The sequence below is a fragment of the Zootoca vivipara genome, chromosome 14 (assembly GCF_963506605.1).
Source record: "Zootoca vivipara chromosome 14, rZooViv1.1, whole genome shotgun sequence".
NCBI lineage: Eukaryota > Metazoa > Chordata > Lepidosauria > Squamata > Lacertidae > Zootoca > Zootoca vivipara.
The window spans coordinates 6,456,215-6,567,712 of NC_083289.1; the positions used below are offsets into that span (position 1 = coordinate 6,456,215).

General features: G+C 47.8%; 1 protein-coding gene across 1 annotated transcript; it reads left to right on the forward strand.

Moving 5' to 3' along the window:
- Positions 1-426: 426 nt before the first annotated feature.
- On the forward strand, positions 427-74,095 carry ALDH1A2 (aldehyde dehydrogenase 1 family member A2). Its single transcript, XM_035131796.2, has 13 exons — positions 427-917; positions 28,569-28,673; positions 29,913-30,053; positions 33,710-33,839; positions 44,463-44,524; positions 47,930-48,058; positions 48,292-48,405; positions 64,420-64,522; positions 66,968-67,152; positions 67,757-67,921; positions 68,332-68,489; positions 68,610-68,684; positions 69,971-74,095. Exons 1-13 carry the CDS (start codon positions 801-803, stop codon positions 70,041-70,043), a joined length of 1,557 nt encoding a protein of 518 aa, XP_034987687.2. The 5' UTR covers positions 427-800; the 3' UTR covers positions 70,044-74,095.
- Positions 74,096-111,498: the final 37,403 nt, after the last annotated feature.

The following is a 111,498-nucleotide window of genomic DNA, read 5'->3' on the forward strand; positions in this document are numbered from 1 at the left end:
CCTCGCCCTGTGCCAGGGTTTTGCATAGCTCCAACCTGGGCTGAGGCTCTGTGCCTGCGCCCCCAAGAGAGAGAGGGGCGGAGCGCGTTTCTGGGTCTGACATGTTTATGGCTCCTTTTCCTCCCTCCCTTGGCAGCGAGTTTCTAATTAGATTCCCAAATTCCTTCTGGGCTGCTCGAGGAGTGAGTCCCCTTCTTCCCTCCTGGAGCCTCTGCCCAGAAAGCCCCCTCGTCGGATTTCCGCTGGGCTGCATCTAAGACCAAGGTGCTAATTCCTCTTTAATTATCCCAGGGAAACCCTCCGTAATTGCTTCTCTTCCCCCCGCCCCGCCAGCCTCGCCTTAGTTGGACCCTCTTCTCCCGCCTCTGCTTATCAGCAAAAGGGGGAAGAAGGATTCAGGCAAAGAGAGTTATCAGTTCCTGCTGGTGCCCAGTTGATGGGATGAAGCTCAAGGGGGGAGAGGGTGGCTGGACTTGACGGCCAGCCAAGGAGGACCTGTTGCCTCTCCTCGACGCCTCTGCGGGGCTTGGGGTGGAGAGGCTCTGGATGCTCCCATCCTCCTTGGAGGTCGTCCTGCCTCCTTGGCCCTGCCCTCCCGTCCAATAAGGAGAGGTTGCCTTGACACCTGCTTATATACCGAAGACGGCAGCAGCCTCCAAATCTCCAGCACTGGGTTGGGGGAAGAGGGGAGAAAATACACACATAAACACACACACACCCCTCTCTCCATACCTATTTCAAGCCACAGACTTAGGGAGACAGTCGCCCCGTCGGGCAAGGAGGAGAAGGCTCCCGAGACGATGACCTCCAGCAAAATTGAGATGCCAGGTGGGCTGAAGGCGGACCCGGCGGCTCTGATGGCTTCTCTGCATTTGCTCCCGTCTCCCACCCTCAACCTGGAGATCAAGTACACCAAGGTAAGTCACCTGTCTGCTCTTTCCTGCCGGAAGAGCACGGGCTTCTCTTTTTCTGAGCTGACACAAACCCGTCTCACTCGGACCTCTCTTCAAAAAACACACAAACACAAAAGCCAGAAAGAGGTGCGTTTTCAGGTGCTGGATGCCAGTAGATGCGTGGCTATATGTGAAAAGTCCATAGGATAAGAAACAATATCTTGCCCTTTCCAGTTTGCCTGGCATCATTTTAACTCTTTGGATCAGTTTTTCTTTCTTTCTGGGAAAGGGGTTTCCCCTCACAGACTTGAGCTCCTGAGGATTGTTGGAGGGGGCGATTGTACAAATCTTGTTACTGTATCTTGTTTTAGCCTATTGAAGGATGATGAGAATCAGGTTCTGTTTTGCTGTTCTAAAAACTGGTGTCTTTCGCTCCTGGGACTCTTCCTTAACAATTCCTGCCGCAGATGTCATCATGCCAAGTTGTTGTAACTTTGGATGGAGGGAATCGTTTGCTGATTTCCTTCCTAGACAAATAACGATCTCGAATACAGGCAACTTGGCAAAAAAAATTATTTGCTTATCCACATCACCAAGTGCCCAGGGTTGATGGCTTCTTCTGCGGGCTAAGGTGTGCAGAGCTTTTCTATATTTACAGTTGATACAAATCAGCAAGGTTTTTTTAGCGTATGTGTATTCAGAAGACAGTTACAGTATTCCAAAACGCAATTTCGACAAGAAGTGTGATGTCTTTGGTCCGTCTTCTGGTTGTGAATGCCTGTTTATATTATTAAGCACACTGGACACGATCCCGTGGGATGCAAGACCTCTTGCACAAGCCCCACTGAGGTTACAGGGCAATTGCGCGATAGCGCGCAACTCAGCGAGCAGTCAGAGCAGGAGAATCTGCGCATGGATCAGGTCCCAAGCGCGGACATTCTTCATCCTTTGAAAGGGACATTAGACACTCCAGGCTTGTAAAAAGGCGGCACTTCTATTTAAAGCCAATATAGACCTGAAGGTCAAGCAATGCCAATTAACAAGAAACCTCATTGATGCAAACATACATGATGAATGTTTGTTAAAGATTCATTCTGTTCCCAGAATGTTTAATCACGAATGTGTTCTATTCCCAAATTTCATCACGAATTTGCTGCTGCTCCCTGTTTTCTCTTAAATCCAGAATACAATAGCCACATAAGGACTTGCTGATTATTCAAATAAATCACCTACAGTATTTTCAAATTAAAATAAAAAATAAAATAAATGTGAGTCTCAAATTCCTTGTGCCGGTTCACTTACCTGGCACTTAACTGCTCTTAACAATGTAAGGATTATTTATCTATAGTGCTAGGATTACTGGGGGTGCGATCCAGTCAAATTAAGCACTTTCAAGCCTCATTGATTTCAGTGGGAGATAATGAAGCCCGTTGCTGACTCTTCCCGTTGAAATCAAAGGAATGTGCTTAGCTGGTTCGTAATCACAATACTCGTGGTTTTATGCGCAGAGACACACTTCCTAGTACGGGGTAAGCCCCATTGAGCTCAATGGAACTTATTTCTGAGTAAAAAAAGACTGTATGAATTGTGCTGTAACAATTTATAGCTAAGCTTCTTTACATTCATTGTGATGGCTCAGCATCTTGCTTAGTTCTCTCCAGCTGAAATCAGTGAGATCTAATAGCGCTTAACTTGGGCTAGATCCTACCACAGTATTGATATTATTTAGAAAAAGAGAAAGAAAAGTGATCTAGCTGAAATATGGATATGTAGAAATATGGGGGGGGGATCTGTCTCACGGCCGCTTGTTTCAGTAGCATACAATTTTTGGGCCACACCGTCGCCTTGGTGAGAAGATATGCACCGAACGCGGGAGGGACCAGAGCAGACTCTTGAGGACCAGAAACTTGCGCCTCAAGTAGAAGCGAGGTCGACGACGGGCTGGGATTAAAGAGTCACAAGGATGGGACAGAAAGCTCCCCCGCACGTCCCAAAATTAATGTTGATCTGAAATATTGAGTGGCTGTGGCACTCGTAAAAATACTTTACCTGCGTGGAACTGTGTTACTCTGCAAAACTCCATGCAAAATGATGGTGTAGATCAGTAGTAAGCCCTTGTCGTTTTTTATCCCATATTTCTATAAAAATTACAGTGCATCGATAAATGGAAATAAAAGGTTGCCCTTGTGAGAGAAAATATGGTGTGTGTGTATGTGTGAGAGAGAGCGGGGTGGGGGGATCTTAGTTTCGTACACCCGTCTCTGTTTTTCTCGCTCAGTTTTTCTCCGGTCTCTCTCCCCCACTGCCGCCCTCTCTCTCGGCAGGCCAGGCAAGTGATTTATTGCTAATTGAAGCCTTTAATTGGGTGTCGTGGCTCTGGCCAGACTTTTATCCAGGATCCACTTTCCCACTTATTGCAAAGAAAAACAAGGAGATAGAAAATGACGGCCCTGCGCTGGATTCTCTCAGCCGGTGGGGTCACTTTTATGTCTCTCTCAAGTGACAACTCCTGTAAACAAAAGGGAACAAATCGCCTCCAGAAGGGGAAGGGGAGCGGGGGGGGGGGGAGAGAATCACTTGTAACCTCGAGCATCTCAAAAGTTATAGCAGCACCCATTCTCTCTGGCTGCTCCGCCTCCCTTTTCTTCTGGGCTGTTCCTTGAGCGCCCAGCGGGATTTCCTTCTCTTGCCTGGAATTCGGGGCAACCCGTTCCAGCTTGTGGATGCTGCGCGGCTCTTGCAATCCTGAGTCTCGGTAGAAAGACCGCCGCAGTTGTGTCTGTGACTTGCATGATGCAGAGCCGGTACGAGGGGGGGACACTTTAGGCGTGAAATTTCGAGCCTCGTTTAGGAGTTGCGGAGATCTGTCCCCCTGGGGCCCACAATCCACCGGGAAGTTCACCCTGGAAATGAGTGAGAGTTGCGCAAGAGTGGTGCTGTGCTCCCGCGCACCTCTGTCATTTCATTGGGGCTTGCCCGGGAGAAAAAGGTTGGCAGAAAGCATTCTGGGTTCATTAGTGGGAGGTGGGCTGGTTGTTTGTTTGTTTTGCACTTGGGGCACCCAGATGCATTATAGACTGACCCCATCACTGAAAGGGGCGATGTTGCTCAACGGAAGCCCTTAAACACATTAAACTATTGCAAGCATGCTCAGGTGAGAGCGGAGTGCAGGAGCATGCTTGCAATAGAGCATGATGTGTCCTCTACCAGAGACACTACTCCTCCCAGAGTAGTAAGACTTCTACACCCTACCAGACATAAGACTTCTTTAAAAACAGAGCCTGATTGGAATCAGAAAATAAGAGTTGAAGGCTAGAATCAGATGGTGGCTGAGTGTATAATTTGAGGAAGCTCTTGACTTCTGAGGGTGACGGGCAAAGAAGAAATTCCAGTCAGGTGGGGACTGGCGGCCAGGGACAGACTAAAATTGGTAGGGCTGTACCCCACTAGCTGTGCTGGACCAGCCTCCACTGGGAACAGAGCTCCTCAGTGTTTCTCAAATTTGGGTGTCGAGCTGTACCTGGACTACAACTTCCATCATCCCAAGCTAGCAGGGACAGTGGTAAGGGATGATGGGAGTTGTAGTCCAACAACAGCTGTCAATGGCCCTCCAGATGTTGCAATAATAATAATAATAATAATAATAATAATAATAATAATAATAATAATAGTTACAGGTAGGTAGCCATGTTGGTCTGAGTCGAAGCAAAATAAAAAAATTCCTTCAGTAGCACCTTAAAGACCAATAATAATAATAATAATAATAATAATAATAATAAATAATATATTATTTATACCCCGCCCATCTGGCTGGGTTTCCCCAGCCACTCCGGGCGGCTTCCAACAGAAATATTAGAATACACTAATTTCTTAAAGATTAAAAGCTTCCCTAAACAGGGCTGCCTTTAGATGCCCTCTAAAAGTCTGGTAGTTATTTTTCTTTTTGACATCTGGTGGTAGGGTGTTCCACAGGGCGGGTGCCACTACCGAGAAGGCCCTCTGCCTGGTTCCCTGTAACTTGGCTTCTCGCAGCGAGGGAACCTCCAGAAGGCCCTCGGCACTGGACCTCAATGTCCGGGCAGAGTGATGGAGGTGGAGATGCTCCTTCAGGTATACTGGACCGAGGCCGTTTAGGGCTTTAAAGGTCAGCACCAACACTTTGAATTGTGCTCGGAAACGTACTGGGAGCCAATGCAGGTCTTTCAAGACCGGTGTTATATGGTCTCGGCGGCTGCTCCCAGTCACCAGTCTAGCTGCCGCATTCTGGATTAATTGTAGTTTCCGGGTCACCTTCAAAGGTAGCCCCACATAGAGCGCATTGCAGTAGTCCAAGTGAGAGATAACTAGAGCATGCACCACCGTGGCGAGACAGTCCGTGGGCAGGTAGGGTCTCAGCCTGCGTACCAGATGGAGCTTTTGCGTACCAGATGGAGCTTTACCAGCGGCTGGACTACAGTCCCATCACCATCCCTGGTCATTGACCTGGCTTATGGGAGTTGGGGTCCAGTCACATCTGGAGGGCCACAGGTTCTCCATCTGTGCAGCAGCCACCTGTACTAGCATCCTTTGCTGCTTCTTGTGGCAGCAAGTTTCATGTGCTAATTCTGCATTGTGTGTGATGAAGAGACACTCCTTCTTTCATCTGTTAAAAATACAGGGAAGCCTGGTGCATCTGGCCATCAGAGGAGACGCACGTATTTGCCTCCAGATGCTCAGGAACTGAACGTGGAGGCAGCTTGGCTTTCTGCGTTTCCTTGTAACATCCGAAGCCACCCTGCGGAGTCTGAGATGGGGTGCGGGGTGTAGGGAAAGGTTCAGGAAATATTTTGCTAGATCTACAAGCTGTTTACATTGCTGAGAGGTCTGCATTAAATAAATCCAGCATGTTAAATTGTGCAGTGAAAGACAGCAATATTCACTGAGTGACTCATAAATCTTTCAAACATCAGGAGGTGGACCAGTTTGTTGGGAGAATTGTTGGCTGATGCTGGAGGCTCGGAAGCACCAGGGATGTATTGCAAAGGCTGCTTGCTTGTGTATCACAGCTGCACATTCTTCCTCTTGCGTGTAGCCTGAACCGTTATCCTTTAGGGGAAATACCATAATGAAAAATGAAATTTACCTGGACAAGGGCAGTTTAACAGAAGCTCAATCCAAGTAATGCAGAGATGTTGACAGTGAGCGGTTTGATTGCCTACTCCAGAGGAGCTTGTATGCATCACTCTATTCCATGGGTCGGCAAACTAAGGACCGTGGGCCGGATCAGGCCCAATTGCCTTCTGGATCCGGCCTGCGGGTAGTCCGGGAATTGCTGTGTAGATCACCAGTGCACACGTTCTTTCCCTCTCCCTCCCTCTCCCTTACACAGCAACACTGGTGGCACCACCTCCCTCCCTCCTCCTGGCTTCTCCCTGCCAAGGGCGTACCCACCATGCGGCAAGTTAGGGCAGCTGCCCTACTCTAGAAGCAGGGCTGGCGGGCAGAGGCGGAGCACAGCCCGGCAGAGCGCGAGTTCGCCATTCCCGCCGCACCGCGCCGCACCCTCCCTCCAGCTCCCCGGCGCGCCCTCAGGCAAGGCCAAGCGCGGCGGGGAACCTTTGTGGCCCCTCCCCTTCCGTGCCTTGGCCCCTCCCCTTGCCCCCCCCAGTTTTGATCCTGGGTACGCCCATGCTCCCTGCCCTGCCTAGAGGAGGAAGGGGGCTGAGTTTTGTGGGTGCCAGCAGCAGCAGCAGCAGCAACAACAACAATAGCAGCAGCGCTCAAGTGGCCGCCATTTTAAGCAGCCCCTCTCTGGAGCCCTTTCGTGCGCTGCTCATCGTCTCGCCACCACCGCCAGCCCCTGCCACCTGCAAGCAGGGGCTTGTGGTGCTCTTGCATCATTCCCTCCCCCAATATAGTCTGGTCCCACACAAAGTCTGAGGGACAGTGGACCAGCCCCCTGCTGAAAAAGTTTGCTGATCCCTGCTCTATTCCTTAAGGGACAGCTAAGGGGTGTTGGGGGAATCCTCTTGGATTCCCCAGTGTTAGCTGGGGGAGAGGCAACTCTGCACCACATTGTGCTCCTTGTCAATGTTCTTACTTGCTTCACCCGGGGGCTTGTAACTGGACACATTTGCTCAGAAGCAAATCCCAAGGATCTTGCTTCCATGTAGGTGTGCTTAAGGTTAGGATACTAGGATGTGTGTGTGTGCTCATATTCAAAGAAATAAGGAAGAATGAGTTACTTCCAAGTAATGCCTTGAAGCTTATGATACCAGCAGAAGGTGTAGGATCACAGGAACCAACTCCTAGGGGTCAAGGACCTCAGACCCACCCATAAAATATTTGAGGGCGCTGCTCTTCAAATGGTGTGTGTGCGCTGTGCCTTGTGATCAATTATGTGGGGCTGGGCTTACCTCCCCCCCCCATATTTTATTCAAGTTGGCACCCCTGCATAAGGTTGTGGGGAATTGGGGGAATTGGGGATGCACCATCCAGTGATCTTCTGCGCCTCGAGGTCTTTTGCAGTGCTGCTGAAGGGGAACAACTCTGTGATTCCTTGTAGTTGTGCATGAACCAGGAGTTCCAAAGTATTCCTGGAACTGATTTGGGTTCCCCCCCCCCAAGGCTGGCTGGTTCTTCCCTACTGGACTATGAGGAGGAAAGAAGCGTACCTACCTGTCCCAGCAGATTCCCTTTGCTTACTTTGAACTCCACTTTTGAATAGAAGCCAGCCTCATTTTAATCATCCTAAAGAGCATGCTGTCTCTTTAAAAATTGAGACATTCATGGAGGATTAATCTAAGCGGTGACTATCCAGGATTGTTCTGTGCAAGCTCCATATTCAAAGGCAGTCTAACACTGAATATGGGTTTTGGGGAAATGACATTGAGAGAAGTGACTTGTCCTCACATCCTGCTTCTTCTGGGCTTCCTGGAGATACCTGGTTGGCCCCCTGGGGGAAGCAAGGGCCCTGAACTAGATGGACCTTCAGTGACACTCAGCATCAGCCAAGCTCCTCTGATGTTCTTGTGATCCTCCCAAACCATGTAAAATGACAACCATGTGCTTTGGAGGAATTTAGAATTAAAATGAATAGAATTATTTTTATTTTTGCAGGAAACAAATTCTGTTTGACAGAGATTTTGCAGGCCCAGCTTTAGGCAGCCTTTTAGAAGTGGCTTATCTCTCAGGAGACTTAGCACATGTATTCTGAAAAGTGAAATAAAGAACCATCACATTGTCCTGCCGATTGGCTAAGTCCCTGGGATGGAGAGGCAAGACGTGAGAGGTGTGGCGACCGCATCCTTTTTTTGCCTCTGTTTAGAGTTGTGTCCCCCCTGCTTGTTGCGCCTGGTAGAGCTCTGCGATTAAACCCTCAGATAAACAGCTCGGTAGGAAGACAAAGTGGTGTTATGAATGGAAGACAAGGCTGTTGATACACCCGTCGGCCCCTGTGCAGGAAGGGAGATGCACCAGCCACGATCTCTTCCTTTCTGTCTTGCTTCCAGCTGTATAAACTCCATATAAACACTTTGCGGGGAGCTGGCAGGATTGTAAGCACAAACCAGTGGTCAAATGGGCTGGTGTGGTCTGCAGTGTAGGCAGAAAGTCTGAGGGGAGGGGGGAGATGGGAGGGTGGGATGCCCCCTTCTCCCCTCCCCTGCTTTGGAGGAAGATGTCACAGTGTGTGTGCTAAGTTGCAATGTCAAGGTGTTGATGGTTTTGCCCAAGCTCAAGGTACCCCTGAGATGCAATTACTCCTAGGCAGCAATCCTACACTTACCTGGGAGTAAGCCCCATTGAACACAATGGGACTTCCTTCTAAGAAAATGAGGCACGGGACAGTTGTTCAGAAGTGACAGGTCAGCTTTCTCCACTATGGTGTCCCTTCAGATGTTTTGGACCCAGAACTATGTTCTACTTCCTCTGCTGGAGGCTGTAATGAATGTCACTTGCTGGAAACTTCAGGAAGGTTGCGGTGGTGCTCTGATCCTGGTGGCCTTTGTATGGCCATTGACTGGCCGCTGTGAAAACAGGATGCTGGGCTAGATGGGGCACCAACATGACCAGCAAGACAATTCTTACATTAACCCGCGGCTTCTGCCTCTGCTTCTCATAATGAATGGTGAATGCTGGGTTGAGGCACTCCTACCAGAAGACAAAGCCTGGGTGCTCTTAAAGGTGGCTGAGTGAATGAGGGTTGCGCCCCATGGGGGTGGGGGTGATTGAGGCTCACAGAATGAGGAAAGAGTGGGTAGAGACAGATTTTTCTCCCCCACGATTCATAGTCACCCAGTGCCACTGATGGGGGGAATAGATTCATGGAGAAAGAAGTTCTTCACACAAGACAATGGATCATTCATTGATGGAACTCACTGTGAACTTAGGCAAATTCACAGAAGGGGAGAAGGCCATCAGCAGCTGCTTGTCAGGAGATGGCACTATCAGAGGCCACATGCTACAAAATACTGTGTGTGTTACTGGCAGGAGACAGCCATGGAAGGAGAGCTATTTGCCTATATGCCTTGCCTGTGGACTTCGTGGAGGCTTCTTGCTGTCAGGTGCTGGAGTGGATGAACCTTTGATCTGATCCACCATTGGTTCTTCTGATGCTCTTCCAAAAAAAAGTCCATTTATGCCAGGCTGTGCTGATGGGGCCTGATGGGAGTCAGAGCATCCGGCCTGGTTTGTTTTCACAAAGGTTGGCATTTGTTCTGGTTTGTTTGCCAGATGGTTGTACAGTTTTGCATCAAACAGTTGTTATCCCACACACTTTCCAGGGCACTTCCCCATCACTTTCCTTACAGCAAGTAGTCTATGGAGGGTGTGTGGCTGCTGTTTCGGAAGCAGGTCTGTTGTGGCAGAACTCCAAACTCACTCTAGTTGTTGTTGTTGTTGTTTAGTCGTGTCCGACTCTTCGTGACCCCATGGACCATAGCACGCCAGGCACTCCTGTCTTGCACTGCCTCCCGCAGTTTGGTCAAACTCATGTTGGTAGCTTCGAGAACACTGTCCAACCATCTTGTCCTCTGTCGTCCCCTTCTCCTAGTGCCCTCAATCTTTCCCAACATCAGGGGCTTTTCCAAGGATTCTTCTCTTCTCATGAGGTGGCCAAAGTATTGGAGCCTCAGCTTCAGGATCTGTCCTTCCAGTGAGCCACGCTAGTTGTACCACCTGAATTTGCCAGCAGGGGCCCAGAGTCCCATCTCAAAAACCCAGAAATGCCCTTGGTGTGCAAAACTACTGCTGAGGGTGAGTCCTGGTGAGCCACCCCCCCACACAAATGATGCTCTGAGTGATGCCAGAACACTGTAGGGCTGATCTTGACTTTGCAACTGAAAGTCTTTCGCCATTCAAGGTGGTTTTTAAAGTTAGTATGAAGTGTGTTTTACGTTGTTTTTTGTTTTTAAAAGCCCAGCCCTACCCTCTGCCTTGAAGCATCCTTTAAGGCAAGCTGTGTTAGTTCTGGCTCACCACCGCAATCTCTTCCTCTCTTCCTCTTTTTCTCTCTGAGTATCAGCTTTTGTTCAAAGAGCCCATTTGAGATTCTTGCATCTCCCTACATAACCCCACCGTTTCTGTCCTATATTTGGCTTCAGAAATGCCCCCCTGAAAGGGCCCTGGAGGTGGGGAGTAGGGAGAGACGCCTACGTTCCCTCCCGCTTTCCTGCTGATTCTATGGACTCCAATTTCCGAACTCCTTGCAGGGAGTTTCAAATGTACTTCCTTTTTAAATTAAATCCACCCTCTTGCATCGTCGCACGGCACCCCAGGGTGCAGTAAATCAAGCGCATTGTATTCTGCCCGGCCCCGCTGCAAGGAGGCTGACATTCTAACATGTTGGCAGTTAACTTACACACACAAATACACACGCCTGTGATAGCTGCTTGAATCACCAGAATGTTTTGCATCACACAGGATGCCTTTTAATTGCCTTTATTTCCAGCAAATTAACATAGAGCCGGGGGGGGGGGAGAGAGGAAGGCGTGTGGAATTACTACTAAGCTTATTTTTCTCATGAGCAATAAATATCAGGCATGTGCTTACATTTATAGTTTCCTCAGGATATTAATGACTTCCATGCGCCTAGACCTTGCAAGGAATCTCTTCTCCCTTCCTTCCATTTGTATGCAATCATTGGAGGCAGGGCCTCTCCAGGGGTTGTGAGGCCTGGGGGTTGAAAGAGGGTTTCCAGGGCCACCGCCAAGTTCCCTTCCCAGAGGCCCTGATCCCCCAAATCCATCTTCAGCCTTTCCAGGCCTGTACTGCACCTTGAACCCTGTTCCTCACCTGCAGCAACTGGAGAGCTGTGGTTCCTCAGTGTCCCGCCAGCGGTTCTACAGCAGAGGGGACCTTTTTTTGAGGGGAGGCAGCTGCAAGGGTGAGGAAAGCCCCCTCCCCCTGGGAACAAGGGTGGCACCAACTTTTGGGGGGTTTTCAATAGTTTTTATTTATTTATTGCATTTCTATACCTCCCTTCTTCCCAGGATCATAGGCCAGGCCTTTTCCAGGGTAGCATTGTGGGATATTGTTCCTGCTGGTTGGTTTTTTAACTTTGCATTGTTTGTTAAATTCTTTTTTGGTACAATTCCACAATACAGTGGAACCTTGGTTGTTGAACGTAATCCATTCCGGAAGACTGTTTGACTTCCGAAACGTTCAACAACCGAGGCGCAAAGGGATGTCGGCAATTTCAATGATGAAAATTGAGAAATGCACCTCGTAAGCCGTTTGACTTCCGAGGCATGTTCGAAAATGGAAGCATTCACTTCCGGGTTTTTGGCGTCCGGCTTCCGAAACGTTCAGCTTCTGAGATGCTCGAAAACTGACTTTCCACTGTATTTTCAAATGATGGTGCTTTATAGGTTCTTTAATTCTTCACCAGGTAAGGACACAGGAACAAGTTCTTGCTCTCTGCCCACCCCCCTTGCTCTGCTTTGCTTCATCCTTTCTTGGCCTTGGAGGGAACCTGCATATTTTGTCTTGTGGAGCAAAGAGTAGCAGCAGGGGGACAAATATTTTTATTAGGAAAATGAAACAGGAAGAGAAGAAGGGTCAACATACAGAATTTGCTGCTACCACACCAATGCCTTGATCCAATTCTGGGAACGAGTTGTATCTCTGCAGCTGCTACTGACTTTTTTTGTTTCGTTTTTTGGAGCAGGGAGTGGGGAAAATCTTGACTTTAGCAATCTCTTCTCCCATGACCAGTTGTTCCTTGAGATATTCTGTACACCAGCTTTCTCCAAACTGTTGGTGCTCTCCAGATGTTTTAAATAACTGGCTGATGGGAGTCCAAAATCTCTGGAGGGCCCTAGGTTGGAGAAGGCTGCTCTAAATAAAAAAATGCCTTCAGAGGGAGGGGTTCCCTTCCGCAATTACCTGTCCGACTCCCTTGTGGTGGCTTCTCCTCTAAGGTCTCCACATTTCAGATGCCACCAGGGACAGACCTGGAAGCCTAGAGCCATCCAGCAAAGGGTTCAGATTTGACAGCCAGAGGCCTATTTGCTTTGCAGGGAGTTCTTGATGCAGACATTCCTGGTGGAGAGAAATGGCGGAATTCCTCCCCCAACCATTCCTGTCCTCCCTACATAGTTTATTGCCAGGCGTAATGGGATGCCATGGAATTGTCTCCAATCCACTGCATTTCAGGAGATCTCTCTCCCTCTTCCTTTCTATCCCTCTTCCCGCCGCCCCCCCCCTCTGTTTTTTTTCTTGTGTGAAACAATCCAGATCCCTCTTTCCTATGCTTTCAAGCTCCCTTCATTGGTTTGTGGGCACTTGCTCTTATTTCTCTTCTCTTTTCTTTGTAATGAAGGTTGAAATTCTAATCATGGGAGAGGCGATCATACAGGGAACAATTAGGTAAGGAACTGAGAATAAAACAGCATGGCCTCATAATGCCTTATTTAAAAAAGTAAATAAATCTCTGGTGCTGCTGCATTTTGAATAGCGGGCACAGTTTTGGTTGCCCCGTCTGAAGAAAATAATGGAAGAAGAGCCTGCTGGATGAGGCCAGCTGCATGCCTATCCATTCTGGGAAGCCCACAGGCAGGATCTGAGCACAACAGCACTGCCTCCTCCTGTGTTCCAGCAACTGGCATTCAGAAGCATTACTGCCTGTGACCATGGAGGCAGAGCATCGCCATCATGACTAGTAAACATTGATAGCCTTAACAACCACCATGAATGGGTCCGATGTGTTTTTAAAGCCATCCCAGTTGCCGGCCATTACTGTCCCTGTGAAAGCAAGTTCCATAGTTTAACCCTGCAGTAGGTGGAAAGAAGTCCTGTCTTTTAACTGTTCTGAATCTTCTGACATTCAGCTCCATTGAATGTCCCCAAATTCTAGGAGAAACTCATTTCTCTATCCTCTTTCTTCATCCCATGCAGAAGTTTATAAACTTCTATTATGCTGCCTCTTGCTCCTCACCTTTTCTCTAAAGCAACCTTTCTTCATGGGGGGTGGGGTGGGTTGCTCCTTTCCCTCGATCATGTTGGTTGCCCTTTTCTGAAGCTTTTAGCCAGGAAGGCCCTGGCCTGTAGGGGGCATCAAAGAACCAGCTCACAGGCCCCATGCTTTTAAGATGCTGTCCAGAACTTCCTCGCTACCAGAGCTTCCCTATGTCCCCTGCGAGGGCTGAGCCAGTGGCTTGAAAGGAGGTCTTTACAAAGTTAAGGACTGAAACATTAGCAGTAGTGCGTAGGCATTGGGGAAGCATTGCAGTGCAACTAATAAAGCAGGGTAAACCCACCAACTGTGCAGTATTGTTGCGTCAAGAACATGGTGCGGAATGCATGCACTGCAATCAAGCACAAGTCTCGAGGGCCACCTAATCACAGCGCAAGGAGGACCCATTTCAGCCAAGCAGAAGACCTGGGTGTGGATCATGACTGGTGACACATTGTGGTCAAGAGAGCAGACCCCTGCCTGCCCCATTAAGCTCACAACCTAAAATCTGATAATGAAGGGAGGAGGCCGGCGAAAAGGAGGGAGAGGTCTGGTGCAGTACCAATGTGGGGTGCAGCGGGCGGGGGGAGGGGAAGGGTGCTTTTTCAGTGGCCTGATGCACAGAAACTTGTGGCAGTGGCCTGGCTCCACTTCCTGGGCCTTCCAAACCCAAGTGCTGATTTGAAGCCTTTGTGTGGCCTTGTGGTGCCATGTTTCCAAGCTCCCAGTTGGTACCCAAAGAGCACAGCTCAGTTTTTCCAGTTGGGGGGGTCCAGGATGTTTTGAGGAACCCCAGATAATTGCAAGCTCTTGGAGTGGCTGCCTCTTGGAAGGGAGCAAAGGCAAGAGAGAGAGAGAGAGAGAGAGAGAGAGAGAGAGAGAGAGAGAGAGAGAGAGAGAGAGAGAGAGAGGCCAAAGGTTGTTTCGGCCGGTGGCCACCCTGCTAGCCCTGGGGAGGACACTCCTGGTGGCAGAGGCCAGCCATGGCAAGATCCTGGGCCCAGCCTCTTGGACAGGGGTAGGCAGCTGTGGAGGGGAAGCAGTGAGCAAAGGCAGGCGTTTGAGCCCCCTCGGTTCATCCCGCCCCCATCTGGATGTCTGCTGCATTCTTTCTCAGGGCAGGGAAGTGTGAGCATTTCCCCTCTGGCTGGAGCTACAGAGGCCGATATAGCCTGCTACTCTCAGGAAACACAGCAGGGTCCAGGTGCACAGCTTAATTGGAAGCGGGACTTGATCCTCTGGGGCTCAGCTGTTGGACATCTAAAGCAGCAAGGGACAGTGAAGGCACTCTGGGCATGCGTCAAGTGCTTTTGCATCATCTCCAAGGAAAGGCTGCCACATGTTTTAAGAAAGGGCTTTTCAGTTTAGGCAGCATGTCCTGCAAACAAGCTTCAGGAGTGGTGTTTTGGGGTGCCTTTTCCTAGACAACTCTTGAACTCTGATGCAGCTTGATAGGCCAAGCCGTGGAGGACCCATTTCCGAATACAGCTGCTGGCTGTCTCTCCCACTTTGTTCTGGACCAGCCACAGAGACAGGATCAGAGCCAAGTGATTTCAGCCCAGGCTGTGCAGCAGGCAGAAGGGCAACCCTTTCCAGTCCGTTCCTTTGTAGGCAAATGTTTTGGGCTGTGTGTAGTGTATGTGTCCAAGTTTGGCCCACAGGCCTGAGGTTGCCCACTCCTGCTGTAGAGAACACAGAGCTGGATCCATCCCAGTCTAAGCCAGCTTCCTGTGTTCCTACAAAATGAAGCAAAGCATCATCTTCGTGGGGAAGGTGTAGTGGTTCAAAAGGTGCCTCGGTGTCACTTTCCATGTTGGCTTTGGGGTGAATGAAAGGAAGAAACTCTTGCGGTCTGATGTTTGGCCACCTATTAGTCAATAGTTACAGTATGCTTCACCAAAACATTGCCCTATCCCTCCCCAGTGATGGCTGCCAAGTTATGACAGGGCCATGCTGTGAAGCTTCAGTTGCAGATTTGACACTATCAGATGAGGCTCAATAGAGACTGGGAGTGTCTCACTCATCGTTACAGAGAGGAAAGTTTCCTCTTCAAGTGTTTATGTACAACTTGCTTTGCCAATTCATTACCAGTCAAGAGAGACTCGCACCCACTCGGACTGGATTTTCAACCCTTTTGAGTAGATCATGTTTGCATTAACACTTTGCCTAGCTTTAGAACAGCCCCCGCCCCAACTGAAACACTCAAAATGTTGCACCTTACCTTTGTAGGGCGTTTCACACCCCCTGACCATTTTGGTTGCCCCTTTCTGCATCTTTTCCAGCTCTACCTTATCTCACCTCAGGCAGAACCATGATGATGGTGGTGGTGACTCTGCCTTGATTTCAGCCAAGAAAATCAAGAAAGTCACAGAAAATCATATTTTCAGGAATCTGTGGACTGATTATCAGCCCAGCCTTAATTTCATTGGTGGGATTTGAAAATCCTTTCTGTTTCTGTGCATTTGGGTTTTTTAAAATACAGAAATTGCTGGAGAGGGGAATGTTTCCTTACCTTTTAATATTAGGCGCTTGGCTAAGAATTAAACGTATGCTTTTAATTTACACCTTGCTTGAGCACTGTTGTCCCCTTTGAATTTAGTGGCAGATAAAAATTTGTTGTTCACATTGGTCTTTATTTCCCCCCCCCAAAAAAAATCTCACAATAGATTAGAACAGAGATTTCCAACCTTTTTGAGTCCACAGCTCCCTTGACCAACTACATTCTTTCTGCGGCACACACTGTGAGTCTCATAAGTCTCAGTTATGTCACCCTTGCCTGCAGAGCCCGCAGCCCCTCACCCCTTTTCCCTTGTGGAGTGTTCCCTCAGCCTCCTCTCTTCTCCCCTCTAATTGGGAGTCCTCCAGGCAGCAGCTACCGCTCCCCCTGATCTGAGCTCCACCCCCCCCCAAAGAGAGGTGCCTCCTCACACTGCCCCACAGGGGCCTGGGAAGAGGATTCCCCCAACCTTAGTGGCCTGATGGAGACTGGGCAAAGGTGAGGCCAGCACTTTACCTTGGGGTCTCCTAATAATTCCCAGGGCCCTTAACTAACTACAATCCCTGGGGTGCTTAGAGGGAAGCCATGGCTTTTAAAAGTGGCCTGGTGCTGCTTTAAATGCATAGGGCGGATGGGGAGCTGTGCTGCAAAGTTTGTCATGCCTGCGAAAACAGGGGAGGTGCTTGACTTCCCCTTAATGTAGCCATGAAGGGTCAGAAAGGTGCCCTTGGCTTGGCAACCTCCAATTCTTGTATTGTCAAAGGAAGGAATCACAACTGCAATTGCACAGTAGGGGGTGTGGAGGGGATCTGTGTCCAGCAGATCATCACCAGGAAACAACTGCGTAGGACATCAAGGCCCTGCCAGCGAATGGAGCCTAAAGAAAAGGGGGCCAGCAATAGGAATCGCTTCTTTGCACAACCATGAGCTGCCTTACGGAATTCACCGCCACAGGTGCAAGGGAAGATGGCCACTGGCTTAGAAGCATTTAAATAAGGTTTAGAGGCATTCATAAAAGAGGAGAGGTTTTTTCCAAGGGCTGTTAGTCATGACAGCTGACAATGAATGCTCCAGAAGACACCTATCACTTAACGCCAGGTGCTGGGTGCTGTCTTCCTGTCCTGGTGGCGAGTTTCCTGGAGGCATCTGGGTAGCTCTTGGTAGGAAGAAGGGTGCTGTGAACCTTTGGTCTGATCCAGCTGGACTGGGAACAGAATGTTTAAATGTTTCTTTATTGGTTTCATGTAGGAGAAAGGGTCCGAACTCCCTTTTGTTTCTTTGGCAGGCAAGACAGTGGGAAGGGTCTTCCATTTGACTCTGTAAGGTGTGTGTGTGTGTGTGTGTGTGTGTGTGTGTGTGTGTGTGGCTTTTCCAGTTTCTGCTGCCATCACCCAAAGTTTGCTTAATGCCTTTCACCAAAGATGTCATAGGTGGCAAAAGGCAGCGAGTAAATGTTCTTTAATATGATGTAACCTAATCCTGATGGATCCAAAACTGTCCTTTTTCTGAACTCCCTGTTCATGTTCTCCCATTTCACCGAAGTTGTTGAATGCTCGTGCTAAATTATAAGACAAGGTCTACCCACAAATGATCCTCCCGCTCTTTGCTGCTTTGGCCCATCTCTAATTATAGACTGTAATAATAATCACCAACATCCTTCTGAGCAGATGAATTTGTGAACATCAGAAAGATGCTTTTGCCAACCAAAAGAGAGAGAGAGAGAGAGAGAGAGAGTGCTGTGTGCGCATCTTGATGGTGGTAGTGGTGATGGGGGGAGGCTAATTGGAACCACATGTGCAAACTTAACATTAGAAATACTCCATTATAGGCACCACAATCAGTGTTGATATGTATTCTGCTGCTTGCACTGAAATGCCAGAAGTCATTTAGGCTAGCTAATCCTTCCTGAGCTCTTCCCATGGAGTTTTTAAAACTTTGTTTTAGAGCCACCAGACACAAAGAGACATGTCCTGCGCAGACTCTCCGCAGAGCTGGCTTTGAAATGCTCTAACAGGAGAATTGGGGAACATTAAGGAGGCTGGCGGGAGGCTTGCCGGAGTGAACCCTCATCCCAAAGCTGTGTCTCCTGATGGTTCACTTGGGCCTAATCGAACAGCCACTCTTTGCAGGTCACAGGCTCTGCTATTTGTCTCTGACCTAAGAGATCTGGCGTGTTCTTCACATCAAAACCGGGTCTTGCTGAGCTGAGATCAAACAGGCAAAGGTAAAGGATTTGGCCAGTGATTTATCATGCCACGGAGAGCGATCAGGCCAAAAGGGGCCACTGAGGATGAAGCTGACATTCCAGCCGTTTCTCATATGTGCTTAGAAGAGGGACTTCCAAGTTAAACAGAAGGAGGCCCTCCCCCCCCTCTTTTTGCTTCTTCAGGAATAAATATTGAGAGATTGTGTTTAACTACAAATGTCTTCCCAAGGACAGCATTTTCCAAAGCTGATGATTAACAGGAAGGTCTTCACCTAAAAATAACAGAGATACACAATCTCAGTGCTACTGCAAAAGCGGCACATTCTACCAAGTGTAGAGGAGCAGTTCCTGCAGAAAGAGTCAGCACCTACCTTTTATGTTTTATTAAGAAGACAAAAAGACACCATCCTTTCTGAACCAGACCCCAAGCTCTACTGATCTAGTCAAGCATTCTGTTTTAATGGCATTTTATTTGCTTGTTTGTTGGATTTCTTGCCTGCACTGTACTGTGAGGTCTAAGGCAGGTCACAACAATAAAATATACCATTTGTAAAACAAACAAAACAGTGTTATAGTGGATTCTATAATTTAGTTACATATTGTGCAAAGAAGGACTCACTTTTGTTTGTTCTGAATCTGTTGCTGAGGAATGTCACCAAGTGTCCCAGAGTTCCTGTATTATAGAAGAGGGAGAAAGGGTTCTCTCTCCACGCCTCCCATTCATAATTTTATAAATCTCTATCAAGCCTTTCCTTATGTATCATCTTCTCTAAACTAAAAAGCTCTCAATTCTGCCATGTATTGTCAACTTTGGCTTCTGAGATGAGGCACTGAGAGTCGGGGCCTTCTTATGTGTGGCACCTCTCTTGCGGATCTCCCCTGCTCTTGTCCTGCAGAGCTCAAGTGGTAGTGGGGGGAAGAGGAGGAAAGCAGCACCATGGAGAGCTCATAGGGAGCTGCTTGCTCTAAGGAGGGCTGGAAGTGACCTGAGGTCTTTTGAAACTCTCCCTCCTAGGTTCTGCCCCCCCCTTTGGAGAACAAGAGCCTCTGGAAGGGCCAGTCCACTGACGTGGAGAAACCCTCTGTCCTAGTGTAGTCCCTATCCCATTGGACTGGTGAGATAGCATGGGAGGTACCAAAGGCAGGTGCCTGTGAGGGTTCTGGCTCTGGTCCTATAGACCCTGGTGCTGTGGGTTGTGCTTTGGTGGGCTCCTCTTCCAACCTCTGGTCCAGCTGTCCTCTGATCACCAGCATCTTGGAGCCTGCTCTGGTTCCTTAACTTCCAACTTGGTCACTGCAGGACTTCCCTTAGCAGCAGAGCCCACCCTTGGCATGGATTAGGTCCCGAGGTCAAATCCCTAGTATCTCCAAAGGAATTGGCAGCAGGTGGCAGGAAATACCTGTCTGCCCAAGTCCCTGCCAAGCTGCTGTTTCAGACTGAGAATATAATACCGGCCTAGGCGGACCAATGGTCCTGACATGGTAGTTGTTTCCATGAGCAAAAATGTGCAGCTGTGTGCTTGTCTCCTTTGAATGCATCTGCTTTGAATGCAGAAGGTTTCAGGATCCACCTCCATCCTCTAAAACAACAGAGAGAGGGGTTCTTGGAGCTGCTCAGTGAGCTAGTATTGGGCCAGAGAGATCAGGGGTCTCACCTGGGTCAGCGCAGCTAAGTGATGGGGAAGGGGGGGGCGAACGATGACTAGGATACTCAGATTCCTCCTTAGCCATGAGGGTGAGATCTTCACTTCACCTCACACCCCCCCACCTGCCTCACAGGTTTGTTGTGAGGATGAAGAAGGGTAGAATACAAGGTAGCTTCATCTGTCTATGTAGAAGTATCTACACTCCTGTGTGTGTGTGTGTGTGTGTGTGTGTAGGAGGCAGCAGGTACAGAAAACACCCAAAGCTGCCTTTATAGTTGCTCATCCCTATTACCCAGCTGGCCCAGTATTGCAGCTGCTTCCCAGGGTTCTTGACAAAGAGGCTATTCTCATCTCCAACTTCCTGGGAGTTGAACCACAGAACCACAGAACCATGGGGTTGTGAAAGGCCTTGTAAGTCACCTAGTCAAACCCCCTGTCCTCAAGACCTTTCTCTTGATCAGGGGTCAGCAAACTTTTTTAGCAGGGGGCCGGTCAACTGTCCCTCAGACCTTGTGGGGGGCCGGACTATATTTTTGGGGAGGGGGAAATGAACGAATTCCTATGTCCCACAAATAACCCAGAGATGCATTTTAAATAAAAGGACACATTCTACTCATGTAAAAACATGCTTATTCCCAGACCATCCGCGGGCCGGATTTAGAAGGCAATTGGGCCGCATCCGGCCCCCGGGCCTTAGTTTGGGAACCCCTGCTCTTGATGTTTATTCAAGATCTCCCCTCCTGTCTCTTAAGCCCCTTCACTTTAGGCGTGCCCTCTGGGGCCTCCTTTGCACCCTTCTGTGGGACCGACAGCCTTCAGCCCCCCCCCTCAAGTTTCTCTTCTTCTGGCTGACCTGAGACCTTCCATTGTGCCAAATCTGTGCCCTGCCAATAAGCTCTGGGTCTCTATTCCCTGTACCTCATATCTAGAAACCTGCAGGAGCCAGGCACTTTGGGGACAGAGTGTGGGTGTGGGTGGCAGAGACAGATAGGGTCCGGGTGACCGTCTTCCACCTTCGCCAGAATCTGTGATGGCCTCTGCAGAAGGATAAAGTTCCGCTGGTGATGAGTCCCTAAAGCCAAATTCCTTCAAAGTGAAATGTTCATTGGGAAGGATTCTTCAGCCAGCTGCTGGTGGGTAGCTGATCCCAGGAATGCGTCGTCATTCCCTGGCGGGAAGGTTTGGGCTTGTGTCTGATCAGGACAGCCATGTGCTTCAGAGCAAATGAGTCCTGAGAAATCAAGACGCATCATGCACCACACCTTGTGTTGGGGAGGATTTTCCTTTGCCAGGCTCAGCGCTGGAGCTTTTTGAAAAGTTTCCAAACAGAGAGGAAATGAAGGATATGAAATTTCCGGAGGCACAGGTGCCAGGTATCTCCAGTGTTATGAAATGTTTACCAAGGGAAGCGGGGGCTGCTGGATTTTTTGCATGCCTCCAAAATTATCCCCCAAAAAGTGTCATTATGCACTCAGCTCCTGCAGCCACGAGATGGTCGCTTGGGGCCAAACAGCTGAGATTCCTCCCTTAAGCTTCTTTGGCATTCAATGCCTCCCCCCCCCCAAAAAAAACCCCTCTTGGAGGAACGAGCCTCATATGAAAAAGGGATCACTTTGATGGAATTGAAACTATAACCAGCTACTAAATCAAGGCAGCTAGGAAATTCCAATTCATCCAAAAGCATGCTTCTCTCCTATGGGAAGCTGTTATTATGTGGATGTTAAAATCCTCTTCCTGTATGGGGGAGAGGGGAAAAAACATTATGGAATTGCAGAACTACAAGAACATGGTTTATTAAATCCATGGGAAAATGATTCCACCTTGGAGGACCCGAGGGCTCAAGCTTAATTTCTGTCCACTGGCTGAGGTTCTCGCTGGTGCTCCAGGGAGGTCGCCGCAGATGCCTGATGACATCACCACGAATCAATATTGGAGGAGGAATGAAAATTATTCACTCGCACGTCGTTCCAGGACATATTTCGAGAGAGGAAATGAAAGGTTACACTGCATGCCATCCATGTTGATTCGTTGGCCAGTGGCGATTGTGATTTGGTTGCAGAGTTTAAAAGGAGATGGTAGAAAAAAAAGAGACTCGGAAGGAATTTGTATTCAAACCCCCACACCACTTCGGTTCTATACAGAATAGAGCAGGGAAATGTCAAATATGAAACTGGGATGGGTGGGTAGGTTTTATAACAATAATTTCTTAGCTGCAAACAAAAGGAAGTCCAGTGTGGGGTTTATGTTTTCTATCTGAAGTGAATCCCCTGGGCACTGGGGAATTTCTCTTTCCATAAATGTGAATGAACTTCATTTTACTTGTCGCTAAGAAATTTGTTGAGATACATTCATTCTCAGTTTTGTATTCAACACTGACCAGGATGTGTCCACAGGGCTGTTATTCCATTTAGTTTCATAACATGAGGCAAGGGGTGATTTAGGGGTTGTCATGGGTGCCAGGTGGCGCTGTGGGTTAAACCACTGAGCCTAGGGCTTGCTGATCAGAAGGTCAGCAATTCGAATCCCTGTGACGGGGTGAGCTCCCGTTGCTCGGTCCCAGCTCCTGCCAACCTAGCAGTTCGAAAGCACGTCAAAATGCAAGTAGATAAATAGGAACCCCTACAGCGGGAAGGTAAACGGCGTTTCCATGTGCTGCTCTGGTTCGCCAGAAGTGGCTTAGTCATGCTGGCCACATGACCTGGAAGCTATACGCCGGCTCCCTCGGCCTATAATGCGAGATGAGCGCGCAACCCCAGAGTCGGTCACGACTGGACCTAATGGTCAGGGGTCCCTTTACCTTTTTTATGGGTGGCAGAGTATCTTATACTCTGCTTACCTGTCTCCCATTTCCTTATTATTTTGGAACAGTGGAGGCTGGTCGGTTGCTTTAGATCAGGCATCCCCAAACTGCGGCCCTCCAGATATTTTGGCCTACAACTCCCATGATGATCCCTAGCTAACAGGACCAGTGGTCAGGGAAGATGGGAATTGTAGTCCTAAACATCTGGAAGGCCGAAGTTTGGGTATGCCTGCTTTAGATCACCCTGTGGTTTCTCTTTCATAAGGCAGGCTGTTCCAACGACACTCCAAGGTTTGGGCAGGCAGGAAATCTGGAGAGAAGTGGCTGACTCTTCCTCCCAGCAGCAACTGGAGACAGTCTGCTGGCAGTTTCCCAATTCCCAGGCTATGATCCTGAAGGTTGTAGGTGCCTCTGTGACAACCCACTATGTGAGGGGTTATAAATAGTGTTGTTGCCACACAATTTAAAGGCAACACACACACAGAGTCATTTTGGACTCACAGCTGTCCATGGAGGCACAGGTCAATTCTGTGTCCAGGGCAGCTGTTTATCAGCTCCATCTGGTATGCCGGCTGAGTCCCTACCTGCCCGCAGACTGTCTCGCCAGAGTGGTGCATGCTCTAGTTATCTCTCACTTGGACTACTGCAATGCGCTCTACGTGGGGCTACCTTTGAAGGTGACCCGGAAACTACAACTAATCCAGAATGTGGCAGCTAGACTGGTGACTGGGAGTGGCCACCAGGACGATGTAACACTGGTCCTGAAAGACCTGCTTTGGCTCCCAGTATGTTTCCGAGCACAATTCAAAGTGTTGGTGTTGACCTTTAAAGCCCTAAACGTCCTCGGTTCAGTATACCTGAAGGAGAGTCTCCACCCCCATCATTCTGCCCGGACACTGAGGTCCAGCGCCGAGGGTCTTCTGGCGGTTCCCTCGCTACGAGAAGCCAAGTTACAAGGAACCAGGCAGAGGGCCTTCTCGGTAGTGGCACCCACCCTGTGGAATGCCCTCCCACCAGAGGTCAAAGAGAATAACAATTACCAGACCTTTAGAAGGCATCTCAAGGCAGCCCTGTTTAGGGAAACTTTTAATGTTTGATTTCTGTATTTTAATGTTTTGTTGGAAGCCGCCCAGAGTGGCTGGGGGAACCCGGCCAGATGGGCGGGGTATAAATAAATTATTATTATTATTATTATTATTATTAGCCATCAGTGGGGCTTTGCCCCCTTGCAGGGTAGATGGATCTGTGTGATATCCTAGGGTTCTGTGCCTGCTCCTAAGTAGAGGTTGCCTCTGTCAGCCTGAGGCTGTGAGGCCCCTTTTCTTTGGATTTGGGGTGTGAGGAGCCAGCACCATTGACTGAAGGCCTGGCTGATGATGTCCTAGAATTGGCATGGCAGGGGGAAACAAAGACCAGAAGATGGAGTAGGCAGAGCAGAGCTGTGGTCCACAAGTGCACAGGACAGGTTGGAATGAGAGCACCCCTTCTTCCCATGTGCAGTTTGCACATCTGGCAAACCATGCAGGAGGCCTCTGATTCCTTGCAGGAGATTGACAGTCCTTTTGAGGGGAAACTGGACCGGCAGGAGGATAGCATCCTTTACCCACTATGGATATGCACTGACTCGTTTTCTTTCCCCTGCCTGTGACTCCTGGACAAGGGCTTTTGAAGTGCTACTAATCCTGTTGAAAGGAGCCTAGAAAGGGGAGGAGTAGCAAGAAGGCCTCTTTCCTCCAAGCACCTTCTAGAAAAATAGTCTACATTGCCTCAAGGCCTCTTTGCCCTGCAGAGGGAGGGAGGGAGGGAGGGAAGGAAGGAAGGAAGGAAGGAAGGAAGGAAGGAAGGAAGGAAGGAAGGAAGGAAGGAAGGATAGATAGAACGATAAGTTCTTCCCTCTCTGGGCAAAGTGATCCAGAGCACCTACTCCACAGAGGACAAGGTAGGATCCACAAGGAGATCCCTATGGAATTGGATCAAGGGTGGTTTCCTTAGCCCTGCGTCCTGTTTCCAGATGCCGGTAGGAAACCCAGAGGGAGGACATGAGGAAGGCTGCCTTCCAGGGCAAGGGTTCTGGGGGGCACATTTCATGGCTCCAGTCTAAGAACTGGGCCAATCACATGCCTTTTCTAGATATTTATCCCTATATTTTTCTGAAAGCTGAAGTGGCTTACAACATTTCAGCATTTTAATGTCCTAACTATGAAACACCAGTAAAAATAGCATTCACAGGGTGAGGTGGTGGTGGTGGTGGTGGTCTCTCCCACTCCTGCTTCCCTCTCCCAAGAACTGGGTGAGATCCCGGAATCCAGATGCCAGGGGAGAGCAGGGACATAGGGAGTTCAGCTCTGGGCTGCAGTTAGTTTCTGAGCTGTGAGGCGATAGCAGCAAATGTTTATGTGCTTTCCGTGTTACTTGCAAAATATATCAAGTGTTTCTCTCCATCCTACTGCCCCCCCTTCCAATTTGGCTCAGTTCCATGGACCGTGCCCCCATGAGCTAAATTACTTAACTGCTTACAGTGCCACATAGCAAACACATGACACCCCTTTTAGCAAGCCACGGAATGTAACTCTGGGGTTCAAACCAAAACAAATGACCTCAGCAACTCTTGGGAGAGATACACACACACACACACACACACACACACACACACACACACTTAAAGCAGAATTAAGTTGTAAAACCCAATGGCTGATTTATGGCCACAGTCAGCCTTAATTAACATTGATTCCAGGGGAATAGTAAACGTTGAATAGGGTTCACAATTGAAGTTGAACAATGCCCTCTCTGGGTGTTGTTCAATTTGTAGCATGATTTACATGGAGGCGAGCCCTTCCATTCCTGGGGTTATCCCTTTTTCATCTGGTCCTTGGGATGAGTTATATATAGTCCACTGATAGCAACATTTGCTGTCAAATAGTCCCCTTGATTTAAAGTTACCCACTACAATGGTCACTATAAATAAGAAGGAAATAAAAGAGGGAAACGAAAACCCAATTTGAGGCTTTGCAGGGATTCCTTGTTTGGGCAATGTGTCATCGCTTGTCCAGGCCCGTGGCGTTTTTACGAACTGGCCGTAATGAAAGTCAGATCAAATGTACAGGCTCTAAACATTTAATCAACAACCACTGGAACCGGACAAGTTCTTTAAAAGCCCCAGCAAGCTCAAATTTATTGTCTAAGAACCTAGGTCTTGTTGGGGAGGGAAGCCGGCGGAGGAATGGTACTACCTGACACCAAACGCCTAAAACTTTCAAAACGTGAGTTATTTAAACATAAGGTTGTGCTTGTAAAGCCGCCAGCTGCTGGATTTCAAGATTTGAAACCCTTCCAAGAGTTTGGACGAGGTACTTTATATGGGCAGGAGAGTAAATACTCCATTTTTACTGCCAATTTAGAGGCGCTCGGTTTACAGTAATGAGCTTGCCTCGACCGTCCTTTGTTTATAGAAAGTGGAACAGGAAGAAATGAACGTTAACCATTAACAGTAGCAATCCCTCAAGCCTCTCCTTCTCTCTCTGCTCCATGCCAGGCTGACGCCTTGCTCTTATTGGAAGGCTGGCTGAACACCTTGTCAACCGCAACTGGTCATGTAGAGAATAAAACTATTGGAGTGGATGCAAGGGCGCTCAAAAAGTGGCCTTCCAACAGCATTCTCCAAACGCCGTCTGTGGAACTCATGGTCACAGGATGTTGGATTGGCTACTTGCACCAGCATCTTGTCAGGATCAGCCCTTCCATTAGGCATCTTGGCCTTCTTTGCCTCGGGCAGCAAAATCTCTTGGGCAATCTTTACTGAGGTCTGGACAGTGGTGGTGGTGGTGAAGGCTCACATCTCTTCGTTGCTCAGATCTGGAAGGGGTTAACGTAGGGCTGCCATACGTCCATAATTTCCCAGGTACATATGGGATTCGCCCGTTGTGTGTGTCCAGATTTTCACTTGAAATAGGGCAACCCTAGTTAAGGAATATCACCTGACCCACTCTGGCCTATTGGTGAGATTACTTGGGTGGTGTGGTTATTTCATGGCTCCATAGGTCCTTCCCTCGGCCGGAGCTGGCAGCAGGGGGCAGCACAATGGCTGGACATAGAATCATAGAATCATAGAGTTGGAAGAGACCACAAGGGCCATCCAGTCCAACCCCCTGCCAAGCAGGAAACACCATCAAATCATTCCTGACATATGGCTGTCAAGCCTCTGCTTAAAGACCTCCAAAGAAGGAGACTCCACCACACTCCTTGGCAGCAAATTCCACTGTCGAACAGCTCTTACATACCTTGGGGTTAATACTTCTGAGTGCACAATTGCAACTCAAAGCCCTCTCCTAGCACCTGCAATTTATATGGGTTAGGGTTGAGCTAGCAGGTCTTCTTTGTGATGGATCTTGTATACTGTAAAGGACTTTGGGTGCCTGGATTCCTGTGAGGAAGGTATTCTGTTCCCTACTCAAAAGTCGTCAAGGAGTTTTGAGTGGTGGTGGTGGTGGTGTAGCAAATGGAGAAGCAGAGAGGGGAAGCAGAGAGGCTCAATGGACTTAAAGGCAGCTAGAGATGGGTTTTGAGAAGGGGTGCACCAGAAAATGTCCAGATAGATAGATAGATAGATAGATAGATAGATAGATAGATAGATACGGTAGATAGATAGATAGATGTTGTTGTTTAGTCGTTTAGTCGTGTCCGACTCTTCGTGACCCCATGGACCATAGCACGCCAGGCACTCCTGTCTTGCACTGCCTCCCGTAGTTTGGTCAAACTCATGTTCGTAGCTTCGAGAACACTGTCCAACCATCTTGTCCTCTGTCGTCCCCTTCTCCTAGTGCCCTCAATCTTTCCCAACATCAGGGTCTTTTCCAAGGATTCTTCTCTTCTCATGAGGTGGCCAAAGTATTGGAGCCTCAGCTTCACGATCTGTCCTTCCAGGGAGCACTCAGGGCTGATTTCCTTAAGAATTGATAGGTTTGATCTTCTAGCAGTCCATGGGACTCTCAAGAGTCTCCTCCAGCACCATAATTCAAAATAGATAGATAGATAGATAGATAGATAGATAGATAGATAGATAGATAGATGGATAGATGATAGAACGATAGATGTCTTCATGCTTGCAGGGGGGAGGGGAGTATATGCCATTTGGATTTTCTGCCTTTGCACCGAAATATTTTGAGCCAGTCCTGCATCTTGGATCAAGGCTACCGTTAATTCCACACAATGTGTTTTCATCTCAATCAGTGGCTTGTTTCCTTGAAGAAGAGTAAAGTTGGAGATGATTTCACATTATCCGGGTGATTCCCATGACAAAAAGGTTTATGTTTTGAGATGGGGTATTTGGATGGCTGAGCTCTGGGCGGATTTGCCTTCATTCTGGATAGTTGTGCGATTTTAACAATTTGGGGTTTTGCAGTTTCTCTTTGTGCTCCGAGAATCCCAATTTCAATTTCAGGCAATCCACTTAAGGCTTTAAATCCTATCTCTCTTGCAAAAGGACTGTTGATTTGGAGTGACAGATGGATCCAGGCTTTCATGTTAATTTGCAGGAGCTGGTGAGGTGAGCTGGCCAACCTTGCTGCAGCAGATACACACACACACACACACACACACACACACACACACACACACACTTCATTACAAACAAGAGCCGTTGCCCAAAATAAGATGTGCCAAGACACCTTAACACCACAGATGAGGGCAGTACCACCATCTTAGTAGCTGCAAGTTTTGTTTTTGTTTTTTTAAAAAACCTCTGTGGCCTGGAAGCTCATTTCTGAATACCAGACTTTGTACTTGGCCATGGAAAAGAAGCAGGAAAGTAGCTGAGTGCATGTACCTCAGGAGCACCTTGCAGATTGAGTGCCACCACCAAGAATGCCCTACCCTAGAGATCATCCTTAAACATCCTTTGCTAACCTGATGCCCTCTAGACGTTCTGCACTACAACACTGGTCAACCCAAAACTTCCAGAAGGAACCAGCTTAGCACAGGCTGGGGGCAAGGATGTTAGTGAGCCTCCCACACTCTTTGATGAAAGCAAATGAGGAAGCGCATATAGCTTTAAAATAGTTACCTTTGTCTTTGTTTAATTCCATTTTTCTCATTCAGATTTTTATCAACAATGAATGGCAAAACTCCGAGAGTGGGAAAATATTCCCTGTGTCCAACCCTGCAACGGGAGAGCAGATCTGTGAGGTGCAAGAGGCTGAGAAGGTAATGTATCCTCAGAATTTGTATCCTACTCGTTATGACATCTGGCCTGCCCTATTCCTCTGCTTAGGCAGAGAAACAGATTCCTTCTTCTCACCCTCCATGTGACAACAGTTCAGCTGGCAAGTGGGCACTTTGCCCACCCAAGGGCCCTCTCTGCCCAGCTGAGCCCACTGCCAGTCATTGGAGATGGGCAAGGGATTAAGAAGTTTCCTGTGTGATGAAGAAGCGGAAACATTTATCTGGTAACTTCTCAAAGCCCCCCCCCCCCGGCACAATCAGGGTCGCCCTCTCCTGATTACCTGGGAAATGGCAGGTTGTGTGCAAATGGAGAAGGGCTCTTAAAAGGTCGTGACCGACTCTGGGGTTGCGCGCTCATCTCGCGTTATTGGCCGAGGGAGCCGGCGTATAGCTTCCAGGTCATGTGGCCAGCATGACAAAGCCGCTTCTGGCAAACCAGGGCAGCACATGGAAAAGCCGTTTACCTTCCCGCTGTAGCGGTTCCTATTTATTTACTTGCATTTTGACGTGCTTTCGAACTGCTAGGTTGGCAGGAGCTGGGACCAAGCAACGGGAGCTCACCCCGTCACAGGGATTCGAACCGGCGACCTTCTGATCAGGAAGTCCTAGGCTCAGTGGTTTAACCACAGCGCCACCTGGGTCCCTCTTAGGCTACCTCTAAACCTCAGTGCCCCAACCTCTCTGGCCTCTGGAGTGGAACCACAGCCACAGTCCCCTGAGAGGTTCTTCTGTACCTGAGGAAGAGGGCACTCTGAGGCTTGCCCTCGCTGCCCAAAGTCTGCCACAAGAGGCATCCACCTGCCCTCTTCAGCCAGGCAGCCTTGCGGCCCTCCCTGGGCAGCAGCTCAGTTTACCTGCTTCCAGTTCATGGTTGTCTAAGTCAGCCTCATCTTAACCCTGGTCCATTCCAAGTGCTTCAGACTACAGCTCTCTGCTTTAACGCCAGATGATGTCTTCTGTTCATCTGTGCATATTTTAATCCGCTGAAAGCCGCCTTGAGTCTTTTTGAGAGAGAGAAAGTGTGTAAGGAATTTAATAGACTGCAATGAAATGGGTGGGGACAAATCCTAAATCTCTCTCTCGTGTATTTTCCGAAGACACCTATCAGTCAGTCCATCAATCCACTGACATCTTTTCTTCCCAACAAGGATTGTTTCTGGTGCCGTGTTTGTACTTTGTACTCACTAAGGTTCCTCACCCCCACCCCACAACCTTTGACAGCCTGACACAGACAAAGCCGTGAGGGCTGCTCGCCTCGCCTTCTCTCTGGGCTCCGTGTGGAGGAGGCTCGATGCCTCGGAAAGGGGGCGCCTCTTGGACAAGCTGGCTGACCTGGTGGAAAGAGACAGAACTCTACTGGCTGTAAGTTTTGCAATGGGACTTGGTGGCAGTGCGGTGCTGGTTTTCCTGCCCACTGAGGATACTGTTAAAAATGCTTTGGGCATCAGAATATGACAGCAAATAATTTTGGTTGATGTGCTTTTTTAAACTTTCTATTAGGGCTGCCACCCAATTTTTAAAAAGTATGATTTTTGTTGATTTGGTAGTTCAGCCATGGTCAACCATGGTCAATCTCCAGATGTTGCTGGACTCCAACTCCCATCAGCCCCAGCACCATATGGTCAGACTGGCTGAAGCTGATGGGAGTTGGAGTCCAAAATATCTGAAGTTTCAACAACAGCAACAAATTTGTACCCTACCCATCTGTCTGGGTTGCCCCAGCCAGTCTGGGTAGCTTCTGCATATATAAAAACATTGTTGTTTAGTTGTTTAGTTGTGTCTGACTCTTTGTGATGCTGGGAAAGATTGAGGGCACAAGGAGAAGGGGACGACAGAGGACGAGGTGGTTGGACAGTGTTCTCGAAGCTACCAACATGAGTCTGACCAAACTGCGGGAGGCAGTGGAAGACAGGAGTGCCTTCCATGCTATGGTCCATGGGGTCACAAAGAGTCGGACACGACTAAATGACTAAATAAAAACATAGTAAAACCTTAAACCTTAAAAAGCTTCCCTATACAGGGCTGCCTTCCTAATATATATATAATTGCTCATCTCCTTGACATCTGATGGGAGGGCATTCCACAGGGTGGGTGCCACTACCGAGAAGGCCCTCTGGCTTAACTCTTCTCTTCCCAGAAAGCCCTAATGAGAAAGCCCTTGCTCCACATTTGGGCAATTGAGGTCCATGTTTGTTTATGGCAAGGGTCAGTTCTTGAAGCCTCCCATGTCAAAACAGCCCCCATGACACAGCTCCTAGATGGCTTTTGCCACTAGGCAGGAGCCCTGAGAAGAAGTCCTCTCAGCAAAGCACCCCCTTGCTGAATGCAGGCTGCTGAATTCTGCTCCAGGAGAGGCTTCTATACAGTCTCCAAGGGCAGCGCTGCAAAAACAGGTGGGCAAGACCCTCTTGCGACTATATAGCTTCTCCCACTGTAGCTCTTTGTGGAGAAAGTTGTGTCAGAGTCTTGTGCCAGGAGCAACTGAGACGGTGACTGTGTCTGTTTGGGCTGTGGATCCCTCAAACCTTCAGGCGCTGGGGTCCAAACACATTCTCTGCGCATGCAAACCCCTGCTCTCCAACTTCCTTCACTGAGGCTTTTGTGAGAGATGCCTTTGGTGGATTGGGTCTCAGTGGGTTGCTCACAGCCTGAAGGCTGGAGGTTGCCAGTCCCCTGCTAGAATAATAATTTCTGAGCCTGTGCAAAGCAACTATTACCCCCCCCCCCGCTCCTGCAAGCCAAAGAGAGAACGCTGAGCTGCACAGTTCAGGCACAACGCGAAGGAGCACATGTGCTCGGCCCCGACATGGTGGCACTCTTAATGTTATTTTCCACATGTCAAGTGCTTTGAACTAAGCCGGCAAACATCTTAATTCCAGCTTTGTCAACACTTAAATCATCTTACCACCAGTGTATGCTGTAAAATCGCCACGGGGAGAAGAGGAGGGGCCCAGCAAATCAAGTCAGCTCCCTGCCTGTCGCTGGATTTGCAGTTCCCGAGCCAAATTCTTTATTGAGCGGAGCCCACCGCCTACCACGCCATTGACTTCAATTGCAGGATGGGAGGCAGGGGGGAAAATATGGCTATTGCCCTTCCGTATATCAATGGGATTTATGGCTCACATCCATTTGTGTGTTATACCTGCTTTCACGGATGCCTTTCCCCCAGCTTGGAACTATCGTGGGGAGATAATGGTGCCTCTTAAAAGTGATTTAAGCGATCTGGGTGGAAATTTTATGGGGTTCCTTAAGAGGATCTTTAAGGTCTTCTTTTTAAAATGGGAATATCCCCTTAAAGAAGGGCCCGTGGCTTGTTTCGTTGGGGCTCGGCGCCTTCCTAGAGAAGAGCGGGCTTATTTGATGGCAGTAAATTAACGGGCTGTATGCTGTAGATATCGCATCGCTCAGCAGGGGTCTTGGCAGCCACGGCAAGATTGCTTGGAGACTTGTTCCAAGGAACAGTGCAGTGGCGAAGCAAAGCAAGGAACACAGAGGAGTGTGGCTTTTTTTCAGAGCAGGAGTGATGGTATCACCTGCCAAAGTGCCAGGGTAATTGGCGAATTGGCGGACCCTTCCATGCTCTAGTAGATGAATGAGGTGATAAGGAGGCTTTCAAGTTTGTTTGTGACAGATTAGAGGGAAGTCAGAGGATGAAGAAAATAATCAAGCAGAGGCTGGATATATCTTTCTTTTCCTTTAACACGGTTCCCACTTCACACAAGCAGTTTAAATGACACATGTCTTCTCTGCACAGTTTTGCGTTTTTAACTAAAAGCTAAAGTTTGCATTTCATCTGAATATATTTGGTTAAAGCTTGATGTGTTTTCCAAACTGAATCTGTGCATCACTAAGTTGAATGGAGCTTCTCCCAGGAAATGATGTCTGGGAGTCATGCTGATCCTGAAAAGCCAAGCAGGATGCTACTTCCTGCTGCTCTTTGGTGCATGTAAACGAATAGATCAAGGCTGCTGCCTGAGTTTTTGGTCTCTAGTTGGGGGTTATCACGATGTACTCCTTCAAAACTTACTATGATACCACTGTTTCAGAAGGACAAGTTGACCCTTCGGTTTCAATATGTTTCTTATTAGGAGAGGGTTCTGGCAAGCTCTTTCCCAGCTGCTGTCATTAATGTAGCAAAGCCCAAGGCTTTCAGCTTTTAGCTTGCCCCTGTCCATAGGAACTTCAGGTTTATCTGGCTGACCTGAGCCCAGTGGCAAAAGGGAGGCAGACAACTCAAGGGTATTGGGTATTGTCAACTTGAATGGTGGGGAAAGGTGGATCTATGGAGCACACATGGTCTTCTGGGAAGTTTTCCTGTAGCATGCCGCCTGCAGATGAACAGGAGCTATGCAAGAGCATTGCACATCTCCCAATCATGTCAGTGCGACTTGTACAGGAGAACTTCCTCCTAAGAAGCCCTCATTCTGTGCTGTTGGGAACAGGCCTCTTTCTGGGATACGTGCTGTCCTGTGCCCCCAATTATAGAACTGAACTTTGGCAGCTGCCATCCAGCAACGCCCATTTCTTCCAGGCTTCTTTGCTCACTCCAGTTTGATCGCCAGGATCCCCTCCAGTGGCTCAGAAGTTGCTGAAGCAGCAGCTGAGATGCCAGGAGCGATTGGGGAGCGTACCTCTCATATGATGGGCTGTTCACCCACACCCCTAAAAATCTCACCACTCCAGCCCCTTTGATGAGCTTCTGCTGATACAGAGACAGGAGCAGCTGTCCAAAGGGGCCCTGTGACTTCCCTTGGCATATGGACTAGGCACATGAGAAGTACAGTCAGGAATGCACTCTGTGAAAAGACCGATGTTAAAGAGGCAGTCCCTGGTGGATGCCCAGCCAACTTCCTCAGGCCTTTAAGGGTCAAAATCCAGCCCTTTGGCTCACAGGCCAGAGGTGAAAACTCACCAGTTGCAAATTATAATAGCCTTTTTCTACTGCCCTGTCTCTGAATAGGATATGGTTGTGATCACTGGCTCTACATGCCTTTTCTTTTGTCTTCTTTGTCCTCCAGACCATGGAGTCACTGAACAGTGGGAAGCCCTTCCTGCAGGCTTTCTATGTTGACCTTCAGGGCGTCATCAAGACTTTGCGCTATTATGCTGGCTGGGCAGACAAAATCCATGGAGCGACCATTCCTGTGGGTAAGTCAAGTCCTTTGAAGCAACAGCTCCTGCCTACAAGGACAAGTCTCTCCTGGGGTTTTATTTGTGTCACGAGTAGACCGAGAGCATCTCTGTAGCTCGCTCTTAGCCAGGATGGCAGCTATAGAGAGATGTTTCATATTCACAGGCCGCGTGTGTGACATCAGCCACTGAGAGAGGGATGTTGCCGCCTCCCACTCCAGGCTCTCCTCATGGGCCTCCAGGGGGCATCTGGGCTGGTGTGGAAGGAAGCAGGATGCTGGGTGAAATGGACCGTGGACCAGATGTTTGGGGAAAGAGTGTGACTCAGAATGTATTATTTATTTATTGCATTTACATCCCACATTTTCTTCTCTAAGGAGATCAAAGTGGTGTGCACAGTTCTTCCTCTCCTCATTTAATCCCCACAACAACCCTGTAAGGTTGGTCAGGCTGAGATGCAGTGACTGGCCCAAGGTCACCCCCTCCCTTCTTCCAAAGGGAGGGGGTTGAACCCTGCCCTCCCAGTCCAATTCTGACACTTAACCATTCCCAGAGACGTTTTAAGGTAGAGCGACTGGTTCAGCTGCACTGGGTGCTGGCGCTGCAAAGGGCGCTGCAACAATGATGCGCAACAGAGTGCGAGACGCAGGCGGGTGCCAAATTTTAGTGTTGCCCCAGGTGCCACTGCACCACACACTGAAATCTGAAAGCCCAAAGTCCGCCACTGCACCACACACACAGTTGTGGGGGTGCAAGAGCAGAGAAAAGCTGCCGGTCCTGCTTGTGAGAAGGCACCCTGCTTTCCCACCACTTTTCATTCCATGGCCTTTGGCTCCCACACCTCTTTTTAGCAGCTCTGCTCAGCTGCATTGCAGAGGCTTTGCCATTCAGCCAGAGAACCTGAACATCAATGTCCGCTTGCTAGGGAGACTGTGTCCAAAAATGTGCAAAAGAACCCCTGCCACGTGAATGTGGGTCCCTGAATGTCTGGTGCTCTCAGGCCCCTCCATTTTGTTCCAGTGGGGTCAGTAGGGGTGAAAGCAACTGCAAAGGGCACCTTGCTTGCCATCTCTTGGGGAATGCAGATGCCCTGAACCCCCAGTAACAACAGACATCTGAACCAGTCTGTGTTGGGAGCTTTTAAGTGTAGAGTCTCTATGCCCTCCCTTCTTCCATTGCTGGCTCAAGCTTCGCCACAGAGGCTTGGGAACTAGCTTATGCTCCTGCCCTTCCAGCAGGAGAGCATTTGGACTCTATTCCAGAGTTTCTGTGCTATTGACAGAATTTGGCCTCTTCAGCACCCACTGCAGCCGCTTTCCTTCCACGCACTGCACCAGGGCAAGTTTGTTTCATGGCGGTGATTTTTTTTCCGACAAGGAGGGAGGATGACTTTACAGCTCTCTTGGGTTTCTGTTGTCTCACCAAAGGCAGAGATGGCCTTTCCTCCCCTTGGCGGCAGCGCTGAGTAATAGTCTAATATTGCACACAAAGGTGAAGACAACAAAGGCCAGCGTGAAACATGACACAGGGCTTTTCTTCGTTCCTCTAGCAGCTAATTTAGTTGATTTAAAAGGGGCTTGGTGGGTGGGAAAGCTTGTCCTGGGAGGGGGAGAGACTTTAGGAGGCAGACGGCTTAGCCTGGAATAGGAGCACAAAGTCACTGCAGGCAGAGTTAAACCCGGCACCCACCCAGGAGGAACTCTGTGCAGAAGAAGTCAATGTCCAGATGGTTGCACTGGGTGTAATTGGACATCCCCAAACTGACTTTGGTGGCATGTCTTCAGGGGATTATTAACACCCCTCCTTGCATTTGCACAAAGAGCCCATAGCCTTGGAATGCATGAAATAAGAGTAAATTCTCACTGAGCATGTGCAGAGTGTCTGAGTAATTGGGCTTCCAAGTCATCCACTGTGATGGGCCAGCTGGATGCAGAGGAATGGTGGGAGGCACCAGCTGGGGAACCCCCAACGGAAAAAGGCTCAGAGCCCGGGGAGTGGTGGTGGTACGACCATGAGTGGTCAGAGGGAGAAGACCGGGGGGGAGGGAAGTTGTCAGAAGCTGAAGAGGTAACAGGGTTTAGTGAGCAGAGAGAGGCTGTGGCAGAGGGCAGCCCAGAATCAGAGGCAGGAGGCTGGAGAGGAATGGGGCCAAGAGGCAGGCTGTTGAGGAAACCAGGGGGTCTCCCCCTCCTGCTGCAACCAACTCCTCTTTCCCCCTCGTCCCCCAGAACCTGAGAAGGTATGAAGAGGGCAGAGTAAAGACAGGCAAGATGATAAAGCCTCAGCTTGCTTGAGAAGGAACCTGGGGAAGAGGAGATTTACGGTAGAGAGTGGTGGGGAGGCTGAGATCTTCAGTCCTCGCAACTGCCTCATAGGGGCAGGTTCTACCAGGAAGAGTTGCTGTGTTCACTAGGCCTGGCCTCCTGGGCTGTCTTGTTTCTTTGAATAAAGAGTTAAGTTCACAGAAGCCATGTGAGTTATTGCTGACCTGCTCCTGGCACCATCTGCTGTCATCCAAGGGTGTAGCTTCAGCTAGGTTTCAATGAGAGCACAGCTTCTCCCGTTGGGACTCACTGGTCTCCCCAAGGTATTGCCTACCTGACAAATGTATGTGTGCCGTTTTCGGAAGCCCTTCCTGCCACATGGATTGGGGCTCCCCCACTGTGTGTTGTTGGCTGCCTGCTAGCTGGCAGAGGTTGGGAAGCAGGCCACATGATGGCCCTATCTTTGTGACAAGTGACTGTGCAGAGGGATGATGCTCATCCTTTTCCGACACCAACACCAACAGAATCTCCATGCTGGGACAAGGTTCATCTGCTCCATTTCTCTTTCAGTCAGACTGTCTGCTGTTAAAGGTGCAGGAGCAGGACCCATGGAAAAAGGTGGCAACCCTCATTCACTGCTCCCTATCAGCTACGAGGGAGCAATAGGGGGCATTTGTCTAAACAGACAGATCCTGGGATTTACTGCTCCCCAAAAGCTCAGTCACCCAATCTCCATGGGTTGGCTAGTCAGTGGGTTACTTTGCTTGGGGGTCAGAAATTCAGAGAATCATAAAATTGTAGAGTTGGAAGGGACCACGAGGGTCCAATTCCTTACAATGCAGGAATCTTTTGCCTCTCAACCCTGAGATTAAGTGTCTCATGCTTCAACAGAAGCCTTGCAATTTTTGAAAGTGAAATCCTAGACTTGAGAAGAAAGGGGTGTTCTGATCCATGGGACCTTATATTAGGTCTTATTCTCCCATTGTTTGCACATGTCAAGCATTAATGTGTTCTGGAGCTGATACCCTGGCTTGAATGCTTTGCTTCTGGGGGGAGGACAGTGAGAGAGCACATGCTGTATATTCCTGCGTATAAGACTACTTTTTAACCCAGGAAAATCTTCTCAAAAGTCGGGGGTCATCTTATACGCCACGTCATATTTCTTATATGGCGAGTATATCCCGAACTCTATATTTTAACTGGAAAAGTTGGGGGTCGTCTTATACGCCCAGTCGTCTTATACGCCAGAATATACGGTATTTGCTTCCCCCCCCCCCACATCTCCAGATAGGCTGTCAGAAACCTTAGAGAGCTGCTCTGTGAAGAGGGAGCTTGATGAGCCTATGGTCTTCCTCACTAAGAGGTACCTAGCTTTTTGTGCTCTGATGCTGTTCTGCTGAAAGGGGCTTTAAAGGAGTAAGGTGGGCCCGCCCTGCATAGGGACCCTCTGTTGCAATGCTGATCCCTTTCGTTAGGACCATTCTGTGGCTTACTTAGCATCACTGTTAATCCCTCCCGGCTGCAACCATATTTCACAGAGCACATGTGAAAGCCCACTCTAAAAATGCCAAGGAGAATCCAAATGAGAACCACAAATGTTATTGATGCTTTTCTACACCATGTTAAAGTCGGATCATTTTCACTGCTGGGGCTTTCTGAGGTTTATATGGAAACAGTAAAACTTTCAACGTTGCCTGCTCAGTTTCCGAGCACAGGAGGCCCCCAGCTCCGGAAAGATCAATGTTTAGGCAAAGTGGGCCATTTTTGTCAAACTTCGTTATTCTGGTATCACAAACGCTGGTTTTATAGCAGGCGTTGGGCGGGCGGGAAACTTTGGGATGTGACTCTCCACATTCCGACTTTAATCTCCATCCTCTGTGTAAAACATTTGCCAAAAGGAGGGTCTAATAAACAGGTCTGTAAAATTCCGCTGTGATTGCAAATGCTGAATACAGGAAGGTGTTGAAAAAGGGCAAGCTCTTTCAGAGCCCAGTTGCAGTTTGGAGTTTTGGAAGCCTGCGTGCAAAAGAAAACTCTTAGGTGAGGAGGGAAGACCTGGCTGTTTGTGTCTGATCAAATTAATTAGTGCTGCAGGGCAACAAAAGCCACAGGCAAATAGCCCTGCCCAATAGGGACTGATTTTTTGGCTCAGTTGCCAGGGTGCAGCCTAATCGCCTTCTCAATCCGGCCCACGGACGGTCCAGGAATCAGCGTGTTTTTACATGAGTAGAATGTGTCCTTTTATTTAAAATGCATCTCTGGGTTATTTGTGGGGCCTGCCTGGTATTTCTACATGAGTAGAATGTGTGCTTTTATTTAAAATGCATATCTGGGTTATTTGTGGTGCATAGGAATTCATTCGTATTTTTTCCCCAAAATATAGTCCGGCACACCACATGGTCTGAGGGACGGTGGGCCGGCCCACGGCTGAAAAAGTTTGCTGACCTATAATGTCAGGGTGGGGGGTGATAGAAAAACTTGCCATCCCCACTATTAACCAGGCTGCCTAAATGGCAGCAACTGGGATTGTGTTGTGATTAATCTTTTGTTAAAAGCATCATACCATAGGTGGCATCTATCACTGTAACATCACAATACAAAAATGAACATTGTACAGGAGACTTAAAGTGCTATAGCACTAACTCTTTCTGTCATGGGGGTTGGGGGCAAAGCCAGAAAAATGTTCTAGCACTAATCATTTTTAAAAAACTGATGAGATTATAAAATGACACCCACCCAGGGGCAAAACTAGGTTTTATTTCACCCTGGTCAAAGACCCAGTTTGGTATCCCCCCCCCCCCCCGCTATGTGCATTTGCACACAAACACATACAGGCTGGGAGCCTCAATGGCACCCTTCTGGAGTCTTCACCGGGGCAAAAACCCTGGCTAACCCCCCCCCCAATAGGTATGGCACTGCACCCACCACAAGGTTTATAGTGAGTGTGTGCTGCACTACCAACTCCACCCACACCAGCAGCATCGCACCCACTCATGTGGATGGCAAACAGCCATGTGGGCATATAGGGGGGCGGGAAACCCATAATCCTCTCTTGCGTGTGGAGACCCTCTATCCCAGGCCTAGAAATAAATTCAGACATGACTCATATTTTTGGTTTTGGTTTTGGCAGAATTTCGGCCACAACTTTATTGATTACAAATCAAGTGAGTGGTTGCATAGGCTCCGGTTCAACTAGCTACCTAGGGTAGCACTGACTCAGGGCGCACCATGAGTCAGCAGCCAGGTACACACCTGGGACAGGGTTATCCGACTGGCGCGCGCCAGCCGGGCCCTGATTCCCCCACATGTGCCCAGAACACTGGATTAGGCAACCCCGCTTGGGGGAATACCAACCATCGGTCCAATGGATTCCCTTAAGAGGAATAGCTGAACAGGGTGGTAAGGGATCATACCCCCCCCCCATCAGCATGAACCAGAGCCTATCCGCCAACCTTACAAGTTGTGACGAATTGCTAAGTGGCAGGCGAAACCCAAATGGCAACAGCCAATCAGCCAAGTGGGGAAAATTCCTGCTGTGCCCCTGCAACAATGGCAGACGACACACAACGGCATAGCAAGATCAAGCGAAAGCCCTAAACTTAGGGGGCGGTGTGTGTGTGTGTTCCGATGCAATTCAGCTGGAGAAGGAGGATCTCTACAGTGAGTGCAGCACTTAAATACTGGTCCATCTGACTCTTTGATTGGCAAGTCCTCAGCCCAATTGCACCCCATCAGATGGTGTTGTGGCTGCTCCAATTGCCCCGCCCCAACACCTAGACCTGGTCCGCTGGGACCCACCGCAACGCGTGCCCTCTCTTGCAGGGAGGACCTGATTTGCTGGCAGTGTGGAAGGTCAGCTGCAATGTTGATAATACAGTGGAAGAGTCATGATTAACTAATGCTGGGAACCACTCACCTGCAAGCAGCACCCTTGGGTCTCCCTCGGTGTGTCGGGAGATAGGCCTTGGCTCAGTGGCAGCAGAACCGCCATGCTTCATGTGGAAGGCCACAGGTTGGTGACCTCTCAATGTTCTTGGACTCCAACTCCCATCAGCCCTAGACAGCGCTGCCATGCTGCAGGCTGCAGAAGATATGGAGAACATGCCAGGATGGAGAAGGAAGAAGGAGACAGCCATGGGCTAGCCTAAGACCAGACAGGGTCTAATGCAAGTCATTTCATTGGGGATCCCACAACAGAGATGTATTTTTTGAGCTGGATTCAGCCTGTTGTTTTTTAAAGTCACATTTCGAAAGGAGCTCCTGAGATCCCCCGCCCCCATTTTTCAGAATGTTTTCTTTTTCGCACAACTGGCCCTTCTATTGACTTCTTTAAAAATCCAAGTTTCCTTTCTTTTCGGGGTGGGGGGTGGGGTTCAGTTTTCAACATTGCAAAATAAGAAGGTGGCTGGTTGACACATCGACCATCTTTCCTGTTGTCTCAGGAACAGGAAAGGAAGTGAAAATAATCCCCAAATCATTCTTTCTTGTAATTTGGGAGGCCTTTGTGCTGTTCCAGGAAGAGACTTCGCTTGCCCAGTTCCCAGATGAGATTATCTGAGCAGAATAGGTTCTGTGTGCCCACTGCTCAAAACCTGATAATGATGTGTGATCTGAGCAGATGTGTTAGAAGGGATCTCCCTGGTTTCTGCAGAGTTAGGGCTTCCAAGTTGCACAAACGGGGGTTACTGCACACGCCAAAAGCCAGCCCCCCTCTGTCTAGCTAGAATGTTTTCTTTCTGTCTCATCGTCTGTGCCTTTTACTAATTAGCCAATCTTTTCCTCTCTCTCCTTCTCCTCTTTCCTGTCCCTACTGCTTCTTATCGGGCTCCTCCTTGCTCCCACTTCACCGATAACGGGCCTATCTTTATTAGTCTCCTTCCAGGGCCTTGGAAACATCACAAGGAGCAAAAGCAAATCCCCAGCTGGTCAGTCTGGAGCTCTGCGCTGATCTGTCTTTCTCCCACTCACCCCACCCCCCTTTTGTGGAGCAAACGGAACAGGGTGAAGAAATTCAACAAGCTAGAGAAGGGGCTTGTTTCTAATCAAAGTCAAGTTGAAAACTATGTTTAGAAACCAGGATGCTTTCTGGATTCATCCCTTTATCATGACCAGATGTTTGCACAGATGCCTCCCCAAAATGCAACCAGCCCCAGCTGATGTGTCCCTTGCCAGCCTTAGCTGTGGGCTCCTGGTGTGTTGGGCGAGTGATGCATCCAAAGCCTGTGGGGAACTCCAGGAACCCCTAAAACAGAGGTCAGCAAACTTTTTCAGCAGGGGGCCGGTCCACTGTCCTTCAGACCTTGTCGGGGGCCGGACTATATTTTTTGGGGGGGAAATGAATGAATTCCTATGTCCCACAAATAACCCAGAGATGCATTTTAAATAAAAGGACACATTCTACTCATGTAAAAACACCAGGCAGACCCCACAAACAACCCAGAGATGCATTTTAAATAAAAAGGATACATTCTACTCATGTAAAAACATGCTGATTCCCGGACCATCCACGGGCCGGATTTAGAAGGCGATTGGCCCCCAGGCCTTAGTTTGGGGATCCCTGCCCTAAAAGCTGCTGTGTGAGGTACTAGTGTGGAACTACAGGGCAGCAAGGAAAGAAAGAATCGAAGGCTCCTGTGTGCCCAAAGATCGAGCAGGAGGCTGCCCACTATAGCTCTCCGTGAAATTCATTGTTTGCATCTTGCCTTCCCTCCAACTAGTCTTTGTAGTCTTTGCTGGTGGAGGTGATGTTGCATTGGGTCTGATTGGATCACTCATTTTTTCCCAATGGGGACAAGAGACTTGCTCACTGAGAAGGAGGTTGCCTGTTGCATCTCTGTATGTGTCCCTCCCCCCCCCCCCGCTTCTGGTTACAACAGCAGCGGAGCTTCTCCACACCGCCTGTTTGTGTTTGTGGGTGGGTGGGTGCATGCTCATGCCCTTGCTGGGGGTGGGCTGAGGGGCAGAAGACAAATGGAGTCCACTGCGCCTGCCCAGCCCCCTTGGCACTGATCCAGAAGGTCCTTCTGATGGACTTAGCCCTGGTGATCCTAAACCCTGCTGCTCTTTTGGGATTCCCTGGAAAATCCCTGACCCAGTTTTGCTTTTCAGGGAGACTGGAAGGAAGGGGGTTTCTCAAAAGGTTGTTAAGGGTGCATATATATGTATTGTACATTATTGTTTGTCACATTTCAGCACACATACAGGTTAAGAGTAAGGAAGAGGATGCCCGTTGGCTCAAGGACTCAGACCTGCACACCAAATCCCCCCTTTTCGTCCTTGTCTTCATTCAGTCCCTCGAATCTGCCTATCCAGAGTGCAAATGCTGCTGAATCTGGCAGCTATCCTGATATGTGCATGCAGATTCAGTGTGAGATTAAACAGCTTATTAAACTTTCATAAGTTTTATATATTATACGATGAAAGGAAGCTGTTATGCCTAATTTGCTAACACAAAACTGCTTCCGCTGTCAGCTGTTGCAAAGTTAGTGAATCATTTGTGGGCACACAGCCACAAAGAGCTTTCATTTAGCAGTGGGAACTGAGCCCAAACTGGAGCTAAATTCATGCAAGCCCCCCTCCCCGAGTTCTCTGTACATATTGGGGGCCTGGTTGGTGAAGCAGGGGAGATCAATGAGATCAGGAGGACCCACTCACATTATAGTTAGCATTTGCCAAAAATGTAAAGAGGTGGGAGATCCAGTTTTTGATCCACTTGAGCCTGCCTAGTATGTTCCCTTGTAGGAGATAAAGGGAATTAGATAAATTAATGGAAGAGTATAAGGCTACCCATACCGGTAGCTATTAGTCACAAGGGCTACCCGGAACCTCCATATTCAGAGGAAGTCTACCTTTGGCAAGCTATTGCCTTCAAGCCCTGTCTGTGGACTTCCTGGAAGTGTTTGACTAGTCACTGTGGGCAAAAGAAAAATAGATGGATCCTTGGTCTGATCTGGCAGGGCTCTGGCTCTGGGGGTGTACCCCCCCAAAAAAAATCAGTGTAGAGAAGCTGCCAGCTAGACTGGCTGTTGGAGTGCATCTCAATACTGAGATGGGATTGTATCCTGCACTGCACCATAGGGAAGGCTAGCTTAGTGGGTGCAGGGCAGATGTTGTGCCAGCCACAGCTCTGTCTGCCCCTCAGCATCTGCCACCTGAGGCAGCTGTCTCACAGTGTCTAATGGTAGAGCAGTCCACTCACCACTGCTGAAATGCATCACCATGCAGAGGGGAGAGGCAATAGGGACTGTTCTCTGGGGCACTCTATAAGTTCAGATGGGGCAACGAGGAAAGCTTGCAAGATCACCCTGGCATGCATTGCAATCTAACTGGGCACCCTGAGCCTCTTCTGCAACACTTGAACTTGAACACTTGAACTTGGTGGCAGAAAAGGAGGAAATTCTGCAAGCCCAGGTGGAGCAAGTTTGTTTTCTCCTGTTCCAGAGGGTAGGACCTGAACCAATGGATTCAAATTACAAGAAAGGAGGTTCTGACTAAACATTAGGAACACTGCTGCCATCTCCAGGGGGCCCTGGGCACCCACAATTTTTTTTGCTGTGGGTGCCCTGCCTCTGCCCCCACTGCCGCCACATACTGTCCCTGCACTCTGCTGCTCTGCTGCCTTACCTCTGGTGCTCAGGCACCATGGCAGCAACTGGTCCAGGGCCTGCGCTTCTGCTGCAGGGCCTCTGTTGGGGCCTGCTGCTGTGGCCATAGACATGCTTCTGGGGTGCGTCTGCGGTGCAGGCCCCAGCTCAGTTGCCGCTGTGACACTGGATCCTGCACATGTGCTGCGCCTCAAGGTTCATGGCACCCACACTGTGGGGTCAAAGTGGCACCGCTGAAGAAAGAACTTCAACAGTGGGACAGGCTACCTTGGAAGGTGGTGGACTCTCCTTTATTGGAGGTTTCTGAACAGAAGTTGGATGGCCATCTCTCATGGATGCTTTAGCTCAGGCATCCCCAAACTTCGGCCCTCCAGATGTTTTGGACTACAATTCCCATCTTCCCCGACCACTGGTCTTGTTAGCTAGGGATCATGGGAGTTGTAGGCCAGAACATCTGGAGGGCTGCAGTTTGGGGGTGCCTGCTTTAGCTGTAAATCCTGCATTGCAGAGGGTGGACTAATGACCCTTGGATCCCTCTCAAGCCCACAATTCTATGATTTTGTGATCCATTCATTGAGTACACAGCAAATGAATTGGTGCTTCCAAAGTTCCCATGTTGAATGTTCTCCTGTAATGCTTTGGTAGCTTAAAAAAATATATAGTCCCAGCCATCAAATCTGTCTCAACCTCTTCCCCCCATGGGTTTTCTTTTCTTTTTGTGTGGCTTGCCTGGCCCAAGTGCTTTTGAGAGTAACCAGGCTCCTCTCTTTCAGACGGAGATTATTTCACCTTTACAAGACATGAGCCCATCGGTGTGTGCGGACAGATCATCCCTGTGAGTATCTGTGCTCGCACCTCATATTTATTTTCACAGGAATGAGCTCCCTTGAAAAGGCCCATAAGCCCCAGGCTTCAGCAAGGCGTGTTTTTCATTATGGTAGACCGGGCAATGGGGTGAGGAGGGGTTGGCAGGCGGAACTGAGCACACATTGTTGACATATCTTTAACAGCCGCCCCACCAGTGCTTATTTGCACATCCTAATAGAGTTTTAGAGCTGCATTATTAGGGAGGTGAGGCCTCCAGTCACAGAATTCCCAGGACTGGAGAGAGCAAAGCAAAACACGGCATTAGCATCAGGCGGCTGTCAGCCAATTGAGATGTTTGCACAATGGGGAGGAAGTGGAGCCCCCCCTCTTCAATCCAGCAGGATCTTTTTATCTCTCCTGTTCCAAACTGGGATCCAGGGAGGATAATTTTCAGGTTCTTCATCTTTTTCCTTCTTGCCCTAAGCAGGACAGAAAACTCCACAATATGATATACTTCCCCAGAACTGGTCCCTTCCGTTGGGCAAAAGGTGCTATTAAGGAGTTTGCTGAAGAGGAGCGGTCCCTCCCCCCCCCCCCGAGAGGGCCCCTGGTGTCCCCCTTCCAGCAGGAGATGGCTATAACATTATCTCCCCCATCTGGATTAGCCTTTCACTGCTAGAGCTGGCTCAGTCCAGCCGTTTTGCTAGGCAGGGGTAGGGCAAGCTTGTCTTTCCAACCAGACCTTCACCACCTAGTCCAGTGATGGGCAACCTTTTGAGCTTGGTGTGTCAAAATTCACCAAAAAACCGAGGATAACTCGGGTGGTGTGTCACTTTGAGAGAGAAAAACATAATTTCATGATATTTACAGTTTAAATAACAAAATGTATAATTACAATATATTACTGTATTTAATAAACCAAAAACTAATTATTTAACCAAACCAAATCAAAACCCCCTTATTTATCACAAAGTGCCCAGAGTTGTTGAGCTTTTGGGGGGGAGCTGCTGACCAAGGTTTTGGAGGTTTTTGGGGGAGGTGCAAAAGTTGCTTTGCTTTTGGGGGGGGGGGAAGAGAACAGAAATAAATGACTAATAATACCTTCGCTGGAACTAACATGCAGCACTGACATAGTCTGCTAAAGCGCCAAAAAATCCAGCACAGAACGGGTTAAAAAACGAACGCTGTTATACCCAATCATAGTCTGTCAAAGTGCCAGAAAAAAGCAGCACAGAAAGGGTTAAAAAACCAATCTCTGGCTACCAGCAACAACAATAACAAAAAGAATCCGGGTTTTAACAGCGGAGACAAGCTGTAGGAGGATCGGGAGAACAAATGGGGGGGGGACAACAGCAGCGCGAATGGTCCAATGGAGCGTGTGCCAGCAGTGAGGGCTCTGCATGTCACGTCTGACACACGTGTCATAGGTTCGCCATCACTGACCTAGTCCGTCAGATTTGTTGTAGGTCTGGAAGGGCATGTGCAAAGGTGCAAAGGTGCATATGTCCCTGACTAACACAGAGTAGCTTCTGGTGTGTGACAGAAAGAACAGCTTTTCCCCTGGGCAGTTTTGCATCTAATGCTCCTGGTTGATGTGCCTGCTCCTGATGCAGAGACATCTAGCTAGTCTCCCAGGGAAAATTGGATCCAAAGCTTCAGACTCAGAGCAGGAAAAGAGGAAACGTAAAAGCCGCAGACTTCCTTCACATCTATTGCATGGTTGGGGTGGTGGAGAGTGCATAATCCAGTATAGCTGCATGTTGCAGAGGACAATTCTGCTATATCCATCAGCTTCAGGGCCCCACAGAGTTCAAAGGCTTGGCTGGAGAGATTGTGGTACTCAAGCCAAGGTCTGCATCCCTATGCGAAGTCCATCTTGTCCCCCATTAAAGTGGCACAACAGGGTACCAGCTCCCCTTTAGTAACTGCACTTCTTGATTTGGAATGGCTTCTCACTGTTAAAACCAGAGAGTCCCCTGCAGAAGCATTCAAACTGTAACCTGCTGCTACAAAACCCCACAGACTTAATGAGCATTTTAAAACAAACGTTTGCAAGTTGCTCGGAAACTGCCAAGGTCAACCCAGAGTCCTGAAGCCCAGTGCCAGCTCCGATTAAAATCAGCACAGCTAAGCCTTCTAATCTGTGTTTGTACAGGACTGCACAGCAATAGGGGTCCTAGTGACACCCCCTACCAGTGGTGTTTAAATAAGTTTTATCATTCAAATAGTTAGCCAAAATATCCCCAGAAGTAGTTCTGATGAATATCAGAGCCTCATGTATTTTAGTGCCTGTTTGAAAAGAGCAGAAGAACCAACTGATGGAATTTGCTGTCACAAGATGTGATGGTGGACCCCTTGCCACAGAGCCACGAGAAAGAAGTAGATCAGTGGCTGTTGGTCATGAGTGCTAAAGGCAGCGGGGCAGCGGGGGGTTGTTGCCCTCATGCCTTGCATAGTTGGCCACTATTGGAAACACAGTACTAGGCTAGAGGAACGTGGTCTACACCTGCAAAGCCTCACCTAGGAAGTTTGGCTTTGGCTTTTTATTTTTCTGTGTACATTTAATTGTGGGATGTTGCATGTGGAGCACACAATAGTTACAGTAGACATAAAGTATCCAAGGACATCAGTTGGCCAAGCCCAGTTTTAGGGAGATTGCTTTTCATTTTTTAAACAGTGATTATGATGCTGCTGCTTTTGTATTCTGGTCGAACCAGGCTGCAGAAATGGAACGACCGCATGATTACTGTGCTTTATATGAGTACAGTTCACCTACAGAGCACTTATAGTTTTTCTAAGCACAATCTAACAGATGTAATAAGGTAAAGGGACCCTGACCATTAGGTCCAGTCGTGACCGACTCTGGGGCTGCGCGCTCATCTCGCATTATTGGCCGAGGGAGCCGGCGTATAGCTTCCAGGTCATGTGGCCAGCATGACAAAGCCGCTTCTGGAAAACCAGAGCAGCACATGGAAACGCCGTTTACCTTCCCGCTGTAGAGGTTCCTATTTATCTACTTGCACTTGGGCGTGCTTTCGAACTGCTAGGTTGGCAGGAGCTGGGACCAAGCAACGGGAGCTCACCCCGTCACAGGGATTCGAACCGCCGACCTTCTGATCAGCAAGCCCTAGGCTCAGTGGTTTAACCCACAGCGCCACCTTTTGTATAACAGACGTAATACAAAAGGATAAAAGGACTAGGGAGGGAAGAGGAAAGCAAACATTGGAGCAGGTTGATGTTGCTTTAATGTTCTTACTGGGTGATTCTTCACCTTGTTCTTTAAAATGGACTAAATAAGCAAATAATTAAATAAATATATCACTGGTGGATTGATAAGCTAAAACAGCCTTTTGCCCTCCAGAGGACTTGAGCAGCTAGGATTTCTTGGGTCATGTGGCTGCCTTAGTAATAATGGCTGCATTCTTTCCTACAGTGGAATTTCCCCCTGCTGATGTTTGCATGGAAGATTGCACCTGCTCTCTGCTGTGGCAACACCATTGTCATCAAGCCGGCAGAGCAAACGCCGCTGACCGCACTCCACATGGGAGCCCTCATCAAGGAGGTGAGCAGAGCAGTGGGGTCAGAGCCGGGCTTTTTTTCAGCCAGGACTTGCTGGAACTCAGTCCTGGAACTCAGTTTTAAGAGAGCAAGGGAGGTGTTCATGGGGAGTTCTGGCACCTCTTTTTCTAGATAAGTAGCACTGAATCAGAGGATGCATCCAGGGAGCTGCCCAGCTTGACTTGTGTGTGGTCCATTCGCCCCAAACAGCTTGCCCCTCTCCCTTCTCTCTCTCAGGCTGGGTTTCCACCCGGAGTGGTCAATATCGTACCAGGATTTGGACCCACCACTGGCGCAGCGATTGCTTCTCATGTGGGAATTGATAAGATTGCCTTCACTGGATCCACTGAGGTAAGTGGGTGCTCTAGAGCAGGGGTCCTCAAACTTTTTAAACAGGGGGCCAGTTCACTGTCTCTCAGACACTGTTGGGGTCCGGAGTATAGTTTGGAAAAAAAGACAGTACAACCGCCCCTACTCGTGAACAATCTGACTCGCGACTGTGGCAAACCCGGAAGTAAATACCGGGTTTGCCAAGATATGCGCAGAAGCGGCTTCTGCCGACTGCACATGCACAGAAGTGGCTGCCGCCGAATGCACACATGCAGAACGGCGCTTCTCCCAGTGACCCGGATCGACTCACGAACAGACCTCCGGAACAGATTCCGTATGTGAGTAGAGGTTCCACTGTATGAACGAATTCCTATGCACACTGCACATATTTTATTTGTAGTGCACACAAACAAAAAAACAGGAAAATAATAATACAATATTTAAAATGTTAGATTATGGGTTGTAGCCAATGCCAGTTTGCTAGATCACTCAGAGTAGATCTACTGAAAATAATGAATATGAGTCACTTGGATCTATTAATTTCAATGGGTCTACACAGAGTAACACTGAGTTTTGCCCACCTCCCAATTACTTGCAGCACTGTCTGAAATGCCTTATTATTATTATTATTATTATTATTATTATTATTATTATTATTAAATTGGTCATATACCTGTTGAGCTTGTCTCTTGGCCCAGGCTTGGGGAGGGGAAAAGGTGGGGGGCTAAGAGAGGCAGAGAGAAAGAGAGCTTCGCCCACCGTTACGTTGCCCTCCTGTGTTTGCAATGGATCTGTGACCGTCGGGGAGGGAGAGGCAAGCAGGCAGCCACACTAACATATATTAAAAGGAGCGCCTTCAGCTAGCCCTATCTTGCTTCCACCAGCAGCCCAGCGGTTTCGCGCATCTCCCCTCTGAGCCCTCCTCAACTTGCGTGGGTAAGCTTTGGAAAGTTGGGGGTGGGGGTGGGGCCCTTTCAGAATGCCGACGAGCCTTTTGGAATGCCAGGGACGGAATTGTTGCTACTTTTCACCGCGTCCCTTTTTGTGCAGGAAAATGGGGGGGACAGGACATGGTGGGTTCTGCAATTGCTGGGCGGGCTGGGTTCAGGACCCTGGTGGGCTGGATCTGGCCTGCGGACCGTAGTTTGAGGACCCCTGCACTAGAGGGTGTTTGGCTTCACCCCAGGAGGAAGGGTACACCCAACAAGGCATGTTGGTGCCCGCGGTGGAGATTCGCTTGGGCAGAGCATCACCTCCAGGAAGTCCTTGCTTGGGAGAAGTCCTTGCCTGGGAGATGTGCCACAGGCCTGCCCATTCCATTGGGGCTTTGCAAGAGTCCATCAGCCTCTGGAGGTCTGGCACGCTCCACTTTTCCCAAAAGGCCCTGAAGAAGAGTCCTTTGCCCGACAGGGTCTTTACAGAGGTGGAGCTTCTCTTGGTTCACTTATAAATGGGTTGTTGTTGTTGTTGTTGTTGTTGTTTTTAACGGAACTGTTGTTTAGTTTGAAGAGACAGTTAAATGTGGCTGCAGGCCATGAGCAGATTTCAGGTGTTTCCTTTGTTTAGTGTTGCTGTTGTGTTTTGAACTTTAATACATCGGCCACCTCAAAAGAGTGCTCCTTGGAAAGGCAGCATACAAAAGTAAAATGAAAATAAAAAGAATGAAGATAAGCTGAGTTGTGCCCAAGGTGGGGCCCCTTCAACTATAGACCCCACAAAGGCTCCCTGACATGGCTACTACCTGTTGACACCAATATCAGAGCATTCTGGAGAGTCTGCTAAAGACAGAGTCAGGTTCCATTGGCAGATTTTGTAGCTGTATGTGGCCTATATTTCAGTTAAGGAGACTCTCATGCAGGATGCACTCCTGATTGCGGGAAGAAAAATACAGATGGATTTGGTTTCAGAATTGTCTCTTGTAGCCAAAATAAATTTTTAGCGTCGTTCCAGCGGGCTTTCATTTCTAATAGGCGTTTAAACTCAAAATGCTGTGGATTTTGTCCTAACTCAATACCTGCCTTTAAGAGCCTTACTAATAGGAAGTGAAAAGCGTTACAGACATGAAAAAAAGCAATTCTCTAAGAACCTAAAGTGGGAACAGCTGGAACATTTTAATGTAACGCGAGTGTAAACTGTTCCATATTGTTTTTTATTTCCTGTTCTGTGGAATTCTTGTAACAGCAAGTCAATGTAGTAACACTTCCAAACCAGTCTTGTAAGATCAGCTGTTCTGCAGAGCATTGGGCTTCTCAGAACTAATGAAGGCTGCCTGGCTTTGTTAACATAAAGGTGGAAATGGTTTGCTTGTATCTCCTGCTTGTATCTGTTGAATATCCCTTGCACAACCTGAAGACTGGGTTTACTCCTGCTTTCAGAATTTATATGCCACCACCTCCAGGAACTGGGAGCAGTGAGTGACATTTTAGGAAAATTAAAAGAGGTAATAGAAAGGCCCATAAACAAACTTCCTGGTAAGGCCTTCCTCAAACTTCAGAAATCTTTTCTGGCTTGGCTTTTCATCCATGCTGGGGAAGACATCTCAGCCCCCAAAAGGCTGGTGGGGGCAAACAGCACTCTACCACTGAAGACCTTAGTTTGGAACCACAGGGTTTGCAGCTTGGAATACCAATTGCCAGTCACTGGTTCTTTTCATGAATGCACACAGATTTATTTGTTTCCAGTATTTGTGTACCGCTGTTTAACAAGTCCTCAGAGCTGGAGATCAGGGTCACTGAGTGGGGAACAGCAAGCCTGTCATCTTTTGTGACATCTAAACCAGGCATGTCCAGCTCCCAAGAGACTGCAATCTACTCCCACTATTAAAAAAAATGACAGTGGATTGGATTGACCAAAATTGTTGAGCTTTTTTTCGGTGTGTGTGTGTGTGTGTGTGTGTGTGATCCGGATCATGCAAATGACCAGGATCGACCAGGGACGCCCCACAATCGATTGGTAGATCGCAATCGACCTGTTGGACATCCCTGATCTCAGCTGTCTAATATAATTTGTGTGCATCTGTGCAATACCCATTCACATGAACAATACAGAGATCCACTTGCTCTAATGGGATACTTGTAAATATAATTGTTTAAAAAAATATCTACTTTTTTTTTCTTTTAAAACCTCCTAACTGTTTCTCCAAAGAGACTGAACACAGCTAACAATCAGCAATAAAAACAGAGTAACAAAAATGTATGCACTGTTAACTTTTAAAAGATGTAAAAAAAAATACATTAAAATTAATAGGACAAGCAACTAATCCAGCCTCTGACAAATTCAAGCAACACAAAAATAGCAAAAAGTACACAACTAAATACCTTTTTGAAAAGGTAGGTCTTTGCCAACTTCCTGAAACTGTGAAGGAACTTGTTCTGCAAGCTGTTTCATGGGGGAGGTGCCACAACAAGGAAGGCCCCATCCTTAGTGAACACCAGCTTCACCACCTGAGATGGAGGGATTAGGAGCAGGGGCCCATCTGAGTACTGGAGGGAGAAACATACAGAAAAGTGGGGACTTGAGGCCCATGGAAGTCTTTCATCTGTGCAACCGAATTCTATACCTGTTACTCGGAAGACGTTTCTGGTAAACACAGACGAGCTCACTCCCAGACAAGTACCTGTAGGATCTCAGTCTTTGCTGATCAATCACATACATTTAGGGAGAAGAGTTGGCTGCCCTGCTGCTTGTAAAACAGCATGGCCCTTGCCAGCTCACTTTTTTTGGTCACCCTCCAACTCCTGAATAATGACTGTTTGGTGGTGGGGGGAGATGGGGAGATGGACCATATGTAAGATCTTTGTGGAGCCTTTGATGTGCTCTCTCCATCCCAGCACCCCGCCTCTTTTCCCATTCATGGCTCACCTCTCCCAGGTGGGGTTGCAGCGGGGTGACGGTCCCCACCCACCCCCAGCCTGCAGGCAGGCAACTTCTTACATGAACCCGCCCGTCATGGATCGCTTCTCTGCACAATCCCCCATCGCTTGTGTTTCATGCTGCCATGGCTCATTAGGTACAGCTTTGCAAAAATGCCGGGTTTCTGTAAGCGCCGAGGCCCAGGCCCAAGTGCTGCCTTTGGGAGAAAGGAAAGCAAAATGTGTGCTCTGCACTCCATGGTTTTTTTCGCTGGGACTCAGATCAGTCACAGAGCCCTCAGAAGTAGAAGAAACGGGTGTGGAGAAAGAGGGACGTTTTTCTCCTTCTCTCCATAGCGCAAGGACTAAATGGGATCATTCCATGAAGCTGAATGGTGGAAGATTCGGGACAGTCTAAAGGAGGGACTTCTCTGCACATCTCAGAGTTAAATGATGACATTCACTCTTGCAAGGTGTACAATGGCTACCAACTTGGACTTTTTTCTAAAAGGGAAATGGACCAATCCATGGAGCATAACGCTCTCAGTGGCTACTAGCCCAAATGGCTATTATGGTCTGCTGTGACTGTAGAGACTGATGTGGGAGAGACATGTTTTGTTGCAGCTGGGGCAGATGAAGGCGTCCGGTTGTGCTGCTGCAGATGCGCCATGGCATTTTTTCTTTCTGTGCTCCTCCCAGAGGTCATTCCTCCTTTGGTCACTGCTGAGGATACACAAGCAGACTGATTATCTCCAGGTGCTGGGAGGGATTCCCACATGGCACGATCAATGTTGCCAGCATTCATGTCATGTTTGCATACATTTTTGTAAAGCAGAGTTGGCCTGGTGCCTGAAGCCAGCTCCCCACAGAGCACGTCCTTAGAGATCTTTACTGCTTCACTAGCATCTCCAAAAATCTTTTCCCCCTACTTCCAAGCAAACACTTAGCTCTGGGGTGCTATCACGTTGGCCTTGGGAAGTGAACAGGGAGTGGTATTCCTGGGGCTGCTTGAGTGGTTTCATCCCCTGTATGGCTTCATTTGCGTTCCTACATCTCTGCTCCTTGTTAAATGAGCATCCAGTTATCAAGGATGAAGAGAAAGCAGAATATAGGCAATGTAATGTCAGTGAGCTCTCAGGCAACAAACCAAATGGAATCTCAGGTCTCGGAACAACTTTAGAAGTGTCTGGCTGGGGCTCTATGCCAGTCCCAATAGCCAGATGCCTCAAAATCCTCTGGGGGAATATGTGGAGCAGGAGAGTCTTGTACCAGCCTCTCAGCATCACGTTCCTTTTGACTCGGGATCCCTCCTTCCTTCTCTTTGCTCCTTCAGTGTTTGTCCTGTTCCAAGCCTACAGATGGCTGTAGAAACAAATTGGAGACATTAATGGAAGAGGATTGGTCTATCAATAGCTGCGGCTGATGGGAATTGCAGGCCAAACATTTGGCAGCAAAGGCTGCTGTAAGTCATGGTAGCTTAGCAGAACCTCCATGTGCCAAGGCAGTGCTCCTCAGATTATACATGACACCAGGAGCAAAACCAGTGGATGGGCCTCCTTCCCATGCCTTGTTTGTGAGTATACAGTGGGACCTCGGGTTACAAACACTTCAGGTTACAAACGCTCAGGGCCGGCTCTAGGTAGACCCCTGGTGGCGTGGTGCGCCAGGGCGCCGGACAGTAGGCAGGAAACCATGCTGCGCCCTGCAAGGGCGGGGGCGCCGGAGCTATCTCCGCCCCTCAGCACCAGGACGTGCGACCTGCTCGAGGCTGCCCTGCAAATGCTTCAGGTTACAAACTCCGCTAACCCAGAAATAGTACCTCAGGTTAAGAACTTTGCTTCAGGATGAGAACAGAAATTGTGCTCTGGTGGTGCGGCGGCGGCAGGACGCCCCATTAGCTAAAGTGGTGCTTCAGGTTAAGAACAGTTTCAGGTTAAGAACGGACCTCCGGAACGAATTAAGTTCTTAACCAGAGGTACCACTGTATCAGGATTAGACTCTGCTGGATTAGAGACTATCCTTGATCTCCTCCACCAAGGCAATTCTTATGCACTGAAAGGGGCCTGGGGCAAAGCATGAATAACCTGAGACCAGCAGTCAGTCACTGGATTATGTTTAGGAAAGCTCACAAGCCTTGGGTGTGAGGTGGGCTACAGATTTGCTTTGGGCTGCATTCTAGGTAAAATCAGCCATAGTGGTTACTTCTGTTCCAAGTTGTCCACATTTTTGTCTCCATATAGTGTCTCCCAGGCAGAAACTGAAGATAATGAAACATCTGACATTTGTTCCAACACACTGAAGTCTGTATGAATGAGAGGAAAGATGAAGATTTGCTTGATGCAACAAACACACCCAAGCAAACAAGTTAGACCCCCAGTTTAATGAGAGAGGGATTGGAGTGGGGGAGAGGGAGTGCTTTGGGCTCAAAGATCTTTAGGTTGAACAACTTCAGTCAAAAGCCCAAGGAAGCGTCTTGCCTGATTTGCTTGCAACTCGGGTGTTTTCTTTATGCTGTGAGTTTAACAAAGCATGAGCTCATCATTAGTCAACAAGATACCGGGCGAGGCCATCAAAGCAAACTACAGGAGAGTCCAGGATTGAGACATGCCAAGCAAATGTTTGCAGCTAACAGCTGTATTACCACTGATCCTGTCTTACTCAGCAGGTGACCCACCCCCCAAGTGAGATTGATATCCCGCTGCAGGATCCGGACCCTGGGATGAATAACTGGGCTGTTGTGTCAGCTCTCCCTTCTCATCCAAGAGGATTTTGCACTAAGGCCTGCAGGGACGTTCCAGATCAACCCTGCGAGACATTTTGCTCATTTTTACTGAACTTCTTTGGTTTCTCTCAAAAGTTCTCAGAAGAACATTCAGATTCCAAAACTTGTGGCGGGGCAGGGCAAATTGGACTGGTCCTGTTGAAAGCAGAAGTGGCACTGAGCCCACAAATGTTCCCCACCTCTGTTCTGTGCTGAATAAATGCTACATTTCAGATTAAAATGGTCATTGGTATCATTGCTCATAGCCTAGACCAACTTTCCCCCAGGTGCCCTTGGCATGTTGCTGGACTACGACTCCCAGCGGCCCCAGCAGCCAGCATGGCCAATGGTCAGGGGCAATGGGAACTGTGATCCAACAAAATCCAGACAGCACCAAGGCTGGCTACCTCTGCATTAAGAGGAAACAGGCCAAATGGAGCCATAGGCACAGAGTCCACCAGGAATTCTACACAACAAGGTGGCCTGTCCTGTTTCACCACCTGAAGTGAAGTGGGAGGGTACTGCTATGCGCGCGCACTATGCGCCACCTCTCCTTGCCACCCCTTACTGGGATGATGCAGCTTCCAGGTTCTGGCAAGATCTCACCAGAAGCCAGAAGTCACTCCAGTTGCTTCTCTGGTGGCAGCGATGGTGGGGTGCCCACAGAATCCCCTTGGATTCTGCCCTGCTGTACCAGCACCACTGGGATATATGGATGACTTTCTTGGTGAAGGCAGGAGGTGCCATTTGGACTTGTCACTCTGGGCACTGAAATGTTTTGGGTCACCAGCAATGTGGGAAGACGACACACAAATTTTAAATGGAGTGAATGTGACCCAGTCATAAAGCCATGCAAGGTCTTCTTCACACAGGCCTTCTGTGCCATTTGTAAGCCCTGGTAGCTTGGGGGAGTCCTGAAAGCTGATCCCTGAAACAGTGCTGGTTTTAGGGTTGTGCACCTCATTGTAGCTGAGGCTCCAATACTTTGGCCACCTCATGAGAAGAGAAGACTCCCTGGAAAAGACCCCGATGTTGGGAAAGATCAAGGAGAAGGGGACGACAGAGAACGAGATGGCTGGACAGTGTTCTTGAAGCTACAAACATGAGTTTGACCAAACTGCAGGAGGCAGTGGAAGACAGGAGTGCCTGGCGTGCTCTGGTCCATGGGGTCACGAAGAGTCGGACACAACTAAACGACTAAACAACAACAACAACAACCCCACATAGAACACGGAGCCAAGGGAGCACAAAATTGAGAAGATCCATCACTGAGAAGATCCATTTGGGGACACCAAATTTTGGGCTCACTCACAGCGCCATGCTATCAAAGATGACCAACATCTGACTCTGCCCTGAAATGCAACTGTCATATGGACTGAGCTGAGAGGACCTGCCAGACCTGTGCATCTCTGTGTGCTGCTGGGTTGGCTCATCTGGGCCAAGGAGTTTCTTCTGGGGTGTGCCAAGGACTGAGAAGTACAGCTTACTTTTCTCCATGCCAATCTGTAGTCAGGTGGTGTGTTTGTGCAGCAAACAACCCGAGTTCTGCAGAATCGGTGTGTGTGTGTGTGTGTGTGTGTATGCGTGTGTGTGTGTGTGTGTGTGCGTGCTTTGCATGGGGAGTTAGGCTTTGACAGAGGAACCTGAGAATACTCTCATATGTGCAAGATCCTTGTTTGCAGTTTATGTTTGTTTTGATATTTAACCTTCATTTCAGCCACAAAACAACCCCTTAAGCAGCTCCAAAACAGACTACTTAACACACACATACCCCAGAAAGCAAATTAAAATCAAATTATATCCAGTGAAGAGCAGAACATGAATCACAGAGAACAAGTCTGAGCTATTTGACCCTTTCAATGTGTTTTAAATTAACTGGATTATTATTTAGCAATTGAGAAGACAAAAGAAAAAAGCAAGACATTTTTAAAATTTTATTTTTGCATTTTCTATTTTATATATACAAGTGAAATAAAAACATAAACACAAAATCCCCTTTGATTTCCCTCCCCCCCCCAGCCAAAAGAGCAAGACATTTGCCTCTTGTGAGTGACCCAAGCAGAAGTTTTTAAAAAACCACACTTTATAGAGGACAGAAGGTTACCGTATATATCTATATATCTATTTTAAGCAAAATTGGTCCAATATTTTAAGTCTAATTAATGCATTAAGGGGTTAATACTATAGAGTAAGCTGTCCTGCTAGGACCTTACTCACCACCACTTTGAGAGATTTTACAAACTCTAAAATATCCAGTGGCTTCCCTTCTTCTCTTTCCATGGTTCATTTTACATATCATACATCCGTGCATATATTACTATAACCATTCAAATAAATCTCCCACCTTTACATCCATCAAAAATTATTTACTCTGTTGAATTTATCTTAATGCTGTCAGTGTTTTCAGCTGTACAGTTATTTTCCATATATTCAATAAGTGTTTTCCAATCTTCTTTAAATGTACGGTATGTTCTCCTTGCTCTCTTTTTCTATATGTTAAATCTGCAAGTTGTGCTTATGCTTTCAACTTAAGTTGCCAATCCTCTTTAGTTGGGACCTTGCTCATTTTCCATTTTTGGGCTAACAAAACATGGGCCACTGTTGTTGCATATGTAAATAACCTTTGCTGACACCTGGGAATTTCAGTCTGGGTTATCCCCAGCAAAAAGAACTCTGTTTTGGGGCGGCGGCGTAATTTTGAACATTTTTTTCAGTTCATTATAAATCATTGCCCAATACCCTTTTACCTTTTTACATGTCCCAAGCAGAGGTGTTTGAGGTGCAGAGTGTTTGAGGACCAGGACATTCGCAGGGAAACAAAAATGCTTGTTTACAAAGCTATTGTACTACCAACCTTACCGTCTTTCCCCTTTTTTAAGACACCGTCTTATAACTTTTTTTCCTCAAAAAAACACAGGGTGGCTTACTTTCGGTGGGATGTCTTATTTTTTTTATTATCGGTACAGTTTTTACAGCTCAGGGCGCTGGCTCAGGGCGCTGCTCAGTTCTCTTGAGTGCTCGGCGCTGCAGCAGCCACTGGTTCCGGGTGGCGGGGCAGCAGGCATCCTAGGCCGGGCCAGGCAGAGGCCGCTGGCTCAGGCGCTCTGCCTGCCGCTGCAGGGCGCTCCAAGCTCCTTGGCCAGGCCAGGCAAGGAAGAAGCAGTGAGCCCAGCGGTGGCGACAAGCACAGAAGCGGCAGGGCGGCGATGGACGAGAAGGCGGAGCGCGGGGATGCAGCCAGCAAGGCGGGAGCGCGATCAGCTGTTAAGCGGAGCTCTTGGAGCGCTACTTCAGAGCTGATCGCGCTCCTGCAGTGCCAGCTGCATGGAGTGACTCTGTGAGTGGAGGTGCCTGTGGGGGTTGGTTTCCGCGGAGCGGAAGTATGGCTTATTTTGGGGGTATGTCTTATATTTCTCAAATGCTTAAAAACCCTGCCATGGCTTACTTTCTGACTACGTATTAAAAAAGGGGAAACAGGGTACTATATAAATGCCATCTCCAACTCCTCGAAAGATTTCATCAACAGTGTCTCCGAAAAATTTTACACATCACTTGGGAAGACAAGCAAACTAATATCAGTGTACTGGAAGAAGCAAAGATCTCCAGGGTTGAAGCAATGATTCTTCAACATCAACTTCGTTGGACTAGTCATGTTGTGCGGATGCCTGATGATCGTCTTCCAAAGCAACTACTCTATTCCAAACTTAAAAATGGAAAGCGTAATTCTGGTGGTCAACAAAAGAGGTTTAAAGACTGCCTCAAGGCAAATATTTTAAAAATGTAGTATAAACACTAACAACTGGGAAACACTGGCTTGCGAGCGCTCTAGTTGGAGAACAGCCTTTACCAAAGGTGTCATGGGCTTTGAAGAAACTCGATCTCAGGATGCAAGGGAGAAACGTGCTAAGAGGAAGGCATGCTTGGCAAATCCACACCGTGATCAACTCCCACCAGGAAACCAATGTCCCCACTGTGGAAGGACGTGTGGATCCAGAATTGGCCTCTACAGTCACTTACAGACCCATTGTTAAAACCGTGTTTACGGAAGACAATCTTACTAGGCTACGAGTGATCGCCAAAGAAGAAGAAGATCCATATTAACTCTCTTAATTGCAATTGCTTCGATGGGAGATAGCCATAAAGGTGTTTTTCTTTCCAACACATTTTTTATGTTTCTTCCAAACTCTTTACAGCTTCTTCCTAAGAATGTGATTCATAAAACTCTTATATATTTTTGCCTTCCCATGCCAAAGACATGCATGCCAGCCAAATTTTAAATCATGTCCCTATACCTCTCTATATATATTCCTTGCCACCAACAGAGATTACGTTGATGCAGGTTCTTGTGGCTCACAGAGTCCTGGTCCCTCATGGGTTATGCAGAGAATGATCCTCCACTCCAGCCACAGTCTCACAACCTATTCCAAGTGTGGGTTGAGGAGTGGAGGATGCTGGTGCCAACATTCCTGTTGATGAAACGTCTTGGCTCCACTGTCTATGGGGGAGAAACCTTTTCCCTGGCATTCCCTTCCTGGGCTGCACCGGCTGTCTGTGGGGAGCTCATTGGGGGAGCCAAGAGATGGGAAGGAGGAAGTACGTGAGCAGTGCAGAAGACATAAAAGCCAACGCACACCTCCCTTTGCAACCCTTTCCAAATTGAAAACTGGAAAGAACTGCCTTTTCTCTCTGCAAAGCTTCCCTCACCCCTGCCCAGGGTAAAAATACAGAATAATCAAATAATTAGTGAGTAGTCATTCAAGAGAGGAGAGGAGTAGCATTGGAGTTAGAGCACATATTCTTTCCATCCTTTGGCAATAACAATACGAGCCGCTGCTAATGAATATAGAAGGAGTTCTTTTGCCTGTATGGGAATATCTTTTTGAAAGGTGATACTTAGTAGAAAGATCTCTGGTCTTTTTGGGATATTCCTACCTATAATTTTTTGGATCTCATCATGAATTTTATCCCAAAATTTCCTGATATTCTCACAGGTCCACCACATATGAAACAGGTTCCCATCGTTTCCCCCACACCTCCAGCAGACATTTGCGATGTTCTTATACATTTTAGAAAGTCTGGAAGGTGTGAGGTACCACCTGTGGTTCATCTTTAGCATGTTTTCTCTTATATTATAGCTCAAGGTAAATTTCATATTTATTTTCCACAAATTTTCCCACTCCGAGCATGTAATCGGATAACCACAGTCCTGTGCCCATTTGGTCATAGAAGTGGTGACCGTTTCATCCATTACTTCATAATCCAATAACAATTTATACATTTTGGAAATAAGTTTTGTTTTGCCGTTCAACAATTCTTTTTCAAATCTTGACCTCTCCTTTTGGAACCCTACTTGTATTGTTATTGCCAAAGGATGGAAAGAAAAAGAAGCTCCAAGAATTATAGATTGGCAAAATAAACTTCAAGAGTTTGCTGAAATGGCACAGTTAACAAACAGTTTGAGAGGAAAGGTTAAAGAAGAATTTCTTAAAAAATGGGACAGGTACAAGAAATATGTTAGAAAATATACTGAGAACAAAATTTCTATGATAGCGTTTGAGTAAAAAAGGGAAAAAATCTGTTTGGATTTGCAGAAATCAGTTTCCTTAAGAAATAGGAGTGTCAAACGATATGTAAAAACAGAGATAGCATGGATTGAATATACACTCTGCGACAAAAAGAGGAGAGTATGCTGATGGAGATAACAGGAAGTCCAAAGATAAAATTTACTTTCTTTTCTTTTTTTCTTTTTTTTCTCCTTTCCCTTTTTTTCTCTGGGAAAGGAGGATTAGAAATACGATACGAAAAATTGTAACAAACAAACATAAATGTATATGTGTATGTGTATGTATATGTATATGTATATGTATATGTATATGTATACAAGCATGAAGAACAATGTTCAGGTTTGGTGATGGGAAAAAATAAATAAATATCATTCAAAAAAAAAAAGGAGTTAGAGCACATATTCTCCCAGATGAACTGCAACACTCATTAAGCTTATATCTAGAGAGGTTTTGATTTGTGCACTTTACTGAGCTAGCTCTGTTATGTAGCCCCATAATTCAGGTGGCATCAGGTCCCCAGCCTCAATCCACTGTGGCAGCCACTCTGGGGAGCTCCTTCCCTGGGGAAACAAAGTTGCCTCCCTCTTCATCCGATTCCCTTCCCAGCCAGGTGGAAATCTCCCTCTTTGCGAAGGTGTTTGGGGCTTCCTCTTCTTGGCTTTGCAGCATCTCTAGATTGTTCTGCTGCACAGCTGCTCTTGGCTGGCTTTTCATTCATTGAGTTTTTAGCTGTGATCTGAAAATGTGATTGGTTTAGATTTCGCTGCGTGTCACTTTGAGCGTTTCGTGGTTTTGAAAGGCTGGGAAAGAAACCGAGGTATTTTATAAATAAAAATAGAAATAGTTGACAGGATGAGGTTGCAGATCGCAGGGGCAACAGATTGCTGGTTCTTTGATTTATTGCTTGGTGTTTGCCACTGTGTTGATTGTAGGGATGCGTATAGATGTTAGGAGAGGATATATTTATTAGATGTTATCCTTCCTTCCTCACATTTGTGAGTTCAGAGTGCATCCCTTTGCAACTTAAAAGGGAAACTTAGATTTAGTTTTAGCTTTTAGTTTTAATTCAGTATGCTTTAAGGCAGACTGGATTCTCCTTTTCTCTCCCTTAAAACAACAATCACATAAACAGTCTTGTAAAAGGTAAAAAAAAAACATTTGCTCACTCAGAATACTTGTTGAGGAATAACAGATACAGCCGCTTTGTTCAGGCAGGCTTAAAATGGTAATTCAGTTACATAGGCATGCTTAAATTGAGCTTAAAATGGAGCCTGAGCATTGGAGGTCAGACATGGGAGATTGTTCTTCACATTTCTAGCTTGGTGATGAGATAAAGAGTAAAAGTGAAAAGAGGCAAAAGAGCAGAGAGAAAAGATGAATTGCCCAGCCAGGTAAGGAGATTATATATGGCTTCGCCCTACTTCTGGCTGGGCACAGTGGGAGTGTCTCTCACAGAGCTCTTTCTAGAAAACTTACAGGAAAACTCTGTGAGCTTCAACTCCTATCATGTGCCTATCTAGCAAACATGCATTGTTGGTTTGACTGCATTGTTAATATCCCACAATGATTTGGGATATGTTGGCTCCAACCATCAGGATGTCTCAGGCCAAAATCAATTCTGGAGGAAAAGTCTGAAGGTGTATGATTTTCTCTAAAGTGAAGCATCATATGGGTCTTCTTGAAACTCTGCTGGGGTCAACGGGGCTAGAACAGGAGATCTGTTCTGCTTTGCATTTGCTTCATCTTATGCTGTCATTTTACCACATTTCCCATTGTCAAGTGATGATGAGAAAGAAGAAACAACTGTTGGTAAGCATTTCATATCACAGGAGGAGAGAGTGCTGCTGTGCTCAAGTCCTGCTCATGGCCTGACTGTAGGCATCTGGTTGGCCATCGTGAGAACGGGATGCTGGACTAGATTGGCTAATGGCGTGACCCAGCGGGTGCGTCATATGTTCAGCTCTGTTGTCCACTCTTGTTGATTTTGCGCGTGTGCTTTTGGCAAAAATCTGAACATGTTCAAGGGTGTGGACAGCAACAAAGCACTGTTGAGGTCTGTCATCTATCCATGAGCATTGACTTGTAGTGGAATGCCTTTTTTGATATGCTGGCAGATGCCACCTGATCCCTTACAAGAGGCTCATTAATTCTCTGTCATGCTACCACCTGCTTCTGTGTGTGTTGTTAACAATATTATCCTCCATCATAGGTGCTGGCTCCCTGGGGCCTTGAGTACCCAAGCACCCACAAAATTCCCCATGAAGGAGCCGGGCACCCACAAAATTTGGCACCCACAAAATTTGTCACGAAGGCCAAGGCACCCATGGTCGCAGGGGAAGCTGGCACTCTTGACTTCCATTATATGCCCAGCTGAGCCTACAGCCAAGGTTGTTGGGGTTACCTCAGGTTTTTGTATGATTAAGGATGACTGAGTGGACAACAGGCAGATATCGTCAACTCTCCTAGGAAAGGCTCCAGTGCCATGCAGCAGATGTTGCATAGACGCACAGGGCTCTTGCAAGCTCTGCTTGGTTTTGTTGAGGCTTTTTGCTGCCTGCCATTATTGTGTGGCAGCTGGCTGCCATATAAAATGTTTGCCTCGGAGTCACAATGTCTCAGGGCTTATCCACTCTTATCTTTCCCCTGCTTTTTCTAGGCATGGCCCACGCTTAAAAGCTCAATGTCTTTTCTTTTGCTCTGGAGCTTTCCCCATAGAGAACCCTCTGCTGGAAACTCAAATTGACATTTGCTCTGATTGAGCACTAAAGAGCGGGTTTTCATGGGGAAAGCTCCTGGGCAAAACAAAACAAAATGTTCATACTGTACCTGGAGTTTTAAGCAAAGACGTTTGCCTGGAAAGAGTGGGGCAAAAGGTAAGTGTGGATAAGCCCACAATCCTACCTTTGAGTAAAAGTTGGAGACCACTGAGCACTGATTCTGACAGCTTGCAGTATGTCCATCTCCCCGCATGGACTGCACAGTCAAAAGACTAACCAGCTTCTAGACTGTGTGGGCAGGCAGGGAATCTCTGTGAACTTGTATGGAGCAAAGAGACCAGGGTGACTTCAGTCCCTTCTTGGACCCCTTGTCTGCCTCCGCTCTTAACTGCCCATTGCTTCTGGGGATCAAAATCTTTTCTTTCTTACGTCAGCATAATTATGCATCTTCACCTGCATCTCGTGTCAGGGCTGGTTCAGCTGCAGGTCAGCAAAGAGACTCAGAGACTAGCACAGGCATTCCCCAAACTTCGGCCCTCCAGATGTTTTGGCCTACAACTCCCATGATCCCTAGCTAATAGGACCAGTGGTCAGGGATGATGGGAATTGTAGTCCAAAACATCCGGAGGGCCGAAGTTTGGGGGTGCCTGGACTAGCAGTAAAGTTGATTCTTTTTTCAAGGAAACAGAATACAAACAGAAAAACCTAAGGTGAGACTGGCCCCGGTGAAGCAGTAGCCAGCAGTAGCCAGTCTCCTCTCCATCCGGCTGTTTTCCCTACAGTCCACCAAGGAGGTGCCCCTTGAGACCTCTGGGCCCATTGTTGTGCTACCGTACTTGCAAAAGTCTCTGAGACCTTGGAGACAAGAGGGGAGCTGAATACAGTAGGACTGGCAGGCTTCTATGAATCTGTTGTTGTTTCAGCCCCCACCTCCAGCTCTCTGTCCTATCTATGTCTGCAGTGTTTTCAGCCTCTTCTTCCTATCTCTCACTCAAAGCTGTTGCTTGTCCAGTATTCAACCATTTCCCCCCACCTCTCTTCTGTGTCCCACCAGCCTCCCCCTGGCCTGGAGCCCCTGACATTTCACTAGTGCCTGCTGCGCTGAGCCCATCTCTCAAGCCTTTTCTCCTTCATCTTTTCAGGTTGGCAAGCTGATCCAAGAAGCCGCTGGGAGGAGTAACTTAAAAAGGGTGACGCTGGAACTTGGGGGGAAGAGCCCCAATATTATCTTTGCAGATGCCGACTGTAAGTAAGGACGAGGGAGGGTTTTTGTAAGGTTCACATTTTGATGCAAATAATGTAATGTAAATAACTCTCACTTTCTGAAACAGCCTGCAAACCAAAACACTGCTATCCTTCAAAATTAACTCTTCTCTGAGTTTTGTGATGCAGTCCTCCAAATTAAGAGGTACAAAAATGTATATGTCAGGGAAAGTGTATACTACTTTAAAAATACATAATATTAGGGAATCCCCCCCCAAAAGTGTATATATTGTTGTAAAAATTGGGCACCATCCCCACTCTTTGCTGAGTGGTAGTGAGATTCCAGGGGGTTCCAGGAAAATAGAAGACACAACAGAGATTGTCATAGCTTTAAAAAATATGATTTATTCACATATCCACACCTTCAATCTGCATGGAGGGAGTCCAGATCTTGCGGCATGGTCATTTCAAGAGGGGCTTGTCCCCCTCAGCATTGCAGCCCTGGAGCCCAAGGAATCTCTCCTAGCCAGCATGGCCAAGATGGATTTCTGTCTTTGTTCTCCCCTTCTTCTTCCCAGCACACCTTGCTCTAAAGACTATATTTTCCTTTCACCTCAAGCACACACCCCATCACCATGGCAACTTCTGCCTGCCCAGGCCCAAGATGCCTCTTAGATGGGCCATCAACACCTTTTGTCATGTTAAATGCCTCTATCCCAGGTGAGGCCCTGTCTTGCAAAGGAAGCTGCCTCATCCAAGCTGCCCAGTAGGTGTAGTGGTAGGTGAATCATAATTCCTGGCCTTTGGTTTAACATTGAAGTGTGAATGAGGAAGTGTCCTGGTGGGACACAGAAGAGAGGGGGGGGGGAGAATCCTTGGAAAAGACCCTGATGTTGGGAAAGATTGAGGGCACTAGGAGAAGGGGACGACAGAGGACGAGATGGTTGGACAGTGTTTTCGAAGCTACGAACATGAGTTTGACCAAACTGCGAGAGGCAGTGCAAGACAGGAGTGCCTGGCGTGCTATGGTCCATGGGGTCACGAAGAGTCGGACACGACTAAACAACTAAACAACAACAACAACAAACTCTCTTATCTAACCCATCAAAACTGGCAGCAGTCTTGGATGAATTGTTAACCTGCCAGTATAAGCAGCACCTTGGTTTTGCAATGGAGCACCTGCCTTTAAGCACAAGTTGTCATCTAGTATGGAAGCCATAAACGTCCCCTGCTCCCATATCCTACCTACCTACACACACACACACACACACACACACACACACACACACACTGACTTCTTAACCTCTTAGTGTCCCTGAAATGTTTGCCATCTTGGTCTGCCAGTGGGTGAGACGTTGCCCTTGGGGCAGATGCATCAGATGAAGTGCCCACCCAAAACTGAAGGGAGCATTTAAAGGCGAGTGCTATAAAAAGGAAAATTCAAATAAAAGATGGTTCAACATCTCATCAGGCGCCTTTGCAAGCTTAGCCTTGCCAGAACAAATCTCTGACTTTGCTCATCACGTCGGGGCAAAAGGTTTTCCTTAATTTTTGTTCTTGGCCTTGCAAGGGATCAGAAAGTTTTGGTCAGTGTTGCTTCCCGTCCTTATTCACAATGGACCATACCAACAGGGAGCCACAGCCAGAAAAAAAAAACCTATTCACAAGGGCTCCTGAAGTTTTCCCCTGGCAGGGCACCAGCAGTCAGACAGGATGCACACGAAAGCTCATACCAATGACAAACTTAGTTGGTCTCTAAGGTGCTACTGGAAGGAATTTTTTAAAATTTGTTTCGACTACGTCAGACCAACATGGCTACCTACCTGTAGTCAGAGACAGTAATGCTTCTGAGTACTAGATGCTGGGAATCAGAAATGGGGAGAATGTTGCTGTTGTGCTCACAGGTCCTGCTTGCAGGCTTCCTCTAGGCATCAGTTTGGCCACTGTGAGAAGAGGATGCTGGACTAGATGGACCTCTGGTATGATGCAGCAGACTGTCCTTACGTTCTTAGGATATTTGGACAAAAGCTGCCAGTTCTCAGTTACTGTGTTTTCATTTCAACAACAGGCTGAGTTCTGAGTTGTCTGCCAGTGGTTTTATGATGTGACACAGTCTGAATTATGCATGCCAAAATATTAATTAATCCGCTGTTGTCCTAACTAACATTGAGGACCTCCTGCAGAGCGCCTTGGGTTTTTCTTACGGCCCTCGAAACCTTTTTGATCTCTGCCCTGCTCTTACAGGAATCCCTACGTAAAACAGAATGAATCATGCTGCAGTAACGGCAGCATACACAAAGAACATGTGTGTGGATGTTTTGATCTTTTCAAACGTCTGCCCACCACCACTCCAGCAATGGAGTTTTGTTCTGTTGCTTTGAAGTTGAGCAGCATTATTTGCAGCTTGGAATGATGTGTGTGACGTGGGCTCAGGAGCCACAGATGTGGGGAACGGTCCCTCAGCATGTGGCTCTCTTGGTTTTGCAGTGGATTACGCAGTGGAGCAGGCACATCAAGGGGTCTTTTTCAACCAAGGCCAGTGCTGCACCGCCGGCTCCCGGGTCTATGTGGAGGAGCCCATCTACGAGGAATTTGTTCGAAGGAGCGTTGAGCGCGCCAAGAGGAGGGTGGTGGGGAGTCCTTTTGACCCCACCACAGAACAAGGACCACAGGTAAAGGGAAGGTATCCAGGGCCCTGATACTAAATGCATTTCTCCAGTGCATGCCAAGTCCTGGAAAACCCTTGGCCACATTAGCACCATACATTTGAAGTGCTATGATCCCACTTTAAACACACATTGTTTTCCCCAAAGAATTCTGGAAGCTGTAATTTTTTAAGGGTGATGAGAGTTCTTAGGGGGCCCTTGTTCCCTTTGAAGAGCTACAATTCCCAGAGTTCCTTGTGAAGAGAGATTGATTGTTAAACTACTCTAGAAACTAGAGGGAGGGAGGGAAGGAGGGAGAAAGAGATCAGGCGAAAACACTATAACAGCTATGCAATGTATGTAAACTTCAGTGTGTAGTTTTCCAAGAGAGTAGATCTCCAGGTGCCAGGCAGTCACGGCAAAGAAATGAAGAGGAGGAATTGATAAAGACGGTTTGTGCTTTCCAGATCAAGTTATGTCCACAGCCAATGATCCTGTGATTCCAGGCGCATCTTTGTTGGCCACTGTGAAAAAAGGACACTGGAAAAGATGGTCTTGTACTGGGCGCACCCAGTTTCTGCAGGGCCCTGCTCATCTTCTCTTTCCTTCCTTCTCCTTTTTCTTTTTAAAGATCGATAAAAAGCAGTACAATAAGATCCTGGAGCTGATTCAGAGTGGCATTGCTGAAGGCGCAAGGCTGGAATGTGGAGGCAAAGGACTGGGGAGGAAGGGATTCTTCATTGAACCCACTGTCTTTTCCAATGTAACGGATGATATGCGCATTGCCAAGGAAGAGGTATTTGTTCCTCTCATCCTCTTTCCCCACACTCTCGGTCAAAGACCTTGTAGGTCGGATGTTGGTAGGAAAAAACCCTATTCACAGGGGCTCCTGAAGTTTCCCCCGGGCAGGGCACCAGCGGTCAGCCAGGATGAGCTCTGGTCAAGAGTCCCAACAGCTCAGAAGCACCCCTTGTTTGCCTGACCCAGCTGTGCCAGCTTACCATTCTCTTTGCTGGATTCCCAGGAAGCCATCTCGGTGGTGGGTGGGTGGTAGTGTGGTGCCATTTCTAAACAAGACCTGAATTTTTCTGAACAAGAGCCAAACATTTCTGAACGTATCTGAACAAGATCCATACTTGACTCCCATCCACAGTGACTGCCTGCCATTTTAATTTACCCCAAATGCCCACTCCATTTCTGTTGCAGATCTTTGGGCCTGTTCAAGAAATCCTGCGGTTTAAAACCATGGATGAAGTTATTGAAAGAGCCAACAATTCAGACTTTGGACTGGTTGCTGCCGTCTTCACCAATGACATCAACAAGGCCTTGACCGTTTCCTCCGCAATGCAAGCAGGAACTGTCTGGTGAGGAGGAGGAGGGAGGCAGGCTGGGGGCAGGCGATGCCTGCTCTGGAAAATGGGGTGTCTGTTTCTGGGGTGAGGGATAACATGGATAACAAGGTGTTTTCTTTCTTCCTCGGACAGGATAAATTGCTACAACGCCTTAAATGCCCAGAGTCCTTTTGGAGGATTCAAAATGTCTGGCAATGGGAGAGAGATGTAAGCAAGACTTCCAAGGAGGGCTTCGGGGCTCATTCCTGTCCAAGGGGGGGATGGTGGCTCTCCAGGTGATGCTGTGGGAGTGGATGCGGGGGAGGCAGTCATGCAAACAAGCCCTTAGTCTAGATCTACATTGACCTTTCAGCACCTGAACCCGGGCATTTTAATGCCTGATAGAGCTGGACCAAAATGCCCCTCAATTTGGCAAAAGTGTATGTGGGGGGGTGGGATTGTTATGTTCAGTGTTTGACCTTGAACCACTTGATTATAGTCCAGTGGAGACAGGGTTGTAGCAGTGGTGGAGGCAATTCTTTTTCTCCCCAAGCAAAAGCTTAACGAACTGCTTATATTCCTCCTCCAAGGAAACCACTGCCAGTCAGTGGCGTAGCGAGCCGCCGCGACACCCGGGGCGGCAAATTGCCATGCACCGGGGGGGGGGGCAACGTTGCTACGTAATGACGCATGCGTACAATGTAGAGGGGGATCGCAGCCCCCCTGTGACTTCAAAACGGAGCCTAAATGGAGTGTCCAGGTTCCAGGTAGATAGCCCACTGGCGCAGTGCGCCCGCCGTACCAGCTGCACCATCCCACATCCCGCTGCACATGCGTGCTATGTAGAGGGGGATCGCGCCCCCCTGCAACTTCAAAATGGAGCCTAAACGGAGCCTCCAGCCTAGAAAGCCTCGCTCGGCGCAGCGGGCAGGTGCCACCCTGGAGCTGGATAGGGGTGACAGTTGCCGCCCCCGACTCCCGAGCCTCCAGCCTCCAGGTAAAAAGCTTGCTCGCCGTGCCGTGCCGAGCAGACTTTTTACCGGGAGACTGGAGGAGCTCGCCTTGGTTGTTGCTGGGTGGGGCGCCGACTGTCACCCCCCCCCAGAGTGGAACCCGGGGCGGCCCGCCCCCTACGCCCCCCTAGCTCCACCCCTGCTGCCAGTATCCCCAGAGGGGAATTGGAGTGGGGGGAGAGCATGGGATGGAGGGCACCGTGTCTGCATTTCCTTTGTTGCGCAGAGGGATATTCTCCTCTACAAGCACCACTGAAGTGAATGGAGGCTTATGATGCTCTACATGTTCATTTCAATGGGGATCACACACAGGGATTTCTCAGGTCAAATCTCTTGTGTTTCACTCTCCCTCCTTTAGTGGCACCCAAGATCTGCCTCCTTACCTTATCGTGTGGGAGGGTTGGCCATCCCTGTTTGTTGGTGACTCTGATAAGCATCTCTGTGTGGTACTTGTAGAAAGGAATGGTGTTTAGTCACAAATCTTGCACATTTGTTTTCTAGGGGAGAGTGTGGACTGCGAGAATATTCCGAAGTGAAGACTGTGACGATAAAGGTTCCTCAGAAGAACTCGTAAGAAGACAATGTGCTGATCACTGCACTACATCAAGTGACCCTCTGTATTCCTTTTATGGGGACTAGCACTCAGGAATTTTTTAAAAAACGGCGACACAGATTTCTTTTTTAAATAGCATTGCAACCAGGCTTGCCATTAAGCTGGATGGGTTTTCACCCCACTGCTGGCCACAAACCACTTGTTTAATATAGTACAGTTAGAAAACATTCAGAAATGTTCCCACTATACTAACTGCAAGTAAATGATGTTCCTGAAAAGAAAGCCTGTTTTAAACTGACCTTCCCAACCATCATGTCCTTCATTTGCTCCATTCTTGTATGACGGGGGCGCTGCAACTGGATTCATTCGGGGACCCAAAACTCAGCCAGCACCCACTTACCAGAAATATAAGCCCCCAAGGCTGGAGGTGGGCAACTTAACTGGAGATTGTAATGTGCGTTCTTGAAAGCATAATCCTTTTCTCCCGGAGTGAGCTTGTATTCCTCCTCATTTCAGGGAAACTTGCAAAAACACAGTGCTCCAACAGATAAAACGATGGTGGAGTTTTGGATTCTCTCTGTAGCTGCAGATGTTTCTTCGTAAGGAAACAATTTCCCTTTCGGATCTTACATGAAGTGCACTTGCAGTATAACAACCACCACCACCTCCCCCCCCCAAGGAAAAGGCTGGTTGTGTTTCCACATGCGCTTCTAGACAGAAAGGCAGGAGCTGGGTGAGAGGAAAGGGGCCACTTCAGACACCTGCTCCCAGGTGGAGTTATGTGGGAGCAGATTCCTGGAACTGGACCCTCTTCAGCTGCAAGCTGGATTTCTACCATCAGTGTTGCAGTTCATGATGGGCAGCAAACATGAGGAGGAAGAGCATGCCTGGAACCCCATGGCAGAATCTGCACCAATGGAGCTGTGGGAGAATGGAAACGAGCCCATTGCATCCCTGGGGGCAGTCCCAAACCCTGAGCAGAATTTGAGGTTTTGATGTTCAAATGGGCAGGTTAACTGCAACCTCACAGCTCCCTCTATTTAGACAAGGGGCTGCTGTCAGGCATGTTCTGCATCATTTTTGCCCCTCTTCGTCATGCTCTGCCTAGCACCCCCAAGTCAGTGGCAGCAGCTGAGAGACAAACAACGTGGTGACATCACACCATATGATATGTTAATGTGTGGGGAAAGGAGCCCCATTGCATCCAAAATGGCTTTTGCTGATTTGGCCCCTGGAGCAAGGAGGAACCTTCCTCTGCCTTTTTCTGGCTTCTTTGCAGGCAGGTCCTCATTTCACTCAGGAAGGTAGAACAGTGGCAAGTGACCTCGGCTTTCTGTGGCTTTCACTCTTGACTGAAGCCTTGCAAAACATAAAAATGAAAAGGATCCTTTTACCATGGTTCTGCAGAACAGTGGTCTGACTTGAGAAATTGCAAAGTGTTGCGTGTGTGTGTGTGTGTGTGTGGCTACTCTTAACCATACCATTTCCAAGTACACTTGCCAGCCCTCCTCTTGTGAAGGAAGGACATGCTCTGCTGCTCCTCCTTCCATAATAGTTTCAACAAAGGTATTCAACAGTTTTTGCCTGGCCTTTGAGAAGCACTGGATTGAGGGCCGAGGGGGCACAAAATTGAGAAGATCCAAGTTTTGGCCTCCCACGGGGTGCCGTATTACGAAAGATGACTAAAGTCTTCCCCTGTTTTGAGTGCCACCTCCTTTGGAGCCAAAGCCTCTCGTTGCTACTTGAATGAGAAATCTACAGTACTTGTTTTTTATTCCCCCAAACCAACATAGCTCCTGTTGCATAAGGATATAAATGCATGCAGAAGGGGACTCCTGGGTGATGCCAGGTAAGCCTCAATGGCACCAGCCCAGGGTGTGGGCACTGCAACAGCGTGGTTTCCCTCAAGGAGGCCTGATCCACATACAGAGGCCCACAACGTCATCACTTTACCACTTTTTCTAATTGTTCCACTCAGTTCATCTGTTTGTGCTGCTAACTACAGAACCAGGGCTGAACCAAGAGGCAGTCACCAAAGTTGGCTACACTCATTAACTAACTCCCCTCTTTGTGTGAACCTCACAATAAATAACCCTGTGAGGTAGGTTAGGGTGACAAACAGTGAGTGGCCCAAGGTCACTCAGTAAGCTCTATGGTGTAATGGAGATTTGAATGCGGTTTTCTCTCATTCAAACCCAGCACTCTACCGATACATCAAGGTGGATCCCGGTTCATTGTGTGGTTTAAACACATGGCTCTAGTTTACACTAGTGGCTGCAAAACCATTTAGAACTCTGGGCACATCTGGATTTTTCAGTGAGTGATGTGATTGTCACCCCTTCTGGTCACAGATCTAGCAGAGTTAATGTCACTCTTCCATCTTCCTCCTTCAGCTCTATGTACTTTTCAATGGAGAAGAAGTTAACCACCCTTTCCAGAAAGAGGGGAATTCAGGGGTTTTATGGGCACCAGGGAAAGACCTACAGGGCACAACTGAGCCCATGGACTGATGTCTCCTGATTTACACCACCTTTCAGCCAGGGGTGATTTCAAAGGCAGGAGTCCTTTGTTCTAGATGAAAGATGGCGGCCTCATGTTCTTTATAAAGGAGAAAACAAATTCAAAGACCTTTGTTTGCATGTTATCCCAGCGGGAACATCCCACATCTGACAAAATCATGTCTGGATGAGACATAGAACAAATGTGAAATATAGTGGCCAATCATGAAACAGAAATATCAGCAGTTTTTGGACACAATTTACCAGGAATTGGGCCAAAGCACAGAATGTCCCCAAGGGTGGTATTCAGAGGCGGTTGAAACACCAGTGCAAAAGTTGCATTTTTTACTGGTTGATTGAGGGGTTTTTCTGGACTTTTGAAAGACAGCTGTGTGTACTCAGCTGTCCATGTTTGCTACAGCATCTTTACAAAAAATGGATCTCCCAAAATGAATCACTTTGGGTCAAAAACTCAGACAGAAACTCTGGACACTGAAAAGGTTCATCCGCTCTAAGCTGAAGGGTTGAGAGTTAGTTAATAATGAACCTGTCCTGGCCATTGGAAAGTCGTCATGAGAAGGGGTGAGAGCTTGGCATAAAAGGAGACCAAGGCAGCCTCTTGCTCCACACAAGGATCCAGTTCAAGTGTGCAAGCTCAGCAAAGTACTTGAAACATTCAAGTGCAAGCTCAGCAAACAACCTGAAACATTCAATGCAAAAGGCTCCTCTTCCCACTACATCACATGGAGCACCCTCTGCCAGGAAGTTCCCCTGCACAAGCTCCAGTGGCATAAGTATGAGTTGCACAAATGTGCTCTTGCACAATGCACACTCGTGTCAAATGGGCTTGCCCAGGAGAACTTTCCACTGGAATGGTGGGGCTCCGTGTCTCCCTCTCTGCCACCTCCTTCGTGGTTCTCTCCACCTCCCATCTCCCCTCCCTTCCTAGCCCAGCGCTCTCTGCATCCTACCCCCGTGTTTGATATTTATGCCATCCTTGTTTGTCTCCAAATATAGATATATATTTTTTGCTAGATGCATAATTCATGCTGTTCTTTTCCGAACGTGGAGATGCAATTGCAAGCTTTACCAGAGCTGTGCAACATGAATGTCATATACTCCTATTGTAGGGTTATGTCAGAGTTTTGTTTTCTTTTTTAAAAGAAATACGCTTTGAGAAATTAGTTTTCTTATTATCGCCAATATTCATTGTGAAGGGATAATTTCCATTTCTTTTTCTGTTACATGCCTTTGGAAGAAACTCGTGCTAGCAATAAGCATTTATACTGTGTACTCCTCTGTATTATATGTGTATTGTCTATTGTTTGTGTGTTATTTCAAATAAATTCAGGTAACAACTGAAGTTGCCATTTTTCCCACCACCCTCAACCCACACGAGTCGGTGAAATTTATGTTTTCATTTGCCAAATACATCATGTGCAGCTCAAGAGCACCCGCCGACAGTCTTCGAAGTTTCCTGCTATCAATTTTAATCCTGTCTATGGTTAGAGACGACAAATGAAAACAGGTTATTGAAGTCTTTACTGTTAAGTTTCCCTTAAAGGGCTTCCGAGGTGAAACTTGGCCATCCCATCTCATTGGTTTGATTCTGTTCTGCACAGAGGCGAAGCCTCCTCCTCAGTAGCTTTATTTTCTTTTGCAAAATGAATAGAGAGTGGGAGAAAGAGTCTAATTTCCCCCCCTTGAATATTATTGCAGCTGCATTTCTTTCTTTTTAAAAAAAGAAAACTCTGAATTGTGGATCCAGGTCAGAGGCAAAGTTCATCCTCACCCACTGTGGCCATAAAGTTTAGCTATCAGCGAAAGTCTGAAATCATCGGCCTCTGCAGGGTGCTCAGGCAAACTCTTGCTTCTTGGAGGGAGTCCTGGATAAAGTTTTAAGAAGTGATGATTTTTATTTCCTCTCTAGATGAGTCACACAGATACGATGAAGTTAACACCCAGATCGCTTGCAGAAGAGACACCCGCCAGCTCTTTTGAGCCGCAGATTCTAAGCATGCTTGCCGGAAGGACTCCTTAAAATCAACTGGCAGCTGCTTCCAAGAAAAGTGGCCACGGACTTCAAGCCCTGGACTTGGTTTTCCAAGCCTACAGCCAGCTAATCAGCTTGTAAGGCCACAATGCCACAGATGTGACGTAGGGCTCGTCCATCTTTGCTCCACATTTCTCTCTCTCTCTCTCTCTCTCTCTGTGTGTGTGTGTGTGTTTATTAGTTTTTACATATATTTTCAAACAGAACATATCATCTCATCTCATCTTATACAACATTTTCAAACCTCATCTCTTAATCTTACATTTGTTATTCTAACTATTACTTTTGATAATCCATAACTTAAAATCCATTCTCATAAATCTTTTCTGCAATATTTCCTTACAAAACTTGTAGTCCTACAAGCGTAGTCAGTTGGTTGCAATTGTCTTTCAGATGACACATATATTTACTCCAATCTTTCCAGAATTTCTGGTCCCGCTGGTTTCAAATTCTCCCTGTCATCTTATCCATTGCTCCGCATTTCCAGATCCATTTCCGACAGCGTTTTTGTTTTGTTTTGCCCAATGCTTTCGCAGCAAAAACCCGCTATTTACCACTCAATCTGAACAAACAGCAATCTCTGGAAAAACCCAAACAGCCATCTGGTCTGATTCAGCAGAAAATATCAGGTTTCCCTGGGGAAACAGCAAAGCAAAAGAAAAAAAAGTGGTGGGGAGTGTTCATTTGAGTCTCCTCTCAAGGGTGCAGTTCCCTTATGTGGCTCTTGCCTATTCCTACCCCTTATTTGTAGTTGGGAGAATGCAATTCTCCCCCATTTCCATTGCTAGGAAGGGCTTCATAAAGCACCTGACCCAGACAAATCCTGCCCACTCTCCTCGATACACCATCTTCTTTGTGTCTCTGACTCTGGGATTGCATCTCCTCAACTTATTGGGCTGCTGTGCATGTCTTGCATTTCCTGGGCACGTTCAGGGAGGAGAAGACTTAATTTTATCGCTATATGTGCTACCTCCAGAATCAGTGGCACTGGGCCTCTGCACATCAGCCTCTGGGTATCAGGAGTGAGGAGAGCGGGGCTGTTGCACTCAGCTCCTGCTTGCAGACTTCCTATAATGGCGGGCATCTGATAGGGCATTGCAGGAACGGACTTTGGACTAGATGGGCCCCCTTGGGGCTGATCCAAATGTGAGGCTCATGTTCTTATAACTGAAAAGCATTCTGGTCCTACCTGCCATCCTCTGTTGACTTGGTTGGCCACCAAGTTGAGGGAGGTAGGTAGTGTTGTGGCTGAAGTTTTTCTTTGATTGGCTGAAATAAAAGGGGAAGGTGGTTGTTGTGGTTGTTGTTGTTTTGTTGTTGTTGTTGTTTGGGGGGATTGGACACCAGTCTGCAGGGATTGCTCTTCTCATATGGGGGGCAGGGCAGCCAAGGCCCCTGAAGCGTTTGAAAAGGCACGTTGCGAAGCTTGAGGCGTGATTAGTCTTCCCAAAGCGGACACTTTGAAAACAGTCCTGGCCATTTGTCAGCGTCCCACCTAGGTACGCAGCTGAGAGAGCCAAACACCCATGAGAAGAGCGTTCAAGATGTGCTGTGTGTGTGTTTTTAAACCCCATCCCACCCACATTTTATCATAGCTGGTCACTGGCCAGTCTGTTTCAAAACAACAGCGGTGGTGGTGGTGGCAGAAAGGACATCCTCTCCCTCTTGGAAGGAGAAGTGGCAACAGAGAGGGGCCCAGCAGACTGGCCTGGATCCTCCAGACCTGCCATCCCTCCCCCTGCCCAACCCCACCACCAGTTAGTAGCAAGGGGGCCCTTATTTTCAAATTGCCAATTCCCTTTTGCTTGTTAAAGGCATCTTGCAACGCCACCCAGTTGGCCTTCTTGGGTTCCCAGCTCTGGGCTCTCAATACCTCAGACAACCTCCTCCAACTCCTGGCTTTCCGCTGCCGCCCAAGAGACACTCTGATCTCCGGCTGGGTTTGTCACAGACTTGATAGATTGGCCAGCTATGAGACATGGTTCAGACAAACTAATCTTTATTATAATAGGAAATGCTGAATATAACCAAGTTCTTATAGTGTTTGTTTTCAATAAGTGTTTGCGTAGCTTTGCATTTCAAAACATGTGCCTGTAACTCTATTCCTATTCCTTACCTTATATCTTAGAAATAATCTCCCTACATAACATTTTACAGTGTATTTCTTAATATAAAAATCTTGTGCAGGTCAGTAACAAAGACAGACACCGCAGGACCCTCCACAATGGGGAGAACTTTCCCCCACGAGGGAGTGACAGCTCCAGGTTTTGTTCGGAACAAGACCCTCTCTATGGGCCTCCTTCCTTCCTGCCACACAGTCTCCCTCATGGCCGCCAGCTGATCGCTTGCCAGGCAGAAATCCAACTGGGCAAGCAGGTGAGGCCAGGGCAGCTGCTACTCTGACAGGCTTCCTTGGGTTGAGAATTAAAGGGTCTGTGCCCCCCACCCCCCAGTGCTGCTTTTGTCTTATTGTTGCCGTGTTGGGGAGAGGGGCACCGCTTGACAGCGGAAAACCTGCTGTGCCCCACCCCCATCCCTGGCATCTGAAGTAGGAAGGAGCAAGGTGATCTGGCAAGGGAGCGCTGTCAGTCAGAGGCGGGGGGGGGGGCCAATCTTTCTCCCACCCGGGCAGTGCCAGATTTACGTATAAGCTAAACAAGCTTAGGGCCCCACTCTCTTGCCCCTACCCCCCATTTCACTATTAATATACTTCTTCTTAATTGTATTTCAGTTCAACAATTACTTTGACAAAATACATATTCTGTTATGTGCAAATGGCTTGAGATACCTATTAGGTCCATAAATTACCATATAGCAGGCGTGTCCAACAGGTAGATTGTGATCTACCGGTAGATCACTGGACGTCTGTGGTAGATCACCAGTAGATCAGTGGCTCCCCCCAAAGAAGCTAAAAAAACTTTGTCTCCCCTAAGAAAAGCTCAACATCTTTGCCCTGCACCCCTAAAATGACCTGAATCACCAAAAACAGGGCTTTCCTTCCTAAAAAAAAAAACCTCAGTGTCACTTTCCTCTTCCCTAAAGAAGCTCAACAACTTTGACCTGAACCCCCCAAAAGGGGATCACTGCCAGTTTTTAACTCTGCAAGTAGATCACAGTCTCTTGGAAGTTGGCCACCACTGCCATATAGCATGTATTCAACACAAAAAACAGCAACAATTTGTTGTTGACAAAGGACAGCTGGACATGTAAAGGGCCCCATTACCTTCAGTAGCTTAGGGCCTTATCAAACCTAAATCAGGCCGTGTACCCAGGGCTGCATTTCCCCATGGGCATCTGCTGGGGACCAGAGGCAGTGGGGGGGGCTTTCTCTCCCCCCCCCTCCCACTTTGTCACCTGGATGATATCAGGCCAAGGTGTAGAAGAGGCCTCTCTGGGTCTGGCAGCTCCATGCCCCCTCCATAGATAGTGTTGTCCCAGCTGCCTCTTGGCCCTTTGTGGCAGGCAAAGGCACCTTTTGGTTCACTGACTTGACAGTGGCTTGAAAGCAAAGTGGGGGACCTCCCCTTCCCTCCCCCCACAAGTTGTTGCTGGACTCCAACTGCCAGCAGCCCCAGCAGTCAGAGAGGGTGGATGTTGGGGAGTTCAGCAAGATCCGGAGGGCACACATTTCCCTCACTCTAGAATCTTAGAGGATCTAGATCAGGCATAGGCAAACTCCAGCCCTTCAGATGTTTGGGACTACAATTCCCATCGTCCCTGACCACTGGTCCTGTTAGCTAGGGATAATGGGAATTGTAGTCCCAAACATCTGAAGGGCTGGCGCTTGCCTATGCCTGATCTAGATTCTAGAACAGGGTTCAGCAAACTTTTTCCGCAGGGGGCCGGTCCACTGTCCCTCAGACCTTGTGGGTTACCCACAAATAACCCAGAGATGCATTTTAAATAAAAGGACACATTCTACTCATGTAAAAACATGCTGATTCCCGGACCGTCCGTGGGCCGGGTTGAGAAGGTGATTGGGCTGCATCCAGCCCCTGGGCCTTAGTTTGGGGACCCCTGTTCTAGAGGTCATCAGCAGAGGTATCCCATGAGTGGTGCCACTTTCAAGGACTACACTTTGGAGAAGAGGTCCTGGGCCCCACTCAGGAGCAAGAGGGTCCCCAAGCGCAGCAGGGCTGATATGCCACGTTTTGAAGTAAGTCATTTGATATTTTGCTGCTTGAGGCCAAGGACAAAATGGTGCCCCCTTGTTCCACCACATACAAAGGGAGTGGCAGCAGAATCCAGATTCCACTCTCCTCCTGCAGCACACCTCCTCTGCCCTCAGGGCCAGCCCCAGCACCTGAAGCCTGAAGCCACTGCCTCCCTTGGTGGAATGGTAGAGCCGGCCCTGGATTCTCGCCAGGCCACCATGTTTGAATTGTGACGAGCCCCCTTAGTCCAGCAAGCGCTGGTCACCAAAGAGAAGCAGAGAAAACCATTCCTCCCCCCCCCTCAGTGCAGCACAATGCATGCAGGATTGGATCCAGGTTGAGCCCATGCTTGGAGATATTTCCTCGGAGCACCTGTATACCTTTGAAAGGCTGTCTGGCTTAGACATGGTTTGCAGTTCCTGCTTGGCGACGGCAACATAGATAAATGGCCAAAGGAAACGTTATCCAAACATTATCCGCTTCAAAGGCTTGACTGCAAACTTGCGGAGCTTTGACTCTGTCCAATCGCCTGGCGAAAACTGTAAGCCGATCCCGACCCAGGACGGGGGACCCATGCCGCTCCGGGCCAGCCTTTCCCAGGCTCCCCTGCCAGCCCTGCGGCATTTGATGTGCTAATGGCCTGTGTGTGATCTCACTTGGCAGCAGCACATTGTGCAAGGGCTCGGCTGCTGGATCCCTCCCATCGGACAGGCGGACGCCCCTCTGGCGGCCTTGGCTGGCCATGGGAGAGTTTCTTGGAGAACAGGCCGTGTTCCTTATGCAGCAGCACCCGTCAACAGGAAGGGTGTGCACACCCCACCCCTGACTTCAAAACAACACAGGATTTTAAAATGTTGTTTTTTTGGGGGGGAGGTGGAAGTGGAGAGGGCAGAGGTTGCTTGCTACTCCCTAGAACAGGGGTAGATACAATGTGGAGACTGTTGGGAATCGACTCTCCTTCCTTGCAGAAGGCAGCATGGTCCATGGCCAGGGAACTTGGGAGTTGTAGTCCAACAACATCTGAAGGGCGCCAAGTTGGGGAAGCCAAACCAGGGGCGGGGCGAGTGTCACAAGAGATGCCAGATGAATCTCCTTTTTTCTTTTTTAAGCTTGCGATTGATAACACGGGACCTCCCACTTTTATTAAGCCTGATTAAACATTTCAGCTGATGAATCATTTCCTCCCCATTAAGTACATTTGCGCATTACGGAAGTGTCAAGGCAGCAGCTTTCTGGAGATGCTGAAATGGTAAAATGACTTACAGATTAATTAGCAAAAGCTGTCACTCTTTGACAGAAGGGGAGGCTGAATGGAGCTGCTATGCTCAGACGCAGTCTATCTCTAAGTTCTAGTTGCTGGGGACAGTAATGCCAGTAGTCAGAAAGGCTCTTGCTTTCCCACCAGGCAGCTGACTGGCCTCTGTCTGAATGGTGATACTGGGCTGGTTGGGTCTGATCCTGTTTTTCTTAAGCAAGCTGCCCTGGTCATCAAATGACGAAGAGAATGGATCCAAGCAGAAGTACATCCTCAATGCGCATGCCGGCCAATTAAGATCCACCCCTGCCCTATATAAAACAAATAAAGTTTGAATCGGTTGAGATCAAGCCATTCAAATTAGGGCTGGTGTAAGGGGGAGGGATTATAGAGGGAACCCCCCCCCCCTCATCAGAAGCAGCCCGTCTCCAAGCAGTCATGAGAGCGAGGGGTCTGAAGGGGTGAGTCAGGAAACGGAGAGGGAGTGCCAGGGCTCTGGCAACATCAAAGAGCCCCTGCTCCATAGGCAGGAAGAGAGGGAGGCGGAAAGAGTGGACAGGAATAGGTCAGACAGAAGACCCGTCCGCCCCCCACCCCCGACGCCGGAATTGAGAAGGAGGAGGAAAGGGAGGCGCTTCTCAGTTCCGAGGCTTTTATGCTGGTCCCGAACGCGGAAGGGAGTAGTGCAGGAATCTGACTCGAGCGGGTAGACATGAAATGAGCAATCCCTTACACTGTAAATAATGTGCACCAATAAAAATGTCTGAAAGACAAGCATGTGTACGGCCGTTACTCAAGAGTAGTCACAACAACCCTGACAGCTGGCAAACCCAGTGTGAACTCCCATCAGCCCCAGCCCGGAAGGCCAGCGATTTGGATCAAAGCAGATTGTCTTCCTATTCAGTGCAGAATAAATGGTCTTCCTTTAAGTATTGAACTGGTGCAAAACAAAGAGATCATCAGCTATATTTTGTCCCATGTCACATTGACTCCCTGCCCTTATCCCTTACAACCTCCCCACCCAGACAGCTGTTAACCGGTGTGAATCTTATGCTGTGGAGGAGCTATGGGGCCCAGGTAAATCCACAACGGATGGGTCTATCAATATCGATTAGCCATGATGATACACAGAACCTTCATGTCCAGAGGCAGTGTACCCCTGAATATTATTTTCTGGGGGGCAACAGCAGGAGAAGCCTCCTGCCTCCTGGATGCCCTACTGCTTGTTGGCTTCCTGAGTGCATCGGGTGGCCATTGTGAGGAGCAAGGGCGTACCCACCATGCGGCAAGTTAGGGCAGCTGCCCTACTCTAGAAGCAGGGCTGGTGGGCAGAGGCGGAGCACAGCCCGGCGGAGCGCGAGTTCGCCATTCCCGCCGCACCGCGCCGCACCCTCCCTCCAGCTCCCCGGCGCGCCCTCAGGCAAGGCCAAGCGCGGCGGGGAACCAGGGAGCGCGGCGCGGTGGGCGGGAACGCCGAACTCGCGCTCCGCTGGGCTGGGCTCCGCCTCCGCCCACCAGCCCTGCTGCTAGGGAGGGGCACAGCCCGGCGGAGCGCGAGTTCGCCGTTCCCGCCCGCCGCGCTGCGCCCTCCCTCCAGCTCCCCGTCGCGCCCTCTAGCAAGGCCAAGCGCGGCGGGGAACCAGGGAGCGCGGCGCGGTGGGCAGGAACGCCGAACTCGCGCTCCGCTGGGCTGGGCTCCGCCTCCGCCCACCAGCCCTGCTGCTAGGGAGGGGCACAGCCCGGGGGAGCGCGAGTTCGCCGTTCCCGCCCGCCGCGCTGCGCCCTCCCTCCAGCTCCCCGTCGCGCCCTCTGGCAAGGCCAAGCGCGGCGGGGAACCAGAGAGCGCGGCGCGGCGGGCGGGAACGCTGAACTTGCGCTCCGCTGGGCTGGGCTCCGCCTCCGCCTACCAGCCCTGCTGCTAGGGAGGGGCACAGCCCGGCGGAGCGCGAGTTCGCCGTTCCCGCCCACTTTGTGGCCCCTCCCCTTCCGTGCCTTGGCCCCTCCCCTTGCCCCCCCCTAGTTTTGATCCTGGGTACGCCCATGGTGAGGAGGAGAGGGTGGTTGCTGGGCTCTGGTTGCTGGACTCTTCTGATGTCCTTAGGCCTAGTCTTTGGACGGGGCTTCTTGGGTTTTATTTTATAGCATGTTGCACGCATAAAGTCTACATGCGCTTTATTGAAGCATTTGGTCTAATTTGACAGACACAAATTCATCCCTGGAGACTCCCCTCATGGGTTAAGTGGTGGTTATCAAGAGGCGGCCAGTTATAGCTAGAAGATGAATAGATGCAGGGAAATGCCTCTTTTAAGGGAAAAAAATATCTCTCATGGAAGGCAGTGCCATAAATCTTCTTGACTACCTTGCATGGGAGAGCAAGAAGTTAAAAGAGTGGCGTGGGGATTCAAGCTGAGTCCAGCAGGAATAACATTCGCACTGGACGGAAACAGCCCCCAACAGCACACCGCCTCTCTTCTTTCGAGGGTTGTGTGTAGTGTCCATCGGCAAAACGGGCACAGACCAGGTGGGCAGGGCTGGCCTAAAACATTTTGATGCCTGAGATGGAACATTAAAAAGCATCTGCCCTCACAGCTTCATGTTGGGCATAAGCCACAAGGAGTTTCTCCTGCACAAGCCTCATTTCCACCAGGAGGATGTGCAGCATCCTCTTTGCCAGCTCCCTCTCCCTCTCTGCAACCTTCAATGGCACCCAAAATACACCCCTCCAGGGGGCCACCTCGCCTTCCCCATGATAGCAGAGCTGTGTGTCTCAACTCGGCTGAAGGACCACACAAGGTCTTGACATCACATGCGCCTCCGCATCAGGACTGGTTTGTTCTCAAACATTCCGGAGGGGTTCTTGGGCTGCTCCATGAAGCAAGGAGTCTCCAGTCCGGCTATCACTTCTGCCATAAACTCACTAGCTAGCCATAGCCCCTCTCCTCCACCTCTTAGTCATTCTCAGTTTCCAATCTGTAATATGGGGGTATAATACTGTCCTCCCTTATGAGAGCATTGCAAAAAAATCTCTATGATGGCCCCCCATGTATGGAATTCCTTTCCAGCAGGCTAGCATCAAATTTCTACACTGCTGGCTTTTTGGAAGGCCCTGAAGAAGACCCCTCTCTTTTTCCATTGATCTTCTAGGTAGGGGGTCTATTAGCTGGGTGGTGGATGAATTATGGGTTTGCTGTTGTATTTCTGGCTCTGTTGTTTTTTTAAGGTGCGCTCAGTGTTCCTGTTTTCTGTAGCTTAAAGTTTTGCTTTTTTGCATTAGTCAGTCTTTTCATCTCTCGTAGTTCTCGATTGTCAGCTGCTTTAGATAGGCAGGTGCTCAGAAAAGCCACCATTATTTTTTTAAAAAAATTTGGTGGGACTCTTAACAGTTTGTAAAAGTTGTGTTGTTTTAAAGCTTTGACCAATAATAACTGCACTAGCGGAAAGCTTTTACTCTTGCACAAGTCACAGCATCCAATTTTCACTGGTTCTCCTGCTCCACTGCACCCTCCCAAAATCTGATCCTGAGATTTGGGAGACAATCTAGTACAGCATAGAATATTTGCAGAGAGCTGAAGCAGGGTTGGGGATCTGAAAAATTGGGTTGCCTACATTGCAAGAGCACAAGCACTTTCAACCCCCTCATTGTATACAGTCCAAAATGTTGACTCTGGTTACCTGTAAACTCACAAGCTTGAATCCCTGGTTCATGTTGCAGTACAGGATCTGAGAAGCTATGGCAACTAATTAAGGTGAAAGTTCATAGACAACTAATTAAGCACTCAAGTGGTGGTGCAAATCCCCACCCTGGAGCTTAGTGTCAGCGAGAGAGAGAAACGCTTAAGAGCAGGTGTCAGAGGAGAATTCCCCTCGCCCCTTGGCAGGATGTAGATTTAAAAACGAACGAAAGGAAGAAATTAAATTGTGCAATAGAAGGAAGAGGCATATCACCATGTTAATGTGTTTCTTCCCAAGATGAAGAGCAATTAGAAAGCACCTCTAGGAAATAATATTCTCCCCCCCCCCCAGTCATGTATTTTGCAGTAAATATTGCCATTTGATTTATATGGGTAAATCAACTTTCAACAGGAAAACCCTTGAGGAGGAAACAGAGAGAGCTGAGGATCCAGGCCCCAGGCCTTGCTGGGAGGAGGTCACCTTTGGCCAAACGGTTGGGAGTGTGCTCCCTCGCTCACTCTCACTTGCTTGCTTGTCCTTCCCCCGTCATAGATTTAGAAACAAGTAACATTGCAGGCTCTCAGAGTCTCACATGGGAGGCAGGTTAATCCCAGCAAAACCACGGCTGGAACATTGATAGGTGCTGGGCAGACAAGTGCAGTTCACAAGTGTGTACGAACGCAATGCAGACACCTGTCACAACAAGGATGGTTTGCACAAAGCACATTTTTTAAAAAAACAAAAACCCTAAAAAGCCCTAACCCTAACAGCACAATCCTGTGCATGTTTACTTAGGACAAAGCCCCATTACAATCAATGGGACTTGCTCTCCAGGTAAATGTGTGTGGCCTTCTTCTCTTCCCCCATGGAACTGCCATTGCCCACGGTCAACCAAGTAACACTAGCATTTTATGAATTCTATTTTGCATTGATCACCCATTTTATCCTCACAATACCCCTTTGAGGTAGGCCAGGTAAAGGGATAGCAACTGGGCCAGGCTAAGTTTCATAGCTTGAGTGGGATTCAAACTCAGGCCTCGCCACACTCTAAGCTGGGCTGTTAAATGATGGGACTTCCTCCTATAGCAGGCAGTGGCAGCTGCCAGCTTGAATGGCTTTAGAAAATGATTGGATAAATTCAAGCAGGAAGAGCTATCGGCTACCAGACACAGTGGCTCTGTTCTGCTTCCACTTTTGAAGGCAGTTTACCTCTGGATGCCAGTTGCTAGGAAATTAAAGGCAGGCAGATTACTCTTGCAGAATTCATCCAGCTTGTTGGTTTCTTGTTTGGGGCATCAATCTTGCTGGCCACTGGACTAAATAGACTTGCTTGCATTCCTAGGAGGGGCAGCTTTTTCTGTTTTTCTCCTTTTGAATTTTGTCTCTCACCCCCCCCTTCTAATTTCCCGGTAACATTACTCTCTTTCCCTTCCTATGGACCCCAGTAGGAGAGAAATTTCCCAGTAAGAGGGAAATAGCTGGCCTCTAGAGTTGCGTTCAAAACATAACTCAAAAAGAAAAAGTATAGAGGTGACTGAGAGGAGATAGGATAGCCATATTCAAATAGCTAAGGATGGAGCAAGCTTGTTTTCTCCTGCTCTGGAGGGCAGGACTCGAAAAAATGGCTCGAAGCTACAAGAAAGCAGATTCTGACTGAACATCAGGAACAACATTCTGAGAGTAAGAGCTGTTTGACAGTGGAACAGACTCCCACAAGAGGAAGTGGGCTCTCCTTCCTTGGGGGTTTTTAAGCAGATGTTGGATGTCTATCTGTCATGTATGATCTAGTTGAAATTCCTGCATGAACCAGATGGCTCTTGGAGTCACTCCCAACTTTACAATTCTATGATTAATCGATCAACACAAAATAGGACGTGTTTTTAAATTGCTGGGTAAATATATTGATCTACACACAACACTAGACCAAACTTTATTCCATGGATTCTTCTTTTTATAGTTTTTATTAATTGTATTAAAATAAAAGAAAATAAAAGTGGTCTTACGGAAAAGTCAGCCAACGTCATAAGCCTCCGTGGAGCGTTTTTTTTGGGGGGGGGGGTAATCAGGATGGTTAAGCAGATTGCCTGGAAGAGCCTCTATGCTCTCAATTTTGCAAAGATGCAGGCGAAGCTCACGCCTGGCCCTCATCAATACTCAGCCCAACCATGGCTGGAGACCTAGAGGAACGCATCCCACAAAGCCCTCTATGGGTCAAACAGGGAAGTGCCTTAACTGCGTGGAGGAAGAAACTAGCTCGGTGGGGGAGGAAGGAAGCCTTACTTTACTTGGGAGGAGTAAATATTGTTAGAGTTGTCCCCCCTCCCAAATTCCCTCTTTGGGATCTTCAGAGTTTGCTGTTATTAATTCAGTTACAATGGTAAAGTCTGTGGTTTGTGAATGGAAGGCAATTCTTGTGTGCGCGCATGTGCTTAACCCTACTTTTCCTTCTAAACACTCACTGCAAATGTCAACAGAGGGACTTCCTTAGCTAGGACACTTGTGCCATCCTAAACAGAAAGCAGCATCGTTGTTGTTGTTTCAATTTACTGTATATACCACCCTTTATCAAAAGACCTCAAGGTGGTGTACAACATTAGAAACACATTACAAAACATTGATGATAAAACATAATAATTTGTTTGTTGTTGTTGTTTAGTCATTTAGTCGTGTCTGACTCTTCGTGACCCCATGGACTATAGCACGCCAGGCACTCCTGTCTTGCACCGCCTCCCACAGTTTGGTCAAACTCATGTTGGTAGCTTTGAGAACAATCTCCAACCATCTCGTCCTCTGTCGTCCCCTTCTCCTAGTGCCCTCCATCTTTCCCAACATCAGGGTCTTTTCCAGGGAGTCTTCTCTTCTCATGAGGTGGCCAAAGTATTGGAGCCTCAGCTACAATGAGGTGCACAACCCTAAAACCAGCACTGTTTCAGGGATTCGCTTTCAGGACTCCCCCAAGCTACCAGGGCTTACAAATGGAACAGAAGGCCTGTGTGAAGAAGACCTTGCATTGCTTTATGACTGGGTCACATTCACTCCATTTATAATTTGTGTGTCGTCTTCCCACCTTGCTGGTGACCCAAAACATTTCAGTGCCCAGAGTGACAAGTCCATCTTCTCATGATGTGGCCAAAGTATTGGAGCCTCAGCTTCACGATCTGTCCTTCCAGTGAGCACTCAGGGCTGATTTCCTTCAGAATTGATAGGTTTGATCTTCTTGCAGTCCATGGGACTCTCAAGAGTCTCCTCCAGCACCATAATTCAAAAGCATCAATTCTTTGGCGATCAGCCTTCTTTATGGTCCAGCTCTCACTTCCATACATCACTACTGGGAAAACCATAGCTTTAACTATACGGACCTTTCTGAACCTAATTGAACACAGCAAGGCAACTAAACTCCCATTGACAATTATGTCCTTAGACATCCTCAAAGCCTTTGATTGCCTAGAATGGAAATACCTATTAGCAGTACTAACTAACATGAAATTTGGCCCCAACTTCCTACAAACCCTCAAACAAATATACTCCCAAGCCTCGGCTAAATGCAGAATTAATAACATGGACTCGAACACCATAGCAATCCAAAGAGGCACAAAGCAAGGATGCCCATTATCTCCCTTCCTATTCATTCTGGCTCTAGAGCCCCTAGCAATCCGAATGCGAGCGTCCACAGACATCAAGGGAGTGGAAATAAAAGGCAGAACATACAAACTAGGGCTCTTCGCAGACGACCTAATGATCACAACATCAGACCCCTTAAACACAGCGATCTCCCTAATCAGAGAACTCAACACATTTGCAGTGGTGTCTGGCCTACAAGTAAACTTTGCAAAATCAGAAGCCATGTGCTTCCACACCCCTCCTCACACCCAGAAAGAACTCACTAATATCACTAAGATAAAACTCTGTCATACCAAGTTCAGATACCTAGGGGTACAAATAACCAAAAACCTCAACAAATTATACCTGCACAACTATAAACCCCTGTGGCAGCAAATAAACAAAGACCTAAAGAGATGGAGCAATATGAACTTCACCCTCTCAGATAAAATGGCCATGATCAAAATGATCATTCTCCCAAAATTAACCTACTTATTCCAAACCCTCCCAATCTGGATCCCCCCAACCCAACTTCGCAGATGGCAGAAAAAACTATACTCTTTTATCTTCTCGCATAAAAAACCAAGAATAAGCACCAAATACCTGCACCTTCCCACCTCACAAGGAGGATGGGGAATCCCCAACATAGAAACATATTATAGAGCCAACCAAATACGACATATAATCCCATATATACTGGAAGATGAAACAAAACAATGGATACACTTAGAAAGGGACACGATTGATAGTATTTGCACCTCAGCATACCCACTCCTCCCAAACAAACTAAGGAAGATACCCGCAACACTAAACAGGTACACACAAACCATGTTCAAAGCATGGAAAACAGAGACAGACAAATTATCCCCAACCTCATCCCCACTAATCCCCCTGGCTTACCACCCGCTATTCCACCATGCAGCACAAAACCTCCAGATAAAAACCTGGCAGACCAAAGGCTTATATCGCCTAATAGACTTTTATAAAAACAACCAACCTATGACAACACAAGAAATACAGGACAAACTAGAAGACATCCAAATATCCTGGTTAGCACAACACCAACTACATGCCCTCTTAAACAATCCAGTAAAATCAGCAGCGACCAGACCCCTAACTACCTTTGAAAACCTCATCCTGACGACGAAGGGACAGGGCAAAGGGATGGTATCTGCAATATATAAAATACTGCTCCAAAACCCCACAAGCCCCCTAGACACAATCAAAAGACAATGGGAAGACGACATAGGCTATGAAATTAATCCCGCCCAATGGACCAAAATGTGGTCTAAACCCCCCTTTAAATCCATATCAGCAAAAAGAAAAGAACTCACTCTGAAAATCATCTACAGGTGGTACCTAACACCACGGAAACTAGCGATAATACGCCCAGGAACATCACCAAAATGCTGGAGAGGATGCACCTCAACAGGCACATACTTCCACATGTGGTGGGAGTGCCCCAAAATCCAACTATTCTGGAAAACAACCATAAGAGAAATAGGTAAAATAACCCAACAAACTTTAGAATTCACCCCAGAACTGGCCTTGCTAAACATCTTCCAGGACAATAACGCGCACCTACATCACAAAGAACTCATAACCCACTTACTCTCAGCAACCAGAAGCACCATAACCAGACACTGGAAAGACCTGTCAGGAATAAACATGGACCATTGGTACCAAATAGTATGGGAAACAGCCCTACTAGAAAAATTAACCAATAAGTTGAAACTGACACGGGGACAAATAGAAGAGGATGGCTTCACCCCGGTATGGTTCCCCTTTATCACATACACAGCCCAACAAGATAACGACAAAAACCCACCAACAGCATACAAATCCATATGGTTAACCTGACCCACAACACTCACCCCCTTGCTCACAAACAAAACAAAGACCACCACAGCTAACCACAAAGGAACAACCATATCCTAGGCCAACCCCAGCATCTCTCACCAACAAAGGAAAACAAGCGAACAACAGAGAACCTATGCAAATGTCGCTGACAAGAAAAAACCCACCCCACCCACCCTCCCCCCACCCACTATCCTTCCCCTCCCCTCACCAATGTCTCAACAAACAAAACTGAGATTGTAACAATCTTAAGAGAGACATTGCTCTCATCTCTGTAAACCAAGAAAATCCTTAATAAAAATGATTTAAAAAAAAAAAAAAACTATACGGACCTTTGTAGGCAAGGTGATGTCTCTGCTTTTTAAGATGCTGTCTAGGTTTGTCATTGCTTTTCTCCCAAGAAGCAGGCGTCTTTTAATTTCGGGACTGCTGTCACCATCTGCAGTGATCAAGGAGCCCAAGAAAGTAAAATCTGTCACTGCCTCCATTTCTTCCCCTTCTATTTGCCAGGAGGTGATGGGACCAGTGGCCATGATCTTGGTTTTTTTTTATGTTGAGCTTCAGACCATATTTTGCGCTCTCCTCTTTCACCCTCATTAAAAGGTTCTTTAATTCCTCCTCGCTTTCTGCCATCAAGGTTGTGTCATCTGCATACCTGAGGTTGTTGATATTTCTTCCGGCAATCTTAATTCCGGCTTGGGATTCATCTAGTCCGGCCTTTCGCATGATGAATTCTGCATATAAGTTAAATAAGCAGGGAGACAATATACAACCTTGTCGTACTCCTTTCCCAATTTTGAACCAATCAGTTGTTCCATATCCAGTTCTAACTGTAGCTTCTTGTCCCACATAGAGATTTCTCAGGAGACAGATGAGGTGATCAGGCACTCCCATTCTTTTAAGAACTTGCCATAGTTTGCTGTGGTCGACACAGTCAAAGGCTTTTTCATAATCAATGAAGCAGAAGTAGACATTTTTCTGGAACTCTCTAGCTTTCTCCATAATCCAGCACATGTTTGCTATTTGGTCTCTGGTTCCTCTGCCCTTTCGAAATCCAGCTTGCACTTCTGGGAGTTCTCGGTCCACATACTGCCTAAGCCTGCCTTGTAGAATTTTAAGCATAACCTTGCTCGCGTGTGAAATGAGCGCAATTGTGCAGTAGTTGGAGCATTCTTTGGCACTGCCCTTCTTTGGAATTGGGATGTAGACTGATCTTCTCCAATCCTCTGGCCATTGCTGAGTTTTCCAAACTTGCTGGCATATTGGGTGTAGCACCTTAACAGCATCATCTTTTAAAATTTTAAATAGTTCAGCTGGAATATCATCACTTCCACTGGCCTTGTTATTAGCAGTGCTTTCTAAGGCCCATTTGACTTCACTCTCCAAGATGTCTGGCTCAAGGTCAGCAGCCACACTACCTGGGGTGTACGAGACCTCCATATCTTTCTGGTATAATTCCTCTGTGAATTACAGAGGAAAACATAATAATAACATAGTAAAAAGCATGTCCAACATAGGCTGGATCTGGTCTAGAATCACCATCTAAAGTTGTGCAGCAATTTGGTCTGCAGAGGAGAGCAGCATGGTTTGTTTACTTTGAATATTGCTAAAATAGAAAAACTCCTTCCAGTAGCACCTTAGAGACCAACTAAGTTTGTCATTGGTATGCACACAGAAGTGTGCATGCACACAAAAGCTCATACCAATGACAAACTTAGTTGGTCTCTTAGGTGCAACTGGAAGGAATTTTTCTATTTTGTTTTTATTTTGTTTCGACGGCAGACCAACACGGCTACCTACCTGTAACTCTGAATATTGCATTTGTGTGTGAACGTCTGACAGCCCACATTGCAACACGGCCTTCCTCAGCAGAAGGGCCATAGCTCTGTGGTAGCAGAACACCTGTTTTTCATGGAGAAGACTCCAGTTTCATTCCCTGGCATCTCTATATATAGTTGAGAGAGTTTCCTGCTTGAAACCTTGGAGCATAGCAGCCAACTCCTAGGGGTCGAGGGGGCTTCGCCTCCCGGCATAAAATATTTGAGGGGGTCAGGCCCCCCCCCAAGTTGAGGGGCATTGCCATTCAAATGGTCTGTGTGCACCGACCATGTCATGTGATTGATTATGCGGGGTGGGGCTTGCCTCCCCCCCCTCGATATTTTACAGTGGTACTTCGGTTTATGAACACAATTGGTTCCGGAAGTCTGTTCATAAACTGAAGCGTTCATAAACTGAAGCGAACGTTCCCATTGAAAGTAATGGAAAGTGGATTAATCTGTTCCAGATGGTCCGCGGAGTACATAAACTGAAGCGGACTTTCCCATTGAAAGTAATGGAAAGTGGATTAATCCGTTCCAGACGGGTCCGCAGAGTACTCAATTTTCCTTAATTAATTTTCATTAATGACTTATTCTCCTATAAATACCCACGAAGTTATTTAAGGCCTGCCATTGGTGTCATGTTATTACAATGTTCCTTAAGGTATTTTTTTGTACGTCCCATTCTTTAATAAATGTTTTTTCACTATGACCTCTCAGTTTCCCTATCATTTTGGCCAACTCGGCATATTCCAATAATTTACTTTGCCACTTCAGTTTAGTCGGGATTTTTTTCCCTTTCCAATTTGTAGCGATTAATATTCTTGCCGCTACCTTAGTGTACAAGAATATTTCCCTTGTTTTTTTTTAGGTATGTCTGTGCCTAGTATCCCCAGGAGGAAGGCTTCTGGGTTTTTTTTATAAAGGAAATCTTAAACATCTTTGAAAGCTCGTTATAGATTACCTCCCAAAATTCCTTTATTTTCTAACAGTTCCACCACATATGTAGCATTGAACCTTCCGCTACCTCACATCTCCAACATTTACTAGAGGTATTTTTTATGTTTCAGATTAATGGCGTTCGGTACCAGCAGAATTGCATCTTCATACATTTTTCTTTCAAAGCATAACACGCGGTTAACTTCATATCTACCTTGCATAGTTTTTCCCAGGTATCCATGATGATGTTATAACCAAAGACTTCAGCCCATTTAACCATTACTGATTTTACCTCCTCCTCCTTGACTTCCCGGAGAGTTTTCCCTTTGGAGTTGATCCATTCTTTTTCCAGTCTGGAGGGTTCCATCGCAAAGCCATTTCTTTTATCAAGTCTAAGTATCTCATGGAGTTGGTGAGATCATCATCAGCATCAGTTGTTTCTGCTAGAATTCATTTCTCAGCCTTTGAGGTGCTACAAGACACTTGATTGTTTCTTCCCAAAGAGGCTTTCTTGGCAGTACTGTACCTGTTTCATGTTTGTGTTCTCCAATAAGCTATGACCGGCTATTATTGTTAACTAATAAAAGGGAGGTTAAACCACAGAGCCTAGGGCTTGCTGATCAGAAGGTTGGCGGTTCGAATCCCTGCGACAGGGTGAGCTCCCGTTGCTCGGTCCCTGCCCCTGCCAACCTAGCAGTTCGAAAGCACGTCAAAGTGCAAGTAGATAAATAGGTACTGCTACAGTGGGAAGGTAAACAGCGTTTCCATGTGCTGCTCTGGTTCGCCAGAAGCAGCTTAGTCATGCTGGCCACATGACCTGGAAGCTGTACACCGGCTCCCTCGGCGAGTAAAGCAAGATGAGCACCACAACTCCAGAGTCGGTCATGACTGGACCTAATGGTCAGGGGTCCCTTTACCTTTAATAAAAGGGGGACACGTTATGCTCCTTCTGGGGTAGCTTGTTCACCTTTGGTCCCCACCCTGCACTCAGCTCTCACCTGTGGCTCCTGGAAGCTGTCAGCAGGCAACAGCGGCTGATGGGTCTCAAACCCTCGATGAGTTAGGGACCTCCTCTGCATGTGAAGATGGGCTCTGGTGGATTGAGTGAATAAGACCAAGAGCAGGTCCAATGGTCGAGAAGACGGTTTCTGGATGTGGTGTAGAGGGAAGTGAGGGGGAGATGGGGCCCGTCCACCTGGCAAGGTAGCCCATCGAAGTGAAGGAAAACTCTGATCCGAAACCTCCGCTGCCGTGTGAGATATCTTCAGGAGAAGAAAAGGCTAAGGAGCAAACCATATATAAAACCAGAGTGGAATCCCTAAGATGGTTGGATGGCACCTCGTACACCTCCTTCTGGCAACTCCTACAGCCAGTCTAGTGCCAAACGTATTGCTCTGCTTTCCTTTGAGCCACATCGGTGAGGCCAAGGAGGGTCTTGCCCAGGACCTCCATACAAACTACCCAGGTTTGCACCCTGGGGAGGTTACTTCAATTCTGCTAATGCAGCGGATTGACTTCACTCCTGGAGGCACACTTCATTGTCTCTTGAGATAAATGGATGCCAGCAACAAATAAAGGGGGAGAGGTGGGCTCCAGGCCAGCATGCTACCCTGTTCACCCCTGTACCCATATTCCTAAATCCCTCCTGTCCGTAATCTCTTCCCACTCTACATCCCTGTGACCCAATTCATAAAAACATACATTTTGCTTTGAGCAGATAATACAAAATTTACTAAAGGCTGATGGGTAACATTCTTGCCTCTGAGTGTGCTGGGGTCGCAAAGATTATCTCCTTCAATCTCCATGTTGACACGTTTGACAGCTGCAATAAAAACAGTCAGCCCTCTCCATATTATTATTATTTTTCTCCAAGTCAGCTCTCCCTCCCCCTAAAAATACATCTGTTCGGAAGTGTTAAGATCCTGTTGAAAAACCTCCACGCAGATATGGGCAGGGCGCCATATTGAAAAACAATGGACTATCCAAACATCCTCCCATGAGTTATTTCAGCATAATTCCCCAAAAAGGAATGAATCAAAAGGCACGTCACCAAACGCTCCCCCAAAGAGATGCTGATGATGTGGGGAAGGAAGAGGTGATGCTGGGGAAGAAATGCTGGTGCTTATGGGGGGGTGGCCCATATGGGATCCCCGAATTGCACATGCAGACATGTATATTTGAGTGGAAACAGGGCTGGTCCTTGGCATTTTGGCACCTGAGGTGAACGACAAAATTGTACTCCGCTCCCCACCACGGAACTGGGATGCGGGTGGCGATGTGGGTTAAACCACTGAGCCTAGGGCTTGCCGATCAGCAGGTCGGCGGTTCGAATCCCCGCGATGGGGTGAGCTCCCGTTGCTCGGTCCCAGCTCCTGCCAAACTAGCAGTTCGAAAGCACGCCCAAGTGCAAGTAGATAAATAGGTACCGCTACAGCGGGAAGGTAAACAGCGTTTCCGTGTGCTGTTCTGGTTCGCCAGAAGTGGCTTTGTCATGCTGGCCACATGACCTGGAAGCTGTACGCCGGCTCCCTCGGCCAATAATGCGAGATAAGCGCCGCAACCCCAGAGTCAGTCACGATTGGACCTAATGGTCAGGGGTCCCTTTACCTTTACCTACCCCACTACGGAAGAAGGGGTGAGTGAAAATCTACATCAGGAATGGGGGGGGAGTGAATATCTACATCAGGATCTGCTGCGCCTATGGATCCTGCTGCCGGAGGCAGTTATCTCACCTTGCCTCATGGGTAGGCCGGCCCTGAGCGGAACCTGCGAAGCTGCTCCACAGGGCAAACAAATGTAGGGAGGAAGTAAGGCTTGTTTCCTGTTCCTCTCTCTCTCTCCTTTTTGAACCATGTAACCTACTAGATGCATGCCCAGACAGACTCCATGCCCAGACTCCATGCTTGAAGATACTTTTGTATTTTGTACTGAATAAGTTTTTAACCTGTGTTGTTTTTGCTGTAGCATTGAGTAATACATGAGTGAGAACTCTGGTTACTGTAAGTAAAGCATTTAAACTTACTTAAATTTGTGGGCTATTTACTACGAGGGGGGTAGAGGCGGGGGAGCACATTGTGAGCGGTTAACCCTGGGATATTTAAAAGTCTAGCAACCTATATATCCCACATTTTGAAAATGCTGCATATATTTCAGTTTTAAACACTGATGGGGGCTCTTTTGGCTAGTGAGTGAATCAAGCCCAGTGCTTTTTTGAATTCAGGCAGTCAGAGAGGAAGGTCTTCAGGAATTGGTGCCATTGGTTGCTAAACAGTGCTTACGATCAATACGCTTTTCCTAATGTTCTGCCAAAATCAACCGGTTGACCCCCATCAGCCACAGCATCCTATGGCTGTGCCGAATGTCACTGATGGGAGTTGTAACCCAGAACAACTGGAGGGTGCCAGGCTGGGGGAGGCTGTCCTAGTTAATCTCCATTCATAGTCCAATATCCTCATTGAATCTGCTTAATCCGCGGTTGTGGCTGCCTCATGGCAATAACAATGCCCAGCATGCGACAAATAACTTCTGACTATTAGCCTTCAGTGAGTCTCCTCGTGGGGGAGCTGCTTTGAAACAGCCACAGAAGTAGGAGAGGGAAAGGCAAGATATAAAGGGATCCCAGTATGTCCCTGAATGGGAAAGCAGAGAAGCAGATTGCGGGAGGAAATGGCGCCACCTGCTCCCTCAGCCATGCTTAGCTGATAAAATGGTGTGAACACTGCTGCAACTGAGCTGCGGGGCCTGCAAGCCTTTGCGTCACGACTCTGTCTTTTGGCAACAGGAAGGCCTCTCGCATTTCCAAAGCGCCCTCATAAAGAGACAGGAAGCTTGTGCCATGTGTGTGGCTCCAGCCCGTCCTCTTGCCGTGCTCCCAGTTCGGAGCTCGGGTGCAGATTCAGTGCCCACTACTCTCCTCCTGACAATTACCTCTGTCTTTTCGGCTGAGGGTGAGTTCTGCCAGGCACTTTTTGGGATGCCCAGGCTTGCCTGCCCACTAGACATCCATGTACGGTAGATACAGAAGAAAAATCAGTCAGAGATGCTGTTGCTGGCTGTCCACTGCAGACAGATAAGAAGTGTTGCTGTGGAGCCGGCCCATACAACTGATGACTCTCCAGCCAGGTCCTGCCAGCGGTTTCTGCTGCCATAGGATGACGGCAAAAGTAAGAGGTTCATGAAAGCCCCTGGGTGGACCGGCACACAGCACCCTTGAGTGGCTGTCAGGGCCACAACAGGGATCCCGCTGAGCTGACGCCTGCCCTACCCCCCAGCATCTGGGTCTGGAAGCTGCCATTTTAATTCCCATGCACCATCTCTCTGCTTAAAGGTAAAGGGACCCCTGACCATTAGGTCCAGTCGCGGACGACTCTGGGGTTGCAGTGCACATCTCGCTCTATAGGTCGAGGAGCCAGCATTTGTCCACAGACAGCTTCCGGGTCATGTGGCCAGCATGACTAAGCCACTTCTGATGAACCAGAGCAGCGCACGGAAATGCTGTTTACCTTCCCACCGGAGCAGTACCTATTCACAGCGGTACCTCAGTTTAAGAACAGCCCTGTTTACGAACTATTTGGTTTGCAAACTCTGCAAAACCGGAAGTAGTGTTCTGGTTAGCAAACTTTTCCTTGGTCTAAGAACGGAATCCAAACAGTGGAAGGGCACTGGCGGCGGGAGGCCTCATTAGGGAAAGTGCGCCTTGGTTTAAGAATGGTTTCGGTTTAAGAATGGACTTCCGGAACAAATTAAGTTTGTAAACCGAGGTACTACTATATCTACTTGTACTTTGACGTGCTTTCAAACTGCTAGGTTGGCAGGAGCAGGAACCGAGCAACGGGAGTTCATCCCGTCGCAGGGATTCGAACCGCTGACCTTCTGATCGGCAAGCCCTACAGCAACATTGTGCCAAGATCATTATGGGAAGTTCAAATGAAAGTGCCACGCTACCCTGCTCCGATTTGCAATACGACCTTGCCAAGGTGAGAGAATGAAAAGCAATGCACATGTTAACCAAAGAAACACAAGCAGACGATCAAGGATGCCAAAAAAGAAAAGAAAAACTGGGTTGAAGATTCTATTTAGGGCCAGCAGTACCATTAGGCAAAGCACAGCAGCAACATCCTGTGGCAGGTATTTGAGGGTGGGGTGGAGAAGCAGAAGAGCTGTGTGTGCAGCACCCATTTCCTCCTCCTGACCTCAAGGGGTGTGCAATTGTGTGTGCATTGTCTTGTTGCCAGTGTGGAAGGTGTCAGGGGATCACCAGGGGGCAGCGGAGAGTCCAGGAAGGGCAGGCAAGAGCTCCCTGATGCAATGAGAGCCCGGGATAGCAGGGTTTCAGAGCTGTCTGCAGAAGGTGGTACTGACCCTCAGACAGTGGTACAGACCCTTGAGCAGGGGTCAACAACCTTTTTCACCCGTGGGCCACTGTCCCTCAGACCATGTGGTGGGCCGGGCTATATTTTGAAAAAAATATGAATGCATTCCTATGCCCAACAAATAACCCAGAGATGCATTTTAAATAAAAGGACACATTCTACTCATGTAGAAACACGCTGATTCCCGGACCGTCCGTAGGCCGGATTGGGAAGGCGATTGGGCCGTATCCGGCCCCCTGGCCTTAGGTTGCCTACTGCTGCCAGGGGAAGGTGACAGGGGAAGGTTCCCAGCGGGAAGCGTTGGAGGGTCAGACCAGAGCACTCAGGAAGGGGAGGTGCCAGAGGAGACAGCACCAGCCCCGCAGCTGGGCAGTTCCAGTGGGGAGGGTTCTCCACCAGCCCCATCACCCCAACAGCGGAGGGGTGAAAAGAGGTGCGCAGAGAGGAGGCGGTTCTGAACGCCCAGCGTGTTCTGTTGGAGGAAGTCACGAAGGGCGGTGCTTCTGGATTCTGATTCGGGATAGAACAGTCATGCTTTTTGTAGCTCTGTCTTGTGCATATGTATATAATAAAACTCTGTAATAACCAGCCACGGGACCCAGGTGGCGCTGTGGGTTAAACCACTGAGCCTAGGGCTTGCTGATCAGAAGGTCAGCGGTTCAAATCCCTGTGACGGGGTGAGCTCCCGCTGCTCGGTCCCAGCTCCTGCCAACCTAGCAGTTCAAAAGCACGTCAAAATGCAAGTAGATAAATAGGAACCGCTACAGCGGGAAGGTAAACGGCGTTTCCGTGTGCTGCTCTGGTTCACCAGAAGTGGCTTTGTCATGCTGGCCCAATGACCTGGAAGCTATACGCCGGCTCCCTCGGCCAATAATGCGAGATGAGCGCGCAACCCCAGAGTCGGTTACGACTGGACCTAATGGTCAGGGGTCCCTTTACCTTTACCTAAAAACCAGCCACAGAATTTGGAGCGGATTACTCGTGAGGAAGCAGCCAGCACCATTACAGGAAGGTAAGCTTCAACTGCCTGCCTGTGGGCGGCATAGCTGCCAAGTTCTCCCTTTTTTTTAAGGGAAATTCCCTTATGCTGAATAGGCTTCCTCGCAAGAAAAGGGAAAACTTGGCAGCTATGGTGGGCGGGGTGGGGTGGGGGGTTCTGCAGGTGAAATTGGTGGGAGGGAGTCATGGTATCTTGTTTTCCACCTCAGGCACCAAAATGTCTTGGGCCAGCCCTGAGCATGTGGGTAGAAAAATGGAAGCTGGTGGGCCGTTTGGTGGCCAGCATTCAGAGGAAGCACCTGCCCTGCACCACCCAGCATGAGGACTGGAAAAGAGAAAGATTGTGAGGAGCAGGTTCCCAGCTGTACAAACACCTTATGGAGAAAAGGATGGCCGTCATTTTGGTCTGGTTGTTTCCACCACCCCTGCCCTCAGGTGGGTTTCGTGATGCCCCCCTCCTCCTCGCCTTTCTGGCGAGCTCCCATCATGGACCGCCCTGGGGCAAGGACAAGTCGAGTGACAACACAGTCTATTATGTTTTACAAATGTCAAGCCTTCCCTTGATTGTGAAGGGGACGTGAGGCCTGTTTCCTTGCATGTCACTCTCATCAGACGGTTGTGAAATCGGATTCCAGGCCTGGATGGGGGACCAACTCTGCCCCTCTTGCACTCCGGATGCTTTCCAGATGTTTCTCCGTCACATAAATGCAGGTGACGAGAGCCGCAGGCTGCACATGGGCCTACAACAGGTGGGGAATCGCTGCCAGGGCAGCCTGCGGCAAATTGGAGGAGAGGGGCAAATGGATTTTTAAGAAGAGGCAACGCCCAAGTCAAGTTGGACAGGGCAAAAGGGATGGTGCTTCCCTTGGCCTCCAGACAGCAAGAGGAGCAAAGAGGACAAGGCAGGCTGCACAATCAGGGTGGTAATTTTAGAGGCATCGGCAGTGATAGAAACATCTCGGCATCCTCCACAGGAAACCAGAGCACACCTCGTGGCTCAGTATTCCCCAACCTGGTGCCCTCCAGAAGTCATTGGACTACAACTCCCATCAGCCCAAGACAGCAAGGCTGTATCATGGTGGGGCTGATGGGAGTTGTAATCCAATACATCGGGAGGGCACCAGGTTCACAACGGCTGTGTTAGTCCTAAGTGCTGCAGCTCCTTGAGGTAGCAAATATCTTAGGCGAGTCCCAAGACATGGAAAGGTGATGAAAAATGAGTGAGGAAAGAAGACTCAATGGGCATGGCATGCTGCCATATATTTGGTCAGATTATTGTCCACCTAGAACAGGCAGTCCCAAACTGCGGCCCTCCAGATGTTTTGGCCTACAACTCCCATGATCCCTTGCTAACAGGACCAGTGGTCAGGGATGATGGGAATTGTAGTCCAAAACATCTGGAGGGCCGAAGTTTGGGGATGCCTGACCTAGAAGGCCAACAGGCAGCAGCTCTTCCAGAGCAGGAGGGGGGTTGGTTTCCTGCAGAAAGAAGGGTCTGCCATGGTGAGCTAATTTTATTAAGTGGAGATGCTGCCAGGGTTGACAAGAATTTGGGTTCTTTGTAAATGTGATTTTCCTCAGAAGGGGAAATCCCAGATTGCGTAGGTGGTGAGGAAAGAGGCTGGCATTTTGATGCCTGTGTTGTCATGTGACAGGTAGGTAGCCGTGTTGGTCTGAGTCGAAGCAAAATAAAAAAAAAATTCCTTCAGTAGCACCTTAAAGACCAACTAAGTTTATATTTTGGTGATCTGAAGAAGTGTGCATGCACACGAAAGCTCATACCAAAATATAAACTTAGTTGGTCTTTAAGGTGCTACTGAAGGAATTTTTTTATTGTGTTGTCATGTGGACACTGCAAAACAAAAACAAAAACCCTTGCCCACCTGGAAGCGGCCTGCTTCTCCCTTTTCACTTCAGACATTTTGGGCGCAAATTGGGAAGCAAGTAGGAGATGGGTGATTTCCAGTTCTTCTGCACAGCTCAGTGGAGTCCGTGCAGGGAGAGAGGGAACAACCTCCCAGGATGACCGTGAGATGGAAGAAGTGGGTGTGCTCTTGGGGAGGGGGTGCTGTGCAGTGTGTTGGTGCAGGCTGTTGCCGACTCCTCGGCACGCCCCCCCTGCCCCCGTTAGCAGCAGCTGTCGGCTGTGAGGGGGAGGAGGGCTGGAGGTGGGTGAAGCCAAGGAGATGCTGTGCAGATGTGAGGGGAGTGAAAGAGTGCAATAATATTTTTTAAAGACTGTCAGGGGGCAAAAATCCCCAGCTGCACCAGATTAGCTCTTTCTCCTTTCCTCTGTTGCAGTCTTGGACTTGGAGGGGTTCATGGTGAGCAAAATTATTTTCATTTTAAAAAGAGAGAGAAGCAAGAGCCCAGGGCAGGACAGATCTCTGCACCCTGTTGCCAGAAAGCCAGTTTGTGCCCTCTCACATCAAGACGCACTTTGAGACATAGCCCTGAAAACACTCATGCGCGGGTGGAGGCCCACAGGTGCAAACACGGGAAAATTAGCCAACGTTTGCATTAATGCCCTCATGTGGACCCAGCGGCAATGGCCTCCTCTAAGTGGCATCTCTCTAGGCCTTTGTAGGAGAGCCTGGGGGGTGCCTCTACCAACGGCTAGGATACATCCCCCAAATCTCAATTTAAAACAATCTCAGACAGGCACCCCCAAACTGCAGCCCTCCAGATGTTTTGGTCTACAACTCCCATGATCCCTAGCTAACAGGACCAGTGGTTGGGGAAGATGGGAATTGTAGTCCAAAACAACTGGAGGGCCAAAGTTTGGGGATGCCTGATCTCAGATAACAGAGCTTGAAGGATATTTGAAAGACACCTGTCTCAATCCAGTCAAAGTAAACCAAAGATGGGCAGGGGGCCTGTGACCCTCCAGATGTTGCTGGACTACAACTCCCGTCACCCCTGATCGCTGGCCTGTCTGGTGGGGGCTGAGCTGAATGGACCAATGGTCTGGCTCAGAATAAGGCAGCCTGTTGTGGCAGGCAGATCATTCAGAGGCTGATCCCTTCCCTCGTTCCTGATTGGCTGAGATACTAAGAGGTCATGGATTCTTCATTAGTATTCTGAGCGCTGAAAGAATGAGCCTTTTAAAGGAGGGAAAGGGGGAAGTGCTTGCAGCCAGTTTGGATGGGGAAAACCCTCCCACAAGCCGCAGGGGCAGGAGGAGGAAACCCTGTCTGTGAAGCCCCTGGTGGAAATGGGCTCCAGGAAGGAGAGAAAGAAAGGACCAAGGCTGAACCAAAGTGCCTTTTCCAGCTTGGTGCCCTCCTGTTGCTTCAGTTGGACTACAATGCCCATCATTCCCAGAGCATATGGCTTTGCTGGCTGGAGCTGATGGGAATGGTACTCCAAAACATATGAAGGGCACCAGGTTAGAAATGACTGGTGATGTGGGAAGATGGTGGGCTTGATATATTGAAGAGAAGCTCATCAGGCCTCTGCTAAGGCCCCCCCCCCCTTAACATTTTTTAACACACAGTTTGCTTGTGAGCAACTTAAGGAACTGTCATTGTATGAAGCAAAAGGCAGATAGTCCCAGACCCCTAACCTGGAAAGCACAAATAAGTTTCTGAGCATTAAATCTGAGCATTAAAGCCCAAAGAACTGAACCATTTAAAAAAACTGCTTTAAAAATATTTTAGCAGCAAATGTGATAAAGACATTCTTGGCAATGAAGCTGCGCCATGACCTTTCGTGAATAGTGAAGTGTGAGAAACACAGAGGAATGTGGCAAGTCTTTTGGTGTGTTCCTATGAAATTATTTCCAAGGCTTGCCAAGGCTTGGGGCTGAGTGGGGTGGGGGATGTGGTGGTCAGTCTTTTTTCTTTGGGCCAGGACAGATTCTGCTCCCCCTTCTCCTGGGCAGTGAGTCTGGGCCACTTGTGCTGCTACTGCAAAGGGGTCACAGGGTGAACAAGGCTCTGGGCATGGGACGGCAAGGCACCTGAGAGGTAAGTTACAGAGACCCTGCTGCAGAAGTTTAGCAAAAGGTATCCTCAGAAGGCCAAAATGGAGTCCTTGGTTTGCAAGAGGGTCTAGTCCTCCCTCCTGCCAGTGCCTGTTGGCATTAGGAGATGACCCAAGTTCGCCCCCCAAACCCTGGTCTTCCACTTCAAAGGCTTAACCGTCTATGACGTTCGCCTTCAATGGGAGTTTTGGGACGCACCACCAGGTCATGGATTGATCTAAGGTGAGTTCAACAACTGTGCTATCACTATACAGACATATAGGGTTAAAAAAAAGAGAGTTAACAATTGGTCCCCCAAGTGCATGCTTGGGTTATAAAGGTGACATGCAGGCCTGAAGAAGTTGAAGACTTCTGCTCTAGAAGATCACCTTGTCCTCTCTGAGCTGACTTCCTCCTTCCCCATCATCACACATGCTGCTGCAGCCTGTCAAAAGTGGTTTGTTGTTCCCAATTTGGTCAGAGGCACCAGCAGCAGCCACATATTTTCCACCCATGTTTGACGCCTCCCAGGCCTCTGTGTTGCCTGCGTTCCTGTGTCAAAATGGAATCCTCAAGAGACTGGGAAGACAAGTCACTCGTTTTCACACGGTGGAGATGGATGGGCGCCTCACACCTTCTTCCATAACCATCTGATAGCTGCCAGTGTGGGAAGAAAAACCCGTCTCTGGATTACAGTCAAGGCCATTTGCTGTCTTAACAAGGCGCAAATGTTGCGAAGGGGTAACTGGGGGAGGGGGCAATTCACAGCCTCCTGTACATGCCTGCCCTGAAAAGTGTGGAGGCAGAGTTCAAAAGAAACCCACCAGAAGTTGTTAAAAGAGACACCAGATATCAATCCCTCATTAGGCACCACTGAGGGGAAGGTTTTGGTATGAACATGGCTGTTTGCCTGATGCCCACAGAGTGTTGAGTTTGGCACCATTCGAGGCAGGATCCTGGGCCCTCAACGTCAAAGTGGCCTGAGGGGTCCCTATTTTGGTGTCCAAAGCACAGCAGGAGCTGGAACCATTTGATCCCTAGAAGACGGCTCAGCTCTATATCCCTCATTAAAGTAGAACATTGCAATCTTGCGCATGCCTACTCAGAAGTACGTTCCATGTTGAGTAGAGATGCATAATAGGGTTGCACTGAAAATGTACTGCTCCCCCAAAAGCTCACAGGGCAACTGACTGTCAAAATGAACAGCGAGATTGTAAGCTGTTGGCAGAGGCTTGGTTTTGTTCCTCATTCTAGTGCCAGCAAAGTCAGGCACTTCAGAAATATCAAAGAGAAGCAAGTGAGTCGTATTAAACTATCTCTTCAGCTCATCGGAATCCATCCTAAACTAAACCCTTTCATGTCCTATGGATGAATTCCTGATTCTGGTTTTGATAGGAGAGTTAACTACATGCTTAAAATTTCTCCCCTTAGAAAGCAGTAAGGCAACCGCCTGATCAAAAAAATTCTTAGAAAAATGATTGTGAGAGGATTAATTGCTTGATTACTGGATTGACTCTGCACTAAACTGCAAATAAATAAACTAATCTCTCTGAAGGAGGAGGAGGAGGAGGAGACAGCATTTTAACTGGGTGAAGTAACTGAACATTTGCAGCTGCAGAAACAACGTGCCCAACTTCTCTAGGAGGGCTCCTATCTGATCAGTAAGAAAGAGCACAGTAGTCTGGCCAGTGAAAATCTGAGAAGAGGCATCCCAGGCAGAAAGGTGATGAAAGTGATGCAACTGTCATTTTAATAAGACTGTTAAAACCATTCTGCCCCAGTCAGCAGAGTTCTCATTGCCCTTGCATGAGGCAAAGCAGTGCTGTCCTAGTCAAAAGAAGCTAAACCTGTCTGATTGCTGGGAGGTTGGTCAAAACATGCCCATTTCCAAAAAGCTTTGGGAGAATCAACTAGCCTGGGATTACTCGGTTTGGAGTGTTTTAACTGGATGGTTTTGAGCATCTTTGTATTGCACTTTAGGTAAGCCACCTTCAAGATCCTTTTGGATCAAAAGGCAGGGTGGAAATTAATTAAGGGACTCCGCACAATGTTGCTGTTGGATCCTGGCATTCCAGTTTCTTCTCTGTGGACCTTGTTTGCTTTCCCCCCCAGACCTGATTTCTGGTGATTTCTAAACACAACTGAAGTGCCAGCCTTTCTACTGCCGTCATGCAAATTCTTATTGAGGCTTTTAAGGAATTCTGTGTTCAGATCAGAAGCTTCCTGTTTGCAGATTCAGTCCGTTTCATTGCTTCCTGTTCACCGTGACTGAAGAATTGTTTACCGGTAGTTAGCTTCTGTTCCCCCAGGGAGGTCTCTGTGTAAAATTATTGTTTAACACACAAGGAACAGAAGCTGACAAAATAACAGAAAATTAAGCGACAATTCTTCATTTATCCCTAGTCACACCAAACAGGAAGAACTAAAACATGCACAGCTTGGTTTTAATTAATATTGGAAAGGAGCTTTGCAGAATGTGACTTATTTGTGAGTCACTATTAAAGAAGGAGCATGGCCACAGAGAAGGGCATTGGCAGAGCTATTAAGCGCTGTGTGAAAAATTCCACTTGTTGTGGAAAAGCCGATTATGGAAAAGCAAGCTCTCACTAGCAGCAAAGAGACCCTTGTGTGGAAGTAGCCCAGGTGAGTCTTTTTTAAAAAAAGTGCTTGGTTTTGTATATTTGTGGAAGACTTGAAATACGGGCCCTTCTGTTTGTTTATTTTTTAAAGTACAGATTGCAATTCTGGTTTCTCTGTGTGCTATTATATGCTTTACTTTCATATCTTTGTAACCTGAGGCTGCCAGGGGCGGGGTCTTCACGTAAAAATGGCATCCTGCGACCCCTCCTTTCTCCCTTGCTGTGTGTTAGCATTGCTAGCTCTGTCTGTTCTAGTATAAAGCTGGCCTGGGAATACAGAGTTTTCAAACAGAACCGTCCCTAGTTATGTGTAGCCCTGAACGGGTTTCCTTTCTCATTTGTTAATCTAGAGCTTGTTTATTCTAGAAAACAGGAGAAGTGACAGGAGGAGATTGCTGGCATCAGAGGCTTCGGCAGTCCCTTCTATAACCGCCCCCCCCCTCGACACCCACCCCCACCCCCACCCCGCTGCAGCTTTTACTGTGAAGTGATAAATGATTCCTCGCCCCTCTTGGGTTAGAGGGCACCAAACTTCAAATAACTACAACATCCGATAACAAAGTTTTTTTCTTCTTCCATCATTTACAATCAAAACACCGAGAACGCAGCCCTCTGGACCCTCATCCTTCTTGTTCAATTGTAAATCCCAGCAAAATGGCTTACAGGTGTCGGGATTAGAAAATATTCATTGGGAAACGAAACATCTCAGCAGCTGGATTCCTCGTTTGGGAGCTGGGCTTGCTGCTTTGTTTAGAGACTGTTGACGGGACAACTGCAAGTATTCCTTTGGGTAGAGACAGAGTTAAATAACAAGAGGGATGAGTAACCAAACATCTGGTGAGTCCTCCTCCTCCTCCCCTTATCCACCCCCTCCCTATTAAACATACCTGTGTTTCTTGATTTATAGTAATTCCCCACCACTGCCACAATGCAACTTGCATTCTGTGTATTCCACGCCATTCTGCGTTTGGAGTCTGGGAGTACAATAAAGAGCTCAGGCTCCAGAAATGAGGTTTGGCAGGACTTGATAGGGTCTGCATTTGCCAACTGGCTAGTCTTTATGTTTTGGGCCAAGGAAAGCTAGATTGTCAGTTAACTGTACCTTTTGCATACAAGCTACCGGAGATATTGATGTCAACACTTCATCAATATCTGGCACATCAATATCCTGCTTGCAGTTCTTTGGGTCTCCCTCCCTCCAGGTTTCATACTTCTGGGGTTTGCAACCTGCACCAGTAGCAATACATAAAATATTGGGGAAGAAACGATGAAGCAAGTTCGGGAATGTGGGGCCAGCTCTGATGTGTCTGCACAAGTTGTTAAGGAAATGATGGTCTACACTTAGGGAGGAGGCTAAGAGTATTTTTGGAGGGGAGAGACATGCTCACACTTGACCTCTTATCTCAACCTCTATAATAACCCTTACCAGGGCTTTTTTCAGGGAAAACTCACAGGAACTCAGTCCTGGCATCTCTCAGTTGGGCACCATTGCCATTCTAAGAGAGGGAGGGAGGTGTTCCAGCAGTTTTTTTCCTAGAAAAATAGCACTGACCTTAACCCTAATGCGGGTGGTGCTGTGGTCTAAACCACTGAGCCTAGGGCTTGCCGATCAGAAGGTCGGTGGTTTGAATCCCCGTGACAGGGTGAGCTCCCGTTGCTCGGTCCCTGCTCCTGCCAACCTAGCAGTTCGAAAGCACGTCAAAGTGCAAATAGTTAAATAGGTACCGCTACAGCAGGAAGGTAAACAGTGTTTCTGTGTGCTGCTCTGGTTCACCAGAAGCGGCTTAGTCATGCTGGCCACATGACCCTGAAGCTGTCTGCGGACAAATGCCGTCTCCCTCGGCCTATAGAGTGAGACGAGCGCTGCAACCCCAGAGTCGTCCGCAACTGGACCTAACGGTCAAGGGTCCCTTTAACTTTAACCATATCCTTAAATGCTCCAGACAGATAATAGTGCTTCTTAAATTTTCATTCGCAGTGATTCTTTGCAACCTGTATTCAGAAGCACACCACCTCTGACTATGGAGGTGGTTCATAGCTATTGCAGCCAGTAGCCGCTGAGAGCCGCCTTTTCCTCCACTTACAGATCTCATTGCCTTTCAGAGCCTTCCATGGTGGTGGCTATTACCACCATCTATGAGGTGTAAAGAAGAATCAACATGGAAATGTGAAAGGGGTTTCCAGGAAGTCTTCCACACAGGCACTCAGCACACTCAGATTGGCATGGCTACAGCAACGTGGTACCCTCATGGGATGTAGAGAGGTACGTAGGCAGGAATGGGGAATAATTTAGTTTCAGTTTGCATTTAAAGGTGAACCTGCCTAATTCACGCTTCCTGAAAAAATATGCAAACTGAAACACAGATGCCCTTCAAAATTTGAACTTCTCTGAATTGTGCAATGTTGTTGGCCTGGTAACCTGTATAAAAACATATATACTAGGATAAAGTCTGTATTATAAACACACGATGAAAATGTCATACAATAATTATATTAGGGAAAACTGTGTTGTAAAAATATGTACATTAGGAAAAGTTGTATATAAAAATTTATTAGAGGAAACCTGCACTAAATGCTGATGAATTTTCATAAACTTTATTTATTTTTATTTTTATTTTAAACACTAACTGATTTGGAAATGTGAACAACTGGACTTACGACTGGAAAAATGAGAATCTGAAAGAAACCAGCTTGGACAGATTCGCCCATCCTTCCCACAATGTAGATCTTCCCCGGTGTGGGAAAATGAGGTCAGAACACATGGACTGAGGCTGTGGCTCCATGGCCAAAGACCATAAGAAGACCTAATGTTTGTTGAAAGAATGGAGAGCCTTATGCTTTCTCTCTGTATGTGACCATTTCATGTGCCCTTTGAGGGTTCACAATGATGGTGCACCTGTGGAAGGCAGAATAGTCCTGCTCCATGAGCCTCTTTGACCTCCAGAGGACCAATGCAGCTTTGTTCTCCTTCTGAATGGAGAACTAGGAGGCTTCCTCTTTGTTAAGACACAGTGATGGCAGTGCTCATCCTAATCTCCATCACAGGCTCACTGTAGGGTTAAATAAAGAGGTGTTGAGATAATGGGTGGACAGTTGGACACTTGGAAGGGGCCTCAAAGGTCCTCTGGCCCAACCCCATGCTGATGGAAGAAATCCAGTGCTGTCAGCTCCCTGATAGGTGGACCGTCCAGCTTCTGCTTAAAAACCTCCAATGAAGGAGAGTTAACAACTTCTGAGGCAAGTCTCCTCCGCAGTCAAACAGCTCATCCCTTCAATAAGTTCTTCCTTGAGTCTAAATCCTTTTTCTTATCATTTGAACCCACTGGTTCGGGTTCTCTTGCCCTCTGGAGCAACAGAAAACCCATTTGCTCCATCATGTATGTGACAGCCATTCAAATATTTGAACAGGGGCAGGAATTTTCAAAGGCAAAATCACAGCTGGAGCCTTTCTCCTCCTTATTTTTCTCTTCCCTGGAATAAACCTGTTGTTTCACCATCATCATTCCAGGGTGTGTCCTGATTGCCAGCTCTTTTAACCTGCTTGTGACATTCTTACTCACTGAACTGAAGCTTGGGAAAGCAAAATCTCTCTTCAGATTTTCTGCAGGTTTGATAAGATCTGATACTCCAGGTAAGATCGAATTTTCACAAGGCACGGTGGCGGAACAAGAAAAGCTCTCGGACCCAGGGGAATTAGTCAACACACAATACAATCAACATATGGGTCAAGTGAAAGTGTGGACAAGCCTTTTGTTTCACTGTGGCCCCTTTTCACCTTCTCATTAAAAAAATAGACAAGGCAGAAATTAAACAAAACAAGAGTATCTTATGGATCCCAGATACTGAGTGCAAGAAAGGCTCAAGCCCAAGAAGAGGATGTTTTAGACATCTGTACTGGGCTAGAAAAGATCCTGCCAAATGGCCCCAAATTAATTTGCACAGTGGTGAGTATTCACTTGCTCATGACAGACTGAACTTGCATTTCCTAGATCCAGGCCTCATGAGGAATTCAAAGTGCAGTGTAGGAGTGGAGCGTTGGGGTCGGGGAATTCCTTACACTCATTTTATTGGAATTCTGGCGGGTAGATTTGAATGAATCCCATTTCCCAAAAGCCCCTTTCGGTCCCACTGACTGGGATGCGGCTGTTCCATGTCTCTTTCTGAGGTGGTTCAAAAAAGAAAAATAATAACACTCCTCAGAAAATTCCTCCCTGACTTTCAAAATGTGCCATTCTCCAGCATTTAACTTGCTGCCTTGTACATTTCTAACACCCGTTGCACAGTTGGGTTCACACCACGAGTGAAGAAACTGCCCTCGCCCAATGATTACAGCTTCCTCCAGCATCAGAGTCCTCTCATCTAGAATTTCTCCCCTTTCTGATGTGGCCCCTTTGGTTTTGGAGGCATGAACCCCTTTCTCTCTCCCTCTCCCCTTGCCTTCTTCCTCTGCATTTCCTTGCTGTTTGCTCACATGCTCATATTGTTTCTTAAAATAATTTGCATCTGCTGAGATCACACGTCTGTAATCACTGCAAGCAACATCAGGTGTGGACCGCTTTGATTTTGGCAAGGGACACTTGGAAGGGTGTTATTCTTACTTTCCATATATGCCAGTTCTCTCAGGTGGGAGAGTGATGGTGAAAATGGGAAGTGTTAAGCCAGGGGCCTCGGAGGCAGAAGGCAGGTGACTGAGTGCCCCTTTTGCTAGAGGACAAGGCCGTACAAGGCCACCTGATCAGCAGCCCTTCTGTCCATAGCTGTCAAGTTCTCCCTTTTATTAAGGGAAATTCTCTTATGCTGAATAGGCTTCCTCGTGAGAAAAGGGAAAACTTGACAGCTATGCTTCTGTCACGAGCACCATGCATCAGCGGGGGCGGGGGGGTAGGAGGGCAGACAGTGGGGGGCACCGGAGAAGCCTAGACCTTTGGCAACAGGCATCCCTGTACTGAGTGACTTGTTGGAATTTTAAACTCACCTTCTCAAAGCCCTCACATACAGGAATATTTTGAAGTATATTATGTGGTACCAGACCAAGTTAGCTAATGGCTAGAGCATCACAGACAGGTGAAATCTATCTACCTAGTTCTTGTTTGGGGAGCACCGGTTTAGGTTGCCTGAAAATTTTGGAATCGTCTTGCGACAGTTTGGGAAAGGCTGCAAGATCTAAGAATATATAATTCACAAGTGAGACGGGTGGTGTACTTTCTTCCCCTGAAAAAGGTGCTTTTGTTTGCTTCATTTGCAGGGTTATAATTTCTTTATAATTTCAAGATAGCTGAGGGTCGTGTGTATGTTTTCCTTTCCACTACAACCTTTCCCCAGTGCCCGGAAGCCTCCCTGGCTGCCTCCACTGCTTGATCTGGGGGGAAACCCATATAGGAAGAGTTGCCTTTTTCGATGGAAAGTTAGGTAGACCAGCTCCCTAGCAACTGAGATGGTATGCTTGCTAATCTTGCTTCTAAAATAAGTCCTTTGTTTTGTTTTGTTTTTTAAAAAGCTTTCTGGATAGATTTATTTAAAATTTAAAAAGACTTAACTTAAAAAATAACATTGAACAGCTGTTAGATGTGCAGTAGGCAGCCTCCCTACCTGCCACTCACAAGTACCTCTTAGTTGCCTCAAAAGGAATGTAAGCGCAACAGAAACCTTGTCTCCCAGCTATGTTTGTTCCACTGACACTTTCTCCTTTAATTTTCTTTCTTTTTAAGTTTTATTTATGCATTTTTTATTTTTCTATTCACACATCATACATTTTTCATCATACAAAATTTCTCTACAGACTTCCCAACACAAGACTGTGGCCATCTAGATGTGGCCTTCTTTGCTGCATATCCGTTAATTTTCCAACCCTTATTTTCTCCGTTCAATTCCTTCATTGTTGTTAACTGTTGCTCATGAAATTACCCCTTCTTGTAGGTTAGTTTTAGTATCATATCTTAAAATATTCTCCGAGGCTTTCCCACTTGCCCCTTATCTGTTTCTCATCCTGGTTTCTTATTTTGGCTGCCATGTTTGCTAATTCTGCTAATTCTATCAGTTTGTACAGCTATTGTTCTTTTGCTGGGATCCCTCTTTCTTTCCAGTTTCTAGCATACACTATTTGGGCCGCTGCTGTTGCATAAATAAATAAGTTGTGTGTCTTCTTTGGTATCTCATCACCAGTTACAGTACAGCCAATAAGAAGGCTTCAGGTTTGGGGGGGGGGGAATGTAAACTTGAAAATCTGTCAAAATGTATAAGAGAACTTCCGGCACAATTTGGAGCCTCTCTTATACATTTTGACAAGTTTACTGGGCATAAAGTACCACCTATAGAGCATCTTTTGCATGTTTTCTTTTATCAAATAACAAGCTGAAAAGTTCATAGTTTTGTCCCATTGCTTTTCCCATTCTGAAATTTCAATGTTATGCCCGATATCTATTGGTTTCCCACTCTAATAAAATTATATATAATTTAGATATTAATTTTCCCAGTACCCCTTTTTTTTCAAATTCTGATCCTCCTTCTATGAATCCTTTAATTTTCTGATGGACTGATGTTCGTATTAATTGATGGACAATGCTAAACAAAGTGTAAGGCATGTTCAGATCAGCAGTGATCCTGGCAACCACTTGTGCTCTCAACTGTGTTGTTCAACATGCATCTGAATTGCACCCC

What these genes read in the sequence shown, in the direction of transcription:
- ALDH1A2 (XM_035131796.2), top strand. Translation starts at nt 801, where the DNA reads ATGACCTCCAGCAAAATTGAGATGCCAGGTGGGCTGAAGGCGGACCCG. An exon ending in TGGAGCGACCATTCCTGTGG is followed by an intron (nt 33,840 to 44,462) that starts GTAAGTCAAGTC and finishes CCTCTCTTTCAG; the next exon opens with ACGGAGATTATTTCACCTTT. An exon ending in TGTGCGGACAGATCATCCCT is followed by an intron (nt 44,525 to 47,929) that starts GTGAGTATCTGT and finishes TCTTTCCTACAG; the next exon opens with TGGAATTTCCCCCTGCTGAT.